General features: G+C 47.9%; 3 protein-coding genes and 1 long non-coding RNA gene across 4 annotated transcripts; 2 read left to right on the forward strand and 2 right to left on the reverse strand.

Moving 5' to 3' along the window:
* Window positions 1-20053: 20053 nt before the first annotated feature.
* Window positions 20054-100483, forward strand: LOC8033311 (fatty acid synthase). Its single transcript, XM_040221177.3, has 30 exons — window positions 20054-20349; window positions 41256-41394; window positions 48938-49264; window positions 49774-49974; window positions 50878-51000; window positions 51111-51344; window positions 60765-61066; window positions 61644-61799; window positions 62948-63175; window positions 64360-64549; window positions 66326-66555; window positions 67672-67905; window positions 69634-69864; window positions 71129-71345; window positions 72936-73190; window positions 73448-73621; window positions 75439-76663; window positions 77310-77467; window positions 79472-79675; window positions 80332-80661; window positions 82446-82565; window positions 82709-83064; window positions 84587-84940; window positions 89594-89837; window positions 91302-91538; window positions 92540-92749; window positions 93485-93726; window positions 96433-96690; window positions 97577-97834; window positions 100125-100483. Exons 2-30 carry the CDS (start codon window positions 41262-41264, stop codon window positions 100239-100241), a joined length of 7548 nt encoding a protein of 2515 aa, XP_040077111.1. The 5' UTR covers window positions 20054-20349; window positions 41256-41261; the 3' UTR covers window positions 100242-100483.
* Window positions 85712-87503, reverse strand: LOC115324530. Its single transcript, XR_003919329.3, has 2 exons — window positions 87317-87503; window positions 85712-85859 (listed from the first exon to the last, which is right to left on the reverse strand). It is a non-coding gene; the product is annotated as an uncharacterized LOC115324530 (long non-coding RNA).
* A 5710-nt stretch (window positions 100484-106193) lies between the features above and the next one.
* LOC120849073 (zinc finger protein 571-like) lies at window positions 106194-112472 on the forward strand. Its single transcript, XM_042294709.1, has 3 exons — window positions 106194-106395; window positions 106456-106572; window positions 111613-112472. Exons 1-3 carry the CDS (start codon window positions 106194-106196, stop codon window positions 112281-112283), a joined length of 990 nt encoding a protein of 329 aa, XP_042150643.1. The 3' UTR covers window positions 112284-112472.
* Window positions 112473-125051: 12579 nt separating this feature from the next.
* LOC120849074 (zinc finger protein 525-like) lies at window positions 125052-127812 on the reverse strand. Its single transcript, XM_042294710.1, has 2 exons — window positions 127719-127812; window positions 125052-126330 (listed from the first exon to the last, which is right to left on the reverse strand). The coding sequence occupies exons 1-2, from the start codon at window positions 127810-127812 to the stop codon at window positions 125348-125350; spliced, it is 1077 nt and encodes a 358-aa protein (XP_042150644.1). The 3' UTR covers window positions 125052-125347.
* Window positions 127813-143524: the final 15712 nt, after the last annotated feature.

A 143524-nucleotide genomic window follows, 5' to 3' on the forward strand; every position in this document is an offset into this window, starting at 1 on the left:
ATTTTAACTGAACGCTTGCCTAGGTCTTGTAGCAAAGTAAACATCTGGTTAAATTGTATCACTTGGGCCTCCGACATCGGTCCCGGGTTAAGTTCCACATCACCGGCCAACTCTAACAGCACCGTGCGAAAGGAATAAAGACAGTCGGCCAGAATACACAGAATTGTGCCAGGGCACGGCAGCACTAAAAAAACAACATAATGTCTCTTAAATACGTCAATGAGATAGCACTTTTTACTAACCTGCACGATAACAGGAAGAAGTTTAGCCGACATGCCTCGGCTCGCGCTGCCGTGCCCACTGGTGAAGTCGTGATGGGCAGATTCTTTTGTAGACGATGGCCCTGGCGTCGATGTCACGAAGCCGAAAAGAATGTGGTCCATGTGACGAAAGTGGGGTACTGCGCCGAATCCATGTTGTGTAGATGACGCATCAGGAATGGGAGCGCGTCCGTCGGCGATCAGTAGAAGCTGCACGATAACAGGAAGAAGTTTAGCCGACATGCCTCGGCTCGCGCTGCCGTGCCCACTGGTGAAGTCGTGATGGGCAGATTCTTTTGTAGACGATGGCCCTGGCGTCGATGTCACGAAGCCGAAAAGAATGTGGTCCATGTGACGAAAGTGGGGTACTGCGCCGAATCCATGTTGTGTAGATGACGCATCAGGAATGGGAGCGCGTCCGTCGGCGATCAGTAGAAGCTGCACGATAACAGGAAGAAGTTTAGCCGACATGCCTCGGCTCGCGCTGCCGTGCCCACTCTAATCGATAGTGCAATGTCGCTTCGAAATATGGAAGTAAGTTGATCAGCTCATTATTGATAGCATCATACATAGGCGTAGACTGCGGGGGATGGGGGGGGGGGGGGGGCGGGGGGGGGCAGAGACCCCCCCGGGTCAAGATCCTTACCGAGACGCTGTTTACGTGCCATGTAACGAGCTTCTAGTAGTGGCATGTAAACAAAATAACGCGCACAGCAACGGACACAAGGCGATATACATACGCTGTAAAATGTACCCCCTAAAATACACGACTGATAATTACCGGTGTAAATAAAGATTGCGCGGAAAAGCCCCCCCGGGGAAATGGAAAGTCTACGCCGCTGGCATCATAGATTCCTTTATCGTTGAGACAAATAGTCTTCTTGTTTGTTTGGCATATATTAACGGTGTAAACTCAAAAACAGCATGAATAACTTTGTGGTCACTATTTTCTCGAAGGTAATCCATCGGCAACAAACTGTTCGGATGACTGGTTAGTATTGGATCTAAAATGTTAGCGGAATCACGTGCGACACGTGTTGATTCCAATCCAGTCTGGGTGAGGTTACAATTCGGACAGACCTCAATGAACTCATTTGTCTCTGCGCTGTTATTGGAGGCATCGTGTTTTTCCAGTCAAGACCGGGAAGTTTAAGTCTCCGAAGAGAAAAGTGTGCGCGTTGGGGCGCTTTGCAACAAGTTCTCTTAATATATTATTAAGTTTCCAGGAAAACATTGGATCATTGTGTGGAAGTCTGTAAAAAATGCCTAGTGTAACTGGTGCAGGTGTAGCACGGCAGATAAGCCATATCATTTCAAGGTCAGATGCAATGTTCATAAGAGAACATGAAAACTGCTGACTGATGGAAACAAGAACACCCGCTCCTCTTGCTCCTATACTGTCGTTTCGAAATAGAAATAATATACGGCCGATACTTTAGTTTCCGTGATGTCACTCGTCAGCCCCGCTCCGGTTAGAACCAAACAAATTGCTGCCGGATGATAAGACAAGATTCGAGACAGGATCACGCTTCGGAAGAAAACTGCGTAGTTTGGTCAACTTTGGTGAAATGTGCACAGTGGCTTGAGGGGTGGTTTGGCAAGTCTTATCGTTAGCTGCTGACGAGGCCAAGGCGGTTGCTACACGATTTCTTTGAAGGTTTGCGATCATCTCGTGCACCTTCTAGCGTTTTGGTCTGATGAAAAGTGTTTTGAAGCGTCAAGAAAACCGGAAGGATTTGCTTTTAGCGAAGGAAAGAAGACTTCTTCGGGCATTTCAAACAAGAAAAGAGAAGTATTCGTCAATAATGTACACGGTGTCTTTTAGCTTACGGCCGTTTGAAAGAATAGATTCCTTTTATAGAGGGTAAGCTTCACAATTATCGGGCGGCCGCGGTCAGGTCTGTGACGCCCGAGACGGTGTGTACGTTCGATTTTTGTCATTCAGGGTCACATTGAATAGTTCAAAACACATGCGAATGGCTCTTTGTTCAGACTGGGCATTCGTTTCGAGTGCGGTGGTGTCAGAGGCACCATAAAAGATCGGTTTCTTTCGCCGCGAGCGGGTCTCGGCGTCGTTCACACAAGCCTCGAGATCACAGATCTGGCGACTCGTTTAAGCGGTTTCAACGAGTGTCGTTTGGAACTCAGTTCGCAGGGTGGTAATATTTTGGTAACGACCCTCTAATTCGGCCATCCGTTTGTTCAAGTCAGATGTGGTCTTGTTTGTCGCCATTAATTGACTTATGAAGCCCTGCACTTCAGAAATCAGCGTAGACTGATCAGCTGCTAACTTTCTGAGTTCGACGAGAACTGCCTCACACCTCTCGGGGCCTGAGTCGCTCTTTTTTCCCGCTGCCTGTCCCCGCTAGCTTGAATAGGCGCAACTACAGATACCCCCCGCCTAGCAAGGAAACTGGCTGCCGAGCGCTATTAGCCTGTTGCAGCGGACGTTTAAGAGAGTGCGTGCACAGGCTCCTGTTTTCACGAGCCTGACGCAAGGTTGCTTTCGAAGGCTTCCGGTCCCGGACACGAAGATATCAGGTTCTATCTATAGGGGCTCTGTCCAAAGAGACTACCTCGTCACGGCCGTTGATCATCAGCGCCATTTCTTGCTGTCTTGAAGCAGTATTAGGTAAGGTACCTCATACGTATACGCTGCAAAGGTTTCTTCACGCCATTGCGTTGAAGGAACACGTGAGTACATTTACCAAAGTCACGGCTAACAAAAAACATAGTCTTCTGAACTTTCTGGTGGGGCATTCGTGGAAGAAGAAAAATCGCGAGGCAAACGGAGTGATGTGCCGTACACTAGCTCGGCTGCGCTGCAATTGATGTCCGATTTGGAGGCTGTTTGGATGCCCAACAAGTCAAATAGACGAACCTCTGTTCATGCCTGGCTGTTGGTCTGTGCTTTGGCGTAGGCTTTACACTGGCAATGGAAACGTTCTATCCTGCCGTTGGAGGTTGGGTTGTAGGATGTGATATGAACATGTTGAATTCCCAAGAAATGGGAGAGAGTTTGGAACAAATTCGATTCAAATTGACGTCATTTTTCCGTGGTGATTGTCCGTCGAACTTTGAAGCGACGGATGCACGTTTCAATCAGTGTGCAAGCCAAAGTTGTTGCAGTGATGTCTTGTATTGGTGCCGCATCGGGTCATCGCGTGAAGCGATGGACGCGAGTTCGAAAATATCGGTTTTCTTCTGACGGAGGAAGTGGTTCACCCTATTAACGTGAATGTGAGCGAAGCGAGTGTCCGGTGTGTTAAAAGTTCTCAAGGGTGTTTTGGTGTGTCAACGAACTTTCGAGCGTTGACACTGGACATAGGTTTTGGCCCATGACCTCATGTCAGCGTTGATACGGGGATAGATAAGCCGCGAGACTATCGGTTGCTGGGTTGCTTGTATCCCGGGATGGGACAAGGAGTGTGGGAAGTCAAAAACTGCTCGACGCAATTCTGCTGGTACGAGGGGGCGTGGACAACCTGTCGACATTTCACATGCAACTCTACTGTTACAGTCGGGCATGTGCACGTCCACAAGACTAGGTGGTTGAAGTGGTCCGTAGGCGTTGCAATTCGAGGTCGACTTGTGCCTTCGCGTTCGAACGAACATCGTTGTGTTCGTTCCCGCCTCGTTCTTGTCCTTCGTTTATTTTGAGCTGTTTCCAAGTTTTCATAATGCACCAACGAGCCGAGCTGTATACCTTGTTGGGCCTCCGCCAGCTGCTCGTAGGGAATTGCAGGGCACTCCGAGGAGCAGAGGTTGACTCCAACTCTGGAGAGCGGGTGACCTGCGGTGTTATCTGTGCACTTTGTGAGTCTAAAGTCGGTGGTAAATTCCGAAATGTATGTCATGTGCTGATCTCACGTGGGGTGTGCGCCCTGCTGGTTGAGGTGAGTACGTAAGTCAATGGCTTCTGGTTTGTCAAGATAAAGACGTTTCGGCTTTCCACGCAGAGACGAAAGTGCATCATGGCAAGGTATATCGCTAGCAGTTCTCGTCCAAAGGTGCTGTTTCTCCTTTCTGTCGGAGTTGGCTTCCTCGATTAGAACGAAAGTGGTTGCCAGTTGTCCCCGCCTTGTTGTAGAACTGCTCCAACAGTTCCATCCGAGGCGTCCACCATGAGTCGGCTTTGGGGTGTCTGAGGAGAGCGACGTTGGCGATCATGGTATTTTGCTCTTTCTAAGGTTTGATCGGTGATTGACGTCAACTTGAGTGACGCAGCCTTGACCTTGTTGATCAGTACTGGGGGTAGATAGGTTCGCATAAGTGGGCGCATTGAGAAATAACGCGTCGATAAATATTGCCATGTTCGAGAAATTCCCGATGTTTCTTCGCCGCCGTGGGCCGTGGAAAGCTTCGAATGATTTCGAATTTCTCGGGTTACGGCTGAATTCCTCGGCTATCCACGTGGTGGCCAAGAAAATCAAGTTTCTTGGCGCCGAATTCGCATTTGGTCGGACTACCGACACGTCCGGATTCTTTCAATCGAGGGCAGAGTTGTCGTAGATGGTCGGTCTGTTCTTTTGGAGTGTTGCTGAACACGAAGATATCATCTATATATGATAAGGTGAATGATAAACCTCGGAGGACTGTGTGGACCAATCGCTGAAAGGTTGCGAAGGCCGAAGGGCATTAGAAAGAACTCAAACAACCTAAACAGCACGATGGCAGCAGTTCTGGGGATGTCTGCCGGTTCTAGAGCAGTCTGGTAGAACGCCTTGAAGAGATCCACTCTGTTGAAGACTTTGATACCCCGTAGAATGAAGCCAAATTCTTGAATATTCGGGATGGTGAAACGGTCGGGTACTGTGCTCTTGTTTAATGCCCGGTAGTCCCCGCAGAGGCGCCACTCCCCGGTTTTCTTCGTGGCCATGTGTTGTGCCGATGACCATGGGTTCGAAGATGGCCGGAGGAATCCGAGCTCATGCATGTGTTCGAATTTCGAACTCTTTCTTGGCTATTTGGAGGAGGCTGGGTGCTAGGCGTCGTGGTCTTGCGAAAACCGAGGCTCCTTTGGTCACAATGTTATGGGATACGATTTTACCACGCGCGTCTACAAGCAAGCGCGACCGTGACAGAATTGTTATCGTCCGTGGCTCCTACGCAAAGGGCTCGAGGTTCGATTCCTGGGAGCGGACGCGTCTTTTTGTTGTTTCTGTAAATATCACGTTCTGGTGAATTCAAGAACATTGTTGTTTATTCTAGGTCCGTATTTTGTACGCGTCGAGCCTTTTACGCAGATTATTCCAGAAGCCCAGGCGAGCCAAAGTCAGTTTTCGCCCCAGCGCTCGATCCTGCTGTTTCGCCGACATCGACGCCTGCGACGGTAGTTTTCCCTATTTTATTTTGGGCACAAGTTCGCCCCATTAAACGTTTAGTTTCTCGATTTAACTCGCCGCCTCATCCTTTGTCATTCGTGACAATATGTCCGACGTCTTGATCTGGAGCAGGTGGGTGAAACACAGCAGGGAATTCGTTGGCAATGTTTTGCTAAGGAACGTTCACCTCCATTCGTGGTAGAGCCAGACTTAGAGGAGATGATTTCTACACGATTACTTGAACACAGAATTGCGTTTCGGTGTCAGGAGGTTTATTTCTCCTCGTGTCCACGGTCAGTGCGAACCGCCGGAGAAAGTCTGCTCCTATACTTATCGCCTGTTTTACATCCGCGATAATAAAAATCCAGCGGAATGTCCAACGGAGTCCGAAGTCCAACGTCAGGGATTTTTCGCCGTACGCTTTGATCGGAGCGTAGGAGATACTACGCTCACCTCGGCCTCGGTATCTACCAGGAAGTGTATAGTACCTTCGCGTTGCGTTCGATGACATAGAAAAGGGTGGCCTGATGTTGGGCTTTCGAAGGTGGCGGCCTTCAGCGGGTGCCGTTGTCGTATCCAGAGCAGTTGCACGGTAAGCGGCATACTCTCGCTTGGGATCCGAACCTGGGGTGGTACTAGCACATTCTTTGGTGGGAAGGGGGGGGGGGGGGGGGGGGGACCCAGCTTTTGATTTACTACAGCGCCGGTCAGCGGTTGCTTGTGGATCGACGGTGAAGTATTGGGAAAGTTGTGTCCGTAGGTTATTAATGTCACGACTCAGATTGCTCACCCTGATCTCGAGGCGCTCGTTGCAACTGGGGAGTTGAGCAATCCGGGATCCAAAATCCGTTGGAGCAGTACGCAGCATTGGGGTTTCTTGACGCACTGCTTCGATGTCGGGGGGCAAGGGGGGGGGGGGGGGGGGGGGGGGGGGCTACGTCCTTAATTTGGTCTGCCATACGAGCGAGTGTACAAATTGAGCCGGTTGTAAATGTGCTCAAAATCACCCCCCTTTGGCGTGGCAGGCGTTCGAGAAAGAGTTGTTTTAGAATGGACGTGTCCATTGTTGGTGCCTTGTCTCTAAGAAGGTGTTCATGCGCCGCAATAATTCGGTTGGTTTGCGGGCTCCGAGCTCCTCCGCGGTCGACGGTTGTTGGAGACGGTAATGTGCGACAAATCAGTTCTGTGCACAGAGTCTCGCACGGCTGACCTGCGGGTGGGGATGGAAGTATGTCGCGAACCACGGATTCTGTTGACTGTGGAAGGGTCGCAAGGCACGTTATCCTGCTCTTCCAGAAAATTGATTAAGCAGTCAGAAACCACAGTTCGGAATCCGATGATCAAAAATGTTCAGAGTCGCCGCCTCCAGGGTCGGCGGGGCTTCGGAAAGGCTGCTGTCGTCGTCCAAGCTCATGATGTAGGCACAAAACTGGACTCACTCAAAGAACCAGTTTCCACGATGTCGTAGGTGGGCATGGTCAGGGGTAGCTCGGTACGGGTCACCAATATGTACATTGGTTTAGTTCTCGCCTACATCTTGTATTCTACATATTTACAATATTTACTCAATCGTTTGAGGGGCATACCCCCATACGATTGAGTCCGCACAGCTCGCTTTTGCCTCGCCTCACACACCCATCTTTTCTCATTCTGCCTGTATACACGTTTGCAAGTCCGGCTTCAGGGCGCTGCCATCTTGCTGGCTGGGGTGCGCTTGGACGCGTCCTAATCCGATTACGAAACCTTTTCCGATTACGAATCTTTTTTTTTTTTTTTTAAGTTTAGCGGTTACGAACTGACCGACCTAAAAATTTCGTGCTTACTCAGCTCCTGTAATTGGTTGTGTAGTATCCGTGCTATCGACGCACCAACTAAGAAGAAGACGACGAATCCCAGGACGATGCATGCAACATAATCGCGTGCAAGAAACATTCAGGAACATGCCGCGGTGCGATGCGGTAGCCATCTTATAATTGTGTACATTTTGAAGTGTCACATAACGCTACTCCGCCTCCGTACATAGCACACGGCACAGAGAATAAATAAAGGTAGGGCACTCCTATTGCAACACAAATGAAGGAGATAGGCACTGCACTGGGTCGCTTGGAGGAGTTCGACCAAACGAAGCCGGAGTCTTGGCCGCAGCACGTTGAGCGACTTGAGTTTTTTTCTACTAGCAAATGAGACCGTGGACAACGTTATGAAGCGAGCCATTTTCTGCAGCATGTGCGGACCTTCCACATACGCACTCCTAAGATCACTCTGCTCTCCAAAGGCACCAGGTAATGTACCCTTTGAGGAATTGTTAGCAACCCTAACAAGGCACTTCGCACCAAAGACACCAGTAATATATCACTGATTTACGTTCAGCAAGAACTGCCAGCGTAATGGCGAGTCTGTGGCTAACTACGTTGCGGAGTTGCGTCGCCCGGCCGAGCCATGCGAGTTCGCGTCATTCTTGGACGAGATACTCCGAGACTGACTGGTGCGGTCAGCGGAGAAGCTGCAAAACGCCAACTTCTCGCCGAACCAGACCTCACATTCGCAATGTTTCAGGACCTTGAGATCGCGGCGGAGTATGCCAAGAACCGTACACAAGAGATTCATGACCCCCGGGTCAAGAAACAACAAATAATCACTACGTAAAAAAAGAAAAAAGAAAACGTTTCGCGGAGTTTATCGACTTCAGACAGTAGAGACGCAAAATGTTAGCGCTGCAGTGGTATTCCCGACACAAGTAACTGTCGTTTTACAAACGCCGTTTGCCATTTCTGTGGCAGGAAAGGACGCATTGTACGCGTGTCGCCAGAAGATGGCGAAGTCCAAGCACCACGCTGCAGCAACGGGCGCCTGTAATCGGCTGGACGACCAGAGTAAATCAGACAGTAAGCCAGAGTACCGTCTTAACTTCATTGAACCAGAGGAGACTGCAGAAGTTCAACTGAACGGAATCGTTTTTTACAGAGAGGTAGACTTCGGAGCAGCTTGCACAGTCATCGATCCGAAGACAATGCGTCGCCTCGGAATAACAAAAAATGGACTAAAAGAAACAGGAATCACGCTCAGAACGTACTCCAACCGCAAGCTGACAGTTCTGGTAGTGTCAATGTTCTGGTAAATAAAGGAACGTAAGACACCACCGCAGGTAGTGAAGGGAAGCAGAGAAAGCACCCTCGGAAGGAACTGGTTTAGAGCAAAGGGACTTAAGATTGAGGAGATCCATTAACTTGCTGAGTCGCGGCCAGAATCTAGAACTAGCCAAGGAGTTTCCAGAGATCTTCAAGTCAGGACACGGTGAGAACTAGGGATCCCAAGTGCACATCGAGCTCAAAGCCATACTCATACCCAGAGTACCACAAGCCTCGAGCTATTCCTTTGGTACTTTAACCGAGAGCGGAAGACGTCATCACATAGCTGGAACAAGGAATTTTAGTTCTGGTGAGAATTTCTCAATGAGCTACGCCAGTCGTACCAGTAGTGAAGCCGAACGGCAAGATAAAACTGTGCGGTGATAATAAGAACACCATTAATCCAGTGTTGGAGTGGGACGCCAATACATTGCCAACGGCAAAACAATTGCTGATTCCGCTGGCAGGTTGCCAGCGGTTTACAAATTTGGACCTAGAGTTTAAGCATATCAACAACTCTTTGTTGACAAGAAAAAAGAAAACACCAAGCTACTAACTTCTAGTACCCACAAAGGGCTTTTCAGGGTGACTCGTTTACAGTTTGGGGTCACTACTGGAGTAGCCATTTTCAAACGTCACAAGTAGCAGTTAGCAAAATTACTAGGAGTTCAAGTATTCCTTGACGACATTCTGTTCGATTGATCCAACCTAAGATAGCACGACGCTCGAGTCCGGGCTGTTCTAGAGAGAATTCAGAAAAGTAAATTACGCCCGAACCAAAAAAAAAAAAAAAATCGCTTTTGGCGTGCAAGAAGTGACGTTCCTTGAATACAAAGTGAACCAAGGCGACGTACAGCCGACACTAGACAAGGTGAAAGTGATCCACGACGTAATACCTGCACCAAATCTCATAAAGGGGCTTCAGTCGTTTTTGGACTTCTAAACTTGTATAATCGTTTTCTCCGCGGAGCTTTAAGTGTTTTGGAACTTCTTCACCGACTATTACGAGACGGAGTCATTGTTGGTGAGTGACTACGAGACGACTACGACTACGAGACGGAGGACACCGACTACAGAAAATTGGAAAATTGGGCTAGTTGGTAGTTATTCATCCTGATTTGAAAACGCACAAAAGACGAGGACAGAGTCAGAAAACACGCACGACGGACAAGCGACTCGCAACTGATATGTTTATTGAAACCTCAGAAAACACAAAAAAGCATCCTGCCCGCAGATTTCTCAAACGCACTTCACCTCCTTGTTGTCAAAACTACACATCTTATAACAGTAAAATCACGATGTTTACGCGCTGACATGTATCGTTGTCGTTAGAAACGCCAACTCAGCCATCAGTCAGTGCAAGGGAAGGGAGGCTTATACATCCCTCTCCCCGAGAAACTATCTGAAAGTCCTTCAAGATCTCCCTCGCCATCTGTTCTTTATACGTGCCCAAAATATTTGCGTCACCAAACACTGGAGAGCAGCCGCACTACCGCCAGGTGGTTTACTGTAATCGGTGCGGCTGCGTATCTCAAAATCTGTTTGTGACCGGCTTGACCTGAAAAGTTTGGGCAGTTTAGTCGACCCGAGCAAGGGCATGGATCTCGACGCATTTTTTACAACCAAGACCCGCAAGGCTGGTTGGCCGTTCAAGGTCATTGTGACGGAAAGGGACTCCTGGCAAAGGGCGATGTCGGGCTTCCTTCAGGAGCAGCTGTCCACGTTGTCGATCTGTGACCCTCTTGCGATACGGAGCTCTGATGCCGTCACCAGCTCTCTTAAGGATGGCAACACGAAATCTTGAAGAGACTCCTCTGTGGACGTAGGAGATTTATTTTATTGGATTCCTCAAAAGGAATGGACTAGTCGCTGTCAACGACCGCATAGATGCGACGGGGGAGGTCAAGTTCGGAAACTCCAGCGGAATTACAGTGGAGGGATTTTTTGAACTACTCAGTTTTTCTTTGAAGTCCATGCTGGTTCGATGGGAGAAGGGAATATTTGTGCAAATGAATGGTACATCCATCGGTTGTTGTGTAACCCCAATCCTAAGCGACATTTTTTTTTTGGCAGCTCGATGTTTTTTTGGAGGGGGCACTGGGGGGTGAGGGTGTCAAAAAAAACTTTCAGCCTTTCAACTCTAGTGAAGAAGGAAAACCAGAGGAGCTGTACAATGGAAAGTAATGGTCGGCCACAGGTTGGCAAGCCAGAGTGGAAAGGCTGCCGCCATCTATGAGCGACGGTGGCAACCAGATGCGTGGCTTGCCGCCGTCGCTCCGTCCCTTCCTTTGCAGCTCATAAATGACGACGGCATTTCCCTTTCAGGTGAAGATAGCGCTCTTTATCTTAACAATTTCTTCACGTCAATCTTTTCTAACGAAGACATGTTAAACGTTCCCAACTCAAGGTCATTATGTCACCCTCGGATGAACCTTATCATAATTGGCCACGCAGGTGTATTGAAAACAATGCGGAAAGCAAGTTGTCTGCTACTTGCGCAGGAGTTGCGGTGACGTCAAAAAGACGCCGAGCTTTGATTGAGTTTGATTGAAAGGATAGTGTGTAGACCTTAAAGGGATGATGAACCGAACATTTCAGTGTCCTTTCCAAAAAACACTCGACCCCAGGGGCAACAGACCGTTCTCGAGCCCAGTCACTGAGTTTGAGGCTAGACTATCACCGGCGTCCCTCCTAACCCTAAACGAGTGGACTGTGATTTCAATAGGCGCAGACTGCGTAGGCGCAGTTTCAAACGCTGCTGGCGGCTAAATTCTCGTCTTTTCCCGCTATATTTTGTGTTTCATGGTACATGTATGTTCCCAAGGACATTAAGAAAGCATTGTGCCACATTTGAAAAAAAAAAAAAAAAAAGCTGTAAATTGTTTTTGTTGGGTACGCGCGCGACAGAACGAATGCGACTGGAATGTATAGTTCTAGTTATTTTTTTTTTTTTCTTACGATAAGTTTTGACGGGCGCCGGGGTATTCGCCGCATGTTAAACGACAAAGCGCTTTGCTGTCAAAAATAAATTGCAACAGAAGAAGGCCGAAAGTCGTGCATTTTTCACGCTCACAAATAACGTGTTTACCGATGGACAGGACACGGACATACGATTGAGGAAGTGTTAACATTCGAACAATATATCGTACGTACCACACGATGCAGCGTTATCCGAAAAGAATTTACTTGAGAAAGATCTCAAATAACACAGTCACAGTCGAATACAGTCACATCTTGACAATCAGGCGGAATCCGAGATGACTTCGTTTTGGGGCACGTTTTGGGGAGAGCTTCCTTTTTTCACAACAGCACCAAGGCAAAGAGACGAACGCGACTGACCCGTTTCTCACCCCAACCCGGACAACTATTTTTGGAGAAGACTGAGGATTCTACGCGGATTATCTCTGGGAGGGGGGAGAACAATGTTCGCAAAATCGCGTCGAGGGTCGTTCGACGTCCTTCACCTCCTTCGTTTCCCGTGAATGTAAAGCAGAAAAGCTTGAATGGCAGGCACTTACCAGCCTTATTTCTCACAATGGAAAATAACACAAAAAGGGTACGCAGCACGCGTAAAAAAAAATAAGTGGAAACTTTCAAAAGGGGCGAGAAAACGTCGAATGCAAAACCGCAAAAACGTAGGTAGAGGTCCGCGCTGAGCGAGTCTTCACAGTCCCAGAGAGTGGCAGAAAAGTTCTAGTTGATAGAGGGCGCGAGAATCGCACCAGCCGCATCAGCATCAGCAACATGGCGGCGGCCTAAGAGCGTTTTTTGGAAATGTGTATAATAAGCGGCGCACTATCTTTTCATGAGTCAGCATCCGCCTGTGTGCGCGAGCACTGGCAACGAAATTGACGTCATCATATCCCTCATTCGAGCATATTAAGCTTGAATGGGGGATATGATGACGGTCAATTTCGTTGCGTGTGCTCGCTCACATCAGGGGCTGCTGACTCATCAAAAAGAACGTGCGCCGCATATTATCGACACTGAAATGTTCGGTTCACCATCCATTTAACAGGCCCCGCTGTAAAAAGTATTTGGATATGTAGACGCTTACCTAATTTTCGTTGAGGCCAATGGTAGGGCGGATGTTGTGAACAAAGTATCGTCAGTCTTCGAAAATCTTGGAAACGGACTGAAGTTCACCTTTGAGACACCGTCGGACAGTTGCCTCAAGTTTTTGGATTTGTCATTCCGTCTGTCGAGCAACCATGTTTGTTGGGCTTTTAGTCCCCGCTCGAGAAAAGCGCTTCTCTTGTACGAGTCGGCGCACTCGAAAATAGTCAAGAGAGGCATCGCGACGTCCTGCCTTGGCTCGGTCCTCAAAAAATTATTCATCCACGTGGTGGGGAAAAGTTTCAATCATCAAGTGAAGAAACTGACGGAAGCAGGTTTTCCTTTACGAGTAATCGTGGAAGTGTCAGCGGGGCTGATTAAGGGTTTGAAAGGTCCTGTCAGCCGGGCACGACGGAAAGATCGAGTAGGCCGGTGGTGCTCCCGTACCTACATGGTGTTCCGCACAATGTTAAGAATGTTGCGAGGCGGTACGATGCACACGAGGTGTTTAAAGCTCCCAACAAAATACTTCAATTATGTAACAGGGTCCGAGAGTCGGAGAGGGGAAGAAGAGACGAATTTTCCTCTGGGAAAAGGCATGTGAACCGTTTCGTTCGATGTCGGGTGGGCGTGGTGTATTGCATTCCTCTATCCTGTGGCAAGGTGCACGTCGGCCAAATTGGACGCTGCGTTAATGAATGGCACCGTGCGTCTCTTCGAGCGACTCCGTCGGAAAACCAAGCGGTCCACTGTGATAGGTGCGGCTGCTCTCCAGGGTTCGGTGACACAAATATTTTGGGCGTGTATAAAGAACAGATGGCGAGGGAGATCTCAAAGGCCTTTCAGATAGTTTCTCGGAGAGTGGGATGCATAAGCCACCCTTCCCTTGCACTGACTGAGGCTGAGCTGGCGTTTCTAACGACTATGGCGTGTGTCAGCACGTAAACATCGTGATTTTATTGATTTTATAAGATGTGTAGTTTTGACAACAAGGAGGTGAAGTACGCAGAGCAGTGTGAGGGGCGAGATGCTTTTTCGCGTTTTTTGTGGTTTCAATAAACATAGCAGCTGCGAATGAGAGCTTGTCCGTCGTACGTGTTTTCTTACTCTGTCCTCGTATTTTGTGCGTTTTCAAATCAGGATGACACCGACAACGAGACGGAGTCATTGTTAAACGTTGTTTGGTGCAAAGAACGTTGATTTCGTAAGTGATTCGTTGTTTACGAGATATTTTTGCTGCACACGGTGTGCCAGACGTCTTATGCTCAAACAGAGCCGCGTTTTCTTCAGCAAAGTTTCGTGCCTTCACAAAAAAAAAAAAAACGGAATTTGTTTTTTATTAGTTTAGCCATACCATCCAGCGCCCAATGGACAAGCAGGAAGGACGGTTCAAGAGACCAAGACGTCCTTATTTCGTCTGAAGGATGGTGACCCAACTAAAATTTCCAAACTTTTTCTGAAACAACGTGTTCTACCGTTCATGGCAGCAAACAAAAGTCCTGCTAAAATACTAAGGGGTTGTCAGTTGCGCACAGTCTACGGGCTAATTGTTGCATCCGGCGGCGGGAAACAGTGCAGTCGAAGGTCAGGAGAAGATATTCTTCGATCAGAAGAAGAAAACTGCCAGTTTCCAACAGGATCTCCTTGTCTGGGTGAAGAATTTATTATCTCTTAAACCCAAGTGGTTTCCAGGAACTGTGGCAAAGCAGTGTGGGCCTTTATCTTACAAAGTTCTTTTACGGTCGCCAATTCCGACGACATGTTGACCGTCTACGCACCACGTTGGAAACATACCACAGCTCCACTGGACTCCAGAGACAGAAGTGGTCTTGAAGAGGACGTGGAACTTCAGCTAGGAGAGCTCTTCAAACCAAATTCAGAGGAAAGTTCTCAAGCAGAGCAGCAGCAAAGTGAGTCTCCAAAAGCATCAATTGAAGAGGCTGCAGAAACGCCTATTGCAGAAGCCAGCCTCGGAAGTGACGTGTCGACAGGACGTACTACCAGATCACGTCGATTACCGCACTACCTAGAAGATTGTTTGGTAGAATAAAAACTCCCTTGAATTACTGTGACAATTCCAAGGGGGGAGATTGTAGTGTCACTGCTATCAACGCACCAACTATGGAGAAGACGACAAACCCCAGGACGATCCATGCAACATAATCGCGTGCAAGGAACATGGCTTTAGAAGTAGTTGCCAAGGCATTAGTAAGCACACGGCCTGGTCACTCTGAAAGTCCGCGGCATGCCCACGCTCGAAGAGACTGTCAGTACAGCATCAACCACTTCTGTGGAGCTCAACCCGTTTAAAGATATTGCATCTTGAAATTTAGTAGCAGGGCAGATCTTCCTGCGAGTGTAGTTGTAACTGAGTTTTTTACGAAAATTCGCAACTTTCACGGCCTATACGGGGCGCACAAGTTCCTATCAAGATGGCTGTCAACTGGATGATTGCCGTAGAACACCAGTACGAGGTTGAATTTGCGACGTGTAACTATAATTGTGTGAAATGCTCAGAAGGTGTAAGTGAGCACTTTCATTATGAAGCCCAACATCCAGATGCTAGGGAGCGCGATTCTCACACCAACGTGTCACCATCGCTGAAAGTTGCGAGTGACAAGACGCTTGAACGGTTTCGAGATCAGAGGAACCTGCAGACTCAAGGGAGCTTTCCACCTATCGTTAGGTTTCTCGACTCTCTGGCAGACATGACTTCAAATCAGATCAAATCAGTTTTATTGTTACCTTGTAGAACTACAGATGAAGGAGCTGTGGGAAAAAGCTGCAGCAGCGGAGCTTGACGAGTCTACAGACTCTTAATATTGTCTGGTAAGCGGCACCCTTCTGCATGATGTGGCTTTCGATCTACTCTGAAACATCATGGCCAGTGGTACTCCTACGGTAGACTCTTCTTCGTGCTCTTAGTGCCGAAAAAGGAGGTTCTTATGTGCCACATGCAGCAGGGCTGACCAATACTTGGAAGAAGCGATTAGCTGTTCATAAACCCGTCACCTTTTATCTTTGTACTGCCGATGCAGCAGATCGCCTTTCTCGAAAACTGTCACATGCTTCTCTGCTGTCACCTTCTTTTTGTCTCCGAGTACCCATTCAGGCTCGGATCGTTTTTCTGTCCAGCTTCCAGTTTGGTGACATCAACTCTCAGTAAACTTCAGAACTTTTCGTTATTCACTGGCGTCACTCGCGCGACCTCCATTTTCCAGTGAGTTGTCCTCAAAGCAGTCATCCCCTTCCAACTTATTCGTGCCTCCTACCCTATGACTCCGCGGTCCACCCTCGTTTTATTTAACTGTTGCTGTTGTTGTTGTTTTTAAAGCGGTTTTAGTGTGGTAGATTCATAGGGAAGGTTAACCTCAGGAGCCGTCTAAGCTCGAAATGTGTTGGTCGGTCAGTCCGTAACCGCTAAACACACTTAAAAAAAAAAAAAATAAATAAATAAAACAGCAACTAGCGCCAGAATTTTTTTTCCTACAGCGCTTTTAATGGAGTTACAATAGGGAAAGTCACGCTACTAAAAAAAAAAAAAAAAATTTGGAACACCACCATAGGTCATCAAGACACATAAGTGCGCAAAGAATGATAGATAAACATACATAGGAAAGAAACAACCTTAGTCTGCATGGAAAGGAACACAAATGCGTTGATAATATAATCGCACTCCAGTATAGTGTTCAGAGACAATGTGAGAGTTGCGAGAAAAACGAATCTGGGCTTTGCAAGGCAACCATTTCGCATGGCAAGCTGTTGCACTCTTTCATCGCTCGTGGGAAGAAAGGTTACGAAACCAATCAGACTTTGACGCGTATTCGGTGATGATCTACTCTCCGCGATACATAAAATGGCTCAAACAGGTAATGTGATTTTTTATTTTAGATAAACCATAAAAAACACTGTAAAAAAAATTTAGACGCAAATACTTGCGCCTAACAGCGAGCGATTTTCATTGCAAACCCTTTTTGTATTGCGTTAGTCAGTACACGGCCGCCCTATGTACAGGGTGTTCCAATATAAAATGTACAGGGTTTTTTCATCGCGAAAAATAAGCCATGACTGGCCGAAAGCTCATTCTTCTGCGAAATGTAGCTCTAGGGGTTCGAACCAGATGCCAAAGTTTGGGCACGAACCAATATTTTATTCAAAAGTGATAAGGGATTTTCTGAAAATTTCCATGGGAAAATGGGGCCCATTTTTGCCCGTTTTCTGGCGCCATTGGGCACCATGCATTCGAGAGCTTCGTCGGCCACCATTTTCCTATCGACATTTTCAAAAATAATTCCTAGCTTTTAAATAAAATATCGGTTAGCGCTAAAACTTTGGCACCTGGTTGTGACCTTCGGGCGGAGAATGAGTTGTCGCCGATGCGTACTTAATTTCTGCTGTGAAAAAAAAAAAAAAAAAAAAAAAACTGTAACTTGTTTTTGGGAACACCCTGTGGATATTTCAAGCTTTTTTTTTTTTCATTTCTAATTACTCGGGTAAGTTTGTTCAATGAAATAATTATACCCTTAACGCACTTTCTTCAGCCACACCTGTGAAAAAGCTTAGCTCGATACGTTCAAAACCCGATTCATGCCATCCCTTCAAAAAAGCCGGAAATTGTTGGCCAACTGACAGTTCCCGCCTTAATCGAAAATTCGAAGAAAAAAAAAAAGGAAGAAAAGAAATAATCTGCCAAACTTGCCGTTTGCCCTGTCTTTCATTTCAGGAATGCTCCCAAAACATTTTTTTTTGTCAAAACTAGAATTTTTATATTATAACCATGTTTGAATTGAGATGAAAACACCCATAAAATAAATCTGATCTAAAAATATTTATTATTTACATAAACAAATTTTATTAGCAAGACAAAATTTTACTTGCATAAAGGAAAATATAATTTAATTATGAATGAAATTAATTGTTTTAAATGAAATAAATCTTATTTAAAGGACCACTCCAGTCAATATATTTTTTTTATTATTATTTGGGATTACGTCTGTTTTAAGCTAAAGCAGTGCCCCTGAAATAAACAGTATAATTTTTTTCTTTCAATATTGTGTGTAGTTTATAAATATCTTGACTCAAGGTTTGGTTTCGGGCGTCCAAGGCGAAACCGAAACTTTCTGCTAGAGGGATGGCAACCCTGATAGTCATTTTAGACTTAGGCTAGGTGGCGCAAGCTACCGCCCGTTACAAAGGGAATAGCCATTAACATCCATCCATCCATCGTGATTAATGCGAGGGTGCAAGCGAGCTACACATTATGACAATAATGATCCCTGGAGAGCGGGAACAAAGGACCAACGCAAACCTCCAAACACAGGTAGGTGTCTGGTGCGCGGCCGAAGAAATCCGCCCGGTCCTGGTATCGAACCAGGGACCTCTCCATTACAAGTGGAGCGCTCTACCAACTGAGCTAACCAGGGGTTAGACGTCAGTAGAGCCAACGGGTTTTATCAGCTGCCGTTCACCCTTCTTGGAGTTGGACTGATGGCAGCTGATAAAACCCGTTTGCTCTACTGACGTCTAACTCCTGGTGAACTCAGTTGGTAGAGCGCTCCACTGGAAATGGAGACGTCCCTTGTTCGATACCAGGACCAGGCGGATTTTTTTCGGTCGCGCACCAGTCACTGTGTTTGTCCTCTGTTCCCCTTCTCCGGGGACTATTATTGTCACTGTTCATCCGCCGTACGGCCTCGACGTGACGTGACAAGGGTGCTGCGCCAGTGTTGCTTGACTAAACGCTAACCCGCTCACCGTCCGTCCGCTAAAAGTAGCTGGTCGCACATTTAAAATCGGTTTTAGAGGAGTACGCGGCTTCCCTTTGACGTAATATTTGGGCTGTGATCAAATTTCGTGCCACTAAAGCGATACGAGTCGTTTAATTTGGTTGCGTTTTCGACCGGAGTTGCTCTTTAACTGAAACAGATCTGATATTAATAAACGAAACAATGAAATATATCGTATTTAAAAAGGATATATACCCGATTGATTCGATGACTCAAAATCAACACTTTGTTTTCACTGCGGATACAGCAAAAGCGTTCAAAGTCATTCCTAGCCAGCCAAGTCGGTTCGCTAGAATGCTTCCCCCGTTATCAGGAGTCGCGACACCCCCGCGCTACCCTGTTTGCACACTGCAACGTTGCTACGAGACGGAGGAGTGCAGAGAAATCCTTTCTTCCTGTAAACACGCGCCGTGAATTGCGCGCACGTGTACAGAAGGACGCTAAGAAACACGTCCATTTCGCGCAAAAAAAAAAGCAACGTAAAAGCACGACAGCCAAGTGGGGCAGTCGTGACCCGTGCGAAAAGTAGGAAAATTAAGTCCCAAAAATCTACCGTTAGGAACTTTTGCCCAAAACTTCTAAGGTTCTCTCGCATCGTACCAAAAGGCAAATACTCGTATTTCTTTTTTTTTTTTTTTTTTTTTTCTGTTGCTGTCGCAAGTTGGTTTGATAGGAGGATCAGTTGTTGACGTCGACGAAAGCGCACGGCCGGACACTTACGACGCTCATCGTCACGTGAGTCAAAAGTAGGAAATCAGGGTTATGCTCGAGGGCGATTATTCATTAATTGAGTAACATGAAATATCCCCGAGTGCGGACGAACTTGGAAACAAGAGCCGGCAAAAGCAGAAAAAAAAAATAAAAGAAATAAACCATTCCAGTGAAGCTCGTATCGGAGCGAGAGCATCGAGATAACGATCGAGCAAAAAAAAAAACCACGTTGAGCAAACCGCAAAAACGCGCGCTGCCTCGCCGCAGGGAACACGCGAGCGACTCGCGCGACAGGCGATCATGAAGCGGGAAAGAACACAAAGTGACGTCACCAGGACGCGTCGTCGACGTCATCGGACGCATCCCATGACGCGCTCACAGGTGGCCCCTCTCCAAGGCCGAATGCGCGCGCTCGGAGCGGGTTGAATGCACGGCGCCCGCTCGCCCGTCCTCCAGGAAAATTAAAAAAAGGAACCCGGCGCGAACCCGCCGCCGGCCGTGGCGTTACCCGTGGCGCGACGTTTTGAACCCGGCTCGCGTGGCCGCGATCCACGCAGCACCCGATTAGATACGTAGCTCGGAAGAACACGACCGCCGCACGCGAGGGATCGAAACCGACGGCCCGACAAGCAGCAGCAGACGACGCCATTGCAGCCGGTTTGTCACGTGACGGCCTCCCACGTGACCTCTCTGGCGAGCGCGAGCGCCCGTCGCCATTGGCTGAGCCCACGTGGTCTCATATCACCCGACGAGCCCCGAGTGGGGAGGGAAGGGAGGGCAGGTGTTCCTCTCGCTGCACTCCGCAGGCTCGGGCCACTACCCTCCGCTGCTCTCATCTCCGCGTCGCCTCCTCTCCGCTGCAGACGTCTGTGAAAAGCCGTCGTCTGCGCGCAGCACTTCTCATTCATTCCACACTTGTTCCGTCGAACGGGATTGGGGTCCACAGCCGCCGTCGCAAGAATCCCCAGGAATATCGAAAAGAAAAACCCGCACGGCGGCGACGAGACAGCCTCCAACTTGAGCCATATATGCGGACCTAGCACGAGGAAACTACCACGGAACACCGGAAGACACCCAAGTACAGGTGAGCGTGCAGAGCGAGCAGTCGCTCGGCGGCACCGCCGACATTACGCGGCTCGTGCGAGATCCGCGAACAAAATAGGTTCAGAAAAGACGCCGTGACAATCTACATACGGGATAAAAACGAACGAGAACGAGGCCAACCCGGAGTAGTGCGAAGACAAATGGACGCTGGTCGTCCCCGGCGCGCAAAGAACGCCGGTCGAAGTTGACGTGGGCCGGTTGGGTCGCTTCGTATTATTTCGTTTGAAAGGGATGCGAGGCTGGGCGGTCGTCGACGTAGCGCTGACCGGAGGAGAGGCCCGGCGAATTTCGGGCGGCCGGCGAGTTCGGGGCCACCGTCGCGGAAGTTTCTGGTTCACGGTCGCTGCTGCCTCTCCTCCGAGCCGCGGGGGCACTGGATCACGCCAGGCCTTCACTTCCGTCAGCCCACCAGCGTCTCTGCTCGCTGCCGCTGGTTTTAGTTTTCTTTTTTTCTTTTCTGCGCTCGGCTTCCTAACCCTTTCTTGGGGGAGCAGACGCTCGATCGTCAGAGCGAGGTCGCTGCGTCTGCTAATTTCGATCGCGTTTGCTGAAATTCACGTCGTCTGCTCGCAGTGCCTACCACGGCGATTAGCTTCTTCTCTCCCGCATCGACGGTGTCCTCAAACGTGTACCTATGTTATGGTAGGAAGAGTATCGTCTTGCCCAAAGTAACAGTGCGATAACCCCCCCCCCCCCCCCTCCCACCAAAAAAAAAAAAGTTTTTTGCCAAGAAAACAACGCATAGACACACACAAGGAGGTTTTCTGCCGTTGGTTTTGGGTATTGTCTAGTTTAAACAATGGCAAAAGCATAAATGAAGCCATAAGCGCCTCGAGCTTTCGTCCTTAATTAGTACTAATTGTGCCAATTAGCTTCACAGTGTGCATGCGCGCCATTATGACGTCACTGGAATCGTTTGATAAAGAGAAAATCTAGCGACTACGAGCCTCTGGGCATTCTAGCCTGTAAGTGCAATCTCCAGCAGCAGACGCGGAGTTGTAGTGGTTCCAGCAGCCTCATCACCGCCACTCAGTGGCCCTCCGCAATACGAAAATAGTCCGCTGGGGATCGGGACACATTGCTCACCCACATGGAGGGCAAAATAGACTCTTGACAAAACTCGCCTCTAGGCGAACGGGCCCAGCAGTCGAATGCCCCCCCCCCCCCCCCCCCCTTTTCGTTGTCATGTCTACTCCCTATTAACTTTTACCCAACCACATAAAAAAAAAAACTTATTAAATTGCGACAAGCTCGGGTGTGCCCATTGGTCGCAAGACGTCATGCAGCGACACGCATCGGATGTTCTTGCGCTAATACAATGTTTGCACGGGAGTACGTCATTCTGTCAAGTCTGCCGGCTCCTGCAGCTAAGTTTCCCTGTTGCAAACTTTTCACAGACGAGAAAAAAAAAAAGTTCGAAGCATGAGGCGGAAGTTGATATTGATCGAAGACCGTCTTAATACGCAGCTGGTGTAAAAATGTTTATGCAACTAAAAGAAGGCTGCGAAAGTTTCGGGAAAAAGTAATACAAAAAAAAAAAAATCATATGCGTTATAGTTGCTTCGACTGGATAGCCTTCGGGAAATACAATTTCGAATTCGCTCATGTGACGCTTCTTCGCTCCTCGGAAAGTTTGGCCGCGATGTTTCTGAGCTCATGTGTCTGCGTTCCCCTAGCTCCTGGGGTGTATAATTTCGCGCCATTTCGCGGAACTGCCTTCGAGATATGTACGTACCCTTTAGCTTAATAAGCGCAGTAGTCCGTCCGGCAGCCGTTATTATAAACCCTCGGGATGCACATCTCTGCAACCGAGGTTTCAAGGTCGTTCGTTCCATGCCCACCAAATTTCTTCCTGTGGTTTCCGCTAGGTGCCAGTACGTGCTCGCCTTGGCGTTATTGGCTTAGACACTATTTAATGTCAAGTAAAAAAAAAAAAAAAACGAAAGCAATAACCAAAAAAAAAAAAAAAATCCTGGCTAAAGGGCGCAAGTCACTGCCCGATTCAAAGGGGAGTAGCCGGCGAAATGGCTGCGAAATAGTTTTAATGCGCAAGTGGCAATCGACGCGCAGTAGTGTGGAATATCGGCCTCTTAGCTTGCCTTCTTTATCCTTTTTGTTCGTCCCTTTTTTTGGAGAAGTCAGACGTCAGACTTGTCAAGAAAAATCATAGTCACGCACGAGGAGAGGGGCACAAAAACAACAATGGTTACGCACTGTGTTGGCTGGCTCTGCGGAAAAATGATAACAATGACTGCGGCTTTTTCCTTCAAGGAAAGCGCTAGCTCGATGTCAAAGAAAGAAAATATAGAAATAAATAAAAAAAGACTGCCCCCTCTGACGCCGTTCTACGCGCTTGGCCATGGAATTCTATCCACGGAGTTTTCTGGAAACTTTGTGCTCGACACAATGAAGGCAACAGGCGCGCTGTGTCCTTTGACGTGTGCGGTTCTCCGTCAAGAAACTGCGCAAGGGCTTTTCCGTCGTGCGTGATGCAGCAAGCACGAGACGGAACCTGCGCTGCAGGCCGAGGCGTGGCGCAGTGGTTTGCATGGTCACCGGCGACAAGAGCCGCGAACCGTGTAAATCAAATAAGGTGCCACGAGTTGCGTACTTCATACCGCTTGGACTGGATTCCCCGACACCTTTCCAAAAAATGCTCCTAGGCCGCCGCCATGTTGCTGATGCTGATGCGGCTGGTGCGACTCTCGCGCCCTCTATCAGCTAGAAATTTTCTGCCACTCTCTGGGACTGTGAAGACTCGCTCAGCGGGGTTCTCTACCTACGTTTTTGCATTCGACGTTTTGTCGCCCTTCTTGAAAGTTTCCACTTCATTTTTTTTATGCGTGCTGCGTACCCTTTTTGTGTTATCTTCCATTGCGAGAAATAAGGCTGGAAAGTGCCTGCCATTCAAGCTTTTCTGCTCGACATTCACGGGAAACGAAGGAGGTGAAGGACGTCGAACGACCCTCGACGCGATTTTGCGAACATTGTTCTCCCCCCTCCCAGAGATAATCCACGTAGAATCCTTAGTCATCTCCAAAAATAGTACGGGGTGAGAAACGAGTCAGTCGCGTTTGTTTCTTTGCCTTGGTGCGGTTGTGAAAAAGGAATCCCTCCCCAAAACGTGCCCCAAAACGAAATCATCTCGGATTCCGTCCGATCGTCAAGATGTGACTGTCGTCGACTGTGACTGTGTTATTTGAGATCGTTCTCAAATAAATTCTTTTCGGATAACGCTGCATCGTGTAGTACGTACGATATATTGTTCGAATGTTAACATGTCTGTTCCAGACATGGGGGTGGGATGGTGGATGGGATCGGTGGCCGAGCGTGTGAGAGCGATCGGACCGCGTGGATCCAAAGCTCGGGCTGCAGAACCCAGGGGCTTTGATACCCACCCCTGCCATCTGGATGAACATAGTACCGGCGTGCGGTCGTGTATCACTAGTGCGTGGTGTGGCAATTGTAGACCCCAGGCTAGAATTTATATTGCTCTGGCTAAATTTATCGTATATACTGATGAGAGACCAGATTGCTTGATTGGTCCCCGTCACTTCGTAGCGTTGGCTACGTCTCAACTTAAATGGATACTTCAACGAAATCTGAAATATACCTGTCGCGTTCAAAAATAAGTTGAATATGATCCACAATATCCGTAAATGAGAATAGCACCTTTGTAATTTGAGCCTGGCGGCTATAGTTTTCGTTGTAAACGGCCCACTCGGGCAAGCGCTCGGAGAACAGCCAGCGGAGAGCACGTGACATCCATCGCAATCGTGACGTAGTTCGTCTCGGGACGAGCAAAGCTGCGGAGAGGCTGACGTTGACAGGATGTCGTAGTCGTCCCGGCCACCGAAGCGGCTGCTTTTCTACGAATTTTGAGTGACGGGTTAATCTTCCATAATCTTGTACAGGGACGATAGTGACTTCTGCGACACACAAAAGGGATTCTCGGGAAGAGGGGAGTTCCGCCTTCCCCCCTTCTCTCGTGGTGGCCGGAGGCGAGACAAAGGTCGTCCCTACCTGCCAAGGTTCCTAGACGCTCATTACAAACGAGGCGTTAGCGCCAACCACCAGGTGCTCTTTGCTAATTGAATAATTCGTTTTAAAATTCCTTTACGTGTCTTTGTTAACAGGATATTCTTGTGTCCTATGGGATACTGCTTCTTTGGAAAAATAAGCGCCGAAAAATAGAATGCCGAATTTCGGCATTTTATGCGCTCGTCCTCTCGAGGTCAGCCTCGCCGTAGCTTTGCTCGTCCCGAGACGAACTACGTCGCGATTGCGCTGGATGTCACGTGGTCTCCGCTGGCTGTTCTCCGAGCGCTTGCCAGAGTGGGCCGTTTATGGCGACAAATACAGCCATCAGACTCAAAACACAAAAATGCGATTGTCATTTACGGATATTGTGGATCATATTCAACCTATTTTTGAACACGGCGGATATATTTCAAATTTCGTTGAAGTATGCCTTTAACATGTGTACCTTGCGATTTTTTTGAGCTACCCCAACTAACTACATTTTCGGGGTCACCGGCCTTTACCCTTTCCTGTATGTTACGTAGTATCGCAAAATGATTCAGAATAGGTATTGTGAAATCGGCGAGTTGAAGTGATGTGAAAACAAGCATTCAGATATACCCGCGGTTTTCGGTGTTGTGACGTCAGTAGGAGGCAGGCTTGCGGGTCAAGCGAACTCTCTGAAAATTGACTATGCGCTGAGCGGGTGCTGAAGCGAGCTTGGAAACTATTCCTTCGACAGCACGAAACTGCTTGTAATTAGTTGCGAACAAAGTTTACAATCGAAAGAGGGAACCTCTACCTCCCGCTGAAGTCACTTTTTCGCTGTTTTTACTACAGACTTTCACTTTGAAAAACACGGTGAGGATCAAAATTGTAAATTCAGTCACTTCGCGAGAGAAATTATTTTGGCCCAGTATTTGGGTTACTATTTCAGCGACGTTTTTTGGTGTGTTTGACAAATTTTCAGGCAAATCGGGGGCTATAAAGGAAACGCCGGAGTACCCCTTTCATCTGAAACAAAGTATACGTAGTGTAATAAATTCCTGTAAAGTAAATGAAAAAAAACAAAAACAGATTCTAATTGAGTATTGTTGCACCGCTTCTTTTGTTTACTGTGGCCGTCAGTTTAAAATATTGCCAGGTGCGCGTAGCGAAGCCTGCAGTCTTCCGGCCAACGATGTAGTTGGATGAATAAGTACGGCTGAACCCTCCGTACGGGTGGGCGGTAACTCGCGCCAGTGTGCGTTCTCAGTTTCCCTTGGGATGTACCGCAATGCACGCAACGAGCCTAATGAAAAATGTCTGGTGGAGGTTTATTCGTACAGTCTAATATACTATAAATATGTGGTGTCCCTAGAAATACTTAATGTAGTTTTCATCGAAAAAAAAAAAAGAATTTAAAAAGGTCTACGGATTAACCAAACGAGTATTCTCCGCCCATATGTAACCCTAGCAACCCGAACCAGACACCGACGTTTCAAAGGTAACCGTTCTAACAATGAAAATCTCGGACTCTAAATTAAAACTTTTGAAGGAGATAACGATTAATTCTCAAGCTTTGGCATCTGGTTTCGGCGGAGAAGTAGCGTTCTGCAATGCATAGTTTATTCTTGCGGTCGCCGCCGTTTTTATAGTCATAAGTCTGCCCTGTCAGACCTAAGATCGCGAGATGAACGCTCTGCGAAGAGGCGGCAAGTCCTGCTCCTTTTGCTCGTGTCGTCTGCTAGCGCGCGGTTCACCGTGTTCTTCCCTAACTCGCCCCACCGTGGCTGTGTTCGAAATCTTCCCAGTTACTCCGGCGGGTCGTGTCACGTGACAATCCAGATAGAACAACGTTGGACGCTGGTAGGATTTCGAACGCCGAGCTACCAAACCGTTACTCGAAAGTGAGGTAGAGTCAAATCCGCCATGTTCTTCCTAACCGGAAACGGAACGCGGTCACGGACCAATGGGAGAGCGAGTCGGCGCCTCGATCGCTGTCGCTACTCCACAAAGCGTTGATCGAGGGACTTTAGGCAGACCTACGCCTAGGGGTGTCGCAATCTTTTGTCGAACCGGATTTTAGGTCGAATGTTCGGGGTTCGACTTCGACCTTTTCACCAGATTCGATCGGTTCGACTTTGTCGACAGTGTCGCCAGACCTTGATGCAAGCATGTCTAAGTTTAAGTAATTTTTTTTTTTTTTTTTTTTTTTTATGCAAAGGGTTATTTCTATTTTGTGAACAACTGCAATTAAAAGAAACTAATTCTAATCACTGAAGAAGTTAATAAGTTATTTTTGTGTACTGTATTTACTGAAATAACCAATCAGCGCGGCTCTTAATCAATCTCTTAGCCATTACCATTCAATCCAAAGTCAACAGGCCAGCCTGTCGCGCATGCGCACACGAGTCGAACCTCAATACAAGGTTCGTCGAACTTTCCACTAAAAGTTCGAAAAAGTCGAATTTGGTCGAACTCGAACCTCGGCCGGTTCGCGACACTTCTACCTACGCCTCGTGTCTCTTTGGGATGGGAGGCTTGCGCGTGAAGTGATATTTATTTACGCCCAGTCTAAATTGCGCACGCTACGCTTGGCTGTGATTGGCCGTTGGCGTCGGTGCGGAAATTGCGAGTCCCATCTGGGAGAACCTGGAAATGTCTGCACGCTTTTTATACGGATATTCACCCGAAGTGTCCAATGACCTAGTTGCCACAAACGCGCTATTATATTCGATGTGTCCAATGACGTAGTTGCAAAAAAAACGCACTATTATATTCGAATAATAAGCGTGCAGACAGTTAGAGGTTCAAAGACTGCCGAAGGGCCTATCAGGCTCGAAACGTTTCTCTGCGTACGCAACCTGCTTATCGACGACCATAACCTTGCTTTTTGACGACCATCCCCTACTTAAAGGAGCTGTGCAACGATATTTAGTTGGAATGTTTTTTCACTATGCACGAGCTTACTGGCACTAGTGGGAGTCAAGGATACTCACACGCAACGCCATTGGCCAAAAAACTCCTTTATTGCGGTGTAATTTCAAGGACAAAAGCGATCATTTTCATTCAATCTCTCCTTTGTAAAATTTCATGACGTAACGTGGGGATCGCGGTACACCCATATGACGATATTTGAATGCTGTTCATAGATTGGACCCGAGCATTGCGTGGGCACTCAATTTGGGCTCGTGATAATTGCTAGCTCGAGAAGCATTCGGGTAGTGGCCCGTGTCCAATCGCTGCAACGACGACAGTAGCCGAGCCATAACAATATCTGGAACTCAGCGCGTGCCCTGTGCTTTGCCAACCCCAGCGCGTGGCTATGATCTACATTGGCGACATATAATCGGCTCCAGATCACGTGGCCGCTTGTTCTGGCTTCGAGTTGAGGGGGTGAACGCTACTCGTTTTTCTTTAATTTTTTTCTGGGACTTCTATTGCGTAGGGTGAAAAACGAACGCGTGCTTCATAGGTCATTAATGTCAGGGATCCGTTCTAAGCGGTATTTTCGCAAAGTACAAAAATTGTTGCATCGCCCCTTTAATGCAATTATTTCTGAATGTATGTACAAAATTACGTATTTGGATCGTTCCGATAACGATAGCCGATGGTCCGCCGCTGCTTTTGCGCATGCGTGCATCGTATTGTTGTCGGGCCTATCAGAGGGGTTGCAACAATCTACTAAAACTCCATTACTTGCCGGTTAAAACGGACAACATTTCCGGGGACGAGCTGGCCAAATGCTTCGTTGTGGTAAGCAACTCAAATTATGAATGTTTTTTTTTTCTTCTTTTTTTTTTTAAGGGGGGGGGGGAGGAGGAGGTTTTAAACGAGACTCCACTTTATATACACTCCGTTGCATTGTGACGTGTACTATTCGACTGCGCCTTTGGCAGCGATACTGTTGTATTTTCCGTGTAAGACTAAGCGTTCAGAGCGTGAACACGCAAGCGTACGGCACCCACGTCCACGTCACCGACGTTCGCTTATCCCCGGAACCCGAGAGGACCTGGGCATTCAGTATGTCCGTCGTCCCTTTCGGAGTGAGCGCTCCCTTCCTCATTCCGGGGAAGCGACGACGGCCAGCCCCATTGAGCTTGCAGTGTGCCTTTCTTGTCCCTTTTCTCTTCCCTTGCCGTCTGTTCGATGGGCCCCGGAAGCTGGCCAACACGTACGCGAAAGACTCCGCCGCCAACTCAACTACATAAGCCACTCCGTCGTGCGATGCTCGCTCGGATTTTCTGCACCTCTTCATCCTCCTTGCAGCCCCTCGCAGACCTCCTATGACATAGTTAGAGCCCTGCGTGGATACGTTTGATTATCCGGATCCGCAGACTTTGTATCCGCATCTGAACCGTATCCGCAAACTTTTTACATTATTGTATCCGTATCCAATCTGCATCCGCATACTTTGCATCCGTATCCAAACCGGATCCGCAGAATGTGGAACTAGATCCGACTCACAATCCAGGCATTCATTGTATATCATAACATCAAACGAGAATGGAAAAAAAAAAATACAAAAATCATTTTTTAAGTTGTTTGCTTATCTTTGTACAAAGAAATCTTCGGGTCACCATTCAAAGGGGGTGTCATTTTATCATTATCAGTTTCATCCTACTTACGTTAAAAGCGATCAGCCTTCCGAGACACTCCGCGTCGAAGGAAGAATTGTCTCAGTTATGTGATCATCCTAGGAGTCCGCGACACTTTGCCCAGAAGAACTGCACAAAAAGGGTGTCGAGGCACTTCTTTTGTATTTGGAATCATGACCACACTACTCTTTGCGGAGAGGGGGACATTTCATCTGCTTTCTTGTGATTTGTACGTTTGAGGTTTTCTTTGCCCGCACGAAGGTCCCGCTTTTTCTCTGCCAATCTACTAGCTTTCTCGTGAGGATTAATGCCCTGCAATCCTTACTTTTTCTATAGATAGCATTTTTGACGAGGGGCAACACACTAACAAGCGACCTTCAGTGAGAATCAGATCTTTCTTAGGATCCCTATTGTTTTTTGAAACGCGTTTTGTGGAAATACATTTCGAGGACAACTTTTCATGCACATACATTTCATGGACACACGGTTCGTCGACACTGTACGTTTTGTGGGCACATGCCCCTGCGACGTTTTGTTGACAACGCATTTCTTCACTAAGCCGCTAGAAGCTAGCGCGCGATTCACTAAGGCGAGCTTAACCAAACCATACTCAACCCCCCCCCCCCCCCCCCCCCCTCCCCTGTAATCCAGGCGAGATGCAAAAAGTTCGTTACGAAAATAGCAGGGTTGAGTGCGACGAAACGTGTCAGGTTTTTCGATGGAACGAACACGGGAAGACTTCCGATGAAACGTCGGATGTCGACGAAACGATCTGTAGATGAAACGTCAGTCGACGAACTGAATGCCACCGAGCAAGAATTTCGATATAGATCCTCGGATTTCCGCATCCGCAGCCCCTGACATCCGCATCCGATCCGCAATCCGCCAAAATCCGTCTAATTTTTATCCGCATCCGCCGGTTTACTGCGGGTATCCGCGGATAATCCGCGTATAATCCGCGGATATGCAGGGCTCTAGACATAGCCTGTTTCTCCGGAGGCGAAGATGTGTAGTGCGAATGCGCGATCGCAAGGAAGCCCGAGTTTACCCCCCTTGCAGGTGTGGCCGCTGCGCGTGCTCAGAAATCGGTTTCGCGTGAGCCGAAGTGCCTGCATGCACGTGGCCGACAGCTGCGGTACAGCACCGCAGCAACTTAAACCCGCGCGCACGGACGCTGCGTGTGCCCAGTCCTGACATATCTCGGAAGTTCTCGGGAACTGCTCCGATTAGTCCTACTCGAATTTCATTGGCCGCCCCGTCCCGCCAGACTCGCGCAACGCGGGCTGCAATTCTACTCTCGAAAAACAAAAAAATAGGAAACGTTGACGGCGGTGTGGAAGTTGCACGATCTTGGGTTTCGTTTCTTCGGAAGCTTCTTTTTAGGCTTTTTTTTTTTTTTTCTCTTTAACTATGAGAGTGGGAGATGAGCAAATGAAGTGAACGATGAATGGCTTACACGGCGGTTCTTTCCCCTTGATAGTCCTTCCACACGTGCGGCTGCTTATGACCGAGTGCGACCCCTTGTGGTCTCTTAAGACGACAGAACACACTAGAGCCATCTATCGGCTAGCCGTAGAACACTCGCGATTTTTTAGTGTTTCATTTTTTTCTTATTCGCCCGTCGCTATTGGTTTGAAAAATCTTTTGACAGTATTAGAAACGACCGTTTCTCATAGACCCTACGTGATCTCCCAAACACCGCACAACCTTCGCTCAGGTTAAATGCAGTTACAGGAGCACATCACAGATGGCGCAAGTTTGCCAGTGTATTGCCTCGTCGCAAGAGGTCACGAGACAGTCGCAAGTGCGCGAAGCAGGCTCTAGCCTCTCCTTACGAAAAGTAGCCTTTATCTCTGCGTGGTACGCAGTGTCTAAACATGCCACACGGGCGCACGTTGAACGCCGCGTGACTGATTGACATTTAGGCAAACATTTTTATACGAGATTCACGCATGAGCTTGGTTGCGAAGAACGTTCGACACGCGTTAGAAAGCGTTGCACAGCGTTGCATATTGTGACGAATGACGGATGATGAGGCCACGAATGAACGGAAACTAAACGTTTATTTGGCGAACTTCTGCCGAAAACAAAAAGAGAAAGATGGAGCGCCGCAGGCGTCGAAGGTCGGCGGTGTAGCGCGATCAAGCTCAAGAGCGTGTATTTCTATTGCTGTGAGTTTACTTGGACATCTAGCCTTTTAGAACTGATCCTCTTTATTGACTAAAGCCCAACGAACAATATGCCCTCAATAGCAAGATTCGACTTAAAGCGTTCGCGTGTCCCTTGAATGATTGAACGTCTATCATCAATTAATCGCGACGCACTAGAATGTGAAATATTGTGTCGCGTCTCTTCTCCTTTCCCTTCCCGGGCTTTTAGCGATACCACAAGCTTTTCGATTCAGTGCGTGTAAGAGTAATACACAAATTTCACGCTGGAACTTTATTTCATAGTGGTAATCCACCAAAGCTAAACCCACCAAGAGAGGGAGAAAAGAAAAGAAAAAAAAATTGCATGCCTTCCGACATGGCATCCAACTGCGACCTGTGCTTTGAATGCATCAACGGCACCGAAAGAAATAAAAAAATATATAAAAAAACTAACTTTGCTTCTTTTTTTTTTTTTTGAAACATGTGGAATAAAAGACTGCCATGGCAGGGGAAACAGTTTTGCAACGGGCTATATATTCCACGCGTCAATCATCTCTCCAACCAATAAGAACAGAGAAACGGAGCTTAGCCAACTAAGCGCCTTTTGTTATGGGCGGGGTCTAGAGCAGCCCAGCTGCCTCAACCTAAATTCCGTTTATAGTGCGCAAAAATATTATTTGGTCAAAATGTTTGTTTTTAAGCTGAAACATAAGCTCAAACTGAAACTCTTTATTTATCTTCAGTTTTTAAAAGGAGAAAAAGAAAAAAAAAATCTCTTTCCACAGCAGCAGCAAAAAAAAAAAAAAACATAATGTGCAGTCTAGCAAAGACCTCAAGATAGAGAAATTATATACGATCAATTTACATCTTAATTATGTAAAAAATCGATATAAATATTGCGAACAAGAACGGAACAGACATTTCTCCCACCCTCGCACGAGATGTTTATTGAACCCATCACGCTTTAGCTACTGCTGCGTGTCATAATTCCAGCGAGGAGCTTCCGGAGGGTGTAAAAGTGGCGTTTGCTCCCACCGGGAAGGGAGTCCTTATAAACGAGCTGTCGTCTCGATGGCGTCTGTTGCAGGAACCGATTTGCCGATCCGAGAGTGCGAATGTCTTCCTACCGAGAGATGTCTTTCGCTTTAGCGACACAAAAGCGGCTTGATCTCTGGCATGTTCTTTTTGTGTTTTAATCTCGTATGTGTTGCCACATACACGCCTTTGGGCGGTAGTCGGACGATAAAGAGAAAGGCTCTCTTTCCTCATTTCGTCGCGGCCTTTGGCAGCGAGACTCGGGGAAAGTGTCGATCAGCGGCGACGCTCGGCGCCTCGGATAACGATGATGGATGCGGTTGAAGATGATGGTCACTGCTCCCGGACACCTTGTTCGTGTTCCTTCGCATGACTAGCTGTACATAGATGGCACAAATCAAAGCAGTCCATGATTGATTGATTGATTGATTGTGTGTGTGTGCGTTACATTGTTTTGGGAGGGGTTCCGGGGTGTAGGCGTGGTCTATATATATATATATATATATATATATATATATATATATATACACAGCGTAATTCTGTAGGAACGTCGGGTTTGAATACCGCGGGTATATTTGAATCTTGGTTTTGGCATCATTTTTCTCTCGCCAATTTTGCAATAGGGAGTTTCCGTAGATCGTTTCTTCCGTCCCGCAACGCTCTCCGCAACCTGCTACAACATCCGGTACTCTGGAGTGAAGGCCAGCGGCGCGCAGGCGCACAAGCAACGTCTTCGTCGCGGAGAGCCTAGCGGAGCGGGAAAACGATGTACGAAAGCTCCCTAATAACCACTAAATTTCGCGATAGGAAATTTTCTGTGATTCGGAAATGTATAGTTATCGTACTCCGTCTCGCCCAAACCGTGCAGTACAGCCCAAAGCTAGAGGGGAGAGAGCGTGTCCCGACCTCTTCAACTTGGACGGAAAGGACGAGCGGGGGACCCAGCCTCTCTCCTGCTCCTCCTTTTCCTATTGAAAAGGTTCGGACACGCTCTCTCCCCTCTGGCTTTGGGCTGTACTGCACGGTTTTAGTGGGACAGAGTATTCGCGACTCCAGGGAACTATAGGGGGCGCGCATGGTCACGCAAAATGGCCGACGAAAGGAGGTCGTTTTTGTCGTTCAGCACGCGGGCCACCATAAATTTCTTGCACTACAGCGTAAAATCGGTGTTGCATAGGATAGCAAAGCGATTTTTAGGCGGTAGAAATCACCTTATTCTAATATGTGCGTAGAAATGACACGGCGGAAGCATAGAAAATAATTAGGGGAAAGATGTTTGTTTCTATGCTGCATACGAGAACCAAGCAGCGATAGTGGACGGCAGAGTTGAAACAGCCTCCTCTCTTGAGCTTCTCGGCGTTGCCGCTACGCGGCGTCGATTTCGCTGGAGTCGCCAATAGTTGGATGTAGCTAAAACAAATCGCCGGAGTGCCCCTTTAACGGAGTTGTAACTTCCCGCTAGACAACAGCGTCGCTTTATTTAGTAGCGCGTGGCTTCTGAAGGCCTGTCCAAACAGGCTACTAGAAAGATCGTCAGGCCTCACCGAATCCTGCAAAAACCGTGAAAATTTAAGCGTCCGGGAGTCGTCGGTCGTCTGTCTGTTTGGACACCGGCCAAGCCAAATTCACGACTTTCCTCCTCGCCTCCCCCACTTTTCTTTGACGTCAGTGCTCGTCAGACTTGACGCCACACGCCACCTGCCAATGGCGTGCCTGATGCCTGTCTGTGTTGGTTTACCTCCCGCGGCTCACTCCGCCCCCCCCCTCCCCCCCCCCCCTCCCCCCATGTTCGTTTACAACGCTGACGACGACGACGAAGCTCCAACCTTGCTATCGCAGTCACCTCGGCAGGAAGGCCGAAGAGGTCCGGCTTCGGGGGATTTGGGAGATTCCTGCGTCGAAGCGCGCGTTTCGGCCGCCCCGACTCGGCTTTCTTTGTCGAAATCCACGTTCTTCGCTCGAAAAAAAAATACAAATAAAATAAAGTGCAGTGCGCAACAGTGAGACTTTTAGTTGTATGTAGAAGCACTGAGAACTTAAGAATATATCATTTATTTTATTAAACTCCAAACCAGCCAGGTTTGTTTGTCCATACGATGAACGTTGGGAACAAGAGCCGCGGGTATCCGATCCAATCCACAGAACTGCTGGAAGATGACACGACGTTGGAGTCACGACGAGCGCTCGCCTGGCTTGCCCCCTCACACACGAGTCTTCCCTTTCCCGTTTTCGGGACTTCCAAAGCGGCGGAGGCCTGGAGCGATTGACCGACAGCCAACAGAGCGTGTGAGTGGCTCTCCGGACCCAGGTGGTGAGCAGAGCAAGGCCTCCGTGGAGGAAGCGAAGGGGATATTTGACGGGGGGAAGTTTCCTTCCGACAGATTTGACAGGGGGAAATTTCCCCCCGGCTGCCGGAAGCGGAGCGCCGCACGATTTGGTGGAGTCGTGTGTTTTGTAGTATCCTGTTTGGACAAGCGTTACACGATTTGCCGGATTCGTGTGTTTTGTAGTATCCTGCTTGGACACGGGGTGTCCAAACAGGATACTACAAAACTCACGACTCCGGCAAATCGTGCGGCGCTCCGCTTCCGGTCGTCGGGGGGAAACTTCCCCCCGTCAAATCTGCCGGAGGGAAACTTCCCTCTGTCAAATCTCCCCCTCGCTTCCTCCACGGCGGCCTTGCTCTGCTCATCACCTGGGTGCGGAGAGCCACTCACACGCTCTGTTGGCTGTCGGTCAATCGCTCAAGGCCTCCAACGCTAGGGAACTCCCGAAAACGGGAAAGGGAAGATTAGAGTGTGAGGGGGCAAGCCAGGCGTGCGCGCGTCGTGTCGTGTCATCTTCCAGCAGTTCTCTGGATTGGATCGAATTCCCGCGGCTCTTGTTCCCAACAAAGCTGGTTGGTTTGGAGTTGAATAAAATAAATGATATATTCTTAAGTTCTCAGTGCTTCTACATACAACTAAAAGTCTCACTGTTGCGCACTGCGCTTAATTTATGTATTTCGAGCTACGAACGTGGATTTTGACAAAGAAAGCTGAGCCAGGGCGGCCGAAACGCGCGCTTCGACGCAGGAATGTCCCAAACCCACCCGAAACCGGACCTCTTCGGCCTTCCTGCCGAAGTGACGGCGGTAGCAAGGTCGGCGACTTCGTGAGCCGCGGGAGACAGACGGGCATCAGGTGGCGTGGGACGTCAAGTCTGACGAGCACTGACGTTAAAGAAAAGTGGAGGAGGAAAGTCGTGAATTTGGCTTGGCCGCTGTCCAAACAGACATTCAACCGACGACTATATAATAATAATAATAATAATAATTTTATTTTGCATCCTTTATGATGGTAGGGCCCAAGAAAAAAAGTAAGGACGCTTGAATTTCGACGATTTTCGCAGGAGTCGTGTGGCCTGACGATTCTTCTAGTAGCCTGTCTGGACAGGCCTTGATGAGGCGGTCGAGATGTGGCCGTGTGCCATACGCGGTTCGATGAGCCTTCCGTGGTGACCTTCACCCCGCGCTGCTCGGCTCGATGTCAGATGCCGACCGAGCGCCGAGATTCGGTAGCCGCCTGTCGCTGGGAGTCGCGCGCTATTCCCTCCCGGCCGGCCGCGTATTCGGAAAAAACTTGTCAAGTCAACAGGGCCCATTTCGGCACTCTGGTTGGCGCGTTTTCACGAACTTCACCTGGTCTACATGGTTTACGGGGGCAGCGAGGAGTCCCGAGGCCTCGGTAAACACCCCTCGGTGATTGGCGCCGCCATAAATCGGGCGATGCGTGTGAAAACTCGCCAATCAGGGTACCGGAATAGACCTTTCGCTAAATTACACCGAAGCAAATAACCAACATAAGGCGTTGACGAATGCGCGCGCAAGATGCCGTTTGTTTTAGGTCTTTGAGTTGGAACAGTCACTGCTGCAGACGCCAGCACGTGCAGTGCGTGTAACTACAGTTGTATACTCCGTTTCACCTTATGTTGTATCGCAGCGAAGGCTATAAGCGCGAGCTCATAGCGTTGGCAGCTGCTCTTGACGCACGAGAGCTTGTGCCGCCGAGATGTGCCCTAGAGCGAGGAGCTCGCGCTTGTAGCCTTTCCTGAGTACAATGGTTACTGGAGCTTGTAGCATGCGCCCTGGTGCTTGGGTAATGAAGCAAAAGGTGTATTGCTCTTGTTCGCTTCTCCACGAGCTTCTCGAGATATTCCGGTACTCCTGGCCGGAGTATCTGGTGCACGGTGCCTCGATGCCTCCATCTTGCTTCGCTTTTTGTTCCATCTGTAGTTCCATCCAAGCTGATGGAAGAGCGCTTCAACTTCGCCGCCATTTCGGATCTCGTGGTGTCTTCTGCCGCCGTCGACGCAGGGAGCGACAAAGAGTACCGTCGTCCTGCGTAGGTTGAGGGACCCTGGCGAGACCCATAACCCTTGAAAATTTAAAAACTGCGTCTCTAAAAAAAATAAAGACGGGAGAACTTTTTTTTCCTTTATGGTACGAAGGATGTTTTGGGGGAGAAAAGGCCTACGAGTTGGGTTTGGCCTCACGTGATCGGTTCGTGAAGATGAAAGGAGGTCGAAAGCAGTCCCCGGCTATTGCGCAGAGGCTGGTCTCTCTCGAGGTCGACCTTGGCGCTCCGTCGCGCAGAAGTGATCTTGAAAAGACGTCTTTTGCGCGGCGCTATGTTTAGAATGATCGTGAGGATAAAAATCCTGAGAAAAAGAAAACCGATGAAATGGTCTCTAGTGAAGGGGGGGAATCCTCGCGAGTAGCCCCTCCCTCACCCTCCGACGGGCTCTTGACGCCGATGCCAAGCCCGCGGCGATAAGGTGGTCTTTTAGCATACAGGGGCAACGCCGCCCCTCCAGAACGCCGCAGGGAAATCCAGGACATGGCTTCGAGTCGTTCGAAAGAGAATCCGAGAAGAGAAAAAAAAAAGAATGCTCAGCCGATGTTTATCTCGGGTGGATAAAGTTTGCGTACGATGCGTAATAGGCATTGGGGTTGCGTAAGCCGTTGACGTCACGACGGGCATCCCGTGACGCGGTTTACCCGCAGGGACGTTTGTTGTGCCCTGCCTGCCGTCCCAAGGGGGGGACCCCAACCAACCACCGACCGGCACCACCCTGGACGACACCGAGTAGTATTGAAAACCTGGAGGGCTTTCAAAAATATCTCTGCCCGTGGGTGCATTTGCTGCCCCCCAAGTTTCGCTAGAAAATTGACGTCACTCGAAGTCAATTAATATACGCGCGTTTTTGGCTCCCTGCGGACGACTCTTTGATAAACAAAACTAAACGATCGCTCTTTTAAATAGTACTGCGTTCTACGCTTTATCAGACTCGGCAGATGATGGTCGCTGCCGATTTTCTTAAAACATTTATTTTTCGAAAGTATGCCGGCGGAAAAAAAAAAAAAGAAGATATATATATATACATATATATAGAAGGAAAGCCGTTTTCTTTTTTTTTTTTTTTGTCTTTTTTTCACAATTTTTGAGTGCCGGGTTTCTAGGGACACAAAAGCGACGTGACGCACACAAAGGAGGGCGAGGAGGGAGTTGCTCTCGCCCCTGTAATTGTCAAGTGCTTCCATAGCTCTGATCGGTCCGAGGGATGTTCGCTGTTTGCCAAGTCACGTTGAAAGGAAGTTTTTGGGATTCATTCAGTACGTAATTATAACGAGGCGCATCAATGCTCCTGCGCCCAGCCAGCAAAACGGATCCGCAGTTTTTCCCCCGCGCGGGCAACGGAGCGATCTACGAACCACGGGCCATCCTGTCCGAGCGAACCCAACCTTTTTTTTTCGGATTCCCGATTTGAGTGGTCCTTGGTGTGAAGAAGCGCGGGCGTGGCACCATCGAGCTACAGTGACCCGGATCCCGCAGACTCGCTTGTGTTGCCCATTGCGGCTTCGTGCCCGTACAAAAAGAAGCTTCTCCCCCCTCTTTCTCGTCCTTTTCTTCCTCGAGTTTCCCGGCCCGATAGTCCTCCTACGGGAGGCGCCACTCCTGCCGAAAGATTTCCTAGAATAGAAACGGTAGGGAAATGGATCTTTATTTTGCGTTGATCCGGAACACGGCCTCCGCAGTGCACTGTCCGCGATGCTTCCTTCTGATTTCGGAATGGTCCGAGCGAGCCCGCAATCCGCCCTCCGGGAAGGCGGAACCCGGCCATTTCTTTCCAGGGGTGCGTCGTCGCCGTCGGTGACCGTATTCATTTCAACTTTCGGAGCTCCAGCACTCCTCGCGAAAGGCGGAGGCTGTGGACGCAAACACGCCGATGATAGTCTTGCCCGCTCTTTCGCGTCGCCAGTTTTGTGCCCTCTGCACGACTGGAAACTTCAGTGCACTCAAGATTCTTGAAAATAAAAAAAAGAAACAAGTTAGATGTTTTTAGATTATTTTTATCCCGTGAATCTGCATATCAAACTTGAGAAAGACTGACACCAGTCGTGACTTCTTTTTCTGACCTTTTTTTTTTTGAAACTAGCGCGAGTGCGCGTGCATCGATCTATCTTTGATTGATAGGCGCTGAAGAGGCGCTAGAGGGAAGATTCCGAAAACTCTGGGTGTGGCGTCACGCTCCGGGAAGGGGGCCTCTTCAACGGTACTTTAAAAAGGATTTTCTGCTGCACGCGAATTGAGAATAAAAAAATCTCAAAATTCGCGGTCCTGGAGGCGAAATGAAGACGATTTTAAGCCTTTTTTAACTCAAATACGGAACCGCTTGCCTGATTTAGGTTGTTTTCAATGACGCGAGTTTTTCATTGGAATGATATGCGTATTTTTACAAATTAAAACTTAATTGAATTTTAGTTCATTCTTTAACTAATTAGTATGATTTCTGCAATCCCCGCCTTGGCTCCCTTCCATCCGACTGAGACGGACGAGCCATCTCAACCAAGCCAGCTCTTCGAACGTAGCACGCCCCTCCACTCCCTTTCCAAGGTCACGTAACACGCGACCTTGGATTGCTTTCCATGGAATCTTCTGTTGGCGCACTTTCCTGAAACGGAGCAAAGCAGTTTGTTCCCAAAATGTTTTGTTTTCTTCTTTCATTTTATTTGGTAGGAATACCCACACTCCTACCGGTGTGTATGATGGCAGATAGCGCTGAGTGCATATACGTGCTAAAGCCCCTTCTTGTTTTAAAAGTAGCGCAAGGTGCGTCAGCTAGATTTCGGACGCCATGCTCTTCGCGGAAGTGGCGCGCGGCACCTGTCTCGAGCATTTCCACAACAACGAGTGGCGCCACTTTTCCCAGGACATAAAGGGGTTGAAGAGGTGCGCGCGGCGCCGCTTGCTGCGCATGCCGGGTCGCTATGCAGCACGGCACATTGATGGGTCGGTGGAGCGAACGAACCAATATGCATTCGCGAGTATTGTGACACGTGGCCCAGGATGTACCGTGTTCGCGGCTGACAACTCGCCGAAACAATGGCCTCCTTTTTTTTCTCTCTTCTATTTGCGGGCTCGTTTTGTCCCCGTTCTTTTCGCCATAGCTGCCCCGGTTTGGAAATGACGCGAAGGCTCACGGAACCCGCGATAACATCGAGCGAAAAGGCAAATCCGAGCTTCGTACATTTTATTGTTGTTTTGGTTTTATTGCTGATGCGGGTGCCAAGATTTCCCGCAAATAGACCTATTGCTATATTACCCAAGCATCAAGGGCAATGCACGGATTGGTATTCCACGCGCCGCACGTGCTGGCCTCAGCAGTAGTAACTTTTCTAAAGCAAATACCTAAAACAAATCGCATCTTACACGCGCGTTTGTCAACGCTTTATTTTGGCTCTTTACTTCGAATCTTTTATACGGGGAAGGCGTGCGTGTGTGGCGCGTGGAACACCTATCCCTGCATTCTCCTTGATGGTTGAGTAACATTGCATAGGGTCTATTCCGATCGCTCCATGTCCTCATTTCTCGTTTAATGCGAAACGCCAAACTACTCTTTATAGCAAAAAGAGGGGAAAAAAAAGTTTATTTTTATTACTGAGTGTTAAACATTTAATTTATCAGAATGGATAATTAAGCGAGTGTGTACGTATCCCTACTGAAGCGGTGCGACTGGACACGAACGAGGCAAAAAACTTCACCTTGTCTTTCCTGTCCTCCGCGCGCTCGAAGACTTCTCTCGATGTTCGGGATCATCGTGGATGCTCACTGCTCGGTCTTGCTTTCGGTCTTCACGCTGGTTCACTACATTCGCGTTCTCTCGTAACCGCACACTAGCACACGGATGCCGTCTATCGGGAACTGATACTTCCGTCCATAGTCGGTAAAGTGAAAGCTCCTCCCACCTTTTCCCACTTCAGCAAAGCACACGCTGGAGAGGGCGTGACGTCCCTTCCAGCGTTCGCTGTGCCAAAGTGGAAAAGGGGAAAGCTCCCCCCCCCCCCCCCCCCCTTTTTTTTTTTCCGAATTCTTCAGCTCGAGGGTTTTTCGATGTTTGCGAGATTAAATCTTGGCACTATCTAGGAGAAACAGTCGCTCGCGACGTAATTACCTCGAGCCCACGGCGAACGAATGATGTGTAGAAAGTGATATCTACGCAGGCTGGAATTGTTCCGGGGATGGCCGATCGATGGCGCCAGTCTGTTAAGCTGTTACGCTGCTGTGTGAAGCGGCCTGCTTCCGTCACGCCGGACACGACGCGCAACTTCGTCTACCCTTTGCGCACCTCCTGCGTTTGTTTATACCCTCTGCGTGCGTCCACCTGCTTTTCCTTCCCCCGATCTCGAGCATTGAAAGCGCCCACTCGGCTGCTCGATGGATGCATGGATGGATGTAAAAGGCTATAACCTTTGCAACGGGCGGTAATTAGACTAAAGTAGAAGTTTGGGCTAGTTGGTATTTCATGATTAAAGATTAAAACAGCGCAAGGACACGGACAAGAACAAGAAGGTAGACAAACAAGGCGCGGTAATTAGAGCCACCTGCCTCGTCATCGCGCTGTCGATGTTGGTTGGCGTGTCCCTTCTTGCCTTGGTAAAACATATACAATAGCGCAAAAAAGACTATAGTATCTTGCCTTCCGATGCTCCAGGGACGCAATGTTTTGGGCTACTTGCTCTCTGTACGGTCTGCTCACCGGCGGGTCTTTCCTCTTTGCAGAACACAATGGCGGACGAAGACGTGGTGATCACGGGCTTCTCGGCCTACTTTCCCCAGGCCAACCATCTGGCCGAGTTTCGGAAGAAGCTCTACGATGGCGTCGACATGGTCACCGACGACGAGGCACGCTGGCCCAGAGGTACGTCGCGACGAACAATCCGCTCGTGCTCCGGGCTCGTCTCCCAACAGTGTCTCCCCGGCAAAACTGCTTGACGGGCCACGGAGCCACTGCCAGGCCCCAACGGCAGGATAGCGCCAAAGCATAACTCGGTGAAAGCAGCCCCCAACTTACGAGAAAAAAATATACGAAATATAGGAGTGTGATTGGAACAATTATCCACCTTCTGGCTGTAGAATTTATTTGAATCAAAATCTTTCCAAACCCCAAACCTCTGGTGGATTATCGCAACTTCTGCCGATTCGCAAATTAACATCCACTGTCACTCGTATATCGGACGGAATCGTGGATGCTCAAACGTCGGCATCGGTCTTTGTAGCCGACACTGTCCGTCCGTCCTTCTTTTGTATAGACCTTTTCCGTGTACCCTCGTCCCCCAGCCACCTAATAGGCATGTCCGGTATGGGCGACCAAAAAATACTAAGACGTTTCAACCTGCAACTAGTAAAAAAAAAATAAGGGGGAGGCAAAACGATAATGTGTAACTGTAGCGCTTATATCCTAAGTGTTTTCTACTGGCGTGGCGACGGCAAAACAATGTTTTCGCCCATACCGGAAGTGACGACAATTCAAGATGGCGGCGCCCTTGAAGAATGGTTCTATTCATTTAAACACTTTTTTTTTTTTTCGTCGACACTTTTAAAGTCTCGAATTAATGTCGGCACCAGAGGTAGCCCCAGACGATAGAAACGGTGGCTCGTGTGCAGGTCTTGTATTCTGTGGCCAATCGCAAGTGGGGCAGCTACTCGCAACTTCCAGCAATCATGCCCGGTTTGAGAATCGCGCTCTCTAGCTCCCATGGATGATCGTCTTCGGAATAAAGCTGCTTGCCCCTCCACCTTCCCGACGTGTAAAAAAACAAAAACGGAGGCTCTAATACTGCTCGTATATAGCAAACTTAGACTTATTTACGCGTCGGAGACACAGCCTCGTACTGCTGTTGCACGACGATCATCCAGATCAGGGGTCTCCGCATTTCAGGATCTGTGTCAGTCTCGAGGGCCGGAAAATGAATGAGGAAATACTAAATAAATAATTCTATGTAAGCATGGAAATACAAAATTAAAAGATAGAGTAAAATTGATAAAAATCTTACGTGTGTGTATTTTATTTTGCAATTGAGTATTAAGCTAATTATGACATTGCACAATAATTGGGACCCATAAAACTCGCCAAGCATAAAATAAAGCGCAATGAAAGTTCGGCATACTCACGCAGGGCAGTAAACTAACGAGAATCGTAGGACTCGTGCTAACCACGTTCGATAGGACACTAAGCACAGTGTAGTGAGAGCTCGAAGGATTGTTCACGTACGTAGTTAGACATAAGACGTGGTCTAAGAATGGGGTTGCTTGTGAGGACACTATCCAATTCTTAATACGGCGAAAGAACCAGCCATTTTGACAGGCGCCTGTGCGGACGCAACACGTTCAAACCTGTATACGGACTGGACAGAGCTCGACCTCGTAGAAAGACAGTGCAAACACAGTGCGGCCAACGAAAGTTTACACCGGCGTGCGGATAATTTTTTTCAACCACCCTCGCGCATTTCGTAGCTGTTTCGTGATGGAGAAGATGTTACTCGACCCTTCTACGCAACCAAATTAACGAAGGGCTTTGAATCTATTCGCTCGTTCCCCTAATTCTGCGCGAAATAGCGTGTTGCAATCGGTGTGAGGCTTGTCCGGTTTGTTGAGTATGCTGCTGGCACGTTATAGGCTACTGATTGTTTAAAATAATTAGTTGGACGACGCCTTCCCGTTTACGACGCAAGCCCTGTAATGAAAAGTACCGTAATTTGTTCGCTTCAGTGTCGCACTTTCCGGTGTATAGTCAATAGCCGATGTATAGTCCGCGAAAGCAAATGTCATCTCAATTTTTTTTTTTCTTGCCTAGTCTCCAGCGGACCCGCTGCATTCATTATCGATTGGGCTACTATGGAATTTCGGTAGTTTTAATCGTAACTCGCATTTTTAGAGGACCCACCGGTAGTTGTTCGAATTCTGTTGGCGATTGCGCAAATGGGCGTGTGCATTTCGTCTCATCATCGATGTCACGAGTTGTCACCACGTCAAACATTCTAGCGAGCAGATCAATCGAAGCTTTTTTATCGTGTCGTTCGGATCAATCGAAGCTGTGCCAATATTTTTTCGCGCGTTTGCAAAAGAGCTGTCGCTAAGATATCGCAGCTTCTGTCCTGACTTTGCTAAAAAAAAAAAAAAAAAAAAAAGTAGCATATTTGTAGCTATTTTGTGAAATAGTAAAAAGAAAACTGATTATACACCGCACACGAACTGCTGTAAATTGAACATAACATAAACCCTGAGACAGCAAATAAAAAAAAAATAAAAAAAAACATAAGAAAAGAGTCTTGCACTGGAAGTTTGAGACCTTCCGGTGTATGTGTCGTCTTTTGTTTCCCTGCAGTCGCGAGGACGTGTTGGACGAACGCCTTGTTCGCCTCCGAGCGTCTGCGCTTTTACGCCTCCTCGTCACGCGACAGCGCGAGGAAGCGTCCGCCATCGATTTGCAAACGTTCTTTATGGTTTCAGTTGGTCCCCCTCTTCCATCTATTATGCTCTACGCGTTCACGAGGGAACGGGACACGTTCGACTCCAGTCGAACGCGCCTTATCTCGGGGCAGAAGGATTAACGTCGATCGACGTCGTCTCTTTATACTACAAATGAGGATGCGGAAGTCTCGTTTGAAGACAAAGTGGCTCTGTCAACTTGCCAGCTTCTTGTCGTCCGATTAGCCGGGGCTTGCCAAGTTTCACGCGATCCCTCACCCGATGCGCCTCGCTTCGTCACGCCTGCTTTCGCGCCGCCAAGACGTCACGGGTACGTCGCGATTGCCGGCTTTTCCCGACGCCTATTCAAAGACGCTTTGAATGTTCTTTTTGTACATAAGAGCGAGTTTTGGTATTGCGTATACGCGTGAACGGAAGCACCGAGTTTGCGTTCTCCACGCCGCGCGTGCGCTGAGCCCTGACGACGCGCATACGCAACGTGGAGGACGCAACGCAAACACGGAGCGCTTGCGTTTCCTTCTATACGCAATACCAGCTACTCTAGTTTTGCGGGTTTTTTTTTTTTTTTTTTTTTTTTTTTTTTTTTTTTTTTTTTTTTTTGTGTGTGTGAACAGTCAAAGGGATCGTTGTCTGTTTGAAGGGGCCGTGTAAATTGGTTTCTTAACGTGTCGCCCGAGCATTTACCACGGAGGTGTTCCTCAAATGGACCTCCCCAGTAGAAAGTCGGAAATCGAATTTTGGAAGCCCTAAATAACTGCGCAAGTCTGCTAACGAAAGGCGTCTGATTGGCGCAACGGCCAGCAGATGGCGGCACGTACAATTGCTGCATTAACGAGGGTGCAGAATACCTCGATGAGTGTGAAAAATGTGCGATCGGTAAGGGCAGCAGAAATGCAGCTGTAATGAAAAACAGAGCACCGTGGAACTGTAGAAGGTATGAGCTGGCTAGGGAAAAATGAAGAGCAGTTACGCTTCCGAGGCCGACTTTTGTAAATGGAGTTTCGCACATGAAACTGGACGTCCAGACGAGGCTAGGAGTAAAGCAACTCGGAGTAGGGAGAGTGGCTGTGGGAGCACAGGGTAGAACACCGAACCAAGGTGTACTGGCGACATGGAATGGTTCCATTCGAGGGTAGAGATGCTAGCAGGATAGGCCTAGAGAAATAGATGCCGAGGGACGGGCACGAAGAGTTATGGCTAGTCACACATGAGAAGCGTCAATACAAAATGAGAGAAGCGGACTAGAAAACTTGGATCTAGATTTATGGGCAATAGCAGGGAGGCGGACGGGAAAATAAAGGTTAAAAAAGAGGGTTGAGGAAAGTGAGAGGGAAATGTGGGAAGCAGGCGTGCCGACTAAATCGGGCCTGGGAGATTCCAGATCGTTTGAAAAGGACATTACTAAGGAGCCCATCTTCAACAGTTCTAGGGGGAACTTATTGCTGTTCGTGGCGAGGATGGGAGTGTTGCGGGCTAAGACACATATAGCTAGATGTAGGGAAGTAGAGATAGTTCGGAGGTAATTGATCTTTGATACAGATATAAATTTTTCCACGCATGATTGCATTATGTTAGCTTTCTTTGGGATGCATGGAGCCCATAGATTGAGTGAAATAGACTGAGGCAGGAATCGCATCGGTGATTCACGCTTACGTTTCCCGTGTAAGCAAACCATGGAGCCGGCTCAAGGCTATGCTAGCGCGTGAATCGGTCTCCTTTCCTTTCTTCGTTCCCCGTAAAGCAGGTGATGTGACATCCAGGAAAACGCGCCAATCAGAATGCCGAAACTTTCTGCTTGCTTGTTTCCCTCCAGTGGAGAGGGGGAGGAAGAAAGACCGCTGACCTCCTCCGCAAGCTCTTGGGGTCAAGCACGGGCTACAGCGATTTGGGGGCTCCGAAGAACAGAAGCTCAGGTCTCGCCAAGTTGGCTGACGTCAGCGGTGACGCCTTTCGCGGACGCGCCTGAGGACGGGGGGACAATGGAAACGCAGAAACGCGAGGAGACCTTTAATTATGGCGCATGCGCTCTGATGCTGTGGCTGTTAATCCGTGTTAATCGGATACGCGACGGCACGAATGTTGTCGCCGCCCTTTCCGTCGGTTGTTTTGCCTATTTTGCGGGCCACGAGGTTGTCCGGAATGCGCCACGGCGGAAGTGACCTTGTGCGACGAGCGCGATAAGCATCTCCGCACCAGCACCTCGTTCGGGGCACGATAGGTGCCTACTTGAGGAGGTGGGAAAGCAGAATAGGCCCCTTTCAAAAGTCCACGAAGCGACACTGGCAGCGTTTGTTTACATGGATGCGGCAGTAGCGCGTCGGATCGAGCTAGCCTGCCGAATTCGATCCTCAAGCTCGATTACTACCGTCGCATCCATGTAAGCGCCTCGATTCGCTAGCCAGCATCATCGAATCGAACCCGATTCGTTTGGGATTCTCCACCGTATCCACATCTCCATGTAGACTAGCGATTTGGATCGAATGAGGCCAGGATGACCTTCCCACTTGGCTCCCCTCCGCCCCGTGCTACCGCCCAGACCGCGTCGTCCGTGGTCGTCGCCGACGGACCCCCATCCTGTTGTCGTCGCGACCTCCAAATGATGACGCGGCACTCTCGTGTCCAATGAAGGCTCAAAGTTTGTGCCCAAAATATGGCGATGGTCTGAGTCAGCCTCGAAAAAAGTGATTGAAGCGTACCAAAGAAAGTTGGTCGACTGCCAAACAAACACCTGGTCCGCACGCTTCGAGAAGACTTCGCCAACTGCGAAAGCTTCGAAGACAACAACTTAAAGTAAACTGTACAAAAGAGAGGGCGTCGCTAGACACGGGATCATGCGGGCCTGCAGGGCACATTATCCGCTGCATTCGTCATAAAACGTAATCATAATAAAACTGCATTCTTTTTTTTTTTTACGCAGTTGAATGGGATAGCATGACGATATCACTATCTGATTACTAACTGTCGCGTCAGTATTGATTTGGATATGGTGCGACACGAGGGTTCAATAACCCAGAGAAATATATTTGCCACTCCAAATCTCGCTTTTACTGAAACGTAATAACTCTGATCAGGCGCCCTTTGGAAACCGCCAATAAAAACTGCGCTATCTTTTTTTTTTTTTTTTTTTTATATAATTTTAACGTTGAAGCGGCTGTTAATCAGGCGCTGAGGCTTCTACCACCTTTCAATGAAACACGTTTTCCGACTGAGTGGTAAGAGAAATGTGACCTTCAACGCTCAAAAAAGCTCAAACGAGAAAAGCGATTCCTGTTCTGTGATTTACGGACGCGATGTTTATTCTTTGCACCTCCAGAACCGTCGCGAGCAGGTATACGGTTCTGTGCTTCGCTACTTTCCCCCGGTAGGTGCTGAATTTAGGCGCATCGTCTGCTTGTTTATAGCGTTGTCCGGAGAAAGGCGAAAGAGGACTACTTGGCGCAGCGCACGAGCTATGTGCAAAGCTGAGCTAGCAGAATTGATTGTTCCACTTCCTTATGAGCCTGGTGCGAGGAAGTTGAATCTATATAGACCATTTCTTTCTGTCTTGTCCAAGTTACACGGTCCTGTGCTAGCGCCTCTGCTTGAGCGGCCTCTCTCGGGGATCGGCGTTCCCCTCACTGTTACCGGCCTAGTTTCGTTTGGGGCAATACACATTCGCGGAAAGTCCCACAAGGACACTTACCGACCCCGGCGCCCGGACAGATTTAAAGGGGCATTCATGCGCTCTTTGTAGAAGCTTGTTTTTGATGGCATAATATTTGTTGGGGTTTAGTCACTAAAAAGGACCAGTTCTATGTGGCAAGACGTGCTAGTAAATTCGCAGCAATGGAAATGCACGGGCACTATTTTTTCTTAGGGAGGGGCCGGCAGGGGCGTCCTTGGGACCTCAGCAAACCCCACAAGATTTGACCAATGAAAATAGTTCATTGCGTAAAGATTCCGAACGTTAGTAATAGTGGTCTTTATTGGCTCGCTGTGCATTATATTTCGACAGAAACGTCAAATCTTTAGGCGTATGAGGTGAATGCAGCGATTATTGTTTGAAAACTCCGTCCGACGGCGTCTCCTGGTGTCAGCTTCAAGGCGCAGAAAGAGTGGCATGTACGATCTTTAATTAATTACCCTCTTCGAGAAAAGAGATGTCTAGTTTTTGGTGACGTGGAGAATATTAGGTCAATAAAACAGACTCGGGGAACCGTGTGAAACTTTCCGTTCATTTTTGAAGTGGCTCAATTCATTTCCTCTTGCCACTCTGAGTTCGGAACACGAAGGAAACATAGCGAACGTATCGCAAAGCGTACCCCGTTCCGTTATCTTCTTGCCTTCACTGGCCGCACATCGGATTTCCATAGCGCAAGAAATAAGCAATGAAAAACGCTGTTTTTTTTTTTTTGGTTTTTTTTTTAGAATAGTTTATTACGTTGCACTAGCTCACATTTGACTATACTCGCCTTTGGCTGTAGACGCATTCGGCTATGCTCATATGTTCGCGTTGTGCACAAAATCATCAAAGCGTCGAGACGGTTACTTTGCTGAGATTTTCCGAACTCCCTAATTACCTACAATTTAAATACTCAAAATTAAAAAAAAAAAACGCGATCTATTTAGTTAAGTGACTGGCTTTGCGTAAGTGCTAAAAGATGTTCGGAAACGGCTACGTGCAACTCTTGCTCTTTTTTCACCCGTATAAGATACCGAGAGTCGAGAGAAGCGAAGAAATGCGCGGACCCTTTTTGTATAACGAGCCGTTCCATAGCATTTGCAGGGCCATTCTCGGAGATTTTGTGTCCCTGGCGTGTAGCCTTGATGACGTCACTCGACGCTGATGTCACGTGACTCCCTAACGTCCTGCGACAGTTATTCACAGATTCTTCACAGTGTGCCTCTGCCCGCAAAAGGAGGAGCGCGAAGAGTAATGCGCTCCATTTCTGAGGTCTTTGGGAAAGAGATACATTTTTTTTTTCTTCTTGCAGGGCTGCTGGGCCTTCCCGAAAGGTCCGGCAAGATCCGGGACCTGTCCCAGTTTGACGCGCAGTTCTTCGGCGTGCACCCGAAGCAGGCGCACGTGATGGACCCGCAGCTGCGCCTGTTCCTCGAGACGTCGTACGAGGCGATCGTGGACGCCGGCTACGACCCGGGCACGCTGCGGGGACGCAAGATCGGCGTCTTCATGGGCAGCAGCGAGTCCGAGACCGACGAGGCCTTCAACGTGGACACAGACAAGATCGACGGCTACGCCCTGGTCGGCTGCTGCCGGGCCATGTTCTCCAACCGCGTCTCTTACTCCCTAGACTTCAACGGTGAGAGATTTCCTCAGGGAGTACTGTCAAAAACGGTTATAACGAGATCGGTTATAACGAAATAGCGGATATAGCGAAGCGATCACGATTTCCCATTCCCTTTTGCACTTCCTTATAACCGAAGTCGGTTATAACGAAATAGCGGATATATCGGAGTGATTCCCGACTACCGTTGACTTCGTTATAACCGGTCTGGACATAAAACCACCGGCGCGAATCTCCGGCCCTGGTTGGCCTATTTGAACGTCCCGCTATGCGTTGCCTTATTGGATGGACGTCGATATACTGGGAGGGGGGTCCCTCGGCTGCCATTCGAGCCAATGGAAGTTCCTCGAGATCAAAGAGCTTCACTTTTCGGGCCGTTTGTCAAACGCAAAGTCGGTGGCAAGGTCCGACTTACGGGCATCGTGAAGTTTCGACTTGAGCGAGCCTAGGGACACTCTGTAGCCTTGAGGCCTCCGGCGTTAGAGGAGGCTTGACGGGCGGCGTTGCCTGGATGGTTTTCCCAGGGCCGAGCTTCACCGTGGACACGGCCTGTTCGTCGGCCATGACGGCGCTGAACCAGGCCATGCTGGCGCTGCGCTCGGGACAGTGCGAGGCGGCCCTGGTCGGGGGCAGCACGCTCACCCTCAAGCCCACCACGGCACTCAACTTCTACCGCCTCGGCATGCTGTCGCCGGACGGCATGTGCAAGGCCTTCGACGCCAACGGTGAGACCACCTTCTGTCGGGCTTTCGGAAGCCCAGTCTTTCAGAAATTGACTGACTCGGTTTGCGATGTCGCTCAGCAAGTTTCTCATTTAAACCACGCGTTTATTTCGAATAATTAAACCTTGAATTGGCATATTTTAGTCGACTGATCGGCTCGCCTACACTATGTTTCCGTGGCCGTATAACTCGCCCACATTAACCGCATTAGTGGCGGGACAAATGAAGGTTCTCCCTGTCATTCCCAGATCTCACCTTGTCAGTGGTCAGGGAGTTCTTCCCTCTACGCGGTGTTCGTAATGGACCGTTCTTTATACTACCTATTGCGTCGATCGTCCGATCTATTTTCCGACCATATTTGAAGCGTGGACTTTGAGCCTGCATTGGGTACACGAGCGCTGCGTCGGCGCTCGGTGTCAACTCGGATATAATCGCGCGCTTCGCGCAGGTAGCCGTGCCCCGATAAATATGGCGGCCGCCGGTGTTCCCGAATTTCGGTGAGGATTGTTACGGGGAGACGTCTGAACATGAAGGTTGTCCTAGAAGGGAAGGCTTGCGTGAGCTTAGAACATTTTCACCAGATTCGATCTAGTTGTCACTCAGTCGTGTACCTCTTCATAATAATAATAAATATGTTGAATTTCCATTTAATATGATGGGGGGTACTCAAGGAAAGAAGCTGTAGTGTACAGTTTGGCATTCCTTGGAACCTTACAATGGTCAACAGCGAGCGGAGAAAACGCAGAAATAGCAACGTACGCACTAGAATTTGCTTTTGATGGCTTTCCGAGTGCTTTCGGGACTGTCGAACGCCCTTTGGGAAGCGAGAGGAAACCCTTCGGCAGATGTTCGTGCATACCTCGGAAGAGCCGAATGGGAGCCCCGTGCGTCGTGTTCTCCTCCCAGGCAAGGGCTACGTGAGGAGCGAGACCGTGGGCGTGTTCTTCCTCCAGCGGGTCTCGGAGGCACGGCGCATCTACGCCAAGCTGGTGCACGTCAAGGCCAACGCCGACGGCTTCAAGGCCGAAGGTGAGCGCGGAACCCCGAGGGAACTCTCCGGCTGTGTCGGGGACACACTGGCCTCTACTGAATGTCGGTCATGTACGTTGCGGAGCGGTGATCCCCCTCCCCCGTTGCAGGCATCACGTTTCCCTCGGGCCGTGCCCAGGAGGCGCTCCTGAGGGACGTGTACGAGGAGGCCGGGGTGGACCCCCGCTCGGTGTCGTACGTCGAGGCACACGGCACGGGCACCAAGGTGGGCGACCCCCAGGAGATGAGCGCCATCAGCAACGTCTTCTGCGGCGAGGGACGCAAGGAGCCGCTCCTCATCGGCTCCGTCAAGTCCAACATGGGCCACTCCGAGGGCGCCTCTGGTGAGCGCTCCCCCCTCCCGCCCCTGGACGGGCTGTCCGACCCCGAACAACCGTTTTTAGATCAGTTGGCAAGCTCCACAGAGAAGCGGCGTTCGCAAACGCTTCTTCTATGTTGCCCGCACGCGAGCAGATACGGCTGTGTAGCGATCCTACCGCCGCCGCTCGTACGAGTGACGGCCGAAGGAGGACGGAGTTCGTTCGTCGTAAAAACCGCAAGAAAATCGCTTTTCACTGCGAACAATGTGTGCATTCAACGTTCCACCGGTTCCGTACGCGTCTGTCCGCGTTCCGTCGCTGATAGCGCAGCGAGCTCCGAGTGCGCGCGCCACGAAAAAGGCGCCAGGCTTTCTAGGAAGATTGTCGACTGACCTTGATCTGGTAACGTTGACCTAGAACGCGTCTTCGACTGCCGCGTCTGGCGACCTATCCCGGCCGCACAACGAAAGTGGTCCCAGTGTAACGACGAGTGACGTCGCAGGAGCCGGTCTGTCACGTTGGCGGATGTCGCGATCCTGGCAGTCGGTGCTGGAGGTCCCCGCAAAAGCTAGGAGAGTTGTCCTAGTTGGCCGGCTGCCAAAGACCTGCACCGCTAGCTCTGCCGGCCACACAACCAGACTGTCTAACAAACGACAACAAAGAAACAGAAGAGCCTAGAGGGAGTACTCGCTGTAAGAATAATTCGTGCGAGCTTCGAAAAAGGAAGTATAGCGTGCGCTTAAAACACTGCTTACGAGTAGGAATGCAAAAGCATTCCTACAAGCGGCGCGCGACGTCTTCCTTCTGCACACGGCGCTCCGGCGGTGACATCTCGCTCCCCCACTGCGCACACGCGAGGAACCCCGTCGGCTGCACGACTTCCGTGACAAAGCATGTGCGTTGCTCTGCTTATGGCCAATGGGAATTTAACTGCTGTTTCGCTGCTACAGACGGTACAAAAGGACGGCGGCGCTGACACAGTGTCGCGTGCCCGGAAGGCCGGAACTGGAGTTAGCGTCATCTGCGTTCCTCATAACACGCGATTCTAGAAATGACGGTTTGTTCGATATGTCAAAATAAAACTGCATTTTCTTTTGTATATTTTTTGGTCGCATAGAGATTTGGTGAATAATATGGCAGTGCCAAACTCTCAAACAAGGTCAGTGGACTAATGTTTCTTCTTTATATAACCACCTGAGATATGCTAAAGGTCACATTGTGCATTGGATTGAGCTCAGTATCACCATCCGGTTAAATCGGCGTAAAGTTGAGCGTTTTCGGTGGCATGACCGTGGTCCAACGAGAGACACCAAGTCTGTGTTAACCCGTGCCTCGCGCGTTTTGTCCTCTCTGCAGCTTTCGTTCTTCCGTAACAAACGGTTAAAGGGACACTGACACCCCCCAAAAAATATTTTTCATTTTTTGCCAGGCGCTTCATTATGGTGTCGGAGGACTACCCAATTAATATTTTGCAACAGAGTAGCGTATTTTTTTAATAAAGCCAAAAGACGCAACTGCTCGAAACCGAAACCGAAACCCGACGGAGGTCGGAGAAGTGGAGAGAAGAGAGTGGAGTGGCGGAAGTCACGTGGCTACACGCGACCGTGTTTTTTTTTTTTGTTTTTTTTTCTCCTTCTTGTAGCAGACGACATGCGGCGTATGGGAACTGCTCGCCGTGGGATTCTTTTGCAGTTATGTATGTTCCGCTCGTTGTTCTGTACTCCAAGACGAGTTGTTTTGTACATTGAGGAGTTGGAGATGAGTAGTGAGTGCCCGTGGTGAATTTTGATCGGCTCCGAAAAGAATACACCCAAGATGTTGCGTGAAGAGCTGGCTCACATGTCCTGCGTCCGAAACAGAAGTGGCATTGTGCGACAGAGTTTCCGAAAGATCAACGGGATCGGGACCAATGGCTGGCTGCATTTCCTGTAGACCATTTACGGGCACCTCGGAAAGCGGACGCTACCTGATTTATATGCTCCTTGCATTTTGTGGAAAGTGATTACATTGAGTTCGCAGGTGTCAAAAAGGAAATCCCATACCATTTAATTCAGCGACGTGTCGGCCACAACATTTGTTTCTTATTTTTTTTTTGTTTCTTCAGTAATAATTGTTAAAAAAAAAAAGAAATGTAAACATCAGAAAATATTATAAAAAAAAGTTTCACAGGGGATCGAACCCGGTCCTACCGCGTGTGAAGCGGACGTCTTACCCACTGAGCTACTGGGGCAAGTCGATTCTGGGGGATCTCTTTCCTTAGTAACAATTCAGCCGATAAACTGTAAGTTGGAAAGTTTGCTGTCGATTTTTCTCTAGCAAAAGCACTCCCGGGTCGAAGTCCGGATGCACCACGCATTGGCGACATTCTCACCTAGTAAAGAAATCGTACGCGTGCATATTCAACTCGAAGTAGACACGTCGCGCTTGACGTTTGCGCGAGCGATGTCTTCAGCCACAAGAAGGGAGCGACGGCTCGGCGACGTCTTCGTGCAAATCGGCTTGGTGGTCGGGCGTGTCGTAAGGCATGAATACCAATTCTTTTGAACAGTCCCAAATTTCTCTTTTAAAGGCGAACAAAATTCGCCGGTACCGCGAACGGCACTTCTGAAATAGAGGTCCCACGCCCGTCGTCCGCTGCCATCGCCGTCCCTGCGAGTCCCACGATACGCGAAACGACGCACGCACAGAATGCTTCCGGTTGTCTGTGGAACTTTTTTTTCAATCAACGTATTTGCAGGTTTTTAGAAGCCACAAAAAATGGGTTTCATATTTTTTTTCTATTTTTAATATTGAGTGTGTCCCTTCAGTGACCCACGACTTTGATTAAATTTGGTGGTCGCATCGATACCTTAGAAAACGGCCCGTGACCGCGGAAAAGAGAGTGAGCGAGACTCGAACCGGCCAGTTCTTGATCGGCGGTTTTCGGGCGGAAAGAAACCGAATTTCGAGCCGCAAATTCTGTTCTGGGTAGTTGAGCTCTCATATGTCACGTACAACTAAAAACCTCGGCGAGCAGAAATACCCTGTCAGTGTCCCTTTAAGCGCGATCCAAACCAACGCTTCTTTTTGCGCCTGTAGGTCGTGCGGCTGCGGATGTGACGCATTTACCGACGTTTTTGCTGTTTCCGGGCGCGCATTCTGAGTCAGAACCGTGCGCTTTGGTTTGGACGGGCGAAACTTCGGGCGAGCGCGCACGCAGGCACGAGCGCACAAGCAAAGTGCAACTGCGACAGACTGGCCGGCCAGACGGCGAGAGAAAGAGAGAGAGAGAGAGAGATCGCGTCGTCATGTTGGAAGAGAATAAAAGGGGGGGAGGAGAGGGCAGCCAGAGTGGCCAGACGGCGAGAAACGCGGAGCCGGAACTGCTTGCCCTCCACCGATTGGCCGGGACACAGGAGCGCCCTACTACGTCACCGCGCGTTTTTGTGCGCGTTGAGAAAGAAGTTGAAATCAACCAACTTTCTTGTGCGCGCCCGGAAGGAGCGAAGAAGCGGCGCGACGTCACGAAAATACGTCACATCCGCAGCCGCACGACCTACAGGCGCAAAAAGAAGCGTTGGTTTGGATCGCGCTTTACTTCTCGGTTTTGGGCGGGTCGCGGGACAGCACTGCCCTAACCGATCGACACGCAGAAAAAGAAAAATAGTGATTAAAAGAAGACGTGTGTGATCCCTGTTTTTCGTGCCCTCAATTGTTATAATGAATCGGCACCAGCTAGCCCACTTTCCATCACATTTAAACGAATAACCCGCAAAAATCCGAACTTTTTCATTTAGTTTTGATAACTGTTCTTGAGCTGAAAACGAGCCCTCGTTCCAATTGTTTTTTTCTGCTTGACGGCCGTAACGTCGCCCCTCGCGAAGCATTAAAATGTCCCAGGGACGCACGCCCAATCGAGAACCTACTCCGGAAAGGTCAAAGCTGTCGAATAACGCGTCCGATCGATCCTTCGGGCCCGGGGGTTGGGTCCCGTCTCGCGTTCAAATATTCAGAGTCGTCGTTTGGCACGCGCCGTTTAGCCTAGTTTGAAAGCTCCGGGCTTAGGCCCTGTCAGTGACAGAGTGAAAGCGGCAGGGTGTGTCTTTGGTAGTCTTTGGAAACCTCGAGCACGCCCTCTTTCGGCGTTCTTTGAAGACGCGCTCGACGCGCAAGAGTTGCAGGTAAGAAGCTGGCGCTGGAGATGGGATAACTGGAGTTCCCTCTGCAACATAATTGCGCCATACAAATCCAATCAATCGTCTTTTTTTTTTTACCTTACTACTGTTTATTGGCTTTAGTGGGACCCAAGTGTCCAAGTATGCTCGCACGCAACGCCACTGACCAAGAAACTTCTTTGTTGCGGTCTAATTTCGGGGATAAAAGCGAGCGTTCTTCGCGAAAACTTGATGACGTTGCTCGGAGGTCGCGGGGTTGGCCTAGTCCCCTGATTGACGGGTCCGGGCAATGACCCGAGCATCGCGTGAGCACTCGATTTGGGCTCGTGACAATCCGTAGCTTGACAAGCATTCGGGTCCTCGTGTCCAGTCGCTACAATGAACGGCCGAACTCCAACAATGTCTGGAACTCCGCGCGTGTCCTGTGCTCTTGCCGAGCCCGGCGCGTGGCTCTGCTGTAAACACTGGCGTCATATAACGGAGTTTTAGAATGGGATGGCTCGTGCTAAAGCCTCGCGTACGCAAAGAATAGCGTCGTCGCCGCTGCGCGTGAGCCGAACGCTAACCACGTTTTGGGCTTCGCGTGCGCTTTTTTCGGACGTTGCGTGCGTACGCAAAGAGTCTTGGTGGGTAAAACCAAGACGAGCACGGTTAAAAAATGGCGGCTCCCAGGGCCGCGTCGGCGTCGTCGTCGTGATTTTTAATAAGGGACGACATCGCACTCGGTTTCGCAACGGTCGCCGGCCACTTGATGCTTGCGATGCGGGACATTTCTCCGCGAAGGTACAGTGTGCGAAGGTCGGCACACGAGACCTCTCATGCCGAGGCGACGCCAGAGGGGACACGACCGGTCGACCGCTCGCGTCGTGTTCTCATGTTTAAACGAATCTACAACGTTACTCTGGACCAAAATACTTGTTTGTTTGTTGTTCCTCTCAAGTTCCGGCACCTCGTGCGTGACATAAAAACTGTGACTGTATCTTGGTGGCGCTGCGAGCGCGAGATGCTTGGAGCTATGCGTCACAACGGAGAAACGCTATTCTAAAACTTCCGTAGCGTGCGCTAACGCCAACGTTAAATTTAGCGCTAAAATTGCGTACGTTATTCTAGAGAGCGTTCTCGGCTTCTGATTGGGCATGGCACCACTGCTTGCGCGAAATCAACTAATGAAAATTTTTTGACCCGTTCGCCAGGTGAGAACCTCTCATCGACATACAAAAAGAAAAAGGTTTCGTGACCTCTAATGTGCTTGTCTCGTGGTGGCTTGTGCTTAGTCCTTCATTCTCCGGTCGATGCCGGCCCGTGTCCCGCAGCAGAACAACTTGAGATTTGCAAAGGAAGCGCGTGTTGTCGACGGCTTCCGACGTGAAATAGCAGACGATCACAATTTCAGTATGCGTCCGGTCTCACTTCGCCGGGGCGCTTGGTTCGTAGCAGACGATGAACTTTTCCGCTGTCTGCTATCAGCTGTACAATAAATGTACGTTTTTTTTTTTTTTTTTTTTTTTTTTTTGATTACGTAAATTTTGTAGCAGACAAATCTCGTTCTTCGTTCGTGACCAACCGCCAATGAACGCAATCTTAGCTCGCACCGCGAGAAGCAAATGAGATGTTGCTCTCGCTTTGGCGGTGGTCAAAATCGGACCCCGGGGTGACAGGCCTCGGAAAAGCGCCAGTTGCGCGTTGGTCGTGATCCTTTCGGCGGAGCTCGGAGCTCCTCGGCCCGGCGGCACAAAGGACACGCGAGAAACGCGTTTTTCCTGCCAAGTCAGCCTCTTATCTCGAGATCAAAACTCGGCAGCCTTGTTGGCCTTATCGCGGGGATCTTTCTTTTTATCGAGCGTGGATTATGAACAGAAATGGAGAGCGGCAGACCGCCGCTATCGTTCGTTCCCGCGGCGTAATATTGACCCTGGAGTGTACTGTCTCGCCGTTCTCAAGTGGCCGCGTTGAGAATCCTTGTTTTGTCTCCTTGAGCCCCCACGATTGGATAACAGCCGTATCGGTTGTGTACCCCCGCCAGTGTCCAACAGGACGCTATCGTTGGGCGCAACTCCAGAAACAAAGAAAGCTATGACCTTAGGGCGTTGTGCGCTTGTCGACTTCACTTGAGAAAGAACCTCTCGAGAACGCTTGTCCGCTGAAGGACAATAAACTCTGAGCAGGGCGAAAAAGGAAATGCAACACAAACGCAAAAAAAAAAAAAAAAAAAAAGAAACAGCCCAGTGATGCTTATTTTTATTAATGCTTTGCTATTTTATTTATTTGGTTTACTTGTTTAATATTTTTTATTTCTTAATTTATTATATTTGTTCTTTTTATCTGTTATTTTTGTTTAATATTGCTTTAATTTCCATGTGTCATTTTATTTTTGTCTTGAATTGTTATTTGTGTTAATTTTTAATTACAATTTTTATTTATTTTATGTTTTGATTTTATTTAGTTCATTATTTGCATCTAAAGACTGCCACACCCGTTTTCCAAAATGGCGGTTATAGTGAGGGTTGGAGATGCGTGCTGAGCCTGTCTACGCTGTCTACTGTGCTGGCTTCCACGAGTGACACAAATTATTCCTGCTAGGGCGTTAAGCCCACAGGTCACCTCTTTATCCAAGAAACAAAAACGGTGTTTAACGTAATACTTACGCCAGGAGGCTCGTTTTGATTCAGGAACGAAACCGAAACTAACTTTTATTTTGGATTCAATTTCCCACTACACGGGCTAATTTTGGTTTGCCTTCTAAATTTAAGATGTATCTCGCAACATAATTACGCTAAAGAAAAGGCTGGCGGAAACTTTTCTTTTGTGACATACGTGTCTGTGTCATAGCTAGCAATAAAAAGGCCTTGTCAATTTCCCTGGCAGACTTGCTTTTGTGCCATGCTAAAATCCTAATTTCACCAAATATATTGCGTGTGTTGGCGTGAGAGGAGGGGTGTCTTATTGGGTTGGTCGTTTTTGTGTCTGCCCAGTTCTCTTTATGTTGACTTGCTGTACCGTGCCCAAGAGAGTTTTTCAGTTGTAAGCCAGCGCTGTGTCGGTGCTCTCCTTCCACTTTTTTTTTTGCTCTTTTTTTTGCGCTGTTTTAACATTATTTTAAAATTGACCATATTCAGGAGAACACGCAGAGGCAAAGATAAAGTGAATATCGACCGTTTTCTGTGCTTGCTCAGTCTGCCGTTACGTCTTCCTGGCTGACAGATTATCTGAACGTCTTCGCAATGCTGTAAATTTGTCTTGTAGCCATACCACGCAATGATATGCTTAAACGATTTTCTGGCGCGAAGCGATTAGAGTATCGCTGCCCTTCAGTCATATTCTCTGCTCAATTTATGAGCAAGTTGCGAATTGCTTATCACATGATAATCCGCTGTCGAATTACGTGGCCGCAGATACGCAGTGCGGCCGGTTAGCTTCACTATTGCCGTGAGACGATATCTGGAAGAAGTCCGGATTTATCGTGACTACCCTGTACAATGCCGGACTACGTGTGAAATCTCCCGAATTGCAGCGGGACATGTTACAAACTTAATGCGGAATGCGTCGTAAGCCAAGCCTGATGCCGAACTAAGTAAAGCATGGCAGATGCCATGTGTAGAATATGTGAGCCCCCTTTGCTTCTAAAATCTTTCTGCACTCATTATGTTACATATCCCGAATTATTTTAAAGTTAAACTTAAATTGCAGCAGCTAAGGCGCTTCTTGAAATTCATAAAGATTGCAGCAGAATGGGATTTTCAGCAACGTCATCACAAGTAGAGCATCCCCTTTTGCCTTTTTATTCTTATACTACCAGCTTTCAACATACTTGCCAAGTATTTTTGAAGGTCTCAAGGTGTTTGTACTCTACTCAAGATAGTTTGTAGTAAAAGTAACTTTAATACATTTTGAAATTAATATTTAGCATCTTAAATACTTTTGATTATTTCGCACAAGCTCACGAACAAGAAGTCTATTGAGGAGAAGTTAGAACAGGATAGCTGGCCCAGTCAACTTCTTCCATGTTTCCGTATTCCTGTTTTTTTCTGACACGTTGGGAGCTCCCCCCCCTCCCCCCAAGAAAAAAAAAAGTGTGCCCCAACATTTCGTTTGTATTGGTAGGCAACACCTACAGTATTATAAATTTAAGGAAAGTCACATATTCATAAATGCAAGCACCATATTTGGTTGTGACATGGATGTCGTTAAGTGAGATTGGCAACTCAAGACTGAAACTGTGACCAAGTGGTTCCCAAGATGCTTTGCCCGATGCTACGTCTCTAGGATATCGCTTTGATTTTGCGAGAGGTTTATTTATGGCAATCGCCATCTGAAGGGAAGGGCTGTCGGCGGATTTTGATGCGATCTTCCTATGCTCAAAGTACAGTACTGATTACTGCTCTCTACTTTTGTTTTTTTCTTAAACAGACAGTTTAACTTCTGTCTCCTTCAAAGCAAGGGCGTAGAGTTCTAGGAGCGAGGCATTACAGTCGTGGCGGTATTCTTTACGAGGGAGAGACGGGAAAACATGCATCGCTTCCATCTGTTATAAATAAGCGGGTTTAGGGGTCTTGCTAGTTAGTGTTACATATTAGCGGGTGTCTGGAGGTGCCATGATAGTTAGTGTTACATATTAGCGGGTGTCTGGAGGTGCCATGATAGTTAGTGTTACATATTAGCGGGTGTCTGGAGGTGCCATGATAGTTAGTGTTACATATTAGCGGGTGTCTGGAGGTGCCATGATAGTTAGTGTTACATATTAGCGGGTGTCTGGAGGTGCCATGATAGTTAGTGTTACATATTAGCGGGTGTCTGGAGGTGCCATGATAGTTAGTGTTACATATTAGCGGGTGTCTGGAGGTGCCATGATAGTTAGTGTTACATATTAGCGGGTGTCTGGAGGTGCCATGATAGTTAGTGTTACATATTAGCGGGTGTCTGAAGGTGCCATGATAGTTAGTGTTACATATTAGCGGGTGTCTGGAGGTGCCATGATAGTTAGTGTTACATATTAGCGGGTGTCTGGAGGTGCCATGATAGAGGTGTGTTACATATTAGCGGGTGTCTGGAGGTGCCATGATAGTTAGTGTTACATATTAGCGGGTGTCTGGAGGTGCCATGATAGTTAGTGTTACATATTAGCGGGTGTCTGGAGGTGCCATGATAGTTAGTGTTACATATTAGCGGGTGTCTGGAGGTGCCATGATAGTTAGAGTTACATATTAGCGGGTGTCTGGAGGTGCCATGATAGTGTTACATATTAGCGGGTGTCTGGAGGTGCCATGTTGGTGACCCTAGCGTCCCCTCGCAGGCATCTGCTCGTTTGCCAAGGTGATCCTGTCCATGGAGACCGGCACCATCCCGGGCAACCTGCACTTCAACGAGCCAAACCCGGGCATCCCGTCGCTGAACGACGGCAGCATTCGGGTGGTGGATCGCCACATGCCCTTTCCGGGGGGCCTGGTCGGGGTCAACTCCTTCGGCTTTGGGGGCGCCAACGTGCACACCATCCTGGAGGCAAACCCGGGCCCCCACGTGGACTCCTTCCCCCGGGAGAAGCCCCAGCTGCCCCGGCTGGTGCTGCTCGCAGGCAGGACCCAGGAGTCGCTCACGGTGAGGTTCTAAGGCGTCCTCTCTTCGGGGAGGGATTTCGGGGCGTCTTGGGCTGTGACGCGGGGTGTTCACTGACCCGAGTAACCTGGAAAACTTCGAATCGGTGGCGTTGCCGGAAAGTGTTTTTGGCGGAAGGGCTAGCGTTCCGTTTCGCGGGGCCGCCTCGGCCAGGGGGCTAAAGACGAGAATAGAGCAAATCGTAAGTGCTGGCATCGAATCAGAGAGTGAAAGAAAAGAAAGCTGATGATAGGTTAGGTGCATTCATTTTGCCACGATGGGTTGAAGTCATTTGAGCACTTATCAGCTTCATTCATTTTTATACAATATGCCCAATGTTTTTATGTAGAATAAAGCTAGAAAATGGCTAGGTGCAGACCTTGGAAGTGACGTTGTGCTGCTTCCTTGTGTATACTAAAGCATTGTCAGTAATGTGCTGTCGGGACCGCCGATGCCCACGTCTGTCATTCCGAAGTGGCCGAAATGTCCGGGATCTTTTCCCCTAGATTATTGTAAACTCTGGTGCCCGGGGCTCTTGCGTGGACAAGAATGCTCACGGCAGACCCATGCCCCCTCGCAGGCCACCCTGGACCGGCTGGAGGCGGATGGACCCCTACCGGACCCAGCCTACGCCCTGCTCAACCGGGTCGGGCAGCCCAACATGACCCAGTTCCCGTTCCGCGGCTACTCCGTGGTGGCTGTGGATGGCTCCCGCGAACCCATCAAGGGGGTCGAGGTAGGTCCCAGCCTTCCTTTGGTCTCACTGGCCCAGGCACCACAGCCCCTGCAGTATTGCATCGAGGGCGGTATTCTTCAACACACGTGTCTATTGCACTTTCCTAGAGATTGGAGCTAGCACCGAACGTGCGGTCCAGTACCAGTGGATTTTGTGCGAATAGAGCCCAATCTCAAGCTGCTATTATTGTTCCTTGGAATTGGATCGTCGTAACTTGCGTTTCCGTAAGAATAGAGGCACGCATGAGGCTTGTGCACAAGGCATGTTCTGCATGGCGTGTACAAGGCATGTGCCAGGAATGCATGAGGCATTTTAAAGGCATCTACCTGCAAGAGCCTCGTCAGAGGCTTTCTTCCGATTTACAGTGGTAGCTGTTAGTGCCCCCTCTTGGCAAAAAGTGCTCATATACGAACGCAAAACCCCACTCCGCAGCAGAGGCACTGCTCTTTCTCTCCTCATTGCTCCTCACAGAAGGCAAGGCTCACTCTCTCGACCCCCCCCCCCCCCCCCCCCCCCCCCCTTTTCGTCTCTGTAGGCCTCCGCTGTTCCGAAACACCCACGGGATCATGGGGAGAGTGCTCTTCACTTCTCTGTCATTGTGCTACATCCACATATCCTTCCTCAATGCCCTCCCTTCCACCCCTCTGGCAGCTCTTGTTGCGAAATGCCCACAAGGTCTTATTGTCCAGACGTGCTCCCTCGCCTGACTACTGTCGCCGCCCAGGTTCCATTCTCGTGTCTCTCTGCGCCTCTACAAAACAGTTTGCACACATACTTTCGCTTCTTCCACCTCATGCGCAGTCACGGGCACCCCCGTTCCAAAAAAGTGTTTCAGAAAAAAAAAAAAGCATGTCTCCGCATCCTCCAAGCCCTACAGCATCTCGCAAAATCGTTCCATTAAAGTACACATCTTCACACACGCGTCTCCTACATCACTTCTACTGAAAGCAAAGAACCCATGGCCAGCAGCACATGGTACAACGCACTTGCTGAAGGCAAATCGTCAATGTGCCTTTCCACAACGCAGCAGCTACCGCTGTCAATCGCATAGCACACTTTGTGTGCTCCTTTGTCGTTTTGTTTTTGTCCGCTACCGCACCCGAGCTGCGTGTACGTGCTGACCGTTGCTCCTTTCTCCCACGGTACAGCGTGCCCCGTTTGAGAAGCGGCCGCTGTGGTTTGTCTTCACTGGGATGGGCTGCCAGTGGAACGGCATGGCCCGCCAAATGATGCAGTTCGACGTGTTTGCCGACTCCATCCGCCGCTCCCACGAGCTCCTTGTGCCCTTCGGCATCGACCTTATAGACCTGATCACCAGCGACAACGCCAACAACCAGACGATGGTGTCGCCCTTCGTCTCCATCGCCGCCGTGCAGGTGAGCAGCGGTAGAGAGCCCGGTTTTTCTATAGTGACCCAAATTGAACACAGTTTCGGAATACCCAGTCTTTGCTCTTTCCGGCGCGTGCTATTTATTAATTCTAAATTTGGAATACCTATTGAGAAAATAGCAAATGAGGGTGATATTAAATTCAACATTAAATTTTGCCCCATTCTCCGGTGGGGCGACGTCGGTTTTGTTCGATTTTCAGTTTACACTTTTCTGCACCGGTGCACGGTAGTGTGGGTAAATCGAACGAGCCCATCACACGCTCCAGTGTTTTACGCATGTTTTTCTGTATTGCTGGCATGAGCTTATAAGCAGTGTTCGTTTCACGTCGCCAAACTTCTTTTAGCCTGTTGGGAGCAATTGCTCTACTGCCCTCATATTGTCCCATGTTACAACATCTAACGTAACCTTGTGAGTCTTGCTTCCGGATCAAATTTAAAACTTTTTAACATCTTCGAAAAAAAAAAAAAAATTGATATTGGAAACGCTCTCCCCCCCTCCGCTCTCCCAAGTGTATCTAGGGCAACTCTTTTTTTTTTTATGGAAAAAACCATGCACACCAACTTATTAGGGAAAAAAATCTCTTGTTTTTCTTAAAAGGGCAAATATTAGGTGAACCACATATATCTGGGCAACACTTTGCCCATAAAGTTACACATGTCCACGACGTCGAAATGCCACCCAAGCCCGACCCGTAAATTCTCCCCTTGCCGGTGTACAGCTGCACCGGGTGGGTAAGAGGGATGCAGAACATGACAAATCATAAGCGCCGATATCTGTGGTCCCGAGAGAAAGAGTGATTGGCGGAAATGTGAAGAAAGAAGACGATGGGTTAGGTGCTTTTGTTTTGCCACGGCGAGCTGTTAGACTGCTCGTCATCTCTATTTGTTTTTGTACAATACACGGTGCCAGTGTTTTTGTACAATAGTAAAGCCTGAACACTACCAGGTACGGACCTTGCATGTGGTGTTTCGCCACCGCTTCGTTTACACTGAAGCGTCGCCAGCAATGTGCGCCCGCTGCAACCACAGACGCCTCTGTTCCGAAGCGACCGAAGTATGTGGCTCCTTTCCCTCTAGATAATTATGCGTTACCTCTGTGAGCTGCATGCATCTGTTTTCAGTCTTGTTGGGCGTGGTTGGCAAGACGGGGAACGTTGCGCTTTCCCGCAGGTGGCGCTGGTGTCCATGCTGAAGGCAGCGGGGGTGGAGCCGGACGGCATCGTGGGTCACTCGGTGGGAGAGATTGGCTGTGCCTTTGCCGACGGGGGCTTCACGGCCGAGCAGACGGTGCTGTGCGCCTACTGGAGGGGGCGCTGCGTCGAGCTGGGCAACCTGCCCAAGGGGGCCATGGCTGCCGTCGGTCAGTCTTCTCTTCTCTTCGCAAGTCTTTGTCCGCCGGTTGTCCCGTCCGAACGTGGGGTTTCTGTGTGTTGTCGAGGCTGCTGGGAACTCCCTCAAGTCTAAATACAGTGATGTCTCATATGTAATGTGTAAATAGTGGATTTTGAGTTTGAAGTGAGAAGTGGTTTTGGCTGAATTTTTCTAGTGAAATGACGAATAGTCTTTCCCGAGCCTTTCACTACCGTGCACAAACAAAAATTCAGCTGAACCCACGAAGGTTGTTCCCAACCTTCCACTCATCCACTTTTAAGCTCGGTTAATATTAGTATATAGCTATATTTGTGAATGGTGACATACGTCAACAACACCATTGTTGCAGCTATCCTAATCGAGGGGGTTTTCAAATCTGCTTGCTACTTGCAAATATTCTTTCTTCAATACGAAATTTGTTGAAGAAACAATGAAACAAGTGCAAATGCTGAGCGTAGGTTGTTGAGACATGCTGTCGAACATATACCCTCGCACTATCGCGCTAGGATTGCCCCACCGAGTGCACTTCTCACCAAGCACCTGTGCATTGCAGAAATGCGACAGGGATTGCTTCCTTGCAGTGTGCAGGTGCTCGAGGCAAAGTGCGCTTGACGGGGTTAACTCAATGCGATCAACACTTCCAAAAGTATGAATATACCAGTTTGTATCCAAGCAAATATTGAATAGTGCGCTATTTGAAACTACTATTAGAAATTATGAATATTTGTGCAACACTGCTCTTTAGTAGTTACTATGGACGCCTCTGTTCCCTCGAAAAGCATTCATAATGTGAGTGGTCCGACGAGAAAAAAATGCACATATTTATCTAGTTCGTCCCCTAGAATGTTGTCTGTATTTAGAAACCTTCGTTTTCGGGTAAAACCCAATATTTCTCGATATTTTCGCCCCAAGCATGCTGTACAAAAAGCAGGTTGAATCCAATTTTTCCCCGAATTCGAAAAATGAACTTGACTATTTTCACATTTGTTGACCTTGAAGTGTGAAGCTCCAGATTGAACAGATCTTAGGTGGGGCTAGTTGATTGCATTTGTGTATTCTGAGTCATCTTTCTCGTCTCAATGTCTTTAACTGCAATCAATCGCAAAATAGTTTAATAGAATCATTAATGCAACTTGTTGAAAACGTGCATGACAGCAGCAAAGCGGAAACTTTCAAGACATATTTTCTGAAGAAAAAATTATTTTTGCAAAAGGAATTCCAGCTTGAGATTCAATCGAGCTACTCTTCACAGCCGAGAAAGCACTTGAAAGCAAAGCCCTTCTGATGCCATCAATTCATTAACGTTCGAGCTACGGCAGTCTGGCGACTACGGTAAAGGCAATAGGCAAATATTCGGAAGCTGTTTTGTCGATGTTACCGGATCGCACCGTCATGTTAGTGAAAACCTGCGTGCTGTAGAATGTTTCGTACAAAAATCGCTAGAAAATGGCATCGCACTCTTGCAGTGCAACGTCTCTGAGAAAGACAACATTGTGGAAATGGGGAGCAATTCAAACGATAGTAACTGCTAGGTGTGAGCTGTCCTAACGCAAGTATGGACCTCGTGGTCTATTGGCGTCACACTATTGCGCGTAGCCCCAGACTACCGAATGCTCTGCTGACGACGTTGTTGTGTTTGGCGAACGGAGGTTGTGATGTTGAGGTAACGTTGTCAATCAATGATTGTTATCTCTACGGAGCCGTACCGGGCACAACCAGCGATCTCTTGCCTTAACCGGAAAGACCTCTTTCCGGCCTCCCCCAGGCCTGACCTGGGAGCAGGCGAAGCAGCGTTGCCGCAACGGAGTGATCCCGGCCTGCCACAACGCGGAGGACTCCGTGACTGTGTCCGGTCCGGCCGAGGCGGTGGCGGAGCTGGTGGCACAGCTCAAGGCGGAGAACGTGTTTGCCCGGGAGGTGAACAGTCTGAACGTGGCCTTCCACAGCCGCTACATGCAGCCCATTGGGCCGGCCCTGCAGGAGGCCCTCGAGAAGGTGGGGCCCGCTTTCTTTTGCGCGCTCCCACGCACACCCGCTACCGTGCCCGAATGTTCTCGTTACCTGGTTTAATTTTTTTTTTGTGTCAAGGTATCCCCTCTTTTTGGCAAGCGGAAATCGGTTTAGGCAACTTCTGTTTCAGATTGTTCGTTGGTTATTTCAGAACGGTGAATCTTTGCCGTTCAGCCTCGCACTCCATGGTAAACACGCAGAGATCTATAAATTAGAAATTAATTCTGAATCTGAATAATGTGAAAATGAGGAAGTTGCAGTTCGCGCTTCTGAACGAACTGCAACTTCCTCCTTAAAGCCGAGTGGTAGTCCAAAAAGAGTGCCCTCAGGTTGCGAGGTCGAGGTACCATTTTGCTTTGTCTCTAAAAGAACAACGCAAGAAAATTGTCCTCGGTTGGAGGCACGCAGATATCAATTAATGCCGTGCCAATAAATAAGCGCTTAATTGATAAGTGAGTATGTTTTATAAAGCATGCTACTGCCTTGAATTAACCAAAGACTGGAGTAGAGGAGAAATCTCAAAAGGTAGAGGGAACAGAAAATAGACTGGAAAACGTCTCCTTATTTCCTACAAATATATTTTCGTGCTACTGTGTTACTTGCACTGAAGTCTGCATCCAGCGTGCAGGAAACACCGTGGCATGAGATGCGCACCGGGGAAAAGGTTTGGCTGTCAAGGGGTTAACCTGCATCAGGCTAATCATTCTTTCTCGTGCGAATTGAAACATGGTGGCACTGGTGTAGAAATAAGTCTCAAACAATTCCGGAATTTTCAACCAAATTCAAGTTGTGCAGTGTTCACAAAAATGAAAATCTGTGCCCTGTCTCGGCAAAATGGTTGCTTAGAGCACCGGCAGACATAATTTACCCTTATGGTGAAAAAAATTGTGCTTAAAAAAAAAATGAAATGTGCACCAATCGGCAGTGTGCCGGGGCTATCAAATAGACTGTGTCACCGAGTTTGTGGCCAAATAAAAAAAGGGGCGAACCGACTGGCACGCTTTTCAACCTTGCGCCGTTCTGCCACGCGCGGCACCCGCTTGCACCGCCTCAAGCGTGACGGTCGTCGCCTCGACGTTGACGCTGCCCACCCCCTTTTAGGTGGTGCCCGAAGCCCGCCCCCGTACGGAGCGCTGGATCAGCTCGTCAGTGCCGCAGAGCCGCTGGGGGGAGCCACTGGCCCAGAAGTGCTCGGCGGTCTACCACGTAAACAACCTGCTCTCGCCCGTCCTCTTCCGAGAGGCCCTGGAGCACGTGCCGAAAAATGCCATTGTGGTCGAGATTGCGCCACACTGCCTGCTGCAGGCCATCCTGCGACGGGCCCTGGGACCGGAGGTAAGATTCTTTCCTTAATCTACGAGACGTCTGCCCGTCTTTCTTTTAGAATCCAAGCATTGTATTTGCTGGATATTGAACACCCCAGACTTGGAAACACAATATTGAACAACAGACCTGCGTGTGTGGTGTCCACTTTTTTTTTTCCTAAGATGTCTCGGGTGTTTAAGATGTGGAAAGCTCACCGGCTCACCTGCACATTCTCTGTTATTTCTATCAATGTATTCACATCGATAGAAGCGTGAATACATTTGCATTGATAGAGATGTGAATACCGTATTTGCACGAATATAACGCGACCACGAATATAACGCGAGGGCAGGTTTTGATGCCCTCCAAAAGAAAAAAAATATTATTACTATTATAACGCGAACCGAGGCTGCCTCAATTTCTCGCACTCGGGGGCATAGCAGATGTGAAAAGTCAATGGAAATAGAAGAAATATCAGTTCATGTTTCGACTGCAGTCATCCTCACTGCTCAGGTCCTTCCGTTTACAATCCACTTTGCGACTACGCAGATAAGCAGCAGCACGGCACCTGCTTGTGTGGTAGTTCCTTTTTCTTCGGTGCGAGCTCCTCGGCAGCCCACAATCCAAACAAGGCACGAAGCAGAAGCACCAACACACAAACACCAGATCACTCTGGAGCAGAAACTAAACAATGCGCAGCAGAAAAAAGACTGCTGAATTCGCTACACGATCACACTTCTAGTTCTGGTCCCTCTGCATAAACAAATGCCTCGTGTTGCACGATTGCGTAAATGCGGTTGGTGGTCTTGGCTTGACTTGTGTTGACTTGACTTGGCCCGGCTTGGCTTGGCTCGAATTGGCCAGCGCCTGCATGGCGCGCGCGCTGAGTTTTTGCGGCGTGCGCGCGTTGTACAAACACAAAAACGATAAAAATCCTTTTTTATGTTTTCTATTCGCCCCTTCACGTGGCCCAATAGCTAATAAATTCCCTTCCACACACCCACTTCTTTTCCCACCGGATATTTTGCATTGAGCCAGAGGGATGGCTTTCTCCTCTGGCTTTTTCCCCTTTCTCCAGACTCGCGTGCCTCGTGGCTGAACTCGATTCCGAATATAACGCGAGCTGCGTTTTGGAGCACGTAATTTCGGAAAAAAACTCGCGTTATATTCGTGCAAATACGGTACATCTATGTTAATTTCTGTCAATTCACAATAATGAGAAACGTTTTTGCTCAGGAGCATCCAGAAAAGAAATAACATGGCTAGTTTACTCGGCTGCGACTGCTTACGACAGAGTGCATTGAGACCTCTTGCGATATGTTAATACAAGGGAACACGCTGGCAGCATCTATGAGGCGACCCTGCAGCTGCATTTTACTAGAACAAAGATTTTGCAGTGTTTTCGCGATCAAATGTACATACTGAGATATGGTCGTATATAACATTGTCAAAAGTTTTTCGAGCCCACAACAAAAAAAGAGTGTAAAACCAGAAATTTCGAGTGTTTTACGGCTGCCCTATAGATGGTGCCAGTGTGCTGTCTTGTCGCGAGAGATTCGAAGAGGGCGTAACGCACTCGGTCGTAGACAGTCGCAAGTGTGCGAACCAGCTTTTATGCGGTGCACGTCCCACACTTTTTTCTGGCAGGGTACAATTGCACTTGTTCCGGTCATTGTACTCCCAGAATAAAGACGTAACAATGTCGGCGCACGATTGAGGCGGCAGAGAGGTCACCTTGCCCGCTTGCATGTTCTGCAGGCGACCTGCCTGGGGCTGATGAAGCGGGACGTGCCGGATGTGCCGGCCTTTTTCCTGACCTCGCTGGGCAAGCTGCACGCCCACGGGGTGCCACTGCAGTTGGAGCCCCTGTTCCCACGGGTGCCGTGGCCCGTGCCCAGGGGTACGCCCAACGTGGCCCACCTGGTCAGCTGGGACCACTCGCAGTCCTGGTCCGTGGTCACCTACAACGACTTCTCCACCTCGGCACAGGTGAGCGTGGCTGCGATGCCTGCTGGGGCCGCCGGGGAAAGGCCGGTCTATGCACTTGCGTCTGGTTGCAACCAAGCGCCTGTGCTTCCTGTTGTTGTCGAAACGTTTTAGTTATGTGAAAATTAAAGGAGCTGCTGTTTTGCTCAGCTGTGTAGGGTGTCTATTTAACCTGGAAAACCTGGAATTGTCAGGGAATTTTGAAGCATCTGGAAAAGTCTGGGAATTGGCAAAGTAATCGTCCAGAACTTGGTTAATTCGGGAAAAATAACCGACGTAGGCAGCGCAGCGACGCGCAACAAAGTGGGACGGTGTGGCTTGCAGTGGCACGGATGACCTTTGCGCCTTGCAACAGTGCCCGAGGTAACATCGTGCAGTTTCAGCCATTACCCGACTCGCAGGAATAAATAGGAACGGTTCGAACAGCCGTCGAAACCCCATCTTCTGGGGTTTTATCGAAATACTCGTCAAAAAACCCGGTAAAGTCGCATAATTCGAGGGAATCAATTTCGTAGGCACCCTGTCGTAGTCATGAAATGGTTGTGCGGGGAGGATGGAGCGAGAGACATAGAGGAATAAAGAATTATATGTACAGGGAAGGCTTGCTGCCTGCACGAAGGCAAACAGCTAGTCGAAAAATGAGTTTTCGGTGGTCGGCCGGCTTTGTGGGGCGTGTCAAGGCTGCGTAGCTCGTGGGTCGGTAGCTTGGCAGAAATATATTTAGGTGTGCGGTTCTGTCTGTGGAGAGCTTGGAGCAGACAATGCGAGGTAACGTCGACGATTCTGCACCACTGGATGCAGGATCGTCGTTTGGCGAACTAGGCCAGCCAAGTCTGGCCGTCCACACCAATGTTAAGGCAGTTTGTTGTGGTGAAAGAACAGACTGGCACTGCCTATGAAACAGACCTGGAACTGCATTTCCTATAGTGAAAGTATTGTAATATCCGAGTGATCTAATGTATGTATTACTGTCTTTGAGAAGTGGTCATTTGTAACAGTGTTGGAAGTTTGTAAAGCCCACAAGGAAAGAATGATGCGCACGAAAAATGAGAAACTGTGCGCAAATGGCAAGTATGCCAAGACTACCCAATGGAATGCACCAGTCTGCCCTCTTGTAAGTGGCCCCAAGGCTGCGCAGCGTACTCGGTCCCTTCCAAATGAATCCGTCTCCTTCCGACCGGCCGCAATTCGGCAGCCGTTTTCTCGAATTGTGTCACGTAGATTTCGCTCGCGGGTTGAAATTGATTTTGTCTTTCCCGTCCCACAGGTTTCTGAGGAAGTGGCGGAGTTTGACCTGGAGGCCGGGGAGAACGACGCCTACTTGGCGGGGCACCAGATCGACGGGCGGGTGCTGTTCCCAGCCACGGGGTACATGGTGCTGGCCTGGAAGTCCCTGGCGAAACGGTCGGGCAAGCCTTACAACCAGGTGCCCGTCGTCTTCGAGGACGTCACCCTGCACAGGGCCACCATCCTTCCCAAGAGCGGTACGTCCACGCCTCGATGCAACGCCGCATTGCATCGCCGCTTTCGGCTCGAAATCTCCGCCGAAATATGTGCCGGTCGACGTTCGTAAGCTTTCATCCTGTGCCTTTTTATGCGCGGATGCCGCGAAGAGTGTTGGAACGAAACAGATGTAAAATCAGCTTTCCGTTTTGCATTTCCCGTCAATTTCGTTGCAGCAGAATTCAACTGTGGCACTCTCCGGCCTGTCCTGGATGGCTTGGTCACTAAACTTTATTTTCAAGGGCCTATTATTTCACAAACTTCGAGAACAGTGGGTTTCAGGAAAATTTTGCAGGCACCTGATTTCGCGATTTAGAGTGATATGCTATGTATTTGTTAGAAAGGGTTCTTATATTGGTGAAATCAATATTTTGCTATATTTAGAAGTTGCAATTAGGATTTTCAAAACTTTGGTGCTCGTGGAAATTGGGTTGTTTGCATCGTTCTGTCCTGTCTGACTCAGCTCGTCCTATTTTGCACGTCGCATGGTTAATTCCAGTGTGGCATTGAAAAAAAATGTTCCCGTTTTTCTTACATTGTAATTCTGCATATGATGGTCTGATTGGTGCAAGAGACTCATTAGCTGAGGACACATGGTACGGCAAATTCATTGACACAATCCACCCAATAGTCCTATAGGGAGTATTCACTGGCGACTATAGCTGTATGTGAGACTTCTGAGCGCGTGCTCACGGCAAGCTTCCACAGTTCTTGTGCAACGTGCATTCCGCACCATCAAGATTGCCAGTCTTAGCAGCCTATTACTAGCTGTGAGCTCTTTCTGAGCATGCGCTCTGAACTGCACCCTCAAATATGGTGTCCAGCAAATACCCCTTATTGGCACGTGCTTGAACAGCTTATGCTTGAAATGTCTACCGTCCAGACAACGGAATTGTGGAGAAAGGAGAAGTTTCTCCGCTTCGACGCATGCATAAGTTCAGCAAGAACATTCAACAGCTCTTGCTGGTGCTGAGGCATGAAACGGGTCTTTGACAGAGCAGTTTGTAAGCAACACGTGTAGGGCCAGTGGCAAGTTCTGCATGATGTGGCCCACCCAGGAAACGGCCGACCGAAGTGGTGCCGCTTACGACCAAGGCAGGGAGAAGACTTTATCTGGCAGCTGCAATGCGTGTGGTGTCCACGCACGTGTACACATCTTGCACCGTAAATGATACGATTTATACCCATTTTAATTGAGCGGTTTTAATTCGACGAAAAACAAAAACGTGCTAGACGGCTTGGTGAATTATCTGTCGCACTGCTCCGCCCCCTCAGCATCGGCGTGACAGGGATGTTCGAGCAAAGTACATATAATTTGTCACTCGGCAATTCGCCAAAACCCAACTATATAAAAAATAAAATAAATAATAAAAAAAGACAAGAATCCGCACTCTGAACAATTTGAGCAACACTGTTCAATAATCAAAGTATTAAAGCCTAAATGAAAAGGTATGCACAACGTTTCTCAACACTCAATGATTTGTGGTGTCCATGGTGACCCTAATTCAAGTACTGCAACCAATTATGTATTTCTTTTTAACACCTCGCATGTTTCTTTTGCCGACGTGCAGGCCCGGTGCGCTTCATGGTGAACGTGATGCGCGTGTCGGGCGAGTTCGAGGTGTGCGAGGCCGGGGCGGTGGCCGCGAGTGGCCGCGTCTACTTGGCCGAGGTCGGGCAGAAGCTCCTGGACCACGAGGCGCCCTCCGAGCCCCCGGAGACGGTGACCTTTGACCTCGACGCCGAAGACATCTACAAGGAGCTGCGCCTCCGGGGCTACGAGTACTCCGGAAGCTTCCAGGGCATCTTGAAGGCCGACATCCAGCGTAAGTCGGAGTGGGCACTCATTTCCTGCCACTAGCGGGCACCGCACTTATCCGGTTCGAGGTAATTGTTAAGACTGGTTCACACACTTGCGACCTCTTACGACCGAGCACATTATGAAATCTCGCGATGTCTTACGACAGAGCACACTTGCACGCCTTTGAGACTAGAAGCTTCGTTGGAATTTTGCGAATCTTCTTTAAAATGGTGGCCTCTACCATTCTGTTGATCGAATGCAATTGTGTGCCCGTCGGTGCAGACCCCTACGGCAAACTCAAGTGGGAGGACAACTGGGTGACCTTCATGGACACCATGCTGCAGTTCAGCATTCTCGGCAACCCCATGCGCTCTCTCAACCTGCCCGTCAGGATCCACTCGTGCAGGGTGGACCCAGCAGTCCATGCCAGGGCTGTCAGCACAGCGGGAGACAAAGGTGGGTGGCTCAGCACGAAACCGACGTAGCTGGGTGCAACACCGGCAGCTTTACTAAAATGCTAAAGTGGGCTAATTGGATGAGCATTATGAACAACAAATAGCGCAAAGGACCGACAAGAACGAGAACACAAAGACGGGACTAGTGGCTAGTCTCGTCTTTGTGTTCTTGTCCTTGTCTGTCCTTCGTGCTATATATTATTCAAGGCTAGTCGCTTGGTGCAACCCCTCGGTGCAGCTTGGTGCGACACCATGTGCCTTGCACCAAATGTTGGAGAATAACACGCAGGTGTCCTACTCTGGCCTAAATCAGGTATACTGGAGGGGGGGGGGCAAGCTCCAGCCAGTTCAATATATATACGCTTCGCAATACCATTGGCCCAAGCACAAGATCCGTGCTATTTCAAATTTTACTTCTAAGGCTCTTTGTAGGCACCTAATTTTACCACGTAGGTTAGTGCTCCAAAACCGAACCTTTCACGACAATAGTACTTTATATCTGCTCTTTCTTTCTACAGTGAAACCTCGTTAATTCGGATCTCATGGGACCGGCAAAAATGTCCGAATTATCCGAAAGTCGAAATATCGAAAGAACAAAGAAAACTGCACGAAAATGTTTCCCTGTGACATACCTCTATTTTGAGAAGAGATCTGTTATTACCGCCTGCTTTCTGCACGACACTTGGGCGGAGACGGCAACCTTCCTTAGTGCGGCCGAGTGCTCCACCGCACTCGCACTGTCGGAGCTACGCATCCCGTGCACGGAAAATATAGCACAGCAAGGCCTCTTCCAGTTTCGGGTGCACCACCTTCCAAGGCCGCTTTCTTCTCGCGTTAAACTTCTCACTGTTGAAAGCCCATAGGATATCGGCCTCAATTTTCACGTACATGGCCAAGCTGCTTCTCTTGACGTCATAACTTTCCATCACTTGTTGAGAGATGCCGTCCTTCAAGGTCCTCAGTATTTACACTTTCATCGCTAAATTCTTAGCCTAGTACAGCTGCAACGGAAAACGAGTAGCACAACTGACCAAAGACCAGAGCAGCAAAATCGCGACACCTGGCGCTATTTTTCCCGAGCGCGCCGATAGCGAGAGTGCCAGACACGTTGCATTTTTCAACGCGGGGGTGGCCGGCGAAAAACTGAGGGATGAGATAGCTGTTAAAATGGCGGGCTTTAGGATCCCCGCATTGAAGCATGAAACGTGACTGTCACTCTCGCTATTGGCGCGCTCGGGAACAATAGCCCCGCGTGTCGCGATTTTGCCATTCCGGTCGTCGGTCACTTGTGCTACCCTTTTTCCGTTGCAGCTACGCTTCTGCCGCTTCCATGCTAGGAGTGTAGCGCGCTGAAGCACGGCAATCCAGAGCAAAACTGGTGCGAAACACGGAGAACCGGAAAAGCGAAGAACCATGGGAAAATCGGAAAAACCACGTGTGCACCTCAGATGGATAGCGGTCATACCCTTTGGAACGGGCCGTAGCTAGTGCCACCTGCCGAATTCGTCCAAATTAACCATAGCGCAACGCGTTCCCTCCGAATTAATGAGCGTTTCCTGCCATTGACTAATACATACGTTTGACGGGACCGGATCGGCAGTTCAAATTATCCGAATTAGCGGGGGTTGAATTAACGAGGTTTTACTGTAAAAGAAAAGCAAAAATAATGGCGATCACTACCTTGAGAAACAGTGTTGCACTGTGTACATTCTCTCCTACAACATTAGGGTGTACAGCTCCTCTAAGGAACTATAAATTTTTTCGATGTATCTTTTTGCAAAGTAGTGAAGACCTCCCCTTTTCACGCTTCTCGCGCAGGAGTGGACGTGGTCTACGAGAAGTACCTCAATGTCTGCCGCGCCGGCGGCGTGGTCATGAAGGGCCTCAAGGCCAATGTGGCGCCCCGCCGAGGCGTGCAGCAAGAGCCGTTCCTCGAGGAGTACCAGTTCGTGCCCTACCTGGACGACGAGTCAGCCGGCCGCCAGCGCGAGGCCGCGGTCCGCGAGTATGTCGAGGTCTGCTGCGGCGTCGCCCGCCGCGTGCTCGAGTCATGTGGCAAGAACAAGGCTCAGATCTCGGACGTGATGAACGGGTTCCGCGAGGCGCCCGAGCAGGTCCTCCACAAGTACCTGGAGAGCCCGGCCGAGAACCATGGCCTGTTGCGCGTCCTGGCCAGCGTCCAGAACGAGTCCAAGAGCTCGGCGGGCTCCCTGGTGGCCACGGTCCAGTCGGCCCTGGCGGCCCACAAGGAGGACCTCGAGAGGGACCTCCTCAACACGGCCCTCCTGGAGGAGGACCCGCTGCGGCACCTCCTGGATGTGGTCGTCGAGAACACCAGTGTCAAGAAGCTGAAAGTCCTCGAGATGGCCGCGGATGCGGGCCCCTCGCTCCTGGCGCCCCGGGTATCCGCCATCCTTGCACTGTCCCACATCCTCCTCAAGACGGACCTGACGATCGCACATCCGCAACCGGATGTCTTTACGGAAGAGCAAGTTCCGGAAGACGCCAAGAAGGTTGCCTGGGACGTGGCGTCTCCGTCGAAGACCGCCCTTCCCGAGGCCGACCTCCTGGTAGCCCGTGACGCAGTCGGCAGCAAGGCGCTGGAGGCACTCACGGATGCGCTTGCGGCTCAGTCGAGGGAGGGCGGCTTTGTTCTGCTGTCCCTGCGGACTGCACTCACGCCCGCCGAGATGTTCCTGTCAACTGTGGGCAAGGTTCCACTCCGGGTACACTCTCGAGACTCTGTCGAGGCTGCCTTCAGGGAGCGTGGCTTCCGGCTCGTGGGCCTCCGATCCAACAATGTGTCCGCGCTCCTGCTGTTCAGGAAGAGGCCGGCCACGCCGGCTGGTGTAGACAAACAGGCAGTGATCCGGGTTGGAAACGGCGGGCTTGGCTGGGTGGAAGAGATCAAAGCCAAGGCAACTGAGTACCAGGAGAGGCCAGCGGGTGAGAATATCTGGCTGGTGGCTGAGGACGTGGGCACCAGCGGGGTCGTCGGGCTCACCAACTGCCTCAGGCAGGAGACTGGAGGGGACCACATCAGGTGGGCAGTCCACGTTGCAGAAGCAAACAGTTCCGGCAGTGTGCAAACTTCCGAGAGGGGTTTCGGTTGAGCGTTGGAGTTCCACAGACGGGTAGCTCCAGCGCTGTTGGAGTTCCACAGTGTTAGCTGGCAGTTAGGTTGGAAGTCTCCTGTTTCTTTGACACAAGCATAACAATGTCATTGAGATTTCTACCTTCAAAACATGCTACAATGGGGCTCAAACACAGCTTATACAGTTTGGTACATGACACTAGTCTGTATAAGTAATCTGCAAAAAAAAGGTATGGATGTGGTATGGACGTCATGTTCACGATGGGTTGGGTAGTGTACTTATCCGTAACGTACCTAACCACTGTGTACCCAACGGTCTTCTAACCAACCATTGTGAACCCAACTGTCTTTGATCTGTCTTTGACTTGTCTTCGACCTCTACATTGGACCTAGCTGTCTTTGACCTAGCTGTCTTTGACCTAGCTGTCTTTGACCTAGCTGTCTTTGACCTAGCTGTCTTTGACCTAGCTGTCTTGGACCTAGCAGTCTTGGACCTAGTGTCATGGTCCTAAACAAAGTGTACCTAAGAACAGTGTACTGAACCATGGCATACCAAACTGTAGGTCACCTAACTTTAGTGTGGTCTTTTCCCCAGGTGCGTCTTCAATGCCAGCCTCAAAGGCGGCGTAAACCCAGTGGCCAACTTCCAGCCGGCCAGCTCGGAGCACAAGGAGCTTGTGGAACGTGACCTGGTCATGAACGTCTACCGCGATGGAAAGTGGGGCTCCTTCAGGCACACCGTGACGCAGTCACGTGAGTGGGGCTCCATGCAGCCTTTTTACTCGAGAGACTATAGTACTCCCTGGTGTCCAATTTCAATTGAAGTCAGCGAGAGCTTTCTCGGCTTCTGATCGAATGTTGCACCATAGCCTGCGCATAATCACTCAACATTACATTTTTGAACCGATCATGAGTTTGCGGTTGGCACATATTTTTGGTGAAAATGTTTAACAGTGCATACAAATAGCGAGAGAAGATCGTGCTGCCTCTGACGTGTTTGTTCTTAGTCGAACCCGTTTATAAAGAACTCTGTCGGACACATATTTTTGTTCGACATATCCCGTGATTTGCTCTAGCAAAACTGGGCATACCGCAAAGTTTAAGGCCGGGCTTCGTAACAATTATTTTCTTAACACTACGGTAAACACGCGTTAATGCATTCTTCAGTGGACCGCGAAAAACATTTATGACGTCCGAAAAACCGATAATATTCTAGGCAGGCTAACGGCTGGAACAAAAGGTAGCTCTTGAACTGTTTATTCTGCGAGGATGTTTACAGGATGTTTACCCCGAAAGAAAAAATTTCAGCTGACCTTGTATCTTTTTCGTCTGGACTTAGATCCACAGTCTGCAGCATGGCAATTGTCCTCGAGAGCAATCTGATGATGCTGCCGTGAAGCCATGGTCAAAACGAAACCAGCAGAACCGTACAGAGACGAAAAAGAGAGCTGCGCATAGGACCGCTTTCATGCAAATGCCGCCACCTCTCCAGCTGCGAATGCCCCGTGATCGCAGGCAGAAGTTTGATCGCTAAAATCTATTCTGTGCCAAGGAATCGTTTCCAGCTTGTCGAAGAATAATGGAGACGGTTGCCATTTCCTGCGGAAACCGGATTAGCACGCAGAAGTCGAGCGAAAGAAAGACCTAACAAACAAAACGTGGCAAGCGGCGGTTAGGAAGCAGATGACGCAGTCTCTGAGTAGCTGTAGGCGCCGACAAAATGAGAAGGGCAGGGAATGTCTTCCGAACACCCGGCCTTCAGCGCTAGTTCTTTGCCCTCTGCCGTGCTCTGCCGTGCACGCGCACGCTCGAGGTGCACGAGACGTCGGAGCATCGTCAGAGGCAGGGAGCTCACGCTGGAGGCATTGTATGTGGAAGCTCCTCCCTACCGTTCTCACCTTGTCGCTGACTGTAGTGAACGGAGCAAGAGGGCACAACTCCTCCGCGCAGGGTCTGAAATACAAATGGCTGCATTTCAGGCCCGCACAGCAGAACGACCAGACAGCCGTCGGCTTCAGCCGTGTAAACAAACATAACTCGACCCCGAACGGACGACCGACTGCCTAGCGGCGTAGTACGGTAAGGGAGAAGGTCGCTCGTTACGACGGCACTTGGGCACAAAGTTCTACCGCAAGAATGGCAACATTAGGGCCCGATTCCGCGGGAATCGGTTTTGGTGCCAGAGTCTCGCCCGCTTGCGCGAAAGGGGTGCACGTCGAATGGTTGGTAATCCGTACTCCGACTCGATTTAACAGAGATGATAGCCCGTAACGGAGATGACATCCTTGGTCTCTGTGTTACTATCACCCAAATATTAGTGCAAGCAGGTGCGCGTGTTGGTGTTTTTTCCGTAACTTCTCTAGGTGCCACTTGGTTGCCAGGGACACTTGTCGTGTATAGGCTAGAGCCTAGACGGAAGAGACGGTCCATCTCAAACCATGGGTAGCTTTTTCAATTTCATGGTAAGTGCCTCCTAATGCCAAGTCCGCATGCACTGCGCCTGGCGAAGAGGAAAGCAGGCGGAAATGTTTGTTGTCGATCGACGTTCCAGTCGCCGCCTCAACGCTCGTATTGCAAATGCGGTCTGTAAACCACGTGAAACCCGATCAAGCAGTTGAAAACCCTCCGTAATCTAGGCTCTCCAGTATTGGCCTTTCCCCGCTCGCCAGTATGCCGAGCGCTCCTGAGACCAAGTGCAATAAATACCATCGCCATCGAGAGTGGACCCAGTCTCGACGGCTTACTCTCGTCCCGCAGGCGGCGCCCCCCGGCTGTGGACGGAGCAGGCGTTCCTCAACGTGCAGACCCGGGGTGACCTGTCGAGCCTGCAGTGGTACGAGAGCCCCCTGCGGTACCGGCCGGCCTCGGACGACCGGGTCCTGTGCAGCGTCTACTACGCGCCCCTCAACTTCCGCGACATCATGCTGGCCACGGGCAAGCTGCCCCCGGATGCCCTCCCCGGTGGGTGCACGTCGCTCGCCAACGGTGCAGATCGCTTTTAGTCCTTCTGAGGGAGAGCGTTGTCTCCCGCGGTGACGGACGTAAAATAGATCCTTTCCGAAGTTCAGTTCGGCCACTCTGATCACGGTCGTCGTCCGAAGAACGGGATGCTACCATAACGAATTTATATTCGTGGGCTCGGTAGTTATCGAATTTCTCGCATCGGCCTCTCCGGCAGCAGTGGCAGTCAGTGCCATACCCTCCAATTCAGACTTTTAATGCCTCTTAGAGTTGAATTCGGAGGAGGAGAGCTTACTGCCACAGAGAAGCTCTAAAGTACCTCCGGTTTTAAATTCGAAACCACAGGAATCTCGCATAAGCGGGTGCACCAAAATGAAACCGAATAGTAAGACTTTTTGCCTTCAATATTTTCTTTCAATGCTTCCAAACCTGAGCAGCTTGGATGCACTGTACGATCTCTTGCTAGATAATTAAAAAAATCCCGCGCATTGACTCTTTCTTCGAAAACAAAACCCCACCTCTGGGAAGCACCTCTTGGGGAAAAAACTCGACAGTCGAAGGATTAAAGAGCAACCGTCTGGGCTCTGCCAGTTGCACATTCTCCCCTCCTCCCGTTGACTGATGAGAGGGGTCACTCCTTGCCTCTCGGGGTGCAGGCAACCTGGCGACATCTGACTGCGTGCTGGGGCTGGAGTTCTCCGGGCGGGACCCCTCGGGGCGCCGGGTGATGGGCTCGGTGGCGGCGGAGGGCATGGCGACCGTCGTGGCGGCCGACCCGGGCTTCCTGTGGGAGGTGCCGGCAGACTGGAGCCTGGAGGAGGCAGCGACGGTGCCCGTGGCCTACTCGACGGCCTACTACGCCCTGCTGGTGCGGGGCGCCATGCATCCCGGGGAGGCCCTGCTGGTGCACTCGGGCAGCGGGGGCGTCGGCCAGGCCGCCATCTCCATCGCCCTCTCCATGGGCTGCACCGTCTTCACCACCGTCGGTGGGTGTGACCCTCCGCACTTAAACACCTCGTGTAGCGGCTAGAGTCCTGGGTTCCAACGTCGGCGCGGTCTCAAGACAAAAAAACGAGAGCGAAGGAAGAGCAGAAAAAGAATGCGGACGATAAGTTGGACGTGCTCGCCTTGCTGCGACGAGTCAAAGTTATTCGATAGCTCGTCAACTCGATCTGTTTCTAGATGTTTGACGATGCCGGCGTTTTCGTGCGAAGTAAGTTGGAAAAGAGTTGGATACAGAACTTGGCGAGGATGTTTCGCCGGCGGTATGGGCCTGTCAAGACCACCCACTGGGACCACCAATGTTCACATCTATGCCTCGCCGTTCTGAAAAGGGCCATAATGAATGGGACCTTTAGATTACAGTAGAACCTCATTGATACATTCCCAGTTTTCCCGGCTTCCACATTCAAGACCGCCGGTCCTGTCGAGCTTCCAGCCCTTGGGGTCCTTTTTGTTTTTTACGTTTTTCCAGATTATACTTTTCTTTATATCACAGTTCTTTGAGAAGCGTATCAATGAGGTTCTATTGTATTATCTTAACTCTATTGCCCAACCGGACTGCCTGCTCTTTAGTTTTGCTGAATTTTATTTGGAAAAGACTACAAAGTGTTTACTGTACTTCCCAGCCTATAGTCCACGCCCGGTGTATAGACCAACATGCCGTTTACATACAGGTCAACGTTTGCCTATGCCAATTGTGGGCACTGCTTGTGTGCAGAAAGTAGATTCACACAAAGTGAAGTGTCTGCGCCTGCACCGTGCCGGCAGCAGCGCTACCGCGCCGGCACCATGTCGGAGCCGTGCACTGGTGTATAGTCTGAAGGTGCAAATTTCGGTTGAAAAAGGAAATATTTTTCTAAGTCTGTACCTGGTGCCTAGTCTGCATCTGAAATATTCTCATGCAAAGCACATCTTGGCAAATGCCTGCTTCATTAGCTCACAAAAAAAAAAATCTTGTTTTATGCATAAGTCACCATTAGCACATACTCGGCCATTAACAAAATACCTATCTCTCCTCTTATTGTAATAAACAATCCAGAAAAAACAAAACCTTGTATAGTCTACCTGTAGATAGTCTGCACTGCTTAAAACTTGACCTTTTAAACATGTGTAGTCTAATGATCATAATGTAACACCCGAGACTGTGGTGCAAGACGCAAGAAATTTTTGTCAAAGAAAAAGACGGTAGGAGAGCATCTCGGATGGAGCCAAGATCGTTAATCTTTATCGCTCCTTAAATACACCTGGTGCTGATGTCAGACTTCTTGACGAATACTCTTAGTTGACACAACAACCAAATGACCTCTTAACATCAAGACCTTGATACCAGTAGACCCATTCACCTAAACTGTATAACCTTTTTTTCACAATGGCTATGACTTAGACACCTTCTTTTACAATTAACGAAACCCTCTAAAAAAAAAAATTTAAAGGACAGACGGCAATGCAGGAACATACTGACCTTGTACACTAAAGTTAAACACCAAATCGCCCCTGCTCATAAAAAGACAAATGTAAAAATTATGCAATTTGTTTATTCTCTTTTCCTTAGACTTAAAAATTCGTTAATTTTCCACACCAAAGTCTCATGTGTTACATTGGATTATTTATCACCAGCTCGTCTGCACACTCAGTTATTCCGTTAATGTATTTCACATTACATGTCCTAGCACTGGAGGGGGTGCGAAAACAGAACCCGCAGGGTTAATCGAAGTGCCGATCCCTGGCATCTATACTGCTCACACTGTGCACTCGGCGTTTCCTGCAGGTTCTCAGGAGAAGCGGGAGTTCCTGAAGCGGCGCTTCCCACAACTCCAGGACCGCAACTTTGCAAACTCTCGGGACCTGTCCTTCGAAGAGCACATCCTCCGCGAGACGGAGGGCAGGGGTGAGTTGGCGTTTTGCATTTGCCCCGCACCTGTACGGCACTTTCAATTCCCATATTTACCAAACGAAAGGACGGTGCATGAGAAACTGCTAGCTCTGGGAGCTTGTAAGAGTGGGCCAAGAACCCTCTCGTTGCACGCCCAGGGGTGGACCTGGTGCTGAACTCGCTGGCCGAGGAGAAGCTGCAGGCGAGCGTGCGCTGCCTGGCCACCCACGGCCGCTTCCTGGAGATCGGCAAGTTCGACCTGTCCCAGAACAACGCCCTGGGCATGGCGGTGTTCCTCAAGAACGTCAGCTTCCACGGCATCCTGCTGGACGCCCTGTTTGGGGACGACCCACGGGTGGCGGCGGACAAGCGCCGGGTGGCCCAGCTGGTGCGCGAGGGCATTGCCTCGGGCGCCGTGCGTCCCCTGGATGCTGTCCGCTTTGCCCGGGACCACGTTGAAGATGCCTTCCGCTTCATGGCCTCCGGCAAGCACATGGGCAAGGTGGTGCTCGAGGTGGGTGCCCCACGCCGCTCGCCAGATCATTCTGGCCAGTGTTGCCGTGGCACTTCTTCATAAAACCGTCCCATTGGTTGCACGAAAATTTTTGAGACGCGTTCGAAGACGTGTGAAGCGAACGTCATACTTTAGGTGGGTCTGCAGGTAATTCTATTGTGTCTGCAGCAAATAGTGTCTTCTTGCATTTGGTCTCACAGAGTCACAGTTGCGACTACTCGCGACTGAGTGCATTATGACCTCTCGCGATGTCTCGCAGAGACGTGCTGCTGCCATCTATGAGGTAACCCTGGAGCTGTGTGTCACTAGAGCGAAGGTTTCGCAGCATCTAAGAGGTCCAATATACATCTAATATGTACGTAAAATGGTTGCTTATAACATTGCCAAAAGCTCTTCAAGCCAGTAACGAAAGAATGATGCTCTAAAGCAGTGGTTCTCAACCATCGACGTTTTGCGGACCCTTTGAATTGGCGGAGGTGACAGAGGACCTCGTTCGTGGTGAGAGAAGGGAAAGGTATATGATAATTATGATAATGATTTAATAAATGTATATAGCTTAGAGCTAGCCCACGTGAAAATTTCTAACTGGGACCAGTTGGCACCTCAACTGGTTTCAACTGGGAATCAACTGGTCCCAACTGGGAATCAACTGGTCCCAACTGGGAATCAACTGGGACCAATAGGAGTCCAACTTGTGTGTTCCACGGCTAGCCGATAGATGGCACCATTGTGCTTGCTCGTCTTTGGAGAGCTTGCATTAGAGAGTTTTCAGCTGCTCTATCGGGGTCACATGGTTTACATGGGCCGCATTTGCAATACAACCTGCGAGGAGGTGACGGAAGCATCGGTCGTCTGCGAGTGTCTCTATTTTTCCACCTGCTTTCCTCCTTGCCACGCGAAACCATGTCGCATGCGCACTTGCGATCAATCTCCGGCATTAAATTGCAAATGCTCCTCGTGGTTTGAGACGAACCCTCGCTATTTCTAGGCTCTATTCTCGTCATAAGAAATCGCGAGAGGTGTAATGCACTCTATCGTAAGTAGGGTGAGTGTGTAAACAGATCTTTAGGCTGCACAATAGTGCACAATGCGCTCGGCTGGAACCATACTTGAGTGTGTGAACCGGCCTATGGGGGGGGGGGAATTCGGATGATCGCCATTGTGTCGCGTTTTGATCTGTCCTGGAGCGCCGCAGTTTCCTTCGTCGCCCGACTCGTTTCCACCACGTTCTGTGGACGGTCAGAGGCGCTGCTGATTGCAGCCAAGTAAAGCTCCTCGATGTGCCAAAAGCTCTCGGAGCTTTTGCACAAGGCCTGTGCCTCGTACGGGAGAAGGAAATGGCAGTGCAGCTCTGAAATGAGCCACCCTTGGAAGCAAATGGCGACCGAGCAGTGGTTTCTTCCTGCCCCCAGAACAACCTCGCGGTTTTCGATACCTGAAAACAATATTTTTCGGGAGTCCGAAGAAACGGGAAGCGTGTATCTCGCCGAGGGGCCTTACGACCGGACGCATCCTCTCCCAGGTGCGGCCAGAGGAGCCCCAGCGGCAGACGGTACCGGCCACGCCCCTCTCGGTGGAGGCCCACACACGCACCTGCTTCTTCGAGGACAAGAGCTACGTGGTGGCTGGAGGCCTGGGGGGCTTCGGCCTGGAGCTGGCAGACTGGATGGTGGCCCGGGGCTGCCGCAAGCTGCTGCTCACGGCCCGCTCGGGTGTCCGGACGGGCTACCAGCGCCTCTGCCTGCACCGCTGGCGGCTGGCCGGCGCCAAGGTGGCAGTGAGCCGGGCAGACGCAGCCACCGAGGAGGGCGCCAGGGCACTGCTGCGGGAGGCCGCCGCCCTTGGTCCCGTGGGCGGCATCTTCAACCTCGCCATGGTGGGTGGCGCCCAAAGGCGGCAAACGCAAATTTGGTGCCTTCTGGTGGCTCGAAAACCAGTTTCGCTTTTTGGCAAACTAATGGCAGTCGTGAAGATGTATTGTGTCGAGCACCGTCGCTTTTGCGCGTTTAGCGAATTTTGCGGCCAGAAAAGTAGCTTCACTTTCGACAACCTAATGGCAGTCACGACACTGCATTTTGTCAGGCGTTGCCTCTTTCGCGTGTCGGTGTTAGACGAGAATTGGTTCTTCGATCGAGGGACCTTTTTCGAATGACAAGTGCCTTTTGGGGAGTTGTCTGCAAACTACAAATGAAGAGCAACCCAACGTTGTCCTAGCATTCTTCTATCTGTCAGAGCACATTGGCATCCCTAGCAAAAATTCCCATAGAGAACTCCCATAGCCTATCGGTTTATTGACACCTATGGGTGTATCGGCCTATAGGCGTATGGGCCTATAGGCGTATGGGCCTATAGGCGTATGGGCCTATAGGCGTATGGGCCTATAGGCGTATGGGCCTATAGGCGTATGGGCCTATAGGCGTATGGGCCTATAGGCGTATGGGCCTATAGGCGTATGGGCCTATAGGCGTATGGGCCTATAGGCGTATGGGCCTATAGGTGTATGGGCCTATAGGTGTATGGGCCTATAGGCGTATGGGCCTATTGGTGTATGGGCCTATTGGTGTATGGGCCTATTGGTGTATGGGCCTATTGGTGTATGGGCCTATTTGTGCATTGGCATATAGGCCATCTGCATGAGCACACAGGGTATGGTGGTGCCTTTATACATTTTATTATGCAAAAAAGGGTCTTGAGGTACACTTGCTCCTGTTATGAAGGCATTTTGACGCTGAACACTGTCACAAACTGAGTCTTGAAGGTGCCAGAGCGTAATGGCATACTTCTTGCTTGAAATCCTGAAATGAGCAGCAGAACAAACAAAAAGAGTTAATCGGCGGCGTGGCAAAGGTGGAGGATGATGTCACCACAGAAAGTGATTAAGGCTAAAGCCATTCGATAGATGACTCGAGCATTTTTAAATTTCAGACTGAAGAAAATAAAATTAACAGGCTGGATTTCCTTTGTTTTCTGTCTTCATCATGAGCCTAACTGCCTTCAAAACTTATTAAGCATCTACCTTCTGAAGAACCTTGAAATTAAATAATGTAAAATTAATATCAGCTTTGTTTGTGGGATTCCTAACAACGCTTCATTTAGTTCGGTCAACAAATACATAGTAGGCATATAAACTCAGGTTAATTCGGGAAAGTCAGGGGATCGAAGTTTGCGCTGTTTGCCTTAACAGTACCATGCAGTCCACTTGCATAACTTCAAAACTAGTTGCATGCTGTCACGCGTTTTATAAAGATGGCTATTTTCGAACCATTTTGACTGCAAAGGTATAGTGGCTCTGCATGAACCGAATACTATGGAAAACTCAATGAAATTAAGTATGATCAATGTACTCAATTTATATTGGGACCACTTCAGTCCACTGCTAGACCAGTAAGACATTTTCTAAAGAAACGCATTGAAGGTATCATTAAGGAATTTAGTAAGTGTGCTCTGTTGACATAAGCTACTCTTTCTCGGACCACACCCGGAATGAGGGACAACTTTTCTCTATGCGACGCGCAGTTCCAAAAATAAGAACAGGTAAACAAGCACAACTAGTTAAAAAAATAGCTTAACAAGCAAAAGTGAGCCGAGAAAATAGGGAGCTTTGGAATAACGGGCGCTAATTTATCTCGCGTTACGGACGGCAAAAGCGTTTCTCTGCCGGGGACCGAAAACGCAAGCATCTCACACTTAAAGCGCCACCAAGATGTTGCGATAGCTTTTATTTTGAAGTTAGAATGTTCAATCTTTAAAATTAAACAAGCTTATCGTCTGGAATAACATTTTTATAGTTGTTTTATACTCAATGCAGCATGTTTCTGTCACTGTCAAGCAGCTCTGTTGTACTTCCGAGGCCACGACGATCCATAACCCCGGCATATTTACATTTCTGCCGCGATCGCAAGTACACGCGCTTTGATAGCTTTGAGCTCTGAATCCAACAGTATGTGACATTTTCTGTACGCTATGACTATACCAACCGCGGTCGCCAAGTGCGACTCACGCAGTCCCAAGCGGGCGGCGGGCGTCGAAGACGCGATCAACGGAATGTCGTGGGCGCCGCTATTTTCGGTATCCGCGCTATTTCCGAGAAATAACGGGCCCCAAAGACCAAGCCCCAATGCTCGTTTTGGGTCTGCGCATTCGCACTAACGACGACGTTATTTATTCGAGGTTGCGGACGTCGTTCTGAAACTCCCTAATGTTCAAACTTCCACGCGTCTACAATGCAAACAAAGACCAAAAGCATGCTTACCAAGTGTGTTGAGGTGCTCGCTAGACTGTCGCGTCGTGGGTCTTCCAAGCTCTTCTTGACCATAATCAACATAAGAGGAGACTTCACAGATAGGTAAACTTGAATAAATGAGCACATTTCCATGTCTAAAAGCATTTTCGTCCCCTGACAGAAACACACCCGACGCACGACAAAACAATGTCGCGGGGAAAAAAAAAAAAGTGTGGTGTCGCTAGCGATGGGGTGCTGTAACTAGCACGAGCTCGATAGCAATAGAGAACTGGGCAAGTTGGTGAGAATTCATGTTGAGAGACAGCGCGACCGGGACGAGGACAAACAGACGAAGAGAACACAGGACAGGCGCTGTCCTGTGTTCTCTTCGTCTTTTTGTCCTTGTCCCAGCCGTGCTGTTTTTCAACAATATGAGCTCCTTACAAAATCGAAACCGAAATTGTCCGAATCGCGATGGAGGGTGCCACAAAAATGTCTTTATAAACTTAGGAATAAAAGAGGGTGGAATACAACTATTGTTATAAGCACATGAAATAAATCTGTAAATTATGACTAGTACCGACTTGCAATTTGTTTTGGGTGAAATAAAGTAGGAAGTAGATTTCTTTGTTTCAACCCATCAAGATATTTTCTTTATTTTTCGTGGAGATTACTTTTATTTACACTTTCCTTACAGTATTTTATTAGTAAATTATTTTGTTGCACCAGGGTCCCAAGTTTTATTTAGAATATTGCCCTAAAATTTATTCAGAAAAGAAAGCATTTCATTGTGCTATTTTCCTCTAAATTGTGCATGACTGTGTGTGAGTCTCTTATTCTAGCATTATTTCAAGCTACAAAACTATATGAATTTTTATAACCCATTGATTTACAATGATGGTGTGTTATGTAACCTGGGCTTAAACCATTTTTGCCATTCGAAAATATTGAGGAAAAAAAAGCGTAACATTGTCGCATAATTAACTTGACTGATGTAGTTGTATGCATACTGTTCTAAAGTGGACACATTTTTTGCATTTGGAATAGATATTTGCACCACACAGCTCAGGTTACATAACACATGCATCAAATGGGCTGGTGTATTTCTGACACGGACTATTCTGAGAGACATATGTCTAATTTATTCCTATTGCTCAAATATAGACATGCACAATTGGTACATTCCTATTGAATGATTCGAGGTTCCTACTAGTCAAGGAAGCATTCCTATTTGGCCAACAAAACTTTTGGTTTAACTGATGAATATTCCTAACCGTCCGATAAAGTCCTTATGGGACCACTCTAAGTTTCTATGGGACCAATAGGAATGCCTACTGGACCGATCGAAATTTCTATAGGCCCAATAGGCATTCCTATGGGACCGATACACACTCTTATGGGACCGATACACACTCCTATAGGATTGATACACACTCCTATGGGACCGATACACACTCCTATGGGACCGATACACACTCCTATGGGACCGATACACACTCCTATGGGACCGATACACACTCTTATGGGACTGATACACACTCCTATGGGACCAATAAAACTTCCTATGGGACCGATACGCACCCTTATGGGACCGATACACATTTCCTATGGGACCAATTGAACTTCCTATGGGACCGATACAGATTTTTATGGGACCGATACAGAATTCTATGGGACCAATAGAAATTCCTATCGGACAGATAGAAATCTCTATTGGTCCGATACAAATCTCTATGGGAATTTTCGCTAGGGATCGTACCATTGTATCACTTTTTGTTGCCTTTTTATGCCCCGTGCTACTTACACTCAAAAAGGAATCGTCGACAGTGACGAAATTTGCGCAGATAGGTGCCGACAGTGGTGGTCGTACTATACAGTGCCCTCTATAAATGGCAGCAGTCGAAAGCAAAGGTCAGGGGTGAAAGTGTATGCATGTGCAGAGGCTTACTGGATAGATGGGACATCGCGGGCAAAGAATTGTCCAGATCTATTCTGTTGACCTAAAAAGTACCATTTTTTTCGTAAGAAACTGGTGTATGTCGTTTTTTTCGTAAAGCAAGTTGCCTTTTGGAGATTTGGAGGGTGAACAGTCGACTGCGAGGGACATCAGGCGTTGATGAATCGCCGTCTCATGTCATTTTAGCCGTTGCGTCTCCTGCAAGGGCGAAGGTCGCTTCTCCCGCAACACTTGCAGTAAAGACTTTGGTTCGTCGCGATACTCTGCTCTACAAGCGGAGCATAGACTCTAGTTGCAGTGAAACGGAAATGCGCGAGCCGTTCCTGAGAAGGAGCGTGTCTGGAGCGCAGGTGCTGAGGGACGCTCTGCTGGAGAACCAGACGGCGGAGGCGTTCGAGGCGGTGTGCCGCCCCAAGGTGGCCGGCACCCTGCACCTGGATGCGGCGTCCCGGGAGCTGTGTCCCCAGCTGGACCACTTCGTGACTTTCTCGTCAGTGTCGTGCGGCCGAGGCAACGGTGGCCAGACCAACTACGGCTACGCCAACTCGGTCATGGAGCGCGTTTGCGAGAGGAGGGTTGCCGACGGACTGCCCGGTGGGTGTCTCTTGCTCTGGTCCACGGGATCTTGAACTTTGTGATTCTGAGGAACTAGTGTTGCGCAAATATTCAATTAGTGGTTTCGATTATTATATTGTACTATATTCGCTTCGAGGTGAACCGCAATACTCATGCTTATCGAAGCATTGATTGCGGCGGCTTTGCGGGTATTGCTTCGTTGCGCTGCACAGGTGCTGGTTGAGAAGTGCACTCGCTGCGATGAACACTTCGAAAAGTACAAATATTGCAGTTGATCTCGAGGCAAATGTCGTTCGAAACTATTAGGAAATTTGAACATTCACACGACAGCTGAGGAACTCCTCCTAAACTCGGCATTGATGCGATAAAGTCTTACGGGAAGTCTACAAATACCGTAAACAGTAATATGTATGCAGGAGGGACTGTTCGGCTGACAGGTGTGCATCAGTGGGTGGCTCGAATTTTCCAAAGTAGTGCTTCAATTTGTGCAAAACTTTGGCTTAGGGCCAGGAGCAGTCAGTGATGTGGTTTGGGGAATCCATGAAGGTACTCCGGGGAGCCCCCCCGAGTTCCTAGGAACCTCTATGCTCTGGGACATGGTGTAAGATACTGTTTGGTGCATCTATTAGACATAACACGCTGTGCTTGCAATCTTCTCAAAATTTCAGCTAGTCTGTCTCCTTCGTTAAAATTTTGATTGTGCACCGTTGGGCCAGAGATGGACATGTCGGTCGTCGCCACGATGGCCGGAACTGCCGCAATCGCACCAAATATGTCTTTCCTGGCACGAGATATTTGAGAAGCATTATGTTAATGTCCTTTGTAAATTTAATCTTGCTACACTTGTTCAGAGATGTCTCAATGACAAAAGTCCCAGCCACGGTGTAAAATACTGCTCTAGGTGAAGACACGCAGCCCAGCGAATGCTTTGCCGCGATTGACTGCATAAAGTCCTGTTGGCACGTGCCCGAGTACCCTATGCCAACATCGCCACCATTGGTCTAGCGGGGTGCAACTGAGTAGAAAGAACAAAGAAAAACAAGTGTTGTGGTGCCATGGCACCTGGATGCAAGCACTTTCTGCTCTGTGCATCTGCTTTGACCTCGAAGGACGCTGGCTCGAACGCTGCTTCAAAGATCTCTCCGCTTGAATGCGTTCATAAAACAGTTCTTGCTGCTGTGATCGAGGCATGAAACTAGGATAAATAGAGAGCTTTAAAATAATGTATGTAATGATAGTGCACATTGGCCCTAATTTTAGCACTAGTGGCGTGCACAGGTGCGATACCCACACTTCTATATCTTGCTCCATGGTCCCCGGAGAACGTCTAACAATTCTTGTACACACCCAAAACGCAAGATGCGCGAAGCTCGAAATCTGTGCCTAAACAGTGGAACATTCTAGCGAGTTGGAGGTGGCATTTGTGCAAACTGGATGGGAAGCCGGACAACTCCCGCTGACCTCCCCCGTCCCCCCCCCCAGGCCTGGCCATCCAGTGGGGCGCCATCGGCGACGTGGGCGTCCTGCGAGAGACGATGGGGGCAGACGTGGTGGTGGGCGGCACGGTGCCCCAGCGCATCGGCTCGTGCCTGACGGTGCTGGACCGCTTCCTGCGCCAGGGCCACCCCGTGGTCTCGAGCCTGGTCAAGGCCGAGCTCTCCTCCGGGAAAAAGGGCAAGGACAAGCAGGACCTTGTCCTGTCTGTGGCACACATCCTCGGTAAGTCCTCCCCCTCTTGCTCCTCATGGGAGGTGCCGAGGCTAGTTCACGCACTTGCGACTACGGAAAGGAGCGGTGCGACAACTTTTGTACTTTGCAAAAGTGACGTTTAGAATTAATCCCTTAAGGCTATAAACCTATGAAATACGCATTAGTTTTTTCTTTTCATGCAATGGTAGTTGCATTTTTTCACACAACTCGCAGCCAGAACAAGCAGCCCCGTGATCTGGAGCCGATTATATGTCGCCAATGTTCATCGCAGCCAGATGCCGTTAGCATTTCAGCTATTGCCGTCATTACAGTGATTGGAAACAAACCACTACCCGAATGCTCGTGGAGTTATCGATTGATGCGAGCCCAAATCGAGAACTCTTGCAATGCTCGGGTCGAATCTGAGCCGCATTCAAGTATTCCCACCTGAGGGCTACGCGAACACTGCGACCTCTAAACTACGTCGTGAAGTTGCGCGAAGGAGAGATTGAAAGAAAATGCTTGTTTTTATTCTCGAAATTACACCGTAACAAAGAGGTTTTTTGGTCAACGGCGTTGCGTGCTTGCATATACTTGCGTATTCCTAGTGCAAGTGAGCTTGTGTAAAGCAAAAAACATTGTGAATGTCGCATTGCGACCTCTCGCGATAAATTACGAGAGAATGCGCCACCGCCACACTAGTGCCGTCAATGAGGGATCCTGGAACTGCATTTTAGTAGAGCGAACGTTTTCTGGTATTTCTGAGATGAAATGTACATAGTATCCATGAGAAATGCTAGTCTATAGCGTTGTCGAAAATTAATCGAGTTAAGAAAGAAAGAATGATGCCCGAAAAGAAAGGAAATATACGGAGATGCAAAGTGCTCCACTGGCACTTAAGCAGTTGCAAGTGTGCGAACCAGCCAAGCGTTGCTCTAGGCGGCGCGGTGGGGCTCTCGGAACGCGTTCCGTAGGGCGAATAGCGGTGTCGTCGTGGCGGCGAACTGAGCTGGTGCTCTCTCTGGCTGCAGGTGTGAAAGACCCCTCGAGCCTGAACCCCTCCCTGACCCTGGGGGAACTGGGCATGGACTCCCTGATGGGCGTCGAGGTGAAACAGACCATCGAGAGGGACTACGACCTCAACCTGTCCATGCAGGAAATTCGACAGCTCAGCATCGGCCGGCTCAAGGAGATCGGCGGAGGGGCCGCGGCCGGAGGTTCCGCTGCACCCCAGGGGGCAGGTGGGCCCCCCCTCCCAACTCTTGCGACACGCAGAGGCGCTTGGGGCGGCGAGATTGCCCGCTCGATCAAAGCGAAGGGACGTCCAATCAGAGGGGCACTCCGGAAATTTTAACACGGAATGTGTTTTAACTAAAATGATGAAATGAAAAAAAAAAAAAAAGTCTGAAAAAGTTTGCTATTATCCCCAAAGATTGCCGTGGAAACACGTTCTGCATACGCAGAATTTATCCCTCGGATGCAGACAAATTTTCGTCTTGACCACCCAGACTTGGCTATCTTTTTTGACCTTTACTCTTTTCTGTACTGTTTGGGATCTCTAAATTCAGAACGTCACTGGAAGGCGGGCTTGCTGGCCGAGCAGGCAGTCTAGAAAGGCGTGCACAGTGCACGTTTTGTCCGTGCTGCTTCGAGCTTCAAGAGCATTGCTTTGACACCATCAAAATTTGCAATTAGTTGGGAAGAAATGACACTATCCTCTCTGGTCATTTACGAAGGTGTACAAGGCTGGGCTTCCATGCAACCAAACGCAAGTGCCTTAACCTTAAGCATTTAGTGATGGATCGAGGAAGGCTTTGCCTGGAAAGGAACTAGTTTTCCGAATGTCAACTGGAGAGCCAAGAGCGATCGTACACAAAGTGAACAACGGTCGAAACAATAAAGAGCATTCCTGCGTATCTTTTCTTGCCATAGTTTGCGAACGCCGTGCGAGGCTCACGGGCTCTTTTGCCCCGCAGAGGACTCATCGGTGTCCGAGGTTCCCCGGTTGACGCTGATCGAGAAGCTGGTGCCGGATCAAGTGGCGGTGGAGATGAACGGGCGCCCCGGCGGGCCGGTGTTCCTGGTGCATTCCATCGAGGGCCACGTGGGGGCCCTCTCCGAGCTGGCCCAGCAGCTGCCCATGCGGGCCGTCGGGCTGCAGCGCACGCGCGAGATCCCCGCACACAGCATAGAGGAGCTGGCCGCCATCTACCTCCAGGTGCGCCCACACAGCCTGCCCTCCCCAGGCGAAAATTTTCAACTGGGACCAGTTGGTCCCAGTTGCAACTGGTTTATGGAACAATTCCCAGTTGCAACTGGTCCCAGTTGGAGTCGTCCAGCTGGGACCAGTTGGTCCCAGTTGCAACTGGTTTATGGAACAATTCCCAGTTGCAACTGGTCCCAGTTGGAGTCGTCCAGCTGGGACCAGTTGGTCCCAGTTGCAACTGGTTTATGGAACAATTCCCAGTTGCAACTGGTCCCAGTTGGACTCGTCCAACTGGTCCCAGTTGGACTCGTCCAACTGGTCCCAGTTGGAGTTGGTACCAACTCCAGCAACAATGAAACACGGCACAAAATGGAAGGTTGACAAGACTTTATTGTCAAAAACTTGAGAATGAAACCAAATAGGTTCGGTGACGTACACGCTCCAGGTTTAGCCACTTGCTTGCGACGGTTGAATCGCTTTTTCAGAGGTGGTATTCATGAGATGAAGGAAGATCGGCCGCTGGCGTCTGTTAGTGAAGACGTCCTTAGCTTCTCTTCCCATCGCGTGAAGAAAGGTGCTCACCCGTGATCCTGCGTTGCGCAGGTGAAGTCCTGATAAGATGCGGTAGCGCTCCCACCTTGCAATCTCTGTCACAACAGTCGAACATTTTCGAGGTAGACCTCCCGCCATTTTCGCCATTGTGCTCTCCGCGGCGTGTTCTCTTCCGTCCGGTCTTTCCTGGGTGCCCTCCGATCGCTGAACTGCATCGTTCCATCCTCGAAGTTCACCGCCGCCACCATGGCGTATGTACGGTTAGGTCCAAAGAAGCGCAGCTGTAGTTTTGACATTTTCATAACGACGCCAACTTGGGCGATGGCGACCCTTCCCTACCGCGTCCGTCCGACTCCGGCGTCAGCATATCCAGCGCCATCTGTCGACAGCGCGTACCACTAATCCGCACCCGCGTGCCACGGCGGCCGGCTAGCTCTGATTAGTCAAAAGATAAATTTATTTATTAAAAGAAAAAAAATACTGTTGGTATTTAAATAAATGTTTTAATATATTTTAATAATGCACTAAATGTTCATTTAGGTGAACACATTTTGTCACTAATTATATTTTCCAATTAAAAAAATATTTAGTTAATTAAAATTTTTATATTATTTTTATAAATATATAAATGTACCCCAGTAATTAAAAATTCCCTATTTGTATAAATCTAAAAATGTTAGTTTTTTTAGTTTTCTTCATTGGCAAAGGTCAATACACCCCCAACTTGTCCAAATTGTTGCCCAATGTTAACTGGGAACGGGAAAGGCATTTGAAGCTCGACTGGGAATCGCTCCAACCAGTTACTTTCCTAACTGGTTCCAGTGCACTCCATTCCCAACTGGGAGTCAAACCAGTTGACTCCCAACTGGGAATGGTTCAAACCAGTTGACTCCCAACTGGGAATGGTTCAAACCAGTTGACCCCTCAGCTGGCCCCAGTTGGACTCCCATTGGTCCCAGTTGCTTCCCAGTTGGGACCAGTTAGTCCCAGTTGAAACCAGTTGAGGTGCCAACTGGTCCCAGTTAGAAATTTTCGCCTGGGTCCGCCAACTGGCACGCGCGTGGCGTTGACCGAAGGAGCGTCGGGGGCACTGCCCAAAACCTTAGTCGCGGTCATGCTGCTACGGTGCGATCCACTTGTAACGATACCACGTACAACGACGTACCGCTTATAAAAATTGGTTCTGGACTAGAAATGCTGTTTCTGGTCTAGACACGACGACAATCGGTTATGACGATTGAATTTTGGGGTTGTCTCATTGTCGTTATAAGTTGACTGCACTGTAATACATTGTGCTCAAACCTGCGCAAGGCGTGCATGCAGATAATCCTTTCGCGTTTGTGGCGGTCACCGCGTCTCCTGTACTATGTATGGGCAGTGTGACTGGAGCTTAAAGGAGCCGTGCAACAATTTCAGTGCTTTGCTTAAATAATTTAGGAGTTGGTGTCTCGACCTTTCTGAAGTAAAGAACAAAAAACCGCCCTTGCCTTCATGTCCTAGTTTTTATTTTACAAATGGACAAAGATTGAGGTTTTCGGCCTCTCTCAACTCCTTCACCATCTTCCGAGTCACATGCGCTGCGACGTCAGTGGGGTCGCGCGGGGTTCTGGTGAAGCTCTCTCTAGAGCAGTCAGTGAGCAGCGAGAACTCATCCGCTCGCGACCGTGTGACAAGTGCTGGCGCAGCGCGAACAATAAGGTGAAATGAGGAAAGTCACAATTCTTTCAATGCTAAAATCATATTAAACAGCTCCTTTAAAAAGGCAACGCAACGATTTTTGTACTTTCAGTTAATAGGTCATATTACACAACCTCTTGACCCAATGAACAAACATAATTTTCTTTAAAGTGTCGCGTGCTGTGTAAACAGTCCACGATAAACATTTTTGTGGGATAAGTTGTGTCGTATGTTTCACCAATGTTTAAGGCATGCACACCCGCTTATGATCAGTAGGCCTATGTAGAGGAAATCTTTAAATATCTGCTTCGTATGTGCAGCCATTTATGTGGCGAATCATAATTTTATCTGGCGTCACATTTAGATGAATTTCTGGTAATTCAAACTTCCGATAATTCAAACAGAATTCTTGGCTCCCTGGAGTTTGAAATAACGAGTGTACCGTAGTCCCGCCTCCGTGGTCTGACGTGTCCCTCTCCCTTTGTGCAGCGGCTAGTGGAGGTGCAGCCCCAGGGGCCGTACCACATTGTGGGCTACTCGTTTGGGGCCACAGTGGCCTTTGAGCTGGCGGTGCAGCTACAGGGGGCGGGGGCCCCCGTGGGCAGCCTGGTGCTCCTCGACGGGGCGCCCCAGTACATCGGTGTGCACACGGTGCACCACCGCAGCCGCTTCACCGACGCCAACGAGGAGGAGGCCTCCCTCTTCTGCGCCTTCCTCATGCAGTACCTCGACATTGACTTCCTCCAGGTGGGTGCTTCTTGCGAGCTCTTGGAGGGCAAAGCTTGACCCACATTATCCTACCCTAGCCGTAACCGTAAACCTTACTTAAACTAGAGTGCCTGGAACATTCTCCGACTGGTTACCATAACAATAAACTCCACAACTGTGGCACTTGGGGGAGAGGGGCTGTCAATGTGGAGGCAGCATCTATGGTGGTCTGCTTCTGCTGTTAACCGTGGCAAGGGCGTCAAACTTATTTGTTGCGGAAAGAGAGCTCTACCTTGAAATTTCGCAAAGAAAATCCCCTACCAAACTTTACCTTTATCGATGGAAGGCAGAAAGGGTGGGAGCCTCCAGAGTGAACTTTTGTGAGACCCTACGAGTCAGTTCTTGTTCCGTCTTTCATAATCGGAGTTCGTTCGGAACACGAGTCGGCAAAAATATGGAGCCTGGAATGCGTCTGGGACTTGTGCGTTTAGCGTCCTATTCTGCCCATGCACCAAAAGTAGTCCCCAAGTGGCAGCAAGTGGCTTAGCAAAAGCTGGACTGTCGCGCTGTCGGATGTCGCGATCCTGGTAGTTGGACGTAGCAGTCCCGCCAAGGCACGAAACCGCGAGCGTGGGCGTTGTCGCGTCGTTGCAACTCCCGGCTGCCGAAGCTTCCACGGACTTTCAAGCTGGAGCAACTCGCGGTGGAACGGGCGTCTGCCTCCAGCTCCGCTGCCGTGACTCTGCCAGATCGTGGCCGGCGACAGCGGGGACACTTTCACGAGGTTGTCGAGCGGAAATCGAGACACACACCACATTGTCGGATGGGGCGAACGCGCACCACTCAAAGACACGTTCCAGGCACTGTAGCGAGAGATCTCGCGGAGAGGTGCGGTTTGTGCAATGTTCTCTGTGTGCGGTCGCAGGTGAAGCGGCAGATGGTGCAGTACCCGACGTGGGAAGCGAAGCAGGAGGCAGCCACGGACCTGCTGCTGGCGGGCATCCCCGACGTGCACCCCAGCCGGGAGGACGTGGCCCTGGCCACGAGCGCCTTCTACGACTTCCTCAAGTGCGGCAGCGAATACACCCCCACGGCCAAGTTCCGGGGGGACGTGACCCTGGTCAAGGCTTCCAGACCCCGCAAGATGGCCATGCAGCTGCCCCCCGACTACGGCCTCTCCGAGGTGCGTGGCGGTTGGCACCGGGTCCTGCCCGACTTTGGGGTCCGCGCAGACTCGCCTTAAAGGACGACGAGCGGCCTTTAAGGCGCGTCACCGAGGCGTTCACCGAGGCATTCACCGAGGCTTTCTGGCCGCTCGTCGGCCTTTCTGGCCGACGAGCGGCCAGAAAGGGAGAAAACTCAATTCCTCTTTAGTTCGAGGAGGAGGAAGACCCTCCTTTCCGCAGGGAGTAGTTTGGACACCCGCTCCTGTGGGGAGAGAAGTTTGCGAGAGAGGAGGGAGAGAAGGGAACTGGTTTTGTTCTCGGCAGAAATTGTTCTGTAGGTCGGCTTTTAAGCCGCAGCCACGTTGCTCGTACATGGCACAAAAGACGCATGTTCACTGCAGATGCGATGAGAGAATTACCTGCGGACACGCCTCAAGTGTATCTTGGGTGCATCGTCCTAGAAGGAAGAAGGCTCTATCTGCAGACTGTCTTTTGTACATAAGCAGTTGGACCGCAGCGTCGAGGCTCGTCCATACGCTTGTGACTGCTTGCAACCCGGCACGTTGCGGCCCTTTGCGATCCATTACGATTGCGTGAGAGACTTCTGCCAATAGCCGTGGATCACTCTCGATTTATGTTTATTTTCCGGGTTTTTTTCGCACTGTCATTCTTTCACTATTGGCTTGAAAAACTTGACAATTTTATAAAAAAAAAACATTTCTCTTGGTATGTTTGATTTCGTAAATACTGCAAAAACTTCGATCTCATAAAATACAATTCCAGGGTTGCCTCGTAGATGGCGCCAGCGTGCCAGTGTATTTTCTGGTGCGGGATATTGCGAGAGGTCATAATGCAGGTGGTCGTAAGCAGTTGCGAGTGTGTGAACCGGCCTTTAAGTGGAAGGTCCGAGGCAACGGCATTAAGGACTGAGTGAGTGCCCACCAAAAATTTGGAGATGATATCGAAAAACTATTTTGCACTAGCTCGATCATGCTGGCAAAGACTGGGGCACAGAATCTGTTGAGCTATCGTATGCATAAAGTATGTGGGTTGTACATGCTCGTGTTTAGAGCTAGCTCTACCACTGTTCCAAAGTCCTCAATTTATGCCACATTCAGCTTAACTTAGAAACATCGCTATCTGGTTATAATTGTCGGAAAGTTGAGCATGTCGGTGAAATGATCACAGACTAAGAATAGATACAGGGATCTATTTTACTGTTTTATTTAATCTGTAAATATAATTTCCATAAAATTCCAGCAAAAACCAGCATATCTGCTAACTCATCCATCAATAAAAATGTGTCCTCTAAGTTTAAGGAACCTACTAAACACAACTCTAATATCATAAACTGCAAAAACAATCATCCACTAATGTTCTAAAACCCTACTCTCAACAGTGTTTTTTTAAATCTGGATTAATTTACAAAAGACGAATAAGGTGGACCTGTAATAACCCTGAGCATAATTTGCGTCCCCATCGCGCCCAGCCAGGCGCTTTCCAGGTCAGCCGCTGCTCCCAGCACTCCGGTGCAAAGCGGTGAAACATGACACGTGCACGCTGCCGAGACGACGGTAGACAGGGTGGCAGAAGTGCCAAGTGTCACGGCACGAGGGCATGTAGCAGAAGCAATAATCGAGTGATCTGGTCAGGAGTACACGACCCTGGTTCTGTCTTATCACGGTAGCCACAATCCTAGCATTTTGCAAAGTTTTCTCGGAAGTTTTAGTTCTCGACATTGCCGACATCGTCCGCGAATTTGGATGACGTCGACGATGAACCGGCCAAAGCGATTTATGCTCTGGCCGCTTGATTTGCAGCATCGAAGCACGACATTGTGGCACTCGTCGTCTACTTGTGCGTGGTTCTTTCGTCGGCTAAACTAGTCAAGTGCAGCGAATGTCCCGTGACTTGCACTTTTCTTTGCCTTTAACAAAACATTAGGCACGACCGATAACAATGTATTAATGTTTTTGCTTTAAACCCATCTCGGCGTAGGTGTGGCGCAATTTCCCTTTCCTCTCCTCTTTCGTCACCCGGCCCCACTCTGTGTGCGTGGGTATCACGTGGTGAAAGATAAGCTACGGCTGGACCAACCAGCATGCAGCTTCCACCGCACTGTCAGCTGAGGGTTTGTGGCTGTATTGGAAGCAGTAATATGTTGGAATACTGCGAGGAAACGAGTCTGGGCCATCTTCGTAGAACTTGTCCGAAGACACACTCTCCTAACCTAGGGTTGTCGACACATTGTTTCCAGAGGCCGATTGTTTCCCAGCATTGGCTGAACGTCCTTCATTTTTCTCGCAGTGCTGCGAAGGCAAGGTTCACATCCACGTGGTGGAGGGACTCCACGAAAACTTCATGCTGGGCAAGGGGGCACTGGAGTGTGCCAACTTGGTTGCCCAGCAAGTCGGCACGGCATAGCTCGGCCCGACGCCGGGCCGGCCTGCTCATTCCAGAGCGGCGGCATCCCCAGGGCGCTGCGGCGCAACGTTCCTCGCTGCCGCTTGGCTGTTTTCGTCGTGTTGACCCTCCGGTGCTCCCCCCTCCTTTTGTACAGCAGACAGACAACGCGAACAGCATTTTCGCCACCACTGTGTATTTATGTATACTCATATTGTATTTTTGTTTATTGTGTTGCCCCAATAAAGAGCTATTGAATCGCATAATGTGTGTGGCCTGCTGGGACATGTGGTGCATATCTCCGACCTCGAAACAAAGTTCCCGGTTTAACGAAATAATTAGCGGGTTCCGGTGACTTCGTTAAATCGAGGTTCAACTGTATGTGTTTAACATTATATATTTTGTGGTGTCATACACGCACAAAATGCGTTAATTGTTGTAGGGGGAAACCTAAACAGCATTAAGTAGGCATGGCCTTCATTGTGCAAGGTTAAAGCCGATGGGAAGCACTAGTGATATCTTTTTTTCATTGGAAGTTGTGGCATGCAAGGGTCTATAGCAAACAACCCGGTTCGGTCAAAAATGCAAGTTAGTGACACAAGTGTTTGTGACTTGAGTTTAAATGTAATTAAGTTGTAGGTACAGCTGCACCTCACAAATGTCTCGCTGCAGTTGCTCGCACCATTCTGTTACTTTTCAAACATCCTGCGATGTGACCGAGCTGTGCTGAAGCAATACGCTTACTCTACACGTAGCTGCACTTGCCCAAAATGTGAGGAATCTGCCCAACATTGGGCCACGAGTTATTTTCACTCCATCAATAAGCTTGAACATCTTTGCACGGACAGATCGTCAATGTAGGCATGTGCATACATTTGAAGCTTTAGATCAATGCTAAGAGTTTAGTATCAAGGTCCTTAAACTACTTACTGGTCTGAAAACTCGGCAGCTTCCATCCTAGTAAACTTTGTCAATATAAGCAACACTGGTGCAAGTAAAAGTAAAATGCAAAATGAAAAAAAAAATGGGCAGAAATATTTGCGGACCTGAAGTGTGCCAGGGCTCTGGATAGATGGCGCCACAGAGTTTGTCGTCGACCAAAAAAAGTGTGAATAGAGCGCGATGAAACACCTTGCAACCGAGGTGTGATAGGGGACGACAAGGCTGGGGCATACCTGTGCTGCCGCTGGTGTGTGTGGATGGCCCAAGGTGGGTCAATGTTTTGTAATGAGCCATCTTCAGACTCTCGCTGCGAAGCGGCGTGAACAGGGGGGCTGGGGCTGGGGGCGCCAAAACTGGCGAAGGGGGACGTCGCTGGCGAACTTCGGCTGCTAGGTATTACGTCGCGGCGTCGCTCCCTACAACCAGCCAATGCAGTGCGGCCTCCGTTGCTATGCATCTCATTGCCTAGCCTCTCGAAATATGCACCCCACCGCCATCTGTTGGCGGTGGCAGGCCTGATTGTAGGTTCTTGAATTAATTCGGTGAGGGCAAGCTGAATCGCTCCCAGTTCTCCCCCTTCACTGGGAGTTGTCTTGTGAGTGTCAGTGCCATACGGGGTAGTGTGACCATGGATATTGCCACTAGCTCATTGTGGAGGGTGGTGAAAGCTGAGTCGGTATATGTCGCCAGCTTTTCATCCGTATTTTCCCACAGTAGAACTCTGGCGACGTGATTTCTCGCTTGAGTGGCCTGTCGATCTGGATTGCCTATGTTCGCATTTTTCGAGATGGGCTTGGCATCTACCATGTTTACATGCACTACCCACGGTGGCTCGTCACAGAGCAGTACTAATTTCCCCCTCTATATGGAGAATCGAGATTATATAATATATATATATATAGAGGTGCACATCTTAGGTTATATATATGTTATCAGGACGTACATGTTTCAAATGCCAAAGGCGTCACTTTTTCCCCCAAGAGCCAAATCTTGTAAGAACTATGTGCAGCGTAAACAGTGCGCAAATCTTTCTTTTTTCTTGAGGTGAAAACCGGTATAGTTGGAGTAACTCAAAAGTGACCTCCTGCAATTCTTTTTTTTTTTTTTTTTTTTTAAATTGTTTTTGTTGCATTTTTTGGGATGGGGGTGCCAAGGAAAAATTATGTTTTACAGAGCTTGACGAGCTCTTGGCACCCCTGCAAAACAAGCAGACAACTACAAAAGTCGGAAGTAATAGATAACAAAATATGATAACACACAATAGTTACACACTCTTACCATAGCAAAAATTACTATGTGCACATTTGTAAAATGTTTGATATATTGTTTTTGGGTACACTAGTAATATTGATTCCATTTGATACAATGCTATTTAATAATTCGGAAAGTAGGTGACCAAAATTAGTTTCGCAATTCAGGAGTACACCATAGGTGAAAATGACCGGTTTGGTGAAATAAAATATGGGATCGTAGGACAGCTATTTTTAAGAAAGTTTACTGTTTAATGCAGCTTGATATGTTAATATTAAACATTCAGAATAAATAATTGATATGTCGGGGAATACTTTTCGAAGAGGCGCAGTGATGGGGTTGTCCAAGAGACATTAGCAACTTCCCGAATAGCTTTTTCTTGTTGAACTCTCAGTGTGTTTAAATTAGTTAATCCTGTAGATCCCCAAACAAGATGTGTGGACCATAAGCGAGTTTAAAAAAGCGAATTTTCGACAGTTTATTACAAATATGATCTATGTGTTGTTTCTACGACATATTTTAGGAAAAAAAATACACCGAGAGTTTTGACCTTATCAGTGTACTGTATTGTTACCATAATTCAGAGTAGCTCATTTTATCTATGCTCTTGAGTGCAGTTGAAATATCACAGCCTGGCTTTTGTCAGCATTTACATGAAGAGAATTTCCAGTCCGGACTCCGAAGCTCCAAAGTCCTAAATTGGAGATGTCAAAATAATGACAAGAATACTTTGACGGGGGACGTCAAAATGTTTTTGAAAATAATTTTATGTCTTCAGGAACCGGCGTCACAGACGTCAAAATAATATTCAAATGATTTTTTTTTAGTGCATGTCAAAATTAAGGATGTTGCAAACCGTTGGAGGTTTGAGTTTGACCAAGCTCGACTCTTGAACTTCTTGGAAAAGTTTGACAAAGGTTTGATTTGGGTTTGACTGCTATGCGCATGCGCGACAGGCTGGCCGGTTGGCTTCGGATTGGATGGTGATGGCTAAGGGATAAATTAAGGGCAGCACTGATTGGTTATTTCAGTTAATGGAGTACAAAAAATGAAAGCCGTTTACAACTCCCTGTATCGCCGAATTAGAGCGCAGCTCTTGAGGAGGAGGAGGAAGAGGGGAAGGTATGGAGAGGGGGCTATGCCTTTTCTCTTCTGCTCGCCTCCCATTTAGGGGAAAATTTTCCTTTAATTTTAGAGGAGAAAATTTTTCCGCTAAATTTAGCAGGGAAAGTTTTCCGCTAGATTTAGCGGGGAAATCTGTCTGCTAAATTTAGCGGGGGAATTTTTCTGCTAGATTTAGCGGGGAAATTTTTCCACTAGGTTTAGCAGGAAAATTTTTCTGCTAGATTTAGCGGGGAAATTTTTCCGCTAGATTCAGCGGGAAAATTTTTCTGCTAGATTTAGCGGGAAAATTTTTCCGCTAGGTTTAGCAGGGAAGTTTTTTAGCTAGATTTAGCGGGGAAATTTGTCCGCTAAATTTAGCAAGGGAATTTTTCCGCTAAATTTAGCAGGGAAATTTTCCCGCTAGATTTAGCGGGGAAATCTTTCCCGCTAGATATAGCGGGGAAATTTTTCCACTAGATTTAGCCGGGAAATTTTCCCGCTAGATTAAGTGGGAAAAATTTTCCGCTAAATTTAGCGGGAAAATTTACCCATAATGCACTGCGCGGTTACGCCGACGCCACTCAAGCCGGAAACGGGCGCCTAAGAGGTGCACTCTAAAAAATAAGTTATTAACTTCTTCAGTGATTAGAATTGGTTTCTTTTCATTGCAACTGTTCATAAAATAAAATAACCCTTTGCATAAAAAAAATTCTCCAAACCTAGACATGCTTGTATCAATTGGTCTCGCCACACTGTTTACAAAGTCGAACCGGGTGAATCCACTGGGTGAGTCTAGTTTAAAGTTTGAAGGTTCGTTGAACTGGTTCGACCCAGTCAAACCCCGAAAGCCGAAAGTTCGACCTAAAAATCCGATTTGACAAAAGTTTGCGACACCTCTAGTCGAAATAGTCACTGCCTATTCTAAAACTCTCTGTTGTCATAGAGATGAATGACATTAAATGATCTTTAAGACAATAGACCACTTTCAAAAATCCCTCCATGCAGAATCTATCGTTCTACATGTGCCTACCTTTGCCCAAAATCCGGCACATCGAGAACCACAAAAACAATGCTAAGTGTTTTTTTTTCGATATCTCTCAGCGAACCCTACTGCATTGTAAACTTGTAGGAAATCGCAGCAATAAAAACGTAAGCAGCGTGTCCCGTCACGGCATCATGAGAAAATCTGAAACTGAAACCGAAACTAAGTGGCCAACTGGTACCCAGATTTCTTTTTGTGTCACCAGTGCCACCCATCATCCAGGACATCTCAACGAGCTTGATAGCGAGTTCGTTTCACGGCACTCGTACCCACGCGTGCCCACTCGCAGCGTGGAACGGGTTCGTTTCGGCCGGCACTCCACGAGTGGTTGCACTCTCCGAGTTCATTTCAGCGCTGGCACCCCACGCGTGCATGCACTCGCTGCACCGAGAAAATCGGGAGTGCGCCAAAATGCAATCCCGTCATGCCTCGCTCCGGCGGGGCCGGCGAGGAGCGGGAGCAGACGACGAGGGTTCGTCTGCTACGATGTGTCGCGGAACCGAACGGGAAAAAAAGTAGATTTTCTGATAAAAATCGGGTCCCGCGGGCCACGAAATCAAACGCGAGCTTGAATTGTGAGCGTCTGCTATTTCCCGAAGAAAGCAATTGACAACTTGTGATTTATTTGCAGGTTTTAAATCGCTCTGTTGCCGTACAAACGCTGAAATATACCAGTGTGTAAAGAAATGCTCAAAACAAACGTAACAGCGGCCCCCGAGATGTCTATCACCATCCGTGTGCGGGTGAAAAATTTAACATTTGTCGACGAAACTCCCCCAGCAGAAACCTTTGACTACCCAATAAGCATCAGAGAAAGCTAAAGATGGTAACTTTACCCGAGGATTGGGCAACATCATATATGTTTAACATTTACCTACGTCAGCTGACTTTCCCCGTCGTATTTTGTTCGAGAAAGCTCTCGTTCTCGACGCCCTCACCAAGGCTGATATCTGATCCACCTATAATGAGGATCCAAATCGAAAGTCCCAGTTTTGCTGGATATTCCAACAGGCTAGTTTTAAGCCGTACCCTTTCAGTGGTTCACGCATAATGCCATGCTCAAACGGATCAAGCTTCTGCTCAGACAGCATCATCAGTTTTCTTCAGTGTAAACGGTTATAAGAATAACCAGCTGCTTTGTAGACAGCTGGTTGCGGAAATTTACGCCGTCTGCAACTACCTCTACGGCAGCCGAGCTGCTGCAAGTCATCGCAACTATAACCTACAGGTTGCAGCGACCAACGTTCGTAGATAAACGTTGGTAGCGACTGCATTCGCGCATTCCCACGCATCACTCCGAACAGAAAGGCGCTAGTTTCGGTTTGAAGTCGGTGCCTTTTCTACAACATAGATGGCGGCAGCATCAGTCTTCTGCACTCGGTGCATTTGGCGAGTTCGTTTGAGTCCAGTTTTCCGTGCAACACTCTGTGAGTGCGATGCATTCTGGGAGAGAACTCGAACGGTGCCAGTGCTATGGTGTACCAGTGCGTGTGAAACGAACTCGCTATGAGTCTTGTTGGGACATCTGCAGGTCAAGCCAAGCCAAGCGGTCGATGCGCGAGCCGCCGAGCTCGCGAGTCGCGAATCAGCCATGCAGCCGCCGTTGACGAAAGTATGCGACGACACTACTGACAATGTCAGCTTCGTGTGTCGTGTGTGGTAGTACCAATCATCTTTACCGCAAAGTCACCGTGGATCTGTTTCGATTTCCGTCGAAAGTCTTGAGCCCCGAGAAGAGAGCCGCTTGGGTAGCTGCTGTAAGGAGAGTGCACCCGGGCGGCTCGCTGTGGGAGCCGAGCGAGGATTGCCAGATCTGCAGCGCGCACTTCATCACAGGTGCGACTTCGTAAGCTTCTGGCGAGTTTTGCTCGATTATAACGTGGCGCTGAATTCTAGGACAGCCATCGTGCTTCAGGGACCACCCCGACTTCGTGCCCTCCGTGTTCAACTACTCAAGAGCTCTCGGCGAGTCCGCAGTGCAGTCGCAAGACCCCTGCAAAGAGAGGCGCGAAGGTAAACACGGGATTTATGTTGCCACATTACACACAAACATCGGCAGTGCAGACAAAGGCACATGAGCACGAGCGCGTTGCTTTGAAAAGTGCCTCCTATGCACAGGGCCGGATTTAGAGGGGGGGGTCCGGATGTCCTGACCACCCTCTTGATTTCTGCATGTGTAAAATTTAGGGCGTGAAACGAGGGGGAGGGGGTACCTAGACATATGGTACGCTGACCAACACCAACACGCTCCCGACCATGCCCGCGCTCGGAGAGCCGGGTCAGGTGACGGAGGCGGCTGATTGGTCCGGCGGGCACATAGCACCCACTGTGGTCTCAGCTTAAGGGTGAACACAGTACACATGCATACACAGATACAAGTTTGTGAAGCTGTCCACAAAGCAGCACTTCCATGGCACACACCCGTGCCTGTCCTCTTCCCACTCTGGGCAGTTTGCGATGCCTCTCCACTTGCGGATCACTATCGCCATTGCCCTGCTCTGCCCAATTGCCCTCGACAGGAAGACATCGAAGTGATGATCAAAAGAGTGCGTCATCTCCTCCGCTTGGCCGTCTGCGGAAGTCTTGGTCTCTCGCAGAAAAGCAACATCAACCCACCGTTGCGGAAGTCTCTAGCACCCATTGCTTTATTCTTCTGGCCACGAGACTGACATAATTGAGGGTTGCAAACTTGGGCGGTCGCATTTCGTGAAAAAGGGGATGCTCAGCTTTCTGCCGGTCTCTCGACGGGCAGGGAGCTGAGAGACAAACGAAAAAGAACCGACCTGCGGAGGGCCTGTCCGGCCTCACCCTTTCGTAGGGATGGGTGACTTTGGGTTGAAGTTCTCCTTCCGTGCGCTATTCTTGTGCCACTTGAACTCGAAGCGTGCCAATGCATCCTTTGGCCGGCCGAAGTTGGATGTCGGAATCGGCACGGGCCGGGGGAGGAGACGAGTTTTTTCGGTTTCCTCCGCTAGAAATTTGATCTTTGATGGTAGAGTGGTGTGAGTTTGTGAGGTGAAGGCGGTTGGACTCGTCAGGCTCTACAAAAAGGGGAAAAAAGACTGTAGCAGAATGCGTTAAATCCTGGGCGCTGACATTGGCGGTCTTGAAGGCAAGAATGAGAAAGAGCAACAGAAGAGTGGTGAAGGAGAACGGACGAAAGGTTAAACATATTCGTTTTGCCACGACGACTTGAAGTTGCTCGAGCTTTATCAACCTTACTTAGCTTTATACAAAGCATGATTCCGGTGTTTTCCTGCAAAGTAAGCTAGGTAAGGACAAGGCACAGACCGCTAAAAGTGATGTTTCGATGCTTCTTTGTGCATATTAAGACGTCGCCAGTGATAGTGGCCCGTCCGGATTGTCAATGTCTGTGTCTGCCCCGCCGTTCCCAGGCTGCCCTAATCCGTGTGACCTTTTCCTCTAGATTATTATGTTAACTCCATTCCTACGAAGGCTTGGGAGGCAAATGAACACACCCATCTACCACAAACCATTTATTTTTCGGTAGATCCTAATGTTCGTGAATTTCTCGACTTAAATATTACTGCGAATATATTACTCTATGGTAGAGAATACACACCTAACCACCCTTAGTTGCAAAGTTTTCTGGCCGTGAAATATTCTCAATATTTCCAAAATATAGAGCCCGCAAAAACTGAGTCGTTTAGGCTATGCGGAGCTCATTTCGTCATGGGTCAATCACCATGATTGCACCTCAGGAAAGCACGCTAGAAAGTTGCACACTTGCTACATTGTCACTTTATTAGACAGGAAAACCATCGCTGTACAGACATCACCCAGCCTTTGTGTCGACTGTGTTGGCTGACAGGAAACAGCTACAATCTCGATTGCTAAGAGGGATGGAAAGATCCCGCGTCCACCAAAGGTAGCAAGTGACAGGCAAAGAAAGCCGCTCATGAGGCCCCCATGCTTCTCGAGAACCCGGCCAATACCGTGTACGGTGCCTTGATCATCAGAAGACAGATACAGACGAGGCATATTCCAGAGCCATCTGAGGTGTTCTGCTTAGCGCTGCGGACATAACCCTCTTCCTTAAAAGCCCATTCTCGGTGTGTCTGTCGCAGCGAATCCGTCTTCTATTGCAGGTATCGCCGCATTTTGTCTCGCGACAGTTCCGCAAACCGCATCGGCTTCTCAACCCAGCCGTCGGGCTGAAACGAGAATGGGATGTCCTCGGCCATCCTCAGTTGTCACCGAAAAGCAGCGGAGCCAGAAAAACTAAACAGAATGCCGACATGCTGGAAAACACACCTGTAACAAACCTAGTAACGTGCACAGATCAAGCCTACAGGCACCCTTATTTTCCGCCCAAGAAACCTTCGAACCCAGTCTCAATCAGCTTAAAAATGTCTGCCACTAGGTAGTGCCGCATCTGGGGAAAAGGGTGGATTTGATTTTTATTGCAGTAAAATGCAGTGCGCATCCCTTACATCATTGTAAAGTGGGTAGGTTTACTAGTTTGTAATTGAAACCAAGCCTTTAAAATTAATAATAAAGTTTTAAAGACTCAACAATGATTAAATACCTTAAATATACTGAACACTAATCATTTCCCTTAATGGGTTCTTTGGCACAAAGCACTGGCACAAACCTTTTTTTTTTTTGTGCAATCTGCAATTCGGTTTGTGTTTGCAAAAATACCCTGTGTACACAGTATAGGCCCTTTTCATGGCAAAAGCCACCAGGTGGTGCTCCAGTCTTTGATGTCCCTGAGAATTATTGGTTCATATAAAGAATGAACAAAGCCCACCGTAGCACCACTTCTTGAAATGTCGATGAAATGTTTAACTACCAATTCGCCAGGTGTTTGCCAAAAGAATGCAGCGCGAGATCTGTTTAGATTTTCTAATATTCTTGTAAACCAACTTGTCTCCTGCAAGACATTAAATTATACAGCCGAGGGTCCTCGTTAAATCTCCAACTTAGTTGTCTGTGTTGCATTTATGCTTTCTAGCACTGGTGACATAAGCTAGCTCGACAGGCTTCCAAAGACGGAGCAACCGGAAATCGCTTGGGACGCCAAGCGACTGTTTATATTTGTAAACAGCAAAAGGGTCTATACGTCTGCAATATGGCACCAAGTTAGGCCCATCGAGTGTACTTCTGACCAAGCATTAAAACTACTATTGGAAAGTTTGAATATTCGCACAACACTGTTTCGTGAGATGCCCATAATAAGACTCCCCGGGCCCTCTAAACTTGGATGCCTCGTAGCCGGTATGAAACAAGGAAGAAGTTACAAGCAAGTTCAGAATAACAGAACAAGCCTCTCCCTCCAAGCTCTGCCCCACAGATTGGTGATCTTGTCTTGCAGTTGGTTGCTTCACCCAACTTCACCGACTTCACCCTGAAGTGACGGAACAGTGGAAGGCGAGACTGATTCAGTAAAGGCATGAAAGTGTAGGGCCAGTAGACTTTTAGAATGTGGAGGTAACCAGGTAGAAGCTATCTGATTTGTGGGATAAGTTTAACAAAGGATCAACATTTATTTTCATTTACGTGTTAAATTGTTTGGCACGACGTGTGTGCGAAACCCAACTGCTAAACGACGCGCCCATCAAACGTTATGAGGTAATGCTGCGTAGGTAGTGCAAACCACCACGTGATAATAACTTATTTGTGTATTAGAGACTCAAGAACCTCTAGCGTGAATGCATAGCCAGATTTATTCATTCTCACCGACTAGGTGGCGTGTGTCGCCTTTCGATTCAGAGGCATCAGCTTCAGCCATGTTCATTGATCCATCACTTGCTTAGGATTACAAATCATGTGAATATGGTGGCATATGAGGAGGTGTGCCGTGCAGAAAATTTAATGCATGCCATTTGTTCATGATGTCGCGCGATGGCACCAGACGCAGGTTCCCAGTGACTTTTTGCAGGTGAGATGAAGAAGCGCTGGTTCTGCTGTCATTTTTACCCATTAGCAACAAATATTTGACCTAACTCCAAGTTTATTTTTTGGCTAAACCAGAGGGTGTTCTGGGTTTAGTTTTTGCCCAAAAAGTAAGTTTTCTGGAGATACCAATCATTGTCAACAATTTTTTTTCTATGTAAGGTTTTTTGTTAAGTAGATTTCAGCATTTCTGCGAATATATTGAAACAGATCTTTCACACAACATGATGTAATAAGCATAATTCTGGAAATAAGTGTGTATGCTTAATTCAGTCATTGGCAGCGACTTGGTTGAGCAATTGGCAGGAACGCAAATCTATGAAGTCGCATAATGCATGGAATGCAGTATTTAAAAGAGTGATCGTTTAAATTTGTTTAGTCAACATTAAACAGTCATTTCAGAAAGTGAAGAACATATTGTTTATTCATTTTCCAGCACTTGACACGGTGATGTCATGGGGTCACATGATATGAACTCTCCCAAATCTACCAAAAAATTGACATCACGGTGCCAAGTTGTAGTGTCACATGACACTGACATTGTATTACCTGAGGTGACATGACATTGCATGACATCATATTATGTCCCATAAATTTTGATGCTAAATTTAGGAGGAAAATTGACATCTGTTTCAAGTGATGGTGTCACATCACCAATCATTGGGTGACACGAGCATGATGCCATGATGTGACATGGTCAAGTGACATCAGTTTTTTCACTAAATGTAGGTGATACCGTGCCATTAATGTGGTCATGTGACGTCAATTTTCCAGCTCAGTTTTGTGGGTAAATTATGTTGTCACATGACACTGATGCCACTGTTATGTCATTGAGACGTCATACAGTCAGAGCAACATGAGGGTGCCCCAAATAGAGTTCCCATATAAAGCTATCACTAACAGCATTTATGAAAGAAAAAAGTTTTGAAAGGTGGTTTATCTGGTTCACACTAACAAAACAGTTAATAGAGTCAACTTTATTTCAGTGCTTATTTGAATTGAAATAAAAAGGAAAAGAAGAAATTGAACCACTCATCTGAAGCAGAACTACAATAATGGCTGCTTATTTTTAAAACATGCGGCTATCTTTGTTGTGCTTTCCTAGTGTGTCCTAATACACATGAGGTTTTGCAGGAGAGGGAGCTGCACTTTTGGGAGAGACCAGCTGTCCACTGAAAGTCACCGAAAACATCTCGTTTAGATGCTGTTCCTGCACCTATGTCACCAGTTATCAGCATTGGATGTTGCGCCACCTGGTTGCCCATGGCGATGAACAATGCGAGTACCAGCATCCTCCCACGTCACCTGCCTCTAGATCCCAAGTGCCCAGCAACACTCAAGAGCACAACAGTGAAAAGGTTTTTAAGTGCAAGCTGTGTCCTCGAGTCTTTGCTAAGAATCGCCAACTGACCGTCCATAATCGAACACACAGTGGTAAAAGGCCTTTTAAGTGCAAGCTGTGCCCCCAAGCCTTTTTTGAGAATTACCGTCTGATCCGCCATAATCGAATTCACACTGATAAAAAGCCATTTAAGTGCAAGCTGTGCTCTCAAGTCTTTGCTAAGAAATGCCAACTGACCGTCCATAATCGAACACACAGTGGTAAAAAGCCTTTTAAGTGCAAGCTGTGTCCCCAGACTTTTTCCGAAAATTACCATTTGATCCGCCATAATCAAATACACGCTGGTGAGATGTCATTTCAGTGCAAGCTGTGTTCTCAAGTCTTTGCTAAAAATTGCCAACTGACCGTCCATAATCGAACACACAGTGGTAAAAAGCCTTTTAAGTGCAAGCTGCGTAGGTAGCAGCTTGCGCTTAAATGGCCTGTCACCACACAGTGGTGACAGGCCATTTAAGTGCAAGCAGTGCCCCCAAGCCTTTTCTCAGAATTACATTCTGATCTGCCATAATCGAACCCGCACGGGTGAAAAACCATACAAGTGTAAGTTTTGTCCTCAGGCGTTTGCTCAGAATTCCAGTCTGACCCACCATAATTGAACACACACTTGTAAAAAGCCATTTATTTCTACCTGTGCCCCAAAGCCTTTTCTCAGCATTGCGATCTGATCTGCCATAATTGAATGCACAGTGATGAAAAGCCATTTGAAGGGGTACGGAAACCAAATTCTGGAGCTCATCTCTGCTTAAACTTAAAGAGGGTTAAAGTAGGACTTTACAAAACCAATATTTCGTAGGATAACACAAGAAAACATATTTTAAACTGAATTTAACTACAACCAAAAAACCACCTCATGGATGTCTGAAGCTTCGATGGAATGTCGTGACAACAATAATTTAGTAAGAGCAGCGCCACAACGGGAAGTAGGCTCACTCACAAAGATTACTTAGGCCTGAACTCGTGCCTTGCCAAAGGCCGCACCAAAGGCTTCAGATGCTTTGGTGACCAACAACAGAGTTGGCCACCATTAGTTTCATTATCAGGTGATCTCTCCGGCAATGCTTGTTTGGGGTTGTTTGAGAATTTTGTACATGCAATGATGAAATGTGTATTTAAACGGGCCCAAATGCCTGCCTCTTTTCATGACTGGATAGCCGCCTCGGTCGACTGCGATGAACTCGATCGCTACAAAGTCAACACACCTACTCGCGTTGCTAAAAGGAGACGGCCCGCACGGCCTCTGCAAAGCAGTGCACTTGTAAACAAATCGCTGCGGCGTTTTCGTGGCTCCGAAAATGCAGCATAGAGCCAGTCAGAGCGCTGGGAGCGGAACCGCTCCCAGCGCTCCGACTAAGAGCTTAACTCCAGTCGGTTCTGCTCCCAGCGCTTCGGACTGGGAGCGGAACCGCACTGGCACTGTGTTCTTGGTCACCGCCTCTCAAACAATCTTTTACAACCGATTTTATGAACCACTGGGCTTATAGAAAATCGCAACTTGGTGCTGACTTAGTTCGACGTGAGCGCGTTGGTGAAGTTGAATAAAACTGAAAGAATAAACAGAGACGGACAGAACAGCACATCTTTTGACTTTCAACACAAATAGCTTATTAGGCGCCGGCACTTGGCCCAAGAGACCCAAAGACAGAAAGGAGGAGGGCAAGAAAAAGGGAAGGTGAGGAGCGGTAGGGAGAAAATAAGGGCGACACAGACAGGAAAATTACTAGCTGGGAAGAAGGAAGGCCGGAAGGAAAGCCAAAACGAAGCACAACTGCCTGGAACACGTAGTTTTCGCAATATCGAATTTGTCCACTTTTCGTGAAATACCCTGTATGAGTGCATGCAGTGCTCTAAAGTCTTTTTCTCTCTAATAATCAAGCTTGCCATGCTCTTTTGCTTATGCAAGATAACCTTACAAGTGACAGCCATTTTCTAATACATTTCTCAACATGTCTCACTTGTGGGGCATGTGCCAAAGCAGAGGATGATGATCCCAAGGGAGATTACATTAATCTGGTGGCAGGGACTTGAACTGCCAATGACGTCCAAGAACCATCAGTCGAATATCCAGTTTGGTTACCTCATTGATTGTGCAACCATAGCTAAACTTTTGCATTGTCCATGAGCCTCTCATCCGAATGCCACTGTTTGTATTCACACAAAGGTGTTGAGGAGTAGGGAGAAATTTCTTGCCAGCAGTGTAATGGAAAACCTTTAATTTTTTTAATAGATGGAAATAGATCAGTGTAGCTAAAGCTGTCACATGTTCCTCATCTGAATGCACACTAGGCCATGCTTTTGCTCATGTTCAGAGATCCTTTGCACTTGCTCAAGGTGTGCTCATTTGAGGTGTGGTCTAAAATGTTTGTAAAACCGTCTTCAGTGTTTTGTTTCTAGTCAGTCTATATTAAAGATATGCACTTGCAGAAAATAAATGTGTGACCAAGTTTTGGTTTGACTATTTAGAAAAAAGTCTGGCAGTTTAAATTCCCAGATTGTCTTTTTTTCTGTTTTTGCAGCCTTGGTACTCTAGCAAGTAGGAAGTAATTTTGGGGATTTTAATTTTGATGTCCTGTAGCATGCCTTTCCATTTTGCAATTAACTCGGCTGGGAGCCAATTTTGAATGCGTCTGTGCACTACAGCTGTTTGTGCTCCCCATTTGAACCTTGCTATACTCTGGGACAACCTTTCTTGGCAATGCAGTCAAAAGCACTGGCACACTTGCCCACTTCCATGTTAAGCACTGATCAAAGCTTTCCACGAGCTTTCCTCTGAAATGTGAAGAAACGTTGTCCCCAAGTACAGTCGAATTCCCACACTACCCAACAGGTTTTACTATAGAGTGACTGTCTACCGATTTTTAATACTGTGTAATGCGTGTTCCACGCTGTGTTAACAAAAGGTAATCTTTACCGAACTGACAAACCGGCTCATTGTGAAACTGTTCTTGCCTTCCTTCTCTACACTGGCATCATCTTCGTAATCATGTTTTTATACGACACATGCTTTTTTGATATCGGTCTCTCTTGCGTTTAGGTGATCACAATATTCCGTTACTCTGTACTTTTGTTCCCGACGGTTGTTTCCTTGTTGCTTTGGTCTGCACATCAGAATTCTGACCGTAGGTGTCATGTACGCCAGATGATGTCTTCGGCACAGGATCCTGTAAAGTGTGCTTAGTTTTGCATTGTGTAATGCACTTGTATATATGCGTTGTGGATTTTTTTACTCTTGTTTGTGTTGAATAAACTTTGCAGATGATAAATGTGTAATCAGACATCTTTATCTGTGTTTCTCACAAATAAATCTTGACAGTTTGAGCTTCCACAGTGCTTTATTGTTGTCTTTCAGCCATTCCAGGTCTTAGCTGAAGTTAATATGTCATTGGCATAGGCACTCTCTGGAAAGTTCTTATTTTGCCATCCTGTGCCATGCTAGGACCTCACTGTGGCAGTTTCGTCTCCAAGAAATGGACTGCCAAGTGGATGTGCATGCCGCAGCAGATAGGTTCGGACTGGATTGAATTGTGGTGGCCATTCCCTTTCTATTGGGTGGATAGGGCCCATGCTCTGCTCCACCCAAAAGTAACTTGTAACTACAAAATGGACCTTTTCCGAGAAACGTTCTGCACACGCACGAGCGCCCGATAGCAAGCGGCGGAAGTTGGAACGCAAAATCGAGGAAATTCGGAAGGAGGCTGTATATCAGCGAGTCGAACACGTAATTGCAGCATATATATAATTGTGTTACACAAAAAAAGAATGTCGACGGAAAGGAAAACACAACGTTTGGGTGGACGCCACGGATGCCCCAGGCGCCGCTGCTCAGGGACCGAAGAAACTGGTAGCGTAGCTCCCATTATCGATTGGTAGCGCAGGTAGGTCACTTCCTCGATTTTTAGTTCGTGCAGCCACCGCCTGGTGCCGTCGGTATGTGGAAAAGGTCCATTCCCCCCTCCCCGAAAAAAATATTACGGCAGTTTTTTTTTTAATTACAAAGTTAACTATGCATTGCCAAACACTCATTCTCCAGCAAATATAACCTAGCGGTCCAAACCTGATGTTAAACTTTCAGAACTAACTGTTATAGTAAAGTCATAAGGAAATTTCTGATTTTAGGAAAATGGCGGTCGATAGAGTTCTCTACTGAATGGCACCAGTTACCGAATACTAGCAAAAACAGGCCCAATTTTCCCACTGAAATTTCTAGGAAATCATAACTTTTGAATGAGATAACGGTTAGTTCTGAGACTGCTAGCGTTACACTTGGGTGTGGAAGGAGCGTTCAGCAAACCATAGTTTATTTTTGCTGTGAAAAAACGCTACTACATTTTTGTGGGTGACACGTTATAGGTACATCAAATACTTGCTCTAACACCGCCAGTCCTCCAGCCTTCTTTTGGTGGAATCTCTAATGCTCGGTTCTTGCGCTGAATCTGCCGAATCTATGTTGGCTTCCATCCCCGTCCAAATGGCAAGAACCTCCAGGAACAAGCCCGCAGTCCATCACCATGTGTCTCCGTCTCACAGATGGCACAAGCGGTCTCTAGGTCTTCTATGAAACGGCTTCTCCACTCTCTTGTTTGAAGAGTCCCTGCCCGTACATCAAATAAAAGACTACTTCTCCTGGTGTTGTTGTAAAAACTCTTTCCGAAGGATGCCCTTCTGTGCCCCGTACATTTGCGGCGAAGATTTGTAGGCCATCCTATTCCTCCAACATCGTGTCTCGTCCTTGCACGAGCGTCCTTGCCTTCTTTTCATCGGCTTTAGCGTTGTCCTCCGGCTCCTTGCTGCCCATCAAAGTTTGTGTTGGGATGTGACAGATATGCGAGCGTCCTTGTTCCTTTCCTCCATTGGTGTTCCGATCCTTGTAGACCATATTGGCCCAGATCTTGTGGGACCACTTTGTCTGATACATCTGGCTTGGGGGTCTCTCATATCTTGTCTTCGCCTCGGTCTCCTTGGCTCCGATGTGCAACCAGCCAAGGTATCCTTGGGCTGCTCCATCGGGGCTGTTGGACGGAGCTCTGGGGGCCATTCCTCTCGCCTCTCGCTATCTTTGGAAAATTGTGTGTGACCCATTGCAAGTCACCCTGCTTTAGAAGATGCCTGGAACAACTGCCGCCTCACACAGGCTTCTCAGCACTTCAAAATGGTTGAAGGCCCAAATAGACTTGCTTGCAAGGATTCATTTTCCCTTGATTGCTCTTTTGCAGAGCTGTTCTTCGTGTTGTGCTAGATAATTTGGCCCGCCGACACTTGAAGGCTTGCGCTGATGAGGCTTCAAAACCAAAACTTGTGTATCATGACTGTGGCCGCTACTACCCTACCTTGTTGTCACACCACTTTTCGATTCAATTTGTTTATTTACTCCCATCATACATATGGGTGACAGAGACAGAAAAAACCTGCAGAAGTGTAGCTTACAGTAGAAGTCACTGCAAAATTGCCAGTAAACACAGAAAAATTACACAGATACAATTTTCTTGTAGAATATCACCTCTCAGTAGTAACTGTGTCAATATGAATTATACGCTGCATATTTAAAAGAAAAAAGGTATTTTTTTGCCAGCCAGAATTAAACTTTTAAGTCCAGCAACAATGTGTTTTTGCCGAATCATCACTCCCCTGCATCACTCCCTGCACCACAGGGACTGATTTAGGGGAGGAAAATGCAGAACACTTGACATGTATATCAGCAGATGTTCTTGGGGGACATGAATGCATATTTGGAAGACTTTGATGGACATACGGATACAACAGGGAGGATGTTAGTTGAGTTTTGCAAAGCTCTTGAATCTGGTATTGGTTAACGCTCAGGTGAAATGTGATGAAAAATGTGATGAAAAAATAACATGGAAAAGAAAGAACTCGCACTAGACTATTTACTTTTAATGTCGCGTAAGATATACAACAGATTAGGAGGTATGGAAATAGATGAGGAAGGCACAAAAAGTCTGGGGAGCGACCATAAGAGGATCAAGATCAGATTTAGCAGAGTAAAACCAGAAATGCAAAATAAAAAAAAAGGGTAGGAATAACTTAAATTATAAACAATTACAGGAGGTATCCAAGCAAATCGAGAACATAGTATCCAAGCAACCGTAAAGACAATGGACATATGAAGACTTAGTGTTTTCAAAAGAGAGAGGAATCAAACAAGAAAGAAAACTAAAACGCAAGCTCAAAAGCTGGTGCGATAAAGATGTTAAGGCAGCAATATCGATACGCCAAGTGGCATCTAATGAACACAGATGGGCAAAGAAAAAGGGGGCCACACTAGTCGAAGTAGCATCAAAATGGGAGGAATTTCAGTAAAGAAAGCGGGAGGTATCAGCATTAATACAGGCCAAAATTGGGAGGGCAGGGGTCCAGTAGATGATAGAGATAAACCAGAAGGATAGGAATGGTGGCAAAAAGGTTTTGGGAACACATCAGTGCACAGGGAAAAAAAGGTTGAGGGGTACCAGCAGACATTAACCACACAGAAAGGGACAAAGGTAGAGGGGGAAGGGGCAAGAGAATACATTAGACATACACAATCGAAGCAGCATTTTAAAAGTTAGAATCAGTTCAGGCCGTGGGGAATGGTAGCGTCTACACAGTACAAGAGGAGGATCATAGTGAAGGAGGGGGAATGATTACTGGGGAATGGGAAAAAGCAGAAGAAAAGGTTCCAGCTGGAACTGCGACAGGTCCTGACGGCATACCAATGAGATTGATAAAAGTTCTTGGCGAAACAAGCAAATTGAAACTAAGGCAGGTGATTGACCAGATGCTTATGGGAGGGGAGGTACCCAGTGGCTGGAAATTGAGTAGGATGAGATTATATAAGGGTAAGGGAGACAAAGACAGTAACAAATCATACTGACCAATCACAGTAACTTCAGTAATATACAAACTAAATATGCAAATTGTAAAAAAAAGAATGGGCAGAGAGAAAGCAGATTCTGGGGGAGCTTCAAAACGGTTTCAGGATGGATAGACGACTAGGTGATAACTTATTTGTAGTCGCTCGGTGCATAGAGATAGCAATGACAAGTCAAAGGCCATTATGGGTAGCATTTTTAGACATCAAAGGGGCATATGATAATGTGAATCAGGAAAAACGAACCAACTGGAGGGATATGGACTAGAGGGAATCGTGGCTAAGTTTCTAGAACGGATTTATACAGAGAACAGGGTGGTTATAACATGGGAAGCCGAAACTAAAAGACCAGCAGCAATAAAAAGAGGTCTTAAGGTCTTATAGACAGGGTTGCCCATCGTCTCCCCTACTCTTTATGATATACCTCAGTGAGACGGAAAAAAGGTTAGAACAGTGCATCCTGGTTTTGACCTGACTTACATGGAGGAAGGACATGAAGTAAATCAAGTATTGCCAGGGTTAATTTATGCAGACGACATTGTACTCGTATCAGAAAGTCATGAGACAATACAAGAACTAATTAGGATTTGCAGCAGGCAAGGGGACAGTTTAGGACTAAAATTCAGTAGGGACAAGTCGGGTATAATAGTTTTCAACGATGAGAAGGGGGAACTCCTGGAGATACAGGACACATCGATAGAACACATAGAAAAGTACAAATATCTGGGAGTATGGTTAAATGAAGGAAGACGGTATTTAAAAGAACATGAAGATATTGTAATAAGGAAGGGGAAACGAGATTCAGCTATTATGAAACACAGGGCACTGTGGAACTATAATATATATATAAAGTCAGGGGTGTGTGGAAGGGAGTCATGGTACCAGGACTGTCATTTGGGAATGCGGTATTGTGTATGAGGTCAGAAATCCAGGCAGGTTTAGAGATACAGCAAAGGAGTGTGGGTAGGTTGGCATTGGGGGTACATGGGAATACACCAAATGAGGGAGTACAGGGGGATATGGGTTGGGCATCTTTCGAGACTAGAGAAGCAATCAGTAAAGTAAAATTTGAACCACTAGCTGAAATTGATGATACACGGTGGGCAGCGAAAGTGTACAAGTATCTATATATGAAAAGTCTAAACACTAAGTGGACAAACCAAACCCGCAAGCTGAGATCTAAATACATTCAACGAGGTGGTGCCAATCAGAGTATATCCGTAGAAAAGGGAGTAAAGGAAACAGAGAGGTAATTGTGGGAAGAGAGAATGCAGGGGAAGTCAGCTTTAACAATATACATGGCACAAAAACAAGAAATAAAGGAACAGTTTTATGATAATTCATTGGGGAGCTCCTTACTGTTTGAAGCCAGAACGGGGGTGCTAAGAACGAAAACATATAGGGCTGAATTCCAGAAAATTGACACTTTATGCAACATATGCAACCACGAAAGGGAAACTATAGAGCACATAATTTTAAGGTGCACGGGGCTTCGTACCACCCTCTTGGGGACGGGGGGGATGACTGTATGGATTTGGAGGAAGCACTGGGATTTATAGACATGAATGGACGAATGGATAAGGAAAGAATTGCGGCAACCAAGAGGAGATTGGAAGATTGGTGGAAAGGATCTAGGGAGAAGTAAAAAAAAATACACATGAAAATAAGCAATGGAATCACTTTAAAAAAGGAGGGGAGGGGTTGTGTTATAACAAAATTTATACAAATTAAAAAAAAAGGGGATTTATCAGTATTCAGTAGCACCCAAACCCTTTTGCATCAGGGCGGTCGCTCCCAAAGGAACGTCGCAGTGAAATGTTAGGCTAGGTGGCGCAAGCTGCTGCCCATTACAAAGGGTATAGCCATACTAGTGCCACTAAATAAGCTACGCAGCTTATTTAGTGGCTCTAAGCCATACCACCCATCCATCCATCATTGCCAAATCTTTAGAAAACTTAGGCAACGCTTTGGCTTTGCCAAATCCTAAAATTCGGTGCTTCATCTTCGATTCGGCAAAAGTTTGACCCATCGGGCCCCAGCTCCAATCGGGGAGTCTGGATATCTCAATCATCTGTCTAAAGACCAAGCTATCCCGGCATTCGACACTCTGTTATTAAAATATAAAAAAATGCTTTAGTAAAAAAGCAACAGAAAGTTTATTTTTCCCTTCTTGAGCAGCGTCCCCCGCGGAGGAACCGGTTCCTGGAACAATCGGATCGCTGCCGCTTTTCCCTCGGCATCTCCCCCGCGTCCCTGTCCTTCAGCATGCGGGCCGCTCGTTGCCGGCTGGGCGGTCTCCGTCGGGTGATGGCGGAGGCCGCCACACGCATACTACCGTTCCGTTGGTGTTAGGTCACTGAACGGAAGCTCGAACTCGCTCGTGAGGGCGGCATTGCCGTCCATCATAGAGATCATACCGTTCATTTTCACCATAGAGATCATACATACTAACTCTAGAGGAAAAAGTCCGCCATTTTCCCATGCATTCTGGCTGCCGCAAGCAGCGGAACACGCAGGCAGACCCTCGGGGTCCCACACATTGTTACCAGCTGCTTTCGACTTCACGAAAATAATTATATCATCAGAGCAGTTTCATGAACTTTAACGATCCGCGAACTTAACGGTGGAAAGATATTCGCGTTCCTTTCGAAGCTTTCTTTTTGCATAGCGCGCAGATGTACAGCCTCGCGTCAACGCTAAACTAAACCAGATAACCGTCCTCGTGGGTGGGGCGAGAGTGGGCGTGCCCCAGGAATACGAAACCGAGCAAACACCAGATTTCCGAGATTTCGACAGTAGGGAAGTTAAGGCAGCGTAATGAGTGTACTGCTTTTTATAAGCACTAGAATAGCTCAGAACTTAGTTTGCAACGTCAAATTATCACTGTTTATATTGCTGATAGTTTTTAGTCTTCGCGATTACCATTGCGACTGTCGTCCTTCAGCTGGCAACATTGGTTTCTTTTTCTCGTGTTCTGTCGCTCTCTTTTGCGATCTTTCACTCGGGACCCAGGGTGTCGGCGTAGGGGATTTGCCACTCCTCCTCACCCACCTTTACCCCCCCGATATTCACAGATTCGACGAAACGACTGCACCACCACGCTGTTATAACCCACCGCGCTAACCAGAGTCTAGATGTCCTCAATACTACCGATACCGACTATTCACACTTGACGTCACTCCCTACGTCACCTCCGTTTTCGGAGGCCCAGAAACGAAAATGGAGTGTTCAGTTTCTTTACTTCTTTCGTAGGCACAGAAATACGAGTCACAAATGTCTACAAAAAATTGGGCAGCATGCTATGTTCCCAAGAAGCCTAAAACACCATTTAAAAAAACATAGAATAAAATTATTTTCATTGTCCCTTTAAAGGGCCCCTGAAAAGAAAAAAAAATTTAACCAGTCTGGTTGGGATACGCATGTCAAAAAATAAATTTTACGCAAAAATAAAATTTTTTTAGAGCAATATTGACGGCGCGAGACGCGATTTAGTTGGTAGTCACCCCCTTTTCACTTGTTTTCTCTCTCGCCACTTCAGGCACGTAGAAGAGAGGTGGAACGGCCTGGCCATCACGTTGAGGCGGAGAGAGTGTATGACCATCTTGTTGAAGGGGAAAGAATGTATCACCATTCCATGACCGTCATGGACTTTGCGTGCAGAATTTGAAATAAATCTCGGGCCGTCAATATTGCCGGACGCCACGAAGCGGCGTTGTTGGATGGGCTAAATGGGTTCACATTTTTGTAATGAGCCGCCGCAGACGGTCGCCGCGAAGCGGCGCAAGTGCAGCGCGGCGGATGGGTTTACGCGCGCCCCCCTTATTTGCTAAAACTTCGATTCGCTCAAATGTCGCTGTTCACTAAAACGTCATTTGCTCATGTGATTAGAACCCCGGGGGCGCGGAACCATAAATGAGGCATGGTATGAAAAACAATGCAAGACCGAATGAATGATTAATGGCGGCCGCTTGCACCACCTAGCTCACACGTGCTCAATTACGGTACTCAGTTTAGTTTTGTTACGGTGCCTGGGTCGCGTCTCGGACTGGTGTGTTTACCGCATCCAAAAAAGTGTTTCCTCGATTTCTGCTTGATGTCGTCATAGAAGCGTCATGCTGTCGCTGGTCACGACCCCGGGGGTGTCTCAGCAGCGGTGGTGGATGTAGCAGACGCCTGTTCTGCTGCAGGTTGCTCTCCATTGTGACAGCCCACGGAAGCTAGAGCAGCCAGAAACTGGGACGCCTGGGACGCCATTACGAAAGCGACACTTGAGTTCGCTGGTGCTTTTCGCCAGCATTTCTATGACCAACCGCCAGGATCGCGACATGCAACAGCATGACACTCCGGCTTCTGTGACGTCATTTGTTGCCACTTCGGGATCACTTTTGATGTATGGGCGGAATCTAAGCACACCAGTCGGAGACGCGCTCCGGGCAGCATAGTTTTGTTTAGAAAGGCAACCAAAATAGGTCCTTTGGCACAGGCTTGGCACAGATTGCCCATATTTTTGGCAAAATGTTGCAGGATTAGCCCCTTGGCGCAGTTTAGCGCAGCAAGCACATCACGGATAATGCATCTCCCACAAATAAATGTAGCGTTTTTTCATTGCAACAATAAACTGTGCATTGCCGAACGCTCATTCAACGCTCAAGTGTAGCGCTAGCAGTCTGGACCAGATGCCAAAAATTCAGAACTAACCATCATCTCATTTAAAAGCTGTAAGGGACTTTCTAAAACTTCAATGGGAAAATGGGGCCCATTTTAGCTCGTTTCAGGTGACAGGCGCCCTTCAGCTTCGAGAACTTTGTTGACGGCAATTTTCCGATAAAAACTTCAGAAATTCGCTTATAACTTTTTAATAAGATAACGGTTAATTCTGAAGCTTCTGCATCTGGTTCAGACCACTAGGATATCAATAGGGTGGAGAAAGAGCGTTCACCTATGCAGAGTTTACTTTCGTAATAAAAAAAGTTTTTTTGTGTGGTGGGGGACAGAGCATGAACTTTATTCACCTGAAACAAAAGGAATGGCCACCACAATCCAATCCAAATTTATCTGCTGCAGTATGCACATCCACTCGGCAGTCAATTTCATGGCTACGAAACTGCCACAGTGAGGTCTCAGCATAGCACACGATGGCAAAATAAGAACTTTCCAGAGGGCTGCTCCGCCAACGGAGCAGCTAAGATATGCAATGGCTGGAAAACAACACTGTAACACTGGAAGCTCAGACGGTCTAGCTTTATTTGCGAGGAACACTGATACAGAACTCTAATTACACATTTATCATCTGCAGAATTTATTTGAGACAAACGAGAGTAAGAAACAAAATCCACAATGAAGATATGCACAAATGCATTACCAAAGGCAAAACTAGGCACACATTGACCAACAATACACAAGATACAGTAAACCATGCAAAAAAAAATGCTGGCAAAGGTACACAGAAACAACTATCGGCAACAAGAATACGAAGCAACAGAGAATTGTGATAACCTAAATACAAGAGCGACATGTCAATGCAGGTGGCATATAAATACATGACTATGAAGATTCCAGTGCAGGGAAGGAAGCAAGAACACTTTGAATATGATCGAGTTCAAGTCAGTTCAGCGCTCTACCTCGCTCTTCAAACCAGCGTTGAACACGCATTATGGAGCATTAATAATTGACACGCTGTCCATTGTAAACCAGCTTGGTGGTATGGGAATACGACTATACTAGAGGGACAGCTTTTCTTGGCCTTTCGGAGAAGAGAGCTCGTGCTAGTTCCAACAGTGCTTAAAATTGGAGACGGCATAAGTGCCAGTGCCTTTGACTGCATTGCCAAGAAAAGATAACCCCAAATATAGCAATGTTCAAATTGGGAGCATGAACCACTGCAGTGCTCACACACACTCAAAAATCGGTTCCCAGCCGAGTTGATTGCTAAACTGGAGAGGCATCCCAGAAGGTGTAAAAATAAAAACCTAAAAAATTACTCCACACTCGAGTACAAGATCACAAAAGCAGAAAGAAGACACTATGGGAATCGAAATTCACACACTTCATCTTTTTTAGATAATTAATTTGAAACTTTGGTCACACAATGTATTTTCTGCAAGTGCCTATCCTTTATATACAGGAGTAAAAACAAACACATTAGACAACATCTCAAACGAGTTACATTGACTTATTTCAATCTATTGAAAAAGTTAACGATTTGTCATTGCACTAACCAACCTCTTGATCACTTCTGGCAAGGAATTGCTCCCTACTGTGTGAGCAATGCAAGAGTTTAACTATCCATAAACAATCAATGAGGTAACCATACTGGATATACAACTACCCGTTCTGAGAAGTCGACAGTGCAAAAGCCCACCACCTGCCACCCGATTAATGCACTCGTCCTTAGGTTCGTTTACCACTGCTTTGGCACATGCCCCACGAGGCAGAGGCATTAAAAAATGCACAGGAACATTGCTGTCATTTGTAAGGCACTGCATTCCTGCCATTTTAGGGTACTGCATGCATTTGTATATTTCAACTGAAATGGTGCATATCTGCACTGCAGATCAGATCCCTGAGAAAAGGCCTTGGGACACATGTTCCACTTAAATTACTTTTCAACAGTGTGTTAGATTATGGCGTCTCAGATGTGAATTCTGTGAAAATGTTCGGGGGCACAGCTTGCACTTAAATGGCTTTTCACCTGAGTGTGTTCGATTATGGTAGATCAGACTGGAATTCCGAGAAAAGGCTTGGGGGCATAGCTTGCACTTGAATGGCTTTTCACCTGAGTGTGTTCGATTATGGCGGATCAGATCGATTTTCTGAGAAAAGGCTTGGGGGCATAGCTTGCACTTACATGGCTTTTCAGCTGAATGTGTTCGATTATGACAGATCAGACTGGCTTTCTCAGAAAAGACTTGGGGGCACACCTTGCACTTAAATGACGTTTCAGAAGAGTGTGCTAGACTATGCGTTTTTAAATTAGAATTATTAGCAAAGACTCGGGGGCACAGCTTGCACTTAAATGGCTTTTCGCCCGAGTGTGTTCGATTATGCAAGATCAGAGCACTATTATGAGAAAAGGCATGAGGGCACAGCTTGCACTTAAATGGGTTTTCACCAGTGTGTGTTCGATTATGGTAGATCAGATAGCCATTCTGAGAAAAGGCTCGGGGGCAGAGCTTGCACTTAAATGGCTTTTCACCAGAGTGTGTTAGATTATGCCTTCTTAAATGAGAATTCCGAGCAAAGGCTTTTAGGCAAAGCTTGCATTTAAATGGCTTTTCACCAGTGTGTGTTTGGTTATGCCTCTTCAGTCGGGAATTCCTAGCAAAGGCTTGAGGACACAGTTGGCACTTAAACAACTTAATACTTTTGTGCTTTTGAGTGTTGCTTAGCACTTTGGACCTGGAGTGAGAGGACACGGGAGGATGCTGGCTCTTGGATTGTTCATCACCATGGGCAACCAGGTGGTTCACGATCCCATGCTGATCTTTGGTGACATAGGTGCAGGAACAGCACCCAAACCAGATGTCGTCAGTGGCTTTCAATGGGCAGCTGGTCTCTCCCAAAAGTGCAGCTCCCCCTCCTAAAAGGCCTCATGTGTATTAGGACACTAGGAAAGCACAACAAAGATAGCAATGTTTTAGAAATAAGCAGTCATTATTGTAGTTCTGCATTATCTGACTGGTTGAATTTCATTTTGCCCCTTTTACTTCAGTTCCAAGCACTGTCTCATGTTAATTCAACATGGTTAAGTTTATTTAAAACCATAGTTTGCACACAAATTAAAGAAAACATTCACTTGGCCTTCAGATGTAGTGTGTTGCTCTCTACCAGAATGTTTTCAACAATATGATATGCTCAATAACTACCAAATGGACACATCAGATGGGCAAGAACATATATTGCGAGTGACAAATGACGTCTAAAGGACAAGTGAAAGTTTTTCTGTTTGCACAAATTATAGATTTTTAATAAAACCTTGTGGCATGTTTTGCAAAGAAAAAAAATTATGAAGCAATGGCTGACTTTCTACTCTGTTCATTGTTTCCCAATGTTATCTTGGTACCTTGCAGAAAGCCCTCTTCCTTTATCTCATCTTCATCTTCCCGTACATAGAAAATCACAATTTACCTTGCCTCACACTCTTTTAACACTGCCATGAACTTCCTCTAGACTCCAATCCTAGTACTTGCTTCCCTCGCCGAGAAGCATAATCCATATCACTTTGTACATTTTCATCCGAGCTCTGGGGTCAGCCGAGGATGCGTCCCTGGTGGAGGATCTTCGAATCGGCACGGATTTGTACAAGAAGCACTGCTTTGGTCTATGACCACCTGTAGTCTAGACTAGAGCACTGCACGGGCCAGAATTTCTAGACACGGCCCGGCCCCGGCCCCGGCCCGAGCCCGACAATATTTTTAATTTTTCTAGGCCCGGGCCCAACCCGAGTCCAAAAAAATTTAAATATATGTGCCCAACCCTGGGCAGAGCCTGAAAACTGGGACCAAGATTTTTTTTACACAATAAATATGCCGACTTAGATATATTTTCAAGATATGGGCGAAATATGCACATAATTTGTGAGTCTTTGAACTCGTGGCACCGAGAATTCATGAGACAAAATAATATAACTTTTTATTTATGAATTTTTTTTAAAAGATATTGCACTTTTCGTTGTTCAGTTCAATTTGTTACACAGAGGAATTCCCTTCCTACATGTTTTTTTTTGTAGAGAAACAATAAATTGTTCAGTGACTCTTTCTTCAGGCAGGTCCACCTTGTTTGCATGACGTAGCCCTCCACACTAAGGTTCCGTTCACATCTAGCACTCGCGAGTGCACAGGAAGCGTTTGGATAGAAAGGAGAGTTTCGGGAATCCCTTTTCGTGCGTTCTCCAAAAGTCGCAAGGCTCAAACACTTCAGAGCACAAGTAGTCCTTCCTTGCCGTGCAGGTACTCCTCCAATTCGTCAGTAGCTAACTTGTCATCCTCCGCCTCACTCCAGTCTTGAAACAAACCCAGGCACCTTCTTTTCGAAGCGGGATCTTGAACGTCATCGTCAGTTTCATCTGCATCTTGCTTCATTGCTTCAGTGACACGGGCAAGTAGCTCTCTGACGTGTGCATAGACTTCAAGGCGCTCGTCCTCGGGCAACATGAGGAGTTGGCAGAACTGAGGCCAGAGAAATGTGGCGGTCTTGTGGAGGAGAGAAATGTTCAGTTTCGTGTCCAGGAAATGACGAGCACGGACCTTGATCGTCTCGATTTGCACTGCCTCTACTGCAGACACTGGAGCATGTTCAAGATGGTTCTTCAAAGCGGAAGCCTAAAGCACAACCAGAGGAAGTGTTGGACATTTTTCCTCTTGAGCGCATCACTAGCATCTTTCAAGGGTTGCAGGAACTCGATTAACTCGTTAAAAGTTGTTTTGTTCACGCTTCCCATCACTGGATTGTTCCTTGACTCCAGTAGACCTTCTATCTCCTCGAACTGAGAGCAGACAGACTATAGCATGGATACCTTTCGCGCACGCGGTTGTCACTTTCTCCTTAACGTCCGCGGGTGCGGGAGGTTTAGGGCATTGAGGTGATAAAAAATAGAAATACTTATGCTGTTCGATGAAACCTTGCACTTGTGACGACTGAGATGAGACGTTTCTGACTTTGAACGAACAACAGCGAACATGTCTTTTGGGCGCCGACGTTCTAGAGTCCCAAGGCTGTGAGAAATTCTTCCCATACAGAGCTCATAAATTTTGTCTTCTCAACAAGTTTGTAGAGCGTATATAAGCTCGCCGATTGTCGATATTGGTGCACCACCTTCCATTGCTGCCATTGGGACAAAGGGTGGCAGTATAGAAAATAAATGATAATATAAGAAAAGTTTCTCTGGAAAGATGAACTTGTCAAGCGTCTGTTTCTTATTGGATGGTTGGTAACATGGGCAGGACATAGGTCGATTCTATTGGACACTTCGAACCCGGAAAGATTCTAGAAGAAAAGACAATCACAACCTCACTAGTGCATCTTCAAAAGAATTTGTAAAAAAATATATATATCTAGGGTATGTTGGCATGTTTTTGGTGGCATAGTAAGGCCCCCGCAGAAAGTATGAGGTCAAGGTCATGCTTTTCTTCTTTTTTTTTTTTTTTTTTGAAAAGCAGAGGAAAAATACAATTATGTTGTACCCTGCGACCGGAGTGCCCTCGTTTTCTTGCCCAAACTCTCCCACTATGCTGGTGGAGTCCATACATTTTCTTTTATCCGCTTGAAGGCTTTATAACTGCAAGACACCTTTTTGTTATCGTGAACAGCACTGTAGTGACTTTGCACTTTGCCTTTTTAGTTTTCAATTAGCCTAAAAGATGAATGAACTAACTTTTTGTTCTCACCAATTTAGAATTTACGACATATGACTGCCCAGGGACAGACCGGGCCGGCGCAGCCCGAATGCCTTTTTGTTGAAGCCTGAGCCTGGCCCGGGCCCGAGAAAATATGAGCTGCCGGGCCCAAGCTCTGGTCTAGAAACAGCCACTTTATTCTCTTCATGAAAAAAGTTGAAATGAAAAACTTACCAAGACTTAAGGAGTGGATCGATTCCATTCAAATTGCTGGCTGTGATCAGGTTTGCAAGCAGGCATGGGCGATCACAAAGGAGCCACGGGACCACTTGAGATGACTAGGACCAAATGCAGAGAGCCAACACCGTAATTAAGAACAAAGCAGGCACACCCTCCAAGCACATCAAGTTAGCCAGACAGCTATGAGGATAACACACAAGAAACACACACCCCCCCACAATTTTATGATTGAGAAAATGGGATGCTGTGCACCTAGCAATGGGTGCTCGCTTGCATATGTTAACACAACCCGTTTTCTTGCTTTCTGCCACATTGTTATTACAGTAAAATTCCTATCAGTTAAAGGGAAGACTGGCAAAAGATAAAATCTGAGATAACTATGCCAGTGGAATGATTGGCAATCTGCAGCGGCAGTGGCACCTACTTCTCCAAGCTAATCTGTCTTCATGCCATTACAGTGTCCCGCTGCAAAACACTGCGTCGGTTCCAGCCAGGAACAGGGGCATCGCCGCAGAAAGCCAAGCGATTGACAATCACCGACACTGGCATGCCCCTCGCCACAACCAAGCAAGAATATAAGAAAAGGGCATCGCAGGACCGCTCCCCTCTTGGCAGTCAGCAGCGGCAGTGGCACCTACTTCTCCGTGCTAATCTGTCTTCACGCAATTACAGTGTCTCGCTGCAAAACGCTGTGTCAGTTCCAGCCAGGAATGGGAGCATCGCCACGGAAAGCCTAAGCGATTGACAATCACCAACACCAGCATGCCCCCTCGCCACAGCCAAGCAGGGATATAAGAAAAGGGCATCGGAGGACCGCTCCTCTCTTGGCAGTCAGCAGCGGCAGGGGCACATACTTCTCCGTGCTAATCTGTCTTCAAGCCATCACAAGTTGGTGCTCCCTCTTTAATCATTTTTATCATTCTACAGTTGTTGCTACTGCTGCTGCTGACATTTCTAGTGCCTTCGAGTGTGCTGTTCTTGAATACTATGTCATTGGATGATGACAATGAGTGCATATCCTGCCCTGCGACACTTTCCGAGGACGGCTCGTTTTTAACGCGTGTTGAATGCGAGTTCAGTTATCACTTTGGTGAGTGTTCTGAAACCAAAACAACTAAGGCAAAGAAAGCAGTCGCCAAAAATCCTTGGGCATGCCCAACTTGCAAAGTAGCTAAAACGAGATGTGGTCAGGCACCGGAAAAATCAAAGCAGAGTAAAGAAATTAAAGATCACAAAGAAGGAAACATGCTGGTGGAAATAAACAAGAAACTTGCTGCACTTATGGAAATGAAGAGTGCTGTAGAGAACATTAAAAAAAAGTTCAGAACGTGTCAGACAAGTGTGATGGGCTACTTGCTGAGATGCGCAGTCAAAGACAAGAAATAACGGACCTTAAAGAAAGCATACAAAAAGTAGAAAACACTGGTAATGAAGAAACAAAACAGCTCAAGCGAAAAATTAATGACCTCGAACAATACAGCAGGCTGCGAAACCTTGAAATTTATGGCCTACAATATTCGGTGAATGAGACCTTACCGCAGAAGCTGAACGACCTAGCCTTAGAGCTCGACCTATCACCACTAACGGAACAAGAACTGAAAGGACTACACAGGTTGCTAACAAAGCCCAAAAAACACCGGCTGTGTTGATCTATTTTTCTACACGAGCAACAAGAGACCGTTGGCTCCAGAAAAAAAGAACAGCTTCGGGGAAACAGGCCTCAATTTTATAAAAACCTGACGGCACACAACAAAAAGCTACTCCGGCTGGCAAGACGGAGGCAAAAAGAAAAGAGCTATAAGTACACATGGCAAAACAAGGACGGATATATGTAAGAGAGAAGATTGGTGATAGTGCTATCAGGACCAACAGCGAAGATGAACTGACAAAAATATGTTGAAGATTGAAAACTTTTTTTTTCTTTTATTTCTATCTTTTTCCTTTATTTTGAACTTTCTAACTAATGGAAAAGTCATCAACTGACTGCTGTTATTAATTACAATGGTGATACTTTTAATATACTTATGAGAAATAATGCACTAAAAAACAAGGAAAAAATTTCCTTATTTCATCTGAATGCAAGAAGCCTTAGAAATAAAAATGACAAAATTGAACCGTTCATGAATATGCTGAATCATAACTTTGCTATTTTGGTATTTACGGAAACGTGGTTTACTGGCATTGGCGATACTGTTAGCTTCAACAAATATACCTGTGAGGAAATTCATTGTGAAAACCGGAAAGGAGGTGGTGTGTCGCTATATTTTCGTGATGGCCTAACATATGAAATTGTTCCAGAGCTCACGCGTGTTAACTATGATTATGAATTGTTTGTTTCCAAATGCAGTAAAATGGTTGTGGTTGCAATATACAGACCACCACACCGTGTGGATCATTGCGGGTTTTTCTGGATTTTATTACACATTTAGTAGATTATATTACAGCTGTTAACTTGAAAATTGTCATAGCAGGCGACTTGAACATAGATCTGATATCTGAAGACCCCTCGAATGTTGAGCTTCTTGAAATAATCCAGTCTTCCAGTTGTGAAAACTTGATTAATTTGCCTACTAGGATAACATCACATACAGAAATGTTAATTGATATTTGTATAACCAACAGCCAAACTGACGACGCGTATGCGGGTGTATTTTCAGTTGGACTTAAAGGGGGACCAGCAGAAGTATTCTTCCGCCTGGCGGAAAGTCCTCCTCGCCCTCTTTCTTTCTTGTATTGTAGCATGGCGAGGCGAGGGGAAAGGTCCCCTTTTGCGCCGACTTCTTCTGAGAGAATAAGCCGAGAAAATCCCCTTTCTGAGCGACGGGCGATGGGTGCGGCAGCAGCGACCTCGTGACTTACAGGTATCTTCAGCTCCTATCGCGTAATCCGCCCTATTTTTTGGCACTCGCCAAGCCTAGCCCCTCGGGTGTAGGTTTTACGGAGCAGCAAGGCTACGCCCTTGCAGTCACCAATTTGAGCTCTCGAAGTTCTTTGGTTTAGCCCGTGGCAAAGTAAACGCATACTTGGGAGCTGCGATGCATCCCCGCACCCATTGAAGGAACGTTTCATAGATATTCTCGGTTGATCGAGGAGCTCAACACACATGCGCCAGATGTGGTGACTTGAATACGTAAGGATGACTTACATCTTCACAAAACATTCCATCTTCAAAAAAAAAAAAAAAAAACACAGCTTATCACGCTCAAACCTGCCTCAAATTGGGGTCGATAGAAAAGAAAACGATGTACCAGGTGCGGGCATCTTGTAAAAGGTCTGTTTTCTAGCAGCGAGCACAAATTATTGAAGAACTTTAGCAGACTATGTTTCCAGGCCACGCTATATTTAGCGGGCGCTCGCGCTGCCACTTTGATGCATTCTCTGAAGCGCGTGCCTGAAGTGGCAGCAAGCCTTTGAAAACGATTTACTAAAATGGCCTGTTGTGTGCCTAACTCACAGAACATGATGGCCAGCAAAATGTATGAAATTCATATTTACACATTCCCAACCTGAGGTGAGAAGGCATCAAGGGTGGATTCAATATTAGAAAGTTTTAGTGGGTCACTTTGAGCCACTTCGATAATCGTACGGTCCTACCCCACAATGAAATGTAAGCTAGACTCACTATTTACAATCTTTATCGAGTACGGCTATGGAGCGGAAAAGACAATATTAAACCCCTTTTTGGCGAGTCTAGCGTGTCGTGTTATGGTTCAACGTTGCTTGTATTGATACCACAGCATGGGTCCGCCACTTCGAAGTATTTGTGGTGTCTCAAAGAGACCAAAGCAAATGCAGACACTTGTTTTTAATGTGACACAGAATTGTATTTAACATTTGTTAAATACTACGGGGGGGGGCATCGGGGCTCGTGCCCCCCCCCAGCGAGATTCGAGGGGGGGGGGCAGAGGGCACCCCCCTTCAGGTTTGGGCCATGAACCTGACCGACATGCTGTTTACGCGCCATGGAACGAGCTTCTAGTAGTGGCATGTAAACAAAATAACGCCCACGTTTTCTTTATTGAAAAAATACAGGGGAAATGGAATCCCAGCGTGCTAACGTTAGCTACAATCTCCAGTTCTGGCGAGAAGCTAACGCGCAGCACTCCCCCCCCCCGGTAAAATAGAAAGTCTACGCCGCTGCCCTACGCCACGCAGTTAGCACGAACAAACTATCGCCGGTGTTTCCCACTTTTTTTTCTTGTTAGAAGTGAACGATGTTTAGGAAACTGTTAATGCGAGTATCCCACCTAAGCTGTAGATTTTAGTGCGAGCCAATACATTGCTGGGGAAAATAGCAAAAAGCGCCGATGTCGTGTTTGCGCTAACAGTGTCGCGTAATGTACGCATACCGCTGCACAATCAACGCTAACGGAGTGAATCAATAAATTTAGTGGCCCCCCAAAAAGTGGTGTTATTTTGTTTTGTTTTTATGGTTGAAAAGTTGTTATTTTTATACAAGCAATTCCGTAAAGAGCACTTCCATTGGGCGCCAAATTACGAGGCATCACTTTGTTCTTATACACTAAATTCTGCATGGCCCTTGCGTAAAAATGTCAATATTGCATTCGTGCTAGCTGTTTCACGCACAGCAAGAAGACCAGTTCATTGCTTGAACATTTAGAGAAGGCCTTTCTTACACTCTATTACTGGTGGTTCATAAAATAATATACATTGTTTATTTGGAGGAAAGAAAGTGATGGTGAGGGGAGGGGGAATTGAATACAAAAGACAACTCTAGGGAACCTCAAACTTTATAAATATTTCTCACAACCTATAATCCTGAGTTAATTAAATCACTTTTGCTTTGTCTTTTTCAGAACTAGTTAAAAGTCGCGCTAAAGGCTAAGATGAGCGAAAAGTTAGATGCCCCTGTTTATTTGAGCAAGAAGCGTATATATGCGAGATAGAACTGAAAAAGTATGGGAGTGTAACCGTAGCAATCTCCGGCCAAACCTGAACCTCAGTTTTTCTGAAACCGTGGAGATGACTGCTTTTGGCGACCTGATAAAGCAAGCCAAAGCCGTTAATAAGTGGGACTCGTTGTCAGCTGTGATAATCAAGGCGCTGCGACGATTTCTTGAAAATTTAAATCTATTAAAACGAATTGTGTAATAAATCCATTGCCATATTATGCTTGCGCTGATCTTGTAGCGGTATGCGTGCATTACGTGGCACTGTTAGCCCGAACGCGACATCGGCGCTTTTTCCTATTTCTGCCAGCAACATTCTAGCACTGAGCTCTGCCACTTAGGTTGGATAGCTGCATAAGAGTTTTCTAAACATCATTCACTTCTAAGAAAACAAAATGAGAAAGACCGGCGATAGTTTATCCATGCTAACTGTGAGGCAGTATACCTAAAATGTGTAGGCAATGACAAATTACAAACGCGTTTTATGTTAAAAGAATCCGCTACATTTGATTTATTTTTTATTTTTAATGCTTTATAAATACTTTAAAGGGGCAGCACATGCTATAGCACCGATTTAAGCAACAATAAACTATAACACGACACGCTTCGATAGACGCACTCGATACATAATGTTCACAGAAAGGTTATAGCTTATATATTGTTGTAGGGTACGGTTATCCAAGAGCTAAAGACGATCCACTAAAACTTTTTAGTATCGACACACACCATTGCTACCCTCTCAAGTCATGTGGTTGTTGGGATGTGTAAATATAAATGTCATCTACATTCGTTGTGTGAGCTACGCACACAATAATTTGTGCCTGCTGCTAAAAAAAAAAACCTTCTACAAGATGCCCGCGCTTGCTACATCGTTTTCTTTTCCATTGATCCCAATTTGAGTCAGGTTTGAGGTGATAAGCCATTTTTTTGAAGATGGAATGTTTTGTGAAGATGTAAGTCATCCTTACATATTCAGGTCACCACATCTGGCGCATGTGTGTTGAGCTCCTTGATCAACCGAGAATATCTATGAAACGTTCCTTCAATGGGTAAGGGGATGCATCGCACCTCCCAAGTATGCGTTTACTCTGCCACGGGCTAAATTAAAGAACTTTGAGAGCTCAAATTCGGTGACTGCGAGGGCGCAGCCTTGCAGCTCCGTAAAACCTACACCCGAGTGGCTAGGCTCTGCGAGGGCCAAAAAATGGGGCGGGTTATGCGATAGGAGCTGAAGATACCTGTAAGTCACGAGGTCGCTGCTGCCGCACCCATCGCCCGTCGTTCAGAAAGGGGATTTTCTCGGCTTATCCTCTCAGAAGAAGCCGGCGCAAAAGGAGACCTTTCCCCTCGCCTCGCCGTGCTACAATACAAGAAAGAAAGAGGGCGAGGAGGACTTTCCGCCAGGCGGAAGAATATTTCTGCTGGTCCCCCTTTAAGTGAACGTTTTCCTATATTCTGTTTTATACACTACGACTACTCAGGAGAAAAGAGATCAAACTCGCATGAGAACAGAACATATCGCGACACGAGTAACCAAAATACTAAGCAATTTTACGCTCTCGTTTCTAAGGTAACTGGGACGACGTTATATCTGAACTGGACCCTGATAAGGCATATGACAAGTTTGTAGTAAAGATAAGAATACATTATGATGCAGCGTTCCCTGCAGTTCATTACAAGAAGCACAGTAAATCCAAGAAACCATGGATTATCACAGAATTATACAAGAGCATAACAAAAAGAAACAGGCTCTTCGATAAGTTTATAAAAACTAAAGACATTGAAGTCCTAGCCGAGTACAGAAAAGTGTGCAATAAAGTAGCTAAAAGAAAAAGAAAGCAAAAATCAGGTATGACACAAATAAATTTTTATCTGTCCCAAATAGCCTTGAAAAAGTATGGAGTATAGCTAAAGACCTATTATTGTCAGTTCCCAAAGTCATTCCAAACGAACTCACAACTGAAGGTCACACCTATTCGCACGAGTCATTGGCTGAGTTTAATTCCCATTTTTCGACTGCTGGTGCTAGTGCTCCTTCAATAACTCACAGTGATCTCTATGAAAGTTTTATTAATGTGAATCAAACTAACTCTATTTATATGGCACCCACCAGTGACAGCGAGATCAAAAACATAATTATCTCATTAAAAAACAGCGTTGGGCTTTGACGACCTAACTGTAGCCCCCCCATCAAAGCAATAAATGACCTGATATGTTCCCCTTTTGCGCATATATGTAACGCTTCACACATGCTTAGTCTTAGTCTTTCTGTAACTGACTTAGTCTTTCTGTAACTGACTAATATGAGTTTGTAATGACGCTCAGCAAGTTTCTAGTCAGGTCCATTTGTTCATTTTCACTAACTTGTGCTTCTTTTCTGCAATCTTTTGACGTCCCCCGTGGTTGGAGTTTGTTCCCAAAAAGAGTTTATTTCTCGAACACCCTAATAGTAGGAACTTTTAAAAGCGTTTGCAGAAACAGCTGATATAGTCTGCAATTAAGTAATGTCAACTTTGGACGATGCTGCATCCGCATCACTGCACCTGGTCTTACGCAAGCAGGGGAGAAGGCAGATGTTGCAGTTCCCGAACGTATGATCCAACAATTGATAGATGAGAGTTAAAGAGTTACGAAGTTGAAATGCAAACTGCACAGATCCTGATAGTTGCAGCTAGTTATCGTGGCCTTACACATGGCTCGGACTAGACATCCTAGATTGGCTCCCCTACGGGGAGCCAGAGTCGGATGTTTGTTTTCCACTGGAACAGGGCCACTCATCTCAATCCAACTCATCACCGGAAAACTTGTTATAACTGGTCACAGCGGCCTTCTCGATCTAAGTCATCTTGTCATAGGCACACTCGGTACAAGTGGCCGCTTGTCACCGGAAGACTGTTGGCACTCATCCTTGTTATGGAAGGAGCAGGATCCAACCTTGCTTTACACAAAATAATCGCAACGCTCGGAAGTAGTGCTACCATGGTAGTACTAACAAATGGAATTTCAACTGGACCTAGAAATACGCTCAGGACACTCGTATTTGGTAAGACTACATTCATTAGAGTGTAGAACTAAGGAACACTCAACATATGGGACTTTGATGCTATCCTACAAAAATTGTTTGTGCCATTGTACCAAGACATTTTGTACACAGCTATAGTCAGTTACAGGTTAAGAAGGTAGCGGCAAATGCCCCTCAAAGGGAATCGGATATCCCTCCGCCACCTCCGCATCCAATAGCGTCCCACCGTTTCCGTGACGTCGCGGCCAACGTGCGAGGAGGGTCTTGCCTTTCTGTACATATTTGCTTTATCTTTCGACTTTGACTTAGCATTGTGGTAGCCACGAGAGGGAGATTAGAGTTCCCCCCACCCACGGAAACAAATACGACTTTCGGGGATTAGCTTCCCCCCCGATGGATACAAAGGCTGCTTTCAGGGGCTCGGTTCCCTCTCCGATGAATACAAAGGTCGCTTTCTTAAAAAGTGGGATCGGAGACAAGTGGGAATCCATTGAAGCGGAACAAAGAGCGTTTCCAGTGAACTCTTCTTTCGACCGCGGAGAGATTTGAAACGGGCGCATCACACTTGTGGGAGGAGCTTCTCCTACCTTCTTGACTTGTAACCGACTATAGCAAAAATGCAGTTCTGGAAGTCATTATGTGGGGGTAAAAACTACTGCAAGGCAATAAATAATGCTTTATGAGTTTGTTAGTACTGTCCAAAATACTTATTTCAGCACCAACAGACGACTCTATTAAAGTAAATCAGAGAATGAATGTGTGATGTTCGTTTACTTGTCCTGTTTCCACTCTCTCCTCATCTATTTTTTGTCCGTCTTTGTTTTTTCAATTAGGAAGAATCGAGGGACTTTCTGCATCAAATCCTACTTGATGCCGGACGTTTCTTCACATTTAAAATCGTTTCTGCAATCAGTACACTTTGGACTGTAGCCCCCCTCCCCCCCCCCCCCCCCCCCCCCCCAAAAAAAGGCCCAGTTAATCATTAGACATATTTGTACAACTTGCACAAGATTTTTTTTTTTTTTTTGCATGATTTTTATAGTTTATGAATATCACTGATCGAGAGCCTGTTATTGCTACTCTAGCTTGGACGAAAAGGAACAATATTCGCTACTGGGCCTAGGGACAGAACCGTCTGGAGCTGGACGGAACTCTACTGCGTCCGCTTTCATGCGGTTTTCCTCGTCGCGCGACTGACCGAGCGAGAGCGAAGCGGGTCGCCAGCCGTCCCTCCAGCGATCCCTTTGACCCACGCGAAACTGCCCCGATCTTCTCTTAATCGAGATCGGCACTCACCGCTTGCTTGCACAGAGTCAAACCCAGTCCATTCGTATCGGCGCCTTCTTGTGCTCCTTGAAGTGCTTGAAATTTACCACAGAAGAAAGATCCCAACAAACGAAGCTGTCCAAAGACAGCGACCGGAAAAAAGCGCCCGAAATTGCAACAATGATTCGGCAGTGAATACATTTACAAATATTTCCCGATTTTGGCATTTCATTTTGTTAACTAATTTGTAAACTTTATTTTGAATAGTTTCAATTTAATATATTATCAGGTAGTTTTTTTTTTCTTTTTCAGTCTTAACTTGATTTCTTTCAAAACGGTGTTTAACGTAATACTTACGGTTCGTTTTAATTCACGAACGAAACCGAAACTAACTTCTATTTTGGTTATCTCCCACCTAAAGAAATGATTCGCGGAGACTTTATTTTTTTGACATACTTGTCCGATACAAACACTTCCAAATGTCCCCTTAAAGACGGGTCTTTCATACACCGTACAGACGAGTTCCTGAAGATTGGACAAGCTCCATCACATCTGCAGTTTCTGTTGTTTCGTGATGAGGCGACATTTCACCTGGACGGGCAGGTGAACACACATCTGCACTGGACGCTCGAGAAATCTTTGCAGTCCCCAAAGGTAACAGTCTGGTGCGGAATCTGGTGAGAGGGCGTCGTTAGCCCCTTTTTCTTCAATGACAAAGTAACATGAAAGCACCTTGACGGATGAGTTCCTTCCCGAGTTGGAAGCACTACACATGCAGCGGAGCGTATGCATCTTTATGCATGATGGTGCGTTACCCAACTAGTGGACGAGTCTAAGGCACTGGCTGGACAACACCTTTCCAGGACGCTGGATGGGTCGGGGATCGCCGAACGTGCCGTGGGTGCGCCCCGATCGCCAGACCTCACAATATGCGACTTTTTCCTTTGGGGGTTTGTGAAGTCCCAGGTCTGCAAGGGCCGCATCCCCACACTCGACGAAGCAGCGCATCGAGGCAGCGTTCGCTCTCATCATGGACGAAATGCAAGCTGGTGCATTCGGAGAGTACGTGACCAGGGCTTGGCCTCTGCATTTGCCGCCTAGGAGGCCACGTCGAAACCCTGGTTCCAACCGAATTAGAGCCGCATTGCCCTGCCTAGAACTGACCTGACAACAGTCTACGAAACAACATACACCTTCCCGTCAAGTGTGCGGTTTATTTATTTTAATACCCTGATAAAAAAAACCTTTTAGGGATGCTTAAATGCATGTCGTCACGGGGCCTGGCCACTCTTGATGCGCCTCTCTCTCTCGGAATGCCCATGCAAATTAGATTCTTTATATGTGCCCTCTTCTTTCCTCAGATATCGCTCGCTTTATTACCTTTCGCACACAATGTTACACCTGTAAATCAGTAAAAGGCTCACGTCACAACAACAAAGATGCAGAGCCAGCTGGTGAAGCAACGAAACATCTTTATGCACAATAAACAAAAGCATTATACAAATAAACAACGTAACGAGCTTAACCTCAGTTTAAGTAACAGTCCACTAACAATCTGGATTTGTACCCAAACGGAGCGCAGCACGTGAGAAGTGGTGCTGTGCCGCAAACCACCAGACCGAAACCGAAACTAGGCATCTGTACATTTCATCGGCTGCTTCTCATGGACGGTCTCCTCTCCTAGGCACGAACAGTTTTTTACCTCTAGCTTTTTGTTTTTCTGGGTACGGCACTGTTCGGTGCACTGGCAGCCAGCCGATTTTAATCTCCACCTCTGCGCACGCGCAGTGGCGCCGGTTGGCTACCGGGTACCAAACCGGGACCGGTTCTCTGGTTTGCTGTAACTCTCCATTATATGCCACCGATGCATATGATTCATAGGCGAAAATAAGACAATAGACACTTTCAAAATGGCCACCGTTGTGCCCGAAAACCCCCCCCCCCCCCCCCCCCCCCCCCGAAATTTTTTTCTGGGTACGGCCCTGCACACAACCCAATTGTTTTTTCAAGTAACCATGGCTAGGAGAGTTGCGCTTTCCTTCTTAGACATCGTCGGCGTATGTCTGGCTCTTGACACTCAAGCAATTGACTTTGAATATCACCTTATGCTCTCACAAAACTTTCCAAGGAACAAAAAGCAAAAAAAAAAAAGGGAATGGAGGTCCGAAGGGAAAAGAAGGTCTAGTAGAAACAAGGAGGTTAGAAGTACTAGGAGGGGGCACGTTGCAATATTGGTGAAGCCTAGTCATAAAAAATTTAAACGATTTTGTGCCCAGCGTGACCGCAGATCTCTCTGGCGATTGGTGCGCGTGATATGTCACGTGTGAGATGGATGGTTGATTGTAGAAGGACTCCTTGCAGGCTTGCGCGCGCTCCGTCCGGTAGGTTGTATCAGATCGAAGGCTAGACTGTGGTCTACTCTAGTACCCCATAGCAAGACGGTGGCTAGCTACGGTCACGTGATAAGGTCACATTGGCATGGTAAGTGAGGAGTGTAAGGAGGAAAATGAGAAAGAGGCGAGGCGTCAAGGGAGCATGGCTTGTGGAGGCTACGCGGTCGACGTCATGCCCTCTCCTACCCTTCTATTCTCCATGAGTAGAAAGCACATACGCCGATAGTGTCATTGGACACGTGATAGCGCCGTGCATCATTGTCAAGATACAATTAAAGCCTTTAAACCAGCGCCTCCTATAAGGCACATCAATAGCCTCAGCTATCAGGATGGCACGTAATTATTTTAAGGCAGCATCTGGAAACAACTGGAAAGAAAGTCTGAAAATATCTTCCAAAAGAATACTAAGAAACAAGAATGTTGGTGTGCTCTTTTGATCGTACGATGACTCCACTCCAGCAGTGCATGCTAGCAGGAACAATGTGCAGATTCCACTTTGCCTATTCTCTGTCACTTTGGTACATAGGCAGCCTACAAAGTGGCAAAAGCTGCCAAAGACGCCCGTCTCTTCCTAGACTTTGTCTGCACATTTCTCTGGCAGCAATTAAATGTAGAACGAACAGGGAGGGGAAAAAAATGGAAGTCTTACAATTTTCTGTAATGCCGAATTAGAGCGCAGCTCTTGAGGAAGAGGATGGGGAGGGTATGCCCCCCCCCCCCTCCCCCTCCCCCTCCCCGAATAATTTAGCAGGAAAATTTCCGGCTAAATTTCGCGGAATCATTTTCCCGCTAAATTTATCAGAAAATTTCGCACTCTATTTAGCATTAAAATTTTCCCGCTAAATTTCGCGAAAACTTTTCCCGCTAAACTTAGTAGAACAATTTCCCCGCTAAACTTAGCGGGAAGATTTCTTCACCAAATTTGGCAGAACACTTTCCCCGCTAAAGTTAGCGCGGAAATTTTTCCAGTAAATTTAGCGGGGAATTGTTTTCGCTAAATATAGCGGGGTCGCAACGCGCGGTTACGCCCGTTTGCATTATTGCCATAATGCAACGCGCGCGGCTACGCCGACACCGACGCGACACCGCTCAAGCCGAAAACGCGCTCTTAAAGGCCGGTTCAGACACTTGCGTTTGAGTGCGTTTGACTGCGTTGCGTCGAGAACCGAAAGCGAGTAACCGGCACATCTGTGCTTCGTACGAAGCGTGCAATCCAACTCAAGGAATCATCTTGGCACGCGACATAAGCAGCAGGAATGTCCTGGTTTCTCGCAGCCGCAACGCAGTCAAACGCAATCAAACGCAACTGTCTGAACCAGGCATTTTGACAGACGCATTTTTAGCGCTGGGCTCTAAAAAGAACCACGAGGAGTGGAAGGGGAATGCGCCTACGTCGTCCGTCTAAGTCGATGGATGAAGCGCCTTGCGCGTCTGTCAAAATGCCGACAGTCGTCAAAAACAAGAAAAAAAGATTAGCACTTCCCAGAAGGCACAACTATCGGGTGGGTCAGACCCCAAGTTGCCTGCCGGTGTCTTGCTTTTTCTCTCTTTTCCTCATTTTCCTGTCTTCTACGGCGCTCTCGATTTCGCACCGCCCCGCAACACCGATCTTCGGTTTCCTCGGCGGGCTGCAGCTCCACACAACGCGCGTCTCTTGTCCGCTGTTTTGGTTTCGCTTTGCAGCTTACGATGCGCCTGATTGCACTAATTCTACCGTTGCCACCGGGATCACCAGCTTCCCGGGCTCGAGAAATGCCTTAGTTTCTGTTTTTAAATATGACCATTTTTATAAAAACGCAATATATTACCCAAATGTCAAAAAGTCACGCAGCAGTTCACGCCGGTTCACAGCAGACGCCCGTTAGGTAACGCAGAGACCAGAGGGCGCGAGCCGCCGCCCAATTAAAAAACTTTGGCTTCAGCCGTGTTTCTTAACCCACTGCTCGTTTAGTATTCTTTTCAGCGTTTTCAGCACTGGTTTTCAGCATTTCAGTAACAACCGCAGCGCGTGAAGGTGAAGTTGATTTCACGCTCACGTTAAAGACATCTCTACTCAACAAACAGGTACTGTTGTCAAGTACACGTAGCAGGGTGTGTTGAAAAATTACAGAATACACAGAAGAATAAAACGCGTAAAGGACGAACGCAGGCACACAGTTCTTTCATTGAAAAAACTGTGGCTGTGTTCATACGTGTTTTATTCTTCCTGTGTATTCTGTTGTTCCCAAGACTGAACAGTGAATCGTTAGGTGCGAGGCGATAGCTTTAAAATGAAGGCTGTGTCTACGGTGCCGTCCGACGGCACTCCACTCGCGCCTACCAGAATGAACGCGCATGCCGGAGCCCTTTTGGGCTTTATACGGGATGCACAAATAGTGCACCTAATCTAAACAATCAAGCTATGCTTGTTACACACACACACACACACACACACACACACACACACACACACACACACACACACACACACACACACACACACACACACACACACACACACACACACACACACACACACACACACACAAAAAAAAAACAGTTTGAAAGAGAGTTTTAACGACGCGCGTGTATCACTGGGGAGCTCGTTAACCCAACCCCCTGCCTGCGTTCACGCCAG

This window comes from Ixodes scapularis, unplaced genomic scaffold, assembly GCF_016920785.2.
Source record: "Ixodes scapularis isolate PalLabHiFi unplaced genomic scaffold, ASM1692078v2 PGA_scaffold6__148_contigs__length_123643588, whole genome shotgun sequence".
Classification (NCBI taxonomy): Eukaryota; Metazoa; Arthropoda; class Arachnida; order Ixodida; family Ixodidae; genus Ixodes; species Ixodes scapularis.

Bases quoted from the DNA above. Each gene is read 5' to 3' on its own strand.
- LOC8033311 (XM_040221177.3), top strand. From the start codon at position 41,262: ATGGCGGACGAAGACGTGGTGATCACGGGCTTCTCGGCCTACTTTCCC. The intron at 67,906-69,633 runs GTAAGATTCTTT...CATGTTCTGCAG, and splicing joins GACGGGCCCTGGGACCGGAG to GCGACCTGCCTGGGGCTGAT. The intron at 80,662-82,445 runs GTGGGTGTGACC...CGTTTCCTGCAG, and splicing joins CACCGTCTTCACCACCGTCG to GTTCTCAGGAGAAGCGGGAG.
- LOC120849073 (XM_042294709.1), top strand. From the start codon at position 106,194: ATGTCAGCTTCGTGTGTCGTGTGTGGTAGTACCAATCATCTTTACCGC. The intron at 106,396-106,455 runs GTGCGACTTCGT...GCTGAATTCTAG, and splicing joins CAGCGCGCACTTCATCACAG to GACAGCCATCGTGCTTCAGG. The intron at 106,573-111,612 runs GTAAACACGGGA...GAGGTTTTGCAG, and splicing joins CTGCAAAGAGAGGCGCGAAG to GAGAGGGAGCTGCACTTTTG.
- LOC120849074 (XM_042294710.1), bottom strand. From the start codon at position 127,812: ATGCAGATGAAACTGACGATGACGTTCAAGATCCCGCTTCGAAAAGAA. The intron at 126,331-127,718 runs GTTAGCTACTGA...AATACACATGAG, and splicing joins AGTGAGGCGGAGGATGACAA to GCCTTTTAGGAGGGGGAGCT.